The sequence below is a fragment of the Mustela nigripes genome, chromosome 8 (genome assembly GCF_022355385.1).
Source record: "Mustela nigripes isolate SB6536 chromosome 8, MUSNIG.SB6536, whole genome shotgun sequence".
Lineage (NCBI taxonomy): Eukaryota > Metazoa > Chordata > Mammalia > Carnivora > Mustelidae > Mustela > Mustela nigripes.
The window spans coordinates 7,827,972-7,970,967 of NC_081564.1; the positions used below are offsets into that span (position 1 = coordinate 7,827,972).

Here is a 142,996-nt window from a genome sequence, read left to right on the forward strand (position 1 = left end):
GCTTCTGTACTAAGTACCTGGAGGCCCTTGTCCTGTCCACACTCAGGCACCACTCGGCCTGAGATAGCCATTCAGCTGCTCTAATCTCCCCTCCAGCTCCGGCTCCCCCCTCCGCAGCCCCCACTTCATCCCTCGCTCCCCTAACCCCTTAATCAAATTAAGGGAAAGAAGAGCGTTTAGATAGGGTGACTAAATATATTTCTGTTCAGGGGAGGGAGAAAAAGGGAAGAGGTGGGGGGTGCGGGGAGGCAGAGTGTGAAATTCCTTAACGGAATGCGCTCTGAGAGCCTCCTTTCTCTCGAATGAGCCCCGAATCACCTATCTGGGGTGGAGTTTTCTCTCTGGCAAAGTGCTTTCACAAACATTATCTCATTACGATACAGGCCTGGTGGCAGGGTGCCCACTCCCCGGAAAGGTCTGCCGAGGCCATCGTGCCTCCCGAGCTGGGCTGACCCTGGTCTATATATCTCACAAGACACCCTGGCCCCACAGGGGTGACTCGGCCTTCCGTGGGGGTATGACACCAACGGCGGGGCCGCTCACGGCTGGAGGTCACAGTCTTCCCTTCTGTGTTCCACACGCACACACCCCCTCCCCAGATCCAGAATCTTCTGAACATTTTTGCTTTCCAAAAACTGTAAAGCGCCAACTGTAGAAACCTTTGACGATGCCCTAACGTATCAAGGGGAGAACGAAAGTCCCCCATAGTCCACAGCTCAGTTCCTGGCGAAATCTTGAGGTGGCTTCTGAAGCGTGTCTGAATTACACCCACGTATTAGTGGATGTGTCTGTGCATTTGTGCAAGAGGAACCGTATGCATACCTATTGTATGTATTCAGCTTTTATGTTTTGTGTTCCACTTCGTCAGAAATCGCTCTGACATAATACTTTAAAATAGCACAGATTGGGGTCCCGGGGTGGCTCAGTCTGTTAAACGTCTGCCTTCAACTCAGGTCATGATCCCAGGGTCCTGGGATCGAGCCCCGCATCAGGCTCCCTGCTCTGCTTCTCCCTCTCTGTGCTCGCTCTCTCTCTCTCTCTCTCTCAAGTAAGTAAATAAAATCTTAAAAAATAAAAATAAAATAGCACAAATTTGGATTTTTTTCCCCTTATTGAAAAAGAAGACATGTCCATTTCCAAATATGATTGTTCACACAATCATGAGTTTTATAAGGCCGGGGACCCTGCTCAGCACTTTACACCCGCGATCACACTTAATTCTCACAGCAACTGTCCCTGGTAAATGCTGAGAAACTCATTTTACAGAGAAGGGAGAGAAGCCTCAGCTGAAGGCGCTCCTCCCGGCCAGCAAAGGGATTTCACACACACTGTTTCGTCAAACTGCCACACCACTGGCCTTATGTGATGACGACATAATGTTCTTTAACATGGGTTTGCAGTGATTAACCATTCCCTTTTGTTGGGCATTTAAAGATTTGGGTTTGTAGTTTTTTTTTTTTTTAAAGATTTTATTTATTTGACAGACAGAGATCACAAGTAGGCAGAGCGACAGGCAGAGAGAGAGGGGGAGGCAGGCTCCCTGTTAAGCAGCGAGCCCGATGCGGGGCTCCATCCCAGGACCCTGAGATCATGACCTGAGCCTAAGGCAGAGAGGCTTAACCCACTGAGCCACCCAGGCGCCCCAAGTTCATAGTTTTTTTAGCAATGATCATCTTCGCATGAAATCATCTTTGTTCACATCTCCTGCTATTTCTTTAGAATGATTTCCTAGGAGTGACATTACTGACTCATCCTTTTTCAAAGTCTTGTTACTTATTACCAAGCGCCTTTCTGGAAAGGCAGAGGGCACTCCCCGCGCGCCTAAGATCCGCTTTGGGAGGCTCTCGGTGTGGTTGCTGGAAGGTGTGTCTCTCTGACTGGGTTTATGTCTCTGGGATCACCAGTGAGGTTGAACTTCCCTCTCTCACACCGATTAGTGGTCCCTGAGAGTGGCCCGTCACTCTTGCTGTCACTTCTTTCTCACTCTTGCTCCCTATCGCTGCAGATTTTGCATTTCAGTCCGGACCCAGATAATTCAGGGGTGCATCAGCGAGGAAAATTGTCTCGCAGTCAACGTCCCAAGCAGAACTTTGTTCTTCTCGAGGACCTGCGTCCGCATTCCGACCCCTCACCTCAGCCCCTGCCACGCACCACTGCCCCACCTCAGAAGAAAGGTCGGGGTTAAGATTGCCTTCACCGAAACTCAGTCTGCAAGTTCAGGCCCTTCTGGAAACTTTTTTTTTTTTTTCTTTTTTTTTTTTTTTTTTTTCAGGAAGTAGCTGAGCCACAGCCAGAGGGCCCATGCACCCTGCTTTCTCTGCCTGGAGAAGTTTCCATTCCTTTTGTTCTCAGGGGAGGTGAGAAAGGGAGGAGGGCCAGAAGAAGAAACCCGACTTCTCGTGAGCCCGCATATCCTGAGCTTTCTGACAGGGACCCCGGTCTTTGGAGAGCCTGCAGGCCTCTGAGTTAGACAGGAAAGCATCGTCACCTCCCATAGGTTGTGTAACCCCCTTCCTCCGGGACAGAAGGTGCTGCCAGGCTCTGAGGACAGGCAGGCGCTCGCTGCGTAGACACGTGCAGCACCGGAGTCCAGAGGGATTTGCACGAGTTCCTCACCTCAGACTCCAGCCTGAGTGTGTGTCCAGGAGTGTGTCCACCTGCCTGCTGCTCCGGGATCACCTAACACTTCCTCCGGCGTTCAGTCTGGGCTGTCCTCTGACTGTCATTGAAGAACTCAGGAATCTCCCTTCAGGGGACTCCCTCCTCCACCAGGCGCCAGCTTTTCGCTCTCATTTCCCTCCTCCTCACCAGCACTTAGGATCCTTGGCTCAGGTTGTTGGATGTCCGGTTCCCTCAGGTTTTGCCTGCGTGGAGCCAGAGGTTTCAAATCCCTGCAGGTAGGAGAAGTAAAAATAAATAAATTTAAAAAAAAAAAAATGCAGGCATCTGGCCTGAGAACTGGACCGTAGACCTTTCCTCAGACTCTTTTTTTTTTTTTTCCTCAGACTCTTGACGTACATAACTTCTATGTGGGCTCACTTCAAAATCTGGTCTTTGGCTCTATTCCCTATTTGGAGTCGTGTTTCCAAAGCCCCTCTTGTGTTATTTCAGCATATCCAAGCCCCAGGATACGGGTGGGGGTGCTCCACACCATGAAAGTGTTGGCACTTGTGAAGCGACAGGAATAATGAAATGCCTCAGAAAGCTAAAGATGGCACCTGCTTATGTGGGTAGAGCTTCAATAATGTCATCAACAAACGTCTGAGTATATCGTTTGGGTGGAGCAGCCATTAGGGTTGGGGAAACAAAGACCCAGAAGTCACGCTTCTGACCCTTGCAGGGTCATCACAAGACCAAGCTGGTCTGCAGGCCAGGAGAGTAGTCACCCACAGCGTTGTATGAATTCACAGGAGGGAGCCCTCACACGTCTGAGGAAGCCAGAAAGTCTTCACAGAGGCAGCTCTCCAGCCTGGACCTGGAGGAGAACATTTCACTCAGGGGTATAGGCAACAAGGGAAGACTCACAGGTGGAAATTGCGAGATCATTCTAGCAGCTCCAGGACCCACATGAGGGGTTCTGCCTCAGTCAGGGCTCCCAGAGAAGCAGAACCAGTAGGAGATATATAGTGAGAACTGGCTTATGTGATTGTAGGGACTGGCCAGGAAAATGTGAAACCCCTAGAGCAGGCCACCAGGAAGGGCAGGTGGGAAGGAAACTCTCCAGCAGGAACAGAAGCTGCTGTCCAGGCAGATTTCTGCTTCCCCATGTCAGCCTTAGCTCTCTCTGAAGGTCCTTCAACTGCTTGGATCAGATGATCCAGAACAAATTTATTCAAAGTCGATGGATGTTCTTTTTCAGCTTTATTGAGGTATAATTGACAAAATTTTAAGATATTTGAATTGTACATCATGATGATTTGATTCGTGTGTATATTGTGAAAGGGTTTTTCCCATCTACTTAATTAACTCATCCATCACCATCACCTCATATTACGCATTTAACTTGTACTCTCAGCAAATGTCAATGACACGGTATAGTGTTATCCACTATAATGTTATACATTATATCCTCAGATTGGCATTATTCATCTTTTTTTATTAAAATTTATTTTATTTATTTATTTGAGAGAGAGAGATATCACAAGCAGGGGGAAGGGGTAGAGGGAGAAGCAGGTTCCCCATGGAGCAGGGATCCCCATGCAGGACTCGATTCCAGGACCCTGGGATCATGATCTGAGCCAAAGGCAGACGCTTAACCGACTGAGCCACCCAGGCGCCCCTGGCATTATTCATCCTACAATTGAAAGTTTGCGCCCTTTTACCAACCTCTCCCCATTTGTCCTACCCTCAGCCCCTTATTCTCTGAGGTGTCTTTGAGTCTGACATTTTCTTAGATTCCACATATAAGTGAGATCATGCAGTATTCGTCTTAATCTGACTTATTTCACTTAGTGTAAAGCCCTGAAGTCCCATCCATATTGTTGTAAATGTCAGGTTTCCTTCTTTCTCCTGGCTAAATAATACTCCATTATCATTCCAATACCATTACCAACGGTGCTGGATAATAATGCTCTCCAATAATATTATTCAGTAACATTCCTCTACCATTCCATTTTCATTTCAACTGTCTCACCTTCACCTACCGATGGACACTTCTGTTGCTTCCATACCTTGGCTATTATGAATAATGCTGCAATGAACATGGGAGTGCAGAACTCTCAATACCCTTTTTTCATTTCCTTTGGATATATTCTCAAAACAGGATTGCTGGATCATATGGTAGTTAGTTCTATTTTTAAATTTTTCAGAAACCTCCGCACTGTTTTCCACAGTGGCTGTATCAATTTACATTCCCACCAGCAGCGCACAAGGGTTCCCTTTCCTCCACATCCTTGCCAACACTTATCTCTTGTCTTTTTTTTTATGACAGTCACTCTAATAGATGTGAGGTGATAATTCATTATGCTTTTGATTTGCATTTCCCTGATGATTAGTGATTTTTGGCACATTCTCATGTACCTGTTGGCCATGTCTCTTTGAAAAAGGTCGGCTCGGTTCCTTTGCCCATTTTTTAATTGGATTGTTTCGGGTTTTGCTATGGAGTTGTATAAGTTCTTTGTTTGTGTGGATATTAACCCTTTATCAGATAGATGGTTTGCAAATAGTTTCTCCCATCCCACAGATCGCTTTTCATTTTGTTGATGGTTTCCTTTGCTATGCAGAAGCTCTTTAATTTGATACAGTTCCACTTGTTTTTTTTATTTTGCTTTTGTTGTCTTTGTCAAGACTGATGTCAAGGAGCTCACCGCTTATGTTTTCTTCTAGGAGTTTTATGGCGTCAGGTCTTAAATATAAATCTTTAATCCACTTTGAGTTGATTTTCAGAGATGGTGTGACAGAGGGGCCCAGTTTCATTCTTCTGCACATGAATGTCCAGTTTTCCCAACATCATTTTTTGAAAAGACTATCCTTTCCCGATTGTATATTCTTGGCCCCTTTGTTGTAAATGAGTAGATCCTTTATGCGTGGATTTATTTCTGGGCTCTCTATTTCTATTCCATTGGTCTATGTGTCTGTTTTCATGCCAATACAATACTATGTTGATTACTTTAGCTTTGTACTGTAGTTCGAAATCAGGAAGTATGATGTCAATGACATCCACAAAATACCCTCACAGCAATAACTCGATTCGATCAAATAACTGGAGACTATAGTCTAACCACGTTAACACATAAAACTGAACATCACAGATAGCGATCAGAAATGAGAATGGAGGGGGCACCTGGGTGGCTCAGTGGGTTAAGCCTCTGCCTTCGGCTCAGGTCATGACCCCAGGGTCCTGGGATCGAGCCCCACATCGGGCTCTCTGCTCTGCAGGGAGCCTGCTTCCTCCTCTCTCTCTGCCTGCCTCTCTGCCTACTTGTGATCTCTGTCAGATAAATAAAGAAAAAATCTTTAAAAAAAAAAAAAAAAAGAAATGAGAATGGAAAAAGAGAATGAGGTCAACATGGTTTTTCAAAGCCTGAGACTCACATACGTGAGTAAATTTATAATTTACTTCCCATGAAGTCAGATTTCCATTATCTTTCCCTAGTCCCAAATTCTCCAACTGGGCAACTCTTTAGTGGAATCGTAGTATCTAGAGAGGGAAGTTAGGTTCATCATGATCCCTTTTTAGAACTACATCATTTTTTCAAGGCTAAATCAGATTGGGTAGTTAATATGTACGGATTCCAGCCTACCCATGTTCCCAACAGACAGAGTATCAGTAAGCACTTGGCCTGAGAATTTATGGTTAAGGAGGAAGACTATTTTGAAGTTTTCTCTCCTCTCTTTTCTACTCTATGTCTACTGCAGCTGAGGTTCTAGAGGGCAAGAATAATGTTTGAGAGTATTGTATCTCCTTTTATCCCTGCTACCCTTCTCCAAAAGTCTAAGGTAGACCTCTCCACACCAACAGGTCACATCTACAGCTGAAGCCAACTGAATCAGGCACAAGTGGGAAGCTGACCCTGGTTAGATGATTCGGGACTTACCATCTCAGGACTGGCAATTAGTGGGGTGGTCTTCCAGAAAGAGAAATAGATGATAACTTTCTGGTCTGATATGGAGCTGATGCAGAAGATCTGAGGAAGGACTCCATCCCTCTGTGTCTTGAACTGAATCACACGTGACTCTGGGCCTTGCTGTTTAAGAGGTCAGCGCTAGCCAACCCTTAGAGCCCCAGGTGACCCTGAGGAACAATGGGGAGGAAGCTTCTACTAAAAGTTGAGATTTGTATACCCGGGCTTCTGAGAGCTCATTCTCTCCACTGCGGTAACCTCAAGAGCAAGAGAGATGACAGAATGAGGCTGACAAACTCCTTCTGACGTCTGCCTTCCTGGAAGAAAGAGGAGGAAAAATAAGAAACAAGTGGCAATGCTTCCCAGATTTAGAAAGCAAAAAATAGCCGATACGGAGTCTGAGATGGTTTGGTTACTGGGACCTTGGGTCCTGCGCCTGAGCCCTGCTCCATCTGGAATCACTCTAGGAGACCTAACCCTGGTAGACAGAATGGGATGAAGCCGCAGTCGAATGAGCAGGGCGAAGGGTGGGCCTCACCAAACTTGGTGGGGTGAAGCAGGAGGGTATAGCAAGGATCCGAATGAGCTGGGGCACCACGGCTGGTGCGAATGTAAGACGGAGCAGCTGCTATGAAAAACAATATGGAGTCTCCTCAAAAGTTTAAAAATAGAACTACCGTATGATCCAGCAATTCCACTTTGGGTATATATCCTAAAGAACTGAAAACAGAGCTTGAAGAGATATTTGCGCCGTGTGTTCATAATAGCCAAGAGATGGAAGCCACCTACATGTTCACCAGCAGATGAATGGATAAAGGGATAAAAAAGATGTGGTGTGTACATGCAACAGAATATCATTCAGCCTTAAAAAAAAAAATAAGGAAATCCTGTCATATGCTACAATGTGGATGAACCTTGAGGACAGTATATAAGCGAAATAAGACGATCATAAAAAGACAAAGACCGCATGATTCCACTTACACGAGGCATCTAAAATAGTCAAACTCTTAGAAACAGAAAGTAGGGCGCCTGGGTGGCTCAGTGGGTTAAGCCGCTGCCTTCAGCTCAGGTCATGATCTCAGGGTCCTGGGATCGAGCCCCACATCGGGCTCTCTGCTCAGCAGGGAGCCTGCTTCTCTCTCTCTCTCTCTCTCTCTCTGCCTGCCTCTCCATCTACTTGTGATCTCTCTCTGTCAAATAAATAAATAAAATCTTTAAAAAAAAAAAAAAAGAAAAGAAACAGAAAGTAGAATGGTAGTTGCCAGGGACTGGGAAGCTGGGGAGAGAAGGGGAGTCGCTGTTCAGTTGGCACAGAGTTTCGGTTTTGCAAGATGAAAAAGTTCTAGAGATCTGTTGTGCAACAATGTGTATGTAGTTACTACTACTGGACTGCACACTTAAAAATAGTTAAGATGGTGGCACGCCTGGTTGGTTCAGTTGGTTGGGGGTGGGACTTGATCTCAGCTCAGGTCTTGATCCCAAGGTGGTGAGTTCGAGCCCTGTATTGGGCTCCATGCTGGGCATGGAGACTACTTTAAAAAAACAAAACAAAACAGGTAAGGTGGCAATTTTTATGTTGTATTTTCTTTTTTTTTTTTTAAGATTTTATTTATTTATTTGACACACAGAGAGAGATCACAAGGAGGCAGAGAGGTAGGCGGGGGGGTGGGGGGAAGCAGTCTCCCTGCTGAGCAGAGAGCCCAATGTGGGACTCGATACCAGAACCCTGAGATCATGACCCAAGTCGAAGGTAGAGGCTTAACCCACTGAACTACCCAGGGGCCCCTTTATGTTATATTTTCAAATGCAATAAAAAAAAAAAAAAAGGTGGAGTACCATAAAATCCAATTATGCATGTGCTAAGGTTCGCTCCATAAGGAAACTTGAGGTGAAGCTGTCTGCTGTGTGGGGACATCGCCTTGCCAAACCTCACCAAGGCACCTGGTCTACCCAGAACACATTATCTGGAAGACCCAAGGCATCAGCTTCATACATATGGGCCATTTTCCATGATACCCCAAACTGATTTTTTTCTTCAGGTATTTTTACAAATCCGTGAAATACTTCTTCTCTCCGATAATAATAGTGATAACTAGCATTTATGGAAAACTTACAAAAAAGGAATTACATTATATATGATGAGTAAGGTGAAAATTAACTACAGTCAAACCAATCCCTGAGAGCCCCTTAAATTGCCCACAAAATACAATATATATATGATTTAGTGTAAACAACCTTCCCATACGGTAGTTCTCAGGCCAACAAAAGTGTTTGAATTATTGAGGTAGCTCAGAGGAAAGAACATCCCAGATGTCTGGGATTCATAACTATAGGGAGGGGACTTGTGAGTGAAAAATTCATGCTGACCCACAGGCTTTACTTGATTCTCTTTTGATATTAAGGCTCTATCAAAAGTCCCACAGTTCGGAAATTGTCATCGGCCAGTATCCCCACAGTGCCAGAACCCCATGGCAATGCTGGCTTTGGCTGTCTTCAAGGTAGGAGCAGCCTTCACAGTCTGAAAGAGGAGGCGGGACTTATCACATGGAGACAAGTTCTCTACAGTGCACACCAGTCTATTTCCAGGCACCAGCAGTGCAAAATTTGGCAGCCCTAAATGAAGTCTCATCAATTTTGGAAGCCGGGGGAAAAAACAGAGCTAAGTGTTTTAGGGAAGAGGGAATGAAATTCTAGTCTTTGATTTTATCTGGGAAACCCAACATTGTACACTAATAATATGGACTACAGAGGGAAAAGAACTATGGAGATTTCAGCGCTTTATTTGTGTTGTTTTACTTGTTTATTTAAAAAAAAAAAATACATGTAGGGGCACCTCAGTGGCTCAGTCGTTGAGCGTCTGCCTTCCGCTCAGATCATGATCGCAGGGTCCTGGGATCAAGTCCCATATCAGGATCCCCACTCAGCGAGAAGCCTGCTTCTCCCTCTCCCACTGCCTTTGCTTGTATTCCCTCTCTTGCTGTCCCTCTCTGTCAAATAAATAAATAAAATACATGTAATGAGAGAGCCAAAAAATGAAGTAACTATAGATGTAGCTAGAGATATAGGTAAACCTAAAAAAAAAAAAAGTAATTGTGAGTGAGGAAAGGCAAGATGTAGGATACGCGCAGCATCGGTGAGGTCTGTATGTGCGATGCGGAAAATGCAAAACAGCACGGTTTGCAAAATGTCTTGTGGATCGACATATATTATGTAGTAGAAATATAAAAATGTGCATGAGGGTGACAAACTTCAAGTTCAGGATAGACGTCTCCACTGGGAAAGAAAGGAGGAGGAATTCACAGAGTTCCTGAGGACTCCCATTGTACCAAGCATGTCTAATTTCTTAAACTGGTTGGGGGGGGGCATATGAGTGCTTATTATATAATATTATATAATGATTGTACTTTTTTTATATGCCTGGCATATTTCTTACTTTTTAAAATTAACATATAATGTATTATTTGTTTCAGGGGTGCAGGTATGTGATTCATCGGTCTTACACATTTCACAGAGCTCACCATAGCACACACCCTCCCCAGTGTCCATCACCCAGCCACCCTCTTTCTTACTTTGAAAAGGTGGGAGGGGAGGGGCGCCTGGGTGGCTCAGTGGGTTAAACTGCTGCCTTCGGCTCAGGTCATGATCTCAGGGTCCTGGGATCAAGCCCCGCATTGGGCTCTCTGCTCAGTGGGGAGCCTGCTTCCCCCCCCCCCGCTCTCTCTGCCTGCCTGTGATCTCTCTCTCTCTCTCCGTCAAAGAAAATAAAATCTTAAAAAATAATAAATAAATAAATAAGGGGAGAAATGAAAACTAAGAAGCCTCTACATACTCAGTAATGTTAGTAGATGTGTTTATTATGAGATTGAACTGAATGATTTGTTTTGAGAAAGCCGGATCTGAAGATGATCCTAAGATAAAGGTGTGTGTCTGTCGCAGCTCTTCTCCAGGTGCTGTGCTAGACACACTCCACTTCATGAAAGCTACATGAGGTCAGTTCTCTTTCCCACATTTCACCAAAGAGGAACTTAGGGGCAAGGGTTAAGTAGTTTGCCTAAGAGCATACATTCCTTACTAGGTGGCTGCAATTCCCTGAATTTGTTTCCTTACCATTGCCAAAAGGCGGTATTTTGAGGACCTGTGATAAGGTTGAATCATGTAGTGGGAAAAATAGAGCAAATCACAAGCTAAATCATACCTAATGCCTGCCCTTTAGGAAACACTCATTGAGAACATCATTAGCCGGAAGTGTGGGTGGTGTGGGTCTAAGGCACTAAGCCTTTCCCTTCCCCCCTAACCGGGGCGGGGTGTCTCTTTAATTGACACTTAGTTGCCTTGGGTAAGACTTCTTTCAATCCCAGTGCCTACAGGCTCCTGATCTTGGGGGACTGGGAGAGCTAGACCTAGCTTTTCTCAGGCCCGCTGCCTTCTCAAGTTTTATTCCTGGTTCCATGGGCTTATCTTGCTTTACTTTTTGCTTTTGTGTGTGTGTGTGTGTGTGTGTGTGTGTGTGTGCGCGCGCGCGCGCGCATACTGCTTTAATTGGGCAATCATGATGCCACTCTCCCATTCACGTTGGTGGGGAAGTGAGTAATCAAACCCTCAGTCGTACACTTCGGTAAGATAAGGTCAGCAAGTTGTGTGGCACCGAGGTGGTACCCTGCACCCGCAAGAGAAAATGACTCAGTGGCTCTCATTGTTTTGGGGCTTGTTTGCGTTGCTGTGCAGTTGTAATGGAAAACGAATAAAAATAAAAATCCTGGGGCCCGTTTTGGCCCGCGCTTGGGAAGTTAATCCCACTGTCCTGGCAGAATTCCAGTTCAGGTCACTGCATTCTGCTGGCAGAAGCCGCCTCATGCGGTTTTCAGTGGATGTCACTTTCTTCTTTGCGTCTTTCTCAGCTCCGTGTGCAGCGAATTAAACAGCTGTCCCTCCCCCACCGGCGGGGACTACAGCTCTGCAGAACTCAGAATGACCCCGCCTCTTGTCACAGTGGGCTCAGGGGCCAGGAAACTAACCTGCTCCCAGAATCAGCGGCCGAGACATTTGCTACAGTCAAGATCCGGATGCTTGTGTCTTTCTCTGAGCACATGCACGCTTCAAATCAGACTCCTGGCATTAAAAGATTTTTCAGGAATCATGTTGTTTCTTTCCCACTCTCTATGCATAGAGTCCCTCCATTTGTTTTGTCACCTTTCTATGCAAGTTAAAATGTTTCCTTATCTGAGGTACTTAGAAATGTATCTCTCTTCCATCTGTATATGCTTTTGTTGATGCTTTTAATTGTTTTTACAGATTTTTTTTCCTAGTGTTTAACTCTTTCCCCTATGAAACGTATTGCATTTCATGGCGTGAGGAATGGTTCTAACTAACTAGTCCTTCTCCCGTACAAAAAATCTTGTATTCTTTTTTAAAATTTTATTTATTTGAGACCGAGAGGGAGAGAGAGAAAGCACAAGCAGAGGGGAGGGTCAGAAGATAGGGAGAAGCAGACTTTCTGGAGAGCAGAGAGCACAATGCGGGGACTCGATCCCAGGACCCTGGGACAATGAACTGAGCCTGAGGCAGGTGCTTAACCAGCTGAGCCACCCAGGCGCCCATAATCTTGTTTTCTTACCAATGTTTACTGAATAGCGATTTCTATGTGTGTGACTTCAGCAAAGGACTTAAACCTGTCTGAGAGTCAGCTGTCAGTAGCTGGGAAAATAGGAGTAATAATGATACCTACCAGACAGGCTCCTCCCGAGGATGGGGTAAGACAACACATGGAAAGCTCCTAACACGTTGCATGCATGGCCGGTATGTGCGTGATAAATGTTATCTTCCTTTTGTCTCCTTTCCTTCCCTTTTATCTACATCAACCTATTTTTTTTTTTCCCCAGAGCCCTTTTATGTACCACTGAAATCAAGGCTCTCTGGCATGACCCAAAAGTTGTCTATCCCAGGTCTGGTTTTGTTTTGTTTTTTAGATTTTTCATTTATATGACTGAGAGATCACAAGTAGGCAGAGAGAGAGGGGGAAGCAGGCTCCCTGCCGAGAAGAGAGCCCAATTCGGGGCTCCATCCCAGGACCCTGGGATCATGACCTGAGCCGAAGGCAGAGGCTTAACCCACTGAGCCACCCAGGCACCCTTATCCCAGGTTTTATATTAGGAAGCTACTAAATAGAAAGTTTGGGGGAAGTGGAGGAGGTAGGGGGCCATGAAAGCACTTTTCTTCAAGGGACCCCACCTAACAACACATGCACTTTCTTTGCCTGCAGATGATGGGCTGTTTCTGCGATTCCCTTTATCCCCAGATCAGAGAGTCCTCTTCGAGGCTGTTCAAAGGAGGCCTTAAAAGACTCCCCTCCCCAAGTTGCCATGTCAGATCTTTGGGGGGGAAATCTGATTTTTAAGGACAAGGCTCTTTGTGTGGGTTGTTTTATTTTGGGGGTAGGGTGGGGGTAGGATTTGGCCATGGGTTTGCTGCATTCCAGGAAGAGGGAGGACTCTGCTCTCCTCCGATGAGTCATGGAAGAGAAACGTCTCATGTTTGCAAACATCCCCAGCCAAGCCTTTGCTTTCTTGTACTCTGCCCATCCCCCATCTGTGCTGATGGAACCCACCTGAGAAGATTCAAATGTCAAGCTTGAAGGTTAAAGCAGAGGCTGTGGGTTTTAGACCATAAGAGATGGACAGCTGCTCAGACAGAGAAGGGAGGGCAGTACCCTTGTATCTGGCATGTGAGAGACAGAACAGGACCTTACACTGGGTGTATCTCTCTCCAGATCGGGACATGATCTGGGTGGTGCAGGAGGACGCAGTGAATGGACAGGGATGTCCCAAGGGACGTGCACGAGCACACTTCTGCGCAGGGCTGGGAGATTGAGAGAAGCCTCAGGTGGGAGAAAGGAGCAAAGGCGATTGCAGAAAAGAAGGCAAGAAGCCTGGAGCTGCAGCCTTGGGGGGGGGGGGGGGGATGAAGGCTGAGCGGGCTGGAGAGGGGCTGGAGCAGGCGGGGGTGTGCGGGAGAGGACCATCGGCAGACTGCTGGAGCCAGATGGGGCCCATGATGCATTCTCCCAGATGGAACGGATCAGCCTTGTCAGACATGCTTCCCTCAGGATACACAGTGTCCCCCCTCCTCCCCCTCTGAAATCAGGAGAGAATCACAAGGTGACTTGAGAGGGCGCCCAGGCTCCTGGGATCTTTTGTGAACTATCAGGTAACGACAGCGGGATCACAATAGGAGACCTAAACATGCCTCCACCGCCACCACTTCCACCCCCCCTCCTTTATTTTTCTATTGTGGGACATCAAGGGAGCGAGCTCATGAGCTTGGGAACAAAGATCCTATTCTAGGAATTTGTCCACTGCAACCCTATCCGGGGCATTCGCAAACCTTGGATTTCTGCCCGACGGAAACTCTACCTGCTCCCTGCGCCCCAACCATCGCCAGAGCAGCACCCTGGCCCCGGGCAGGGAAGGGACACTCTGAGGAGCTCATCATTTAAAATTAAAATCGCATTTAATCACTGTTCATTTCTCTACCCGGCTCGGGAAGCACTGTCATCTTTTCATTTTAAACATTTCACTGTTTAAGTTCTGAGCACCTTGGGGGGTGAGAAAAGAGGGCAGTGGAAGAGAACTTTTGAAATCTTTCCACAGAAATCAAAGAACAAACCAACCGGAGGGAAAAATAGCAGCTATATTTAAACTACATTATCCCATCAGGGAGCTATGGTTTTGAAAACCATTCCACAGTACTTTGTTTGGCACTGATGCATGGGTTTCTTTTCTGTAATTTTTTTTTTTTTTAATGGCAACATTTTTTTTTTCCCCCCAGAGCAGTAATTGCAAAGGAAGTGAAAGGCTTCATGAATTAGTGCACGGAGGATCTGCTATGTGACCCACCCTGCTCTAGGCACGGGGACACACAGTCAAGAAGGGAGCACTCGAAGACCTCACAACAAATAATTATCATGCATTCATTCGTTCTTGTACACCTTCTAAGTACATATGATCCTTGTTCTCCTGGACCTTATAATTTGGTGGAAGAACACAGACAATAAACAAGTGACTAGTTACTAAGCGGGATGAAAGAAAGACATGTACGTTTGCCAGTTTGCCGGTCCTTCTGTTCCAAATGCTGTTCTCAGCTCTGACTGTGCAAATGGCTATATATTATTCATGGCTCACTGCTCAGAGGGCGGTGACCATCCCACCGCCCCACCCCGCCCCACACCTGTCACTCTCCCATGTGAGTCCGTGTCCCAAACAAGGGACAAGATCAAGGAGACAGCTGGGTTTAGGAGTCTGGATATACAAATGGGCTTGTCATCAATATTTAGGTGGAATTTAAAGCAGTGGGCCTAAGGAAAGATTGTGGATAAGGAAGAAAGTCCCACATTCAAAGTCCTGGGACACGCCGCGTTTCAAGTTGCGTAGAAGACGGGGAGCAGGCTGACAAAGATACACCTGAGAAGTGGGAGGCAAACCTGAAAAAAACAAAAACAAAACCAAAAATACCGCAGAAAACCCGAGTTACGGAACTACAGTTGAGTGAGGATACAAAGTGCCATGTGGGCTGTAGGACCGGGAGCAACTAATTTCTGGGGTGGTGAGAATGGAAGTGCTGGAGAAGAGATGACCGTGGTCAGAGAAGGCTTCCAAGATGGGGTGGGATTTAGCCCTCATCTTGGACAGAGGATTAGGGGTTCGCCAGGCAGATCCAAGCAGCAGGAACAGGAATAGCCTGAGCAAAGTGCAGAGGAACAGATGATAGTCCCTTGTGGCCGGAGCTTAGAATGGAGGGGAGACTGCTGAGAACTCCAGTGGAACTCCATTCCCAACCAGACTTCCCAGTGTTCCATGCCGGTTACTTCTGCTTCCTCCTAAAGGAGTTAAGCTCTTTGACTTTCCTCAATGAAGTGGACATCTTTTGTCCAGTCAACCCACCATTCATTCCCTTCCTTGATTAGATTTTCCATAGAGGCATTGTTTTCCAGGATGCAGGTCCTTAACTAGCCGTGTGGACATCACCTGGGAACTGGCTAGAAATGCACGTTCTTGGACTCCATCCCAGATCTCCTGAGTGAGCATTCTGGAAGGAGGGCCCAGAAGACTGTTCACAAGCCCCCCAGGTGATGTTGCTGCAGGCCAAAGTTTGAAAACCACTGTTTCAGGGAACCACTTCTTCCCTACTCTCAGTGCATCTAATTCAGACCGCAGTCCCTTTTTTCAGGTGGGATACAGGACTCTCAGAAAATATTAGGCCTTTCCCTCCATGAAATTTCTAAATGTGGATTTTAAACCGGAGATGCTGGGGGCCATGTCTGCTGTCACCTGGACAGAACCTACATCAAAGGCAAAGGCAAGAGAAAGCAGCAGATCCAAGGCATAGAAAGAGATTCTCTGTGACTTTATTCTGGCACCTGGATCAAGCTGTTGGGAATTTGGAGTCGACTTCCAGTAAGTCCCTTTATTATAAACATAAGCTAGTCCGTTGGCTTTTGGACACTAAATCATCAAAAGAATACTTACCAATGGAGGCAGGGAGGCAAATTCTGGAAAAGGCATTCTGTCAAGTTTGGCAAATTCTCAGATGTTAAAGTTATAGTTTATGAACCTGTAGAAAAAATGGTGGTCGCTAGGCACTGGCATGTGTTCAAAAACACAAGCCAGCAAAAAACAAAACAAAACACAAGCTATGCCAAAGCAGGTACATTTCTATGAAAATTCACTAGAATGTGACTTGGAGTCTGTTCACCAGGACATGGACTTTGAGTCTGTTGTAGACAATATATCTAGAGTCAACAACACATTCGACTGGTCTTCTCATTAAGTTCTTATGAGCAAGTCCAGAAATGTGGGCGAGATAATAACACAGTGGACTAACATCCCATGGTTACCTGAAGAGACTTAAATATACATAACAAAGTATTTTACTATTGCAGCAATTCTGTCCATTCTTTTTTTTTTTTTTAACATTTTATTTATTTAGGGGTGCCTGGGTGGCTCAGTGAGTTAAAGCCTCTGCCTTTGGCTCAGGTCATGATCCCAGGGTCCTGGGATCAAGCCCTGCATTGGGCTCTCTGCTTAGCAGGGAGCCTGCTTCCCCCTCTCTCTCTGCCTGCCTCTCTGCCTAGTTGTGATCTCTGTCTGTCAAATAAATAAATAAAATCTTTATTTGACAGAGACGCAGCAATAGAGGGAACACAAGGAGGGGGAGTGGGAGAGGGAGAAGCAGGCTTCCTGCAGAGCAGGGAGCCCGATGTGGGGCTCGACCCCAGGACCCTGGGACCATGACCCGAGCCGAAGGCCCATGTTTAAGGACTGAGCCACCCAGGTACCTGAATTCTGTCCATTCTTTACTCAACATGCATATGTTCCAGAGTCAGTAAGAGAGGCCAGATGTGACTGAGTTGGACAGCCTTACTTCCCACTTGCCTCTCAGTGTGAACAGCTTACTGTTCTGAGTCTAGCATGTAAATATGTACTTTTCACATAACATGATCCTTAAGTCAAGTTGACTACTACATCAGGTGCTCAACTGAAAGAATAGTCTGTTCACTGTTGTATAACAGAGTACTATGGGAGACAGAGAGGCAAGAGAATACATTCTAAGATTTTCACTTTCCTGACTTTGGAACCTGTAGCCAAGTTGATTTTATGGCTGTTGAACAACTAAATCCAGTTGATTATTTTCTGATCTGGAATGAATGTCTAGACATTCTATTGGATAAAGATATAGAAGTTCTAAGTTATACTTTCCAGATTTATGCATAACCCAAGCTGGGACGTAGAGATAAAATATGTCTTGAAGATGAAAACTCAAAAAAACCCACAGCAGACTGCAAGGACCAAAATGAACATGAGAACATTCCGTTATAGTCAGAGTTCAGTGCCTGGGTTAAAAAGAATCAACAGTGCAAGTACACGATGGGAAGATTTAATAAGACTGTAGTTTATGTATACAGGATTCAGTTTTGAGTTGATTGTTAAGATAAATCAACAATGTTCGGGGGGAAAGAATCAGAACAAGGGAGGATAGTGGTACCTCCACTAGGGCTTTGCTCCAAGACTATGCCTAAACTTTTGTGCTCCGTGTTGGGTGTCTCCAAGACTGGCCAATGAGGATACCGAGGGATTGTAGACTCCTGCTCTAGGAGGAACAGCTCAGGAACTGAGCTGTTTCTTTTACCTGAGAAAAGAGTCTTTATAAAGCACCATAGATATTTTGCAATACTCAAAGGGATCTCACACAGAAGAGGGGTTAAATTTATTCAGAGTTGTTCCAGAGGGCTAAACAAGAAAAAAATATAGGGGTGCCTGGGTGGCTCAGTGGGTTAAAGCCTCTGCCTTCAGCTCAGGTCATGATCTTGGGGTCCTGGGATGGAGGCCCGCATCAGGCTCCCTGCTCAGTGGGGAGCCTGCTTCCCCCTCTCTCTCTGCCTGCCTCTCTGCCTACTTGTGATCTCTCTGTCTGTCGAATAAATAAACAAAATCTTTAAAAAATAAAAAATAAAAAAAAGAAACAATATATAAGGGAAGTTAGTTAGGGGATGTGGATTCAGCCTAGAATGAGCCTACTTTAATGATTAAAGCTGTCCAAATATGGAACAGACTGCCTTTTGCAATCTCCATTGCTCTACAGGAGGGCTGTAGAGGGTTAGGAAGTTGGCTGGGGCCTCCTTTCCAGGTCACTCTTTTTTACTGGGCCTTTTCTGTCTGCCTAGCTTTGAAACTAGTCTGCCTATTACTAGGTAATGTCCTCCTTTATTAATTCCTTTGAGGTTCTTTGATCAAATCATCCATTATTCTGAATCACTGTTTCTCTTCTTTCTCCTCTCCCTGTCCTCAATTGATTGAAAATAGCTGTAATCTTGGGTAGACAATAGAGTACTTCCAAAACCCATTGTTACTTTTTTTTTTTTTTAACCTTGTTCAGGAGAAGCACATGTAGTTCAACGCGCAAAGTAAATTGAACATAAGTTTCTTTTTTATTTATGATTTTTTAAATATTTTATTTATTTGACAGAGAGAGAGACAGCAAGAGAGGGAATACAAGCAGGACAAGTGGGAGAGGGAGAAGCAGGCTTCCCTCTGAGGAGGGATCTGGATGATGAGGGACTCGATCCCAGGGATCATGACCTGAGCCAAAGAGAGATGCTTAACAGCTGAGCCACCCAGGCGCCCCAAGTTTATTTCTACATAAGAGAAACTTGATTTTTCTGCCCTTCAGAGGCTGGCTTTATTCTAAATTTTGGCCACCTATAAACAAAAAGTTTCAGCGATACCCACAGGTTGATGAACCAAGCACATAAATGGTATGTCACATAAAAGGGACCAACTCCAGGCTAAAAATCACAGTTTCGGTTTAAAGGAGTATTCCAACCTCCAATAGATAGCAGATTTGCAAAGAACAGTCTAGGAGGTGATGACAATGTGGTAACAGCACCAATGTGAACTTACACATCACTCCTCTCTGAGAAGCCTTTAATGCTGCCTTGTTTTGTATTTGTTAAACCTGATTAACTAACCTTCACAGCCATTCCCATGAGGCGAGTAGTTCGGAGGCCCTCCTGTTTATTTCACAAATTGGAAATCAATGAACTTTGTCAATTGATTTCTTGAAGCTTTTCCTGAGCGGAGGCCGTTTGCAAGTCACCGATGGATCAGGGATAGCGGAACTCGTAACTGCGACAGTAGGCGTTCAGTAAATGATGAAAGTATACCAGGGACCATTCTACATCCTGAGGATGGACAAGACAGACAAACCCATATTCTCATGGAGATTGTATTCTAGTTAGGACAAACCGACAGTGAACAGCTTAAAAACAAACAAACAAACAAAAAAACCACCCCACAGTATTGCAGATAAATGCCATGAAAAAAATAAAACAATGCGATAGCAAGGGTGACCAGGGAAGGTAGCTACTTTAAGTACTCAGCCAAGACATCTTCAGGGAGATGACATTCTCTTTCAAGGTGAGTGCTGAATGATAAGATGGAACTAGGCACGTGACAATCCCAAGAAGACCACTGAATACAACAGCCAATACTGGGAACCCCTTAAAAACCTCATGATCATACCAGATCCTTACAACTGCAAGGATCCATGGAACCATGGAACAGAGACCCAAAGTCAAGTGGCCAAGATAATTTCCAGGCTAAGACAGTTACCAATCCTTAAGCTTATAGTACCTTTATTATTGCTGAAAAAGATGAGGTGAGGCAGAAGCAATGGTGCAGACCTGTTCTCAGAGGGAAAAGAACCACCAACCCTCCATTACCACACCTCCACCACACGATCACGTGTCCCTCCAGGAGGCAGCTCCAATCCTGTGACCTAACCAGTTTCCACCTTGCTTCTCTTAGCGCATTGCCATACACTAGAATTTTGTTTGTTTATTTCGTGTAGGGTTTTGTTGGTCCTTTTCCAAGTATCAATCAAAACTGCATGCCAGCCTCCACTCCTCGGAAATAATTAAATGAAATGACGTGCCTGATTTTTTCAGCTGGGTAATATACTGTGATTTGCATGGCTGAAGGAATTCATCTTAAGTCCTGAGCTGAGCCATCTGGGACAACTGAGGTGTTTTTTTTTTTTTTTTTTCTTTCTCTTTCTCTGCTATGGTTCATGCCAATCATACACTATTGCCAAACACAAAAGTAGACAAAAAGCTTCATTTCTGCGACATACTCCCCTAAGGAAGCTGTTCTTTGTGATGCGAATATGGTCACCTTTTGTTCATGAATTCATCGCAAAGTTCCCTTTCCCTGTTAAGTAATCTAACTTTACATAAGCAAAATGCCCTTTATTTTGCTGTTACCTAGGTTTCCTACAGACTTCTGGAGCAAGTCATCTCTGGTTTAAGAATAGGTTTTGGATTAAAGTCCTTTCTCCTATTGGGGGAAGTGGAATCTAGAAAATAGCCTTGATCTTAATGCCCAAGTGAAGCACCTCCTAGCACAATTCTCATTCTTTAGCAGTTACGGTGGCATAGCCCGTGACTTCTAGGCAGGCATGTATCAAAAGGCTGAGTGGGCTGTTCAAATTAAAACCCCCTCCCCCCTCCCCCGAGTGGGATTCCTTCGGTCAGAGCACAGATCCCGCCGGGGAAGGGCTGACATTGGTGCGCGATGGAGCGCTCGGCTGCGGGTGTGGGATGCGGTGTTCCTGAGGCGACAGATGAGGGATTTGGGCCGTGTGGGAAGTGAACTGCGGAATTCCTCCCCTCGATTCCTGAAGGGGGCTCTAAAGCAGACAGATCAGGACGCAGAATGCGGCCGGCAAGGCAGAGGGCGAGAGGGCGGGCGAGCCAAGGACACCGAGCCGAGCGCGTTTCGGGAGGCCCAGGGCGGACCGAGTTCCCAGGTTCCCCGGCCTCGCCTACCCAGACACCCACCCCAGCCCCAGGCCCATCCCGAAGGGCAGGCAGTTTTCCTCGGGGCAGCGAGTGTAGGGAGCCCGCCGTGAGCCCTCAACCTCTCTGGGCTCTGTGTCAGCGGGCTGGCGGGGAGGGAAGACCACCGGAGCCCCGGGCCGGTTTAAGATTAGCTCTCCACGCGTCCGCGGGCGCGGCATCGCGCGCGCCGGCCTCTATCCGGGTTCCTGGGGGCGGGGCGCGGGAGGGGGCGGGGCCTGCGCGGCGGCGTGGGCGCTAGTCGCGCGGGGGGGAGGGAGCCGAAGGGAGGGGGCGGGGCCGTGCCGCCCGCGCCGCGCTGGGCCCTCTCGGCCAATGAGCGGCGTCCACATGCCGCGGCGGCGGCGAGAGGGGAGGCAGCGGCGGATAAATGCTATTAGAGCAGCCGCCGCGGAGCTGTCCCCGACGCCACCTCCTTCTCCTTCGCCGCAGTTTCCTCCGCCGCTGTCGGGGGTGCGGAGCTGAGGGAACAGGGCGAGCGCGCCGCGCACCACCCCGCCGGCTCGCCGCCCCCGCTCCGTTCTGCCCTCAGGGGTCGGCCGGGTGCCCCCTCCTCCGGCCCGGGCGGGGCCGCGAATCACCTCAGGAGAGCGGGGAGGGGGTTCGGGGGCCGCGGCCTGCGTTCCCGGCGGGCGGTTGAGGGCGAAGGAGGCCCTCCCTTCTGACGAGGGGAGGGAGGGTCAGGAGCCCCCCACCGCCCAGCTGAGTCCGGGGCGTGCACCGGCGAGGGCCGGGCAGCCGGAGGGGCGGTTGTCTGGGGGAGGGGGCGCGGGGTGATTCAGCGCCCGGCGAGGCGGAAGCGGCCGCAGGAGGAGGAGGAGGAGGAGGGGGAAGAGGCCGGTCCGCGCCTGGGCGCCCGGGGTGGCACGAGCCCGCGGCCCGAGTGCGAGGCGGAGGCGAGGAGGCCGCGGGGACTGGAGGCGAGGCCGGCCGGGCTCCCGCAGTCATGGAGAACGCGCACACAAAGACGGTGGAGGAGGTGCTGGGCCACTTCGGCGTCAACGAGAGCACGGGGCTGAGCCTGGAGCAGGTCAAGAAGCTCAAGGAGAAATGGGGTTCCAACGGTAGGTGCCCGGCTCCGGGACTGCAGGGGCCCCGCGCGGCCCGGCGCGGGCCCGAGAGCCAGGGAAGATGGCTGACCGGGCTCCACCTCGTGGGTCTGGGCTCAGCGCCCGCCGAGGGCTGCAGGCGGCGGGTCGAGCCCGCGCGCCGGCCCCGCGGGAGAAGGGACTGCAGACGGGGGCTCCGGGCTTGTCCGTACCTCCGGGACCCCCGCGCCTCGAGCCCTTGACCTTCCCCGCACGCAGTTAGCTCGGTGTCTTCTCACCCGCAGCAGCCGGCCCCGCTGGAGGGAGGGACGCGTTCTCCTGCAACTGGGTTGAATCCTGCGAGACATTTTCTTGTCCCCAGCCAGTTTATGAGGCGTCGTTGCAGTTGAGAAAGCCTCTAACCGTTCTTGTGCTACCCAAAGTTACACATCTGGCAGAAGTCATGACATAGCTGAAATAAGTCCTTGTTTCGGGAGCCCTGATTAGTAGATAGCGGTGCGGTTTTACCCTTCGGGATACACTAAGGTATTGGTTACAACAGATTTTCCTGGGGTACCATTTGGTGTGGTTTTTATTTAAAATGGTCGAAGGTTCATAGATCTGGGTACGTCTTTCGAAGACTGATAATTTTAGCAATTCTCTTTATAACGACAGTGCTAATTTTTTTCTCCCCTTCTTGACACGTTGCCTGGGGAATTTCTACATTCTGCAGAGTTACCGGCTGAAGAAGGTGAGTTATCTTAGTATGTTCTTTTTTTTTTTTTTAACCGCCCCCCCCTTCGTGTGCTCTTGTTAAGATGACATTTACAACAATTGTTTGTTTCTAACAGGAAAAACCTTGCTGGAACTTGTGATTGAGCAGTTTGAAGACTTACTAGTTAGAATTTTATTGCTGGCAGCTTGTATATCTTTTGTAAGTATAAAGAAACTTAATTTCTGCTCTTTTCAGAGATGAAAAGCCAAGAACAAGGCCTGTCTATTGAGTGAGAACATTATATTTAGAGATTTCACTGGTGTCTTCATTTTTTAAAAAAAATCTAGATATTTTAAAATTATAAACAAAACACTCGAACCATTTGTGTGCAGAAAATTAATGCCTGACATTTACAGTGCAGTTAGAAATTGGTTCCAAAACGAGGCAGAGTCTTAAAAATTTTTGTGGTTTATCAGTTTTAATATCAAAAAATTCTTTGTTGGAAAGCCTTTTCTGTTTTGGGTTCTTCCATTGTGTAAGATCATACTAAGATGGTGTTGGGCCCTTTGTAGTCTGTAAATAGAACTTACAAAAGGAATATTCCAGTTGCTCTCCCTTCCTGGTAATGGCAAGGTGACAGTTGTTTCTGACAGTGACAAGAATGATGACGGCAGTGATGGCACCACTGTTGACCAAATTTGGTCACTGACCTTTAGGGTGGTATATTTATCTAAATTGGACCCCTGTCTTAAGTGACTCCTAGGTAGAGAGAACAAGGTTCAGTGCAACTGGTTCTAGATTTTTAAAGAAAAAAACAAAACCAAACCCGTTTTCTCTGGGTCTGTGTCGTTACTGTCTTGAGTCCCGTATGGTTGCTAAGAAACTGGTGAAATGCAAAGAACTACAGCAGAAGAAGGGTGATGAGTTGGTGAGGTTATTTCTAGGTTATTAACATTTTTTTCCTGTTCAATATTTTTTACTGCATTTTTTCTTGGGCAGTGGACTTCTTGATAGTTTTCCTGAAAATGGTCATGAATAGGACACAGATGTTCCTAATCCTAACAGCATGAGATGACTTTTGTTCTTAAATTACAGTATTGTATTCCTACAATAACTATGATGGGAAATGAAATTCACCCAGTGCAGTACTTTTTCAGGCTTCACAAAATTGACACAGTTTCAGGGTTTCATTTTTGTTTGTTTGTGCATTTGCAAACCACAGGCATCTACCTCAGTCTTTATGACAACCGTATCATAGAAGGCTATTTTGAGAACTAAATCAGAAGGAAGCAGTGGGCACTTCTTTAGGTAAGGGGGGGAAATTGGCAGGAGGTGAGCTTTTGGAGTAGTATTATATACAGATTCTGGCCTGAGACTTTAATACATCTATCATGTCATGTTGGCTAAGTGATATGTAGTTATTAATAATCAGTTCTCACGAATCTTTTTTTTCTGTGGTTTTCATTGAATAAAATTGAGAGTGTCATAGCAAAGCATACAGTGTCCTGAATTACTCCATACTTACACATCTGTCTGTTCTTGATTAATTCACCGCCACCCCTCCTAAATGGCTCCTGTTTTTACTGATTAAGATAAGGGAATAGAGTTGTTTGATTATCAGTTTCAGTACATTGTTGTGAGGCGAAACAAATACTATGTTTGGGGTAGTGTAATGTTCATGTATATTTAAGCTACCTGCATAATTCTGAAGTAGCCTCAGCTTTGGCTGTTAAAGTACCGGGGTTCAGTAAGGTTATCAGGGACATCTTAGAAGTAAATCACCTGGTATATACAAGGCAGAGATAAAATAAATTTTTATTGAGTTATTTTGTATATCTGCTTAAGGCTGTGTTGTAACATCAGCATTATTTCCAATAAACAGGCTATTGAACATTTGGGTTTTATAGGATCTCTTGAGTTGCCGGTTCGAATGACTTTTGTATTAACATTTTGAATTAGTGATGTGTGTGACTTTTATTTTGAAGAAAGGAGTTTATAGTTTCTAAGCATTTTCAGGTGGGTTTTTAAAATGCTCTAATTTTATCATAGGGTAGGATGTTGGATTTTTATAGCTTTATAGAACTGTATTTTGGAATTGAAATTTGAATTACCTTTTTAGTAACTACTTGGAGTTAATGCTCAGGACATGAACTGTGTGACATTTTCATTTCATGGATTGCTAAACAAAAATAATAAATGTTTAGGAAATACTGTTATTTTGCTCTGACTTGTTTGATCAAGACATTTTGGATACAGACCTGTTTTGTTGATTTTCTTCATGTGAAATTGGCACAATACTACATTGTTCTTGACCTTTTCAGTCCTCATTTCTTTATCTTTTAAAAGATCACTGAGTCTTTTTTGTGGTGGTCAGTGTATTCCTAATTTACACGAAAATCGTGGTAGAATATTCATATTCTTTTGGAGAATTAAATAGACCGTTCCTACAATGTGTACATGATATATCGTCAGGTTCTGCTCGAGTTAAAAAGAAATACTAGGCTTTCATGATTTATTTCAGATCTCTAAATTGTTAACTGTAGGAAGCTGCGTTAATGTGTTATACTCATGACCTGTAGGGATAAAGTTTAATTGGAATATTCGCCAGATAGAAATAGTTTTAAGTTTCCTCGGATTAGAAGAAGTGAGCTATAATTTCTCCCACTACACATAAAGTAACATTAGAAATTCCTTCATTTCCCATTCATGAGCTACAATCCTGTCACTTTGTCTGTACATACTCCTTGGTCACAACTTTGCCCTTCATTTAATACATCATACGATTGCTTACTGGAATACCCATTCTTTTTTCTCTTTCACTGCTTCATTAGGTATTTATTGAACACCTGGGACGTGGCACAGACACTGGGGATACAGCATTTGAACAAAATAGACAAAGTCTCAACCTGGAGCCGACATTCTAGTGGAGACAGATAATAAACAAGTAAAATGTATAGTCTGTTGGACGGTGATAGTACGTACTATGGAGAAAAATAAAGCAGGGAGATAAGAGTATGAGGAGGAGGGTATAGTTCTCAGGTAGGGTGGTCAGGAAAGTCCTCCAGGAAGGTGACTTTAGAGAAAAGACCTGAAGGAGATGAGCAGGAGGGCCATATTTGCCTCGTCCGAATTCAGAAAGCCCTTTGTGGTAACACAGTTTGCAAAAGTTGCTCCACCCTCCATCCCCAGTTCCCCACCAGAGCTACTTGGATTGACCCTAAAATGCTGCTTAAACTTGCTTAGACTTAGGCACTTGTCATCTTGTCACTTGTGTTTGAATAGTGTCTTTCCTTCCTACTGGACCCTTTAGAAGGGATTCTTCATTTCTTTTAGAGCCTGGGTTAGTGATTTTGATAAAACAAATATATTTGAACTTTGTGTTAGTAGCATTTTCAGAATATATGATGTCTGGTTTCTTCGGTTTTCTTAGTACAGTATAGTCAAGAAGTAGTTTATATATTTGTAATGATTCTACTTTTTTCCCGTGTTTTCTTTTAACTTTTTTTTAAAGGATAGAATGGGTGGTTCACTAATTGGTTTAACTAATTTATTTAGAGCCTTTCTTTAAAATGTTTTGAAAGGTGAGTGTGTGTGTGTGTGTGTGTGTGTGTGTGTGTAAGAAGGTTGTATTCTCAAATCTAAAACCAGTATTTTTAAGTAACTTTGTGTGGATCAGAAGAGAATGTAGTCTAAATCATACCTTTTTTTTTTTTTTTTTTAATGGCTAAAAGAATTTGTTTCCCCACCCAGAAAATTGTCATAACATTTATTGGTGGTGATACCTTTCTTTCTTGTGAAGTGTTTTTAAACTTCTTTTATTATGTAAATTTCTTCATTTGTTGAGCAAGTATTTGAGTACCCAGTGTCCTTGCAAGTTTCTAAGGACACAAAGAGGAATGAAGACAGGTGCCCTAAGTCTTAAAAATATGCTTATAATTTCTCTCACTTTCTTTTTTGGGGGGGGGCCTCATTGAGTGCTCATTACATTATCCCAACATATAGCTAAGATAATGGAGTCACGGAACTATGACTGTCTCCCACTGAAACACGTCTTTTTACCTTGGCTTAAAGTTTGCTTTTGTTCATTAAACTCCACTCTCCAGCATCTTCTGGTTGTGCTGTCAGAAGTTACTGTTATATGCAGAGATCAGTTTTACAGCTAATTAGAAGATAGTCTATACTATCCTGTTGAAGCAGTCTAAGTTGTTGTTGAGTATTTATTATTAGTAAGTGGCTACTGAATAGGATTGGCAAATTTTGAAACTTTGAATTTGCTGGATTATATAAGCCCCAGAAGACAAGTATTGTTACTGTAGTAATAGTGCAAAGCAAAGGAGAAACACTGTGCCTAAAATTAACTGCAGTAGCTTTTTCTTCCACTTTCCTTTGAAAGTGTTGATGAAATTGGTTACTTATTGCTCTAGATGTTTAAGTGCAAATACTGCCCTCAGGGTCTTGTACCTTATAGGTTATATGAGATTTTGTTTCATTCGTTCGTGCCCCTGTAATAGTGAGCTTCATCTGTGTACCAGAGTCACTTCTAGGCCCCTGGGGATACGCTGGTGAACAAAAGACAGTACAAATAGATAATCATTTATGTTCAACGTATTCTCAGTGAAGATTTTAGAAACATTTACTCCACCATAGGAACATATTTTGTATGACTCAATAAGCCATATTTATGAACTGACTATACTATAATGCTAAAAGGCATCTTTCATTTTGGTGATGTGTCGCACACTCTTCACTCCCTCATCTCCTGGGATCTTTCATTGATCAGCATCATCATCTCATGTATACTAGGTTTCCTTTCAATAGAACAAACCAGGAAGGACTTCATAACATGATCTGAACATAATCAGCTGGATTGGTTCTTAGCAGTTAATGACACATGGGTTGATCTTCACTTTGGGCTGTAGCATTTAATTATTTGGGTTCTTTGTAGTTTCAAAATAGACATTTTAAAAAGTATTCAGGAAGTTGATGGTTGTTGATTTTAAATAGGTTCAGCACCAGCCTTCCACCCTGAGAGATTTGCCCACTAGTTTCCCATCATCCAGTTATTAATATACTTGTGGAACCATCAAATAATTATGACTGCTTGGGTTTCTTGCACATAAACATTTGAAGTCCTATGGTGGAAGAAAAGGTTACTGCATTATACATATTAGGATTCTACTTCTGCAGAGCAACCACACATTTTTTGAAAGTAAAGATTTGCTCTGGTAGTCCTGTCCCTATTTGCTGTAGTCTTCCCTTTGCTCCAACTGTTAGAGGATAAATTACTTTAAGTTTGTTCCTTAGGCTTAGCTGCCAAGAGGGAAGTTCATACCCTCTTTAACAAGGTGTGAAGCTTATCTTACAGTTGCTAATGCCTCACTGACCTTTTGCATAGGTCCTAGTTACTCATCAGGTTGAGTGATTTTTTTCCCCCAAGAGCTAATTAAGTTTCTTATTTCTGATATGCTCTCCTTGGCAAGTGTTTGAAAGACTAGTATCAAAGCAGCTGTGGTCTTGCATCTATCAAAATTTATAACTTCCTAGAGAAGTTTTCATTTTGGCACTAGGCCTGGCCTTAACACCAGGAATGCCCTGTTGAAAGCCTGCGGCAACATTTATATTCATTCTGGTTTTCTGCCTGCCCTAGTTCACTAGCTGTACCAGTGGTCACTGGTACTTCTTAGGACTCGGTCCTGGTGTCTCCTGATTTTTTTTTTCCTGCTCAGGTTGATCTTTCTTGTTCATTCATCATTCCCTTATCTTATTTCGAAAATTCATTTTTGGCCTTGTCTTACCTCTCTGGTTGTTTACTATTTGTGTAAAAGCTCACTTTATACTATTCCACTAAGTATAAACATAGATGGTTTCATTATTGCCACGAGTCATATCTGGTTGTATTAAAAAGTATCAAAACCAGTGCTTTCATTGTTTACTAAATCAGTCTTTTAAAGAAAACAATTTTTGTGAAATATACAGACATTTTAAGCAATGCTAAAAAACAAAGGCAAATCGTATCTCCCAGATTGAATCATTAGATATATTTGACATCCTTTCTGGATAGACAGTTTTTCACAAAAAGTCGGTTTTAACTATTTAGATGGCTGTTTTACCATGTTCTTTATCATTCTTAATGATTCATTTCTTGGGTTCTCTTATCAACTTAAGTTTGCTCGGTTATGAAGTTTAATTTCTAGCTCACACAACCATAACCTCGTCAGGATGTAAAAGCTACAAGTTAAGAGAACCACAGTAAAATTCATTTTCTGCTCATTTTCCTTGGGGCAGTGTTCTGTATCTAGATATAAATAACATTTGTTTCCCCTCTGAAGTGCTGTGTTGATAGATGACGTGTCATATGGAGGATAACCTTCAAAATACATTCCTTATTGCAGAACAACCTTGAGTAATTTTGAGATGACATATAGTGATACCATTGAGAATAACCGGGGTGCTATCAGTACTCTATAATATGGAGTCCATGATCAAGTGATTTTTACAATTAATTTATACCTATTAGTATTATTTGGTAGGAATACTAAACAACCCAGCAAAGTTGTAGATGATTGCCTTTTCCTTTAACAAAATGGAGAATTTAAGTTTTTATTCTGAATATATTCATGTAAAATGAATGGGTTTAATTTCCCGGAAAGTATTTTATTTAGATTTTAAAACAATTAATATGCAAAAAATTAAGTTAGCTTTTGAAGAATAGTAAGAAGTTGTCTAATTTTGATTCTCAAGAATTACTCTGAACAAGGGACATAATAAACTGGTTGTTGGTGTCATTACATTTTGCCACCATTTGTTTCTAGAGATGGTAAGAAGAGTTTGTGTATTGCAGTTCCTTTAGTGCCCACCACTTTTGTTGTCAGGTGGCACTAAGCCTAAAAACACATTACAGTTCTAACACATGCCATTTCTTTTTTAGGTTTTGGCTTGGTTTGAAGAAGGTGAAGAAACAATAACAGCCTTTGTAGAACCCTTTGTAATTTTACTTATATTAGTGGCCAATGCAATTGTGGGTGTATGGCAGGTAAGCAAAAATTCTGCGGCGCTAGAGCTTAGCAGTTTATATAAGTGATTTAAATTGCATTAATCTGTTTTTCCTCCTGATATATTGACTAGAAATATCGTTGAAAAATCTACATGTGGTTTTTATTTTGTCTGTTTATTTAATGGCAACGTTTTAGACCTCTTCTGCATGATTATACTGCTAAAATTGCTCATCCTTCATGGTAGCATAGAGTTAAGAATATTGGATGAGAGAAGCTATTTGAGGAAAACCAGGACATTAGAAAACCAGTATCTGTCTTTATATTTCCTAGTTGCTTCCTGTGAAAAGTTTTCATAAATTTGATGTCATTTTTATTCTCCTCAGATTTAAAAAAATATTTATTTATTTATTTAGCTGTAAAAATTGTTTTCCCTTAATAGCATACCCCTGGCTGTTTTCCTTCTGTTGCCCAGGACTTTCTGACTCACAGAATGAAAGCCAGTGTACAGAAGCATAAGATTCCTACCCACCCCCCTTCATGTAATTGCTATTCTGTATATATCTAGTTTAGAGGACTTTAACTTTTTTACTTTCCTAGGACTATTGATCTGTTTTTTTTTTTCCCCTAAGATTTTATTTATTTATTTGACAGAATCACAAGTAGGCGGAGAGGCAGGCAGAGAGAGAGGAGGAAACAGGCTCCCTGCTGAACAGAGAGCTCAATGCGGGGTTTGGGGTTTGATCCCAGGACCCTGAGATCATGGCCCGAGCCATAGGCAATAACCCACTGAGCCACGCAGGCACCCCATGTTTTTTTTTTAATATATATATATTTTAACAGATGGAGACTAACACTTCAGATTCATCTTGAGTATTGATACTTAAATATGGTATAATCACCCCTTTGAGGACTAAAATAGAGTGCATCTACATTCTTTTTTTTTTTTTTTTTTTTAAGATTTTATTTATTTATTTGACAGAGAGAGAATACAAGTAGGCAGAGAGGCAGGCAGAGAGAGCGGAGGAAGCAGGCTCCCTGCTGAGCAGAGATCCCGATGCGGGACTCGATCCCAGGACCCTGAGATCATGACCTGAGCCAAAGGCAGCGGCTTAACCCACTGAGCCACCCAGGCGCCCTGCATCTACATTCTTAAAGTGGAAACATTTTATAAGCATACTTAGTCCTATTAGAATTGTAAACTTATGGGGAGCCTGGGTGGCTCAGTCATTTAAGGAGTCAACTCTTGATATTGGCCCAGGTCATGAGATCCAGCCCCATATCAGGCTCCCCACTCAGCAGGGAATCTGCTCGCGGTTCTTCTTCTCCCTCTGCCTTTAACCCTCACCACACACACACTTGCACTCTCTCTTTCTAAAGTAAATAAGTAAATCTTTTTTTAAAAATTGTAAACTTCTGATCTTACTAATAAACATGAAGGCCGGGGCGCCTGGATGGCTCAGTGGGTTAAGCCTCTGCCTTTGGCTCGGGTCATGATCTCAGGGTCCTGGGATTGAGCCCCGTCTAGGACTCTGCTCAGCAGGGAGCCTGCTTCCCCCCCATTCCCCCAGCCTGCCTCTCTGCCTGCTTGTGGTCTCTGACTGTCAAATAAATAAAATATTATAAAAAGAAGAAAAAAGGAAGAGGAAAGAAATATGGTCTTAGAAGAACATTTTATTGTGCTATATTTCTCTTTATTTTTTCTGTTTAAGTAGAAGTAATTTTTATGTTTAAGTAGAAGTAATCCTCTTGTCAATAGTATAGGCAAGAGAGACAATAATGGAGCATTTGATTGTCCTTCTCAAGTAGTAATGTATGTTTTCCTATTAAATAATTTATGCTAGTTACAAGGTAGATACTTTATGTACATTCCCATTTCACTGTTACAGTGATCTTATCAGGCAAATGATATTCCCACTTGACAGGTGTGACCTTGAGGTTCAGAGTGATCAACTGACTTCTTAAAGGCCATATAGGTAGTACAGAGTATCTGGGACTTGAATCCAGACCCAGGCTGATCCAAATTCTAAAGTAAAAACTTACAGCAGTTTTCATAGGACTTTTATTTATTTATTTATTTATTTATTTATTTATTTATTTGACAGACAGAGATCACAAGCAGGCAGAGAGGCAGGCAGAGAGAGAGGAGGAAGCAGGCTCCCTGCTGAGCAGAGAGCCCGAAGCGATGCGGGGCTCAATCCCAGGACCCTAGGATCATGATCTGAGCTGAAGGCGGAGGCTTCAACCCACTGAGCCACCTAGGTGCCCCATTCACAGGACTTCTATATTTATTTTCATTTAAAAAACAACATTCTTATGTCTTAATTTCATTTACGTGGTATACAGAGTGGTGTGAGCAATACTAAAGAGTTACTGCCTTCTGGAAGGGAAATTATAAGTATAGCATAAGGTAGTAATTGGAGGTGGGGGGGCACATGCTGCTGACCAGTGTCATTAAAGAAGGTGACAAGTGATTGTCACCGAGAATCACAGAAGCCGAAAATTGTTCTAATTTTAGTGTATATGCTGCTGAAGTGAGCACTTGATATAACCTATTTGAATATGTGATCATTTGTTTCCCTTTCCCACCCCTACTTTCTAAATGTTCCTTTTGATCTTTTGAGGGGAAGACTTTTAAAGTAATTTTTTTTTTTTTTTTAAAGATTTTATTTATTTGACAGACAGAGATCACAAGTAGGCAGAGAGGCAGGCAGAGATAGAGAGGAGGAAGCAGGCTCCCTGCCGAGCAGAGAGCCCGATGCGGGACTCGATCCCAGGACCCTGAGATCATGACCTGAGCCGAAGGCAGCGGCTTAACCCACTGAGCCACCCAGGTTCCCTTAAAGTAATTTTAATTGGCATTTTTGTCCTTGGGGTCTGAGATAATTTCTCTTTCATGCTTCTAATTTGAATATACTTTTGCTAATTTTGAGAAGTAAAATACAGTGCTCCTGGGATATTTCTTAACCTTGAGCAGTCTAGTTAAACTCTACCTGACATGACCTTGAAGAGGGAGAAAAGGAATTAAAACTGCTACAAGTAACAAATGGGAGAGGTAGTCCTATGAAAAAAGTGGTTTCAAGTTTGACTAATCAAGTATCAGCAGTGCTGAGAATTTATTCTTTTATAGTATCAGTAGCATTTGAACATAAGGACCTTATAGCAATGGCATTTAATCAGAATTAAATATTCTAGTTTTTTTTTTTTTTTTTTAAATTTTATTTATTAATTTTGACAGAGAGAGATCACAGTAGGAGAGAGGAAGGGAAGAGATCACAGAGAGAGGAAGGGAAGCAGGCCCCCTGCCGAGCAGAGAGCCCGATGTGGGACTCGATCCCAGGACCCTGAGATCACGACCTGAGCCGAAGGCAGCGGCTTAACCCACTGAGCCACCCAGGCGCCCCAGTTTTTTTTTTTTTTTTTAAGATTTTATTTATTTGACAGAGATCACAAGTAGGCAGAGAGGCAGCAGAGAGAGGGGAGGAAGCAGGCTCCCTGCGGAGCAGAGAGCCCGACTCAGGACCATGACCTGAGCCAAAGGCAGAGGCCTTAACCCACTGAGCCACGCAGGCGCCCCTAGTATCTCTGTTAATACCTGTTATACAGGTATTCTTCAAGCAGATCCGATATGGGGTTGAAATTATTTTTATCATGAGGTTTCCAATTTTAAAATATTCTATACTTTTTTCAGGGATGTAAACATTTAAAGTGAGACTCACACTATTAGCTTTCAGTTTTAAGTCCTCTAATTTCACCTTAAGCAGGTTTTGGGATTTTTTTTGCGACAGACCATAAGTCTTACACTAAGGTAAAAAATGAGATCACAGGGATGCCTGGGTGTATCAGTTAAATATCTGCCTTTATCTGAGATTGTGTTCTCTGGGTCCTGAGATTGAGCGCTGCATTGGGCTTCCTGCTAAGCGGAGAGTCTGCTTCTCCCTTTCCTTCTGCCCCTCTACCCTGCTTGTCCTCTTTCTCTTGCTCTGTCTCAAATAAATAAAAATCTTTTTTAAAAAATGAAATCGGGGCGCCTGGGTGGCTCAGTGGGTTAAAGCCTCTGCCTTCGGCTCAGGTCATGATCCCAGGGTCCTGGGATCGAACCCTGCATCGGGCTCTCTGCTCAAGCAGGGAGTCGGCTTCCTCCTCTCTCTCTGCCTGCCTCTCTGCCTACTTGTGATCCCTGTCTGTCAAATAAATAAATAAAATCTTTAAAAAAAAAAAAAAAATGAAATCATGGGGCGCCTGGGTGGCTCAGTGGGTTAAGCCACTGCCTTCGGCTCAGGTCATGATCTCAGGGTCCTGGGATCGAGCCCCGCATCGGGCTCTCTGCTCAGCAGGGAGCCTGCTTCCTCCTCTCTCTCTGCCTGCCTCTGCCTGCTTGTCATCTCTCTCTCTCTCTGTCAAATAAATAAATAATTTTTAAAAAATGAAATCATGTAGTATTGTGCATAAATTCTACCCAGGTAAAGGTTAAATTGAGCTTTATATCAGAGGGCAAAAAATGAGAAGTGAGAGAAATTAATCCTTTGTGCATTGAGTGACGTCTCCTGGGCGTGCACCGTGTAGATTTGTTCCTTGACTTCTAATTGCTTACTCTCTGAAAGGAGGGAAGACAAACTTGGCACATGTGCTACTTTTCTTTTTCTTTCCCTTTCTTTTTTTTTTTTTCTTAAAGGAACTTTCCTATTGCCTTTTTTTTTTTTTTTAACATGTTGATTTCTACATCTTTCATCTCAAAATTTGGAAAGAAAAGCTATTTGTGACTAGGATTTGACATGTTCACATACAGTATTGTAGTAAATATAGTATATATGTTATGGGACTGGCAGGGTTTTTTGTTTTCTTTAGCGGGGAGGTGGAAAGGGATAGAGGGAAACCTAATCAGGACCCATGCTCAGTGCAGAGCCCAACTTGGTGCAGTTTCACAGCCCTGGGATCATGACCTGAGCCGAACTCAAGGGTCAGCTGCTTGGGGCACCTGGGTGGCTCAGTCAATTAAGTGTCTGACTCTTGGCTTCAGCTCAGGTCATGATCTCAGGGTCATGAGTTCTAGCCCCACCTCGGGCTCTGCACTCATCTGCTGCTTTAGGTTCTCTTTCCCTCTCCGTCTGCCCTTGCCACCCATACATTTGCATGTGCGTACTCTCTCTAAAAATAAATGAATCTTTAAAAGAAAGTTGGACATTTCAAATGACTCAGCTACCCAGGCATTCCAGGACTGGCAGTTCTCTGATGAGATTGTGCATTTATTAGTCTTGACTTACTGCAGAAAGATTTCCTAGAATTTGTGAGATGTAACTTGATTTTCTTAATTCATCACTCATAGTATGTATCATGTGCTGAAACCTAGTGTAAATAGTTTGTAAATCCTCATAGCCCTTGAGGTAGTAGCATTGGTGTCCAGGTTTTGTAGGTACCAAACCGGTGTGTTGTGTAACTCCTGCCTAATCACATAGTCAAGTGGAAAAGCCTGGAGTGAACTAGGCAGTCCAGCCCCAGACCATCACCTTTCATGTGCGACAGGATCAATTTTCAGTGCTGTGGCTGTGGCTCGAGGTGAAAGCCGTGTTACACAGTGGGCTTGGGGACAACAGATTCTGTAACTGCTTTTTCTATTAGGATTTTATTCCCTGTTTAGGCCTGTTAGGGTGCTTAATTCTTCATTTCTTAGCACAAAATTGTAAGAGCCTAGTGTTTATCATCGTATGTGAATTGTTTATAAGTATCAGTGTGTATCTTTTGTGTCTTTTTCCTAAAGTTTAGAACTCTAAAATTTGATTTCTTGGTCTAAAATACTAATTTGCAACGGCAGGTGTGTGTTGACCATCATCTTTTTTTTATAGGAAAGAAATGCTGAGAATGCAATCGAAGCCCTTAAGGAATATGAGCCTGAAATGGGCAAAGTATACCGACAGGACAGAAAGAGTGTCCAGCGGATTAAAGCTAAAGACATAGTTCCTGGTGATATTGTAGAAATTGCTGGTGAGTTGAATTTCTCATTTTTTAATTTTACTTTGTTCTGTTTATTCTATTTTATTTTATTCTTGATTGTGTATCTGAATGCAGTCCTCTTCTCAAAGCTCATACTTAAGCATTTTAAAAATTATGCTTCTATGTATCAATTATATTAATAGGTTTTGGTGTCTTCCAAACAAATCAAGTTTTCTATATATTTCTAGGTGTTTGGCACCTCCCCTTGTGTTGATAAAATTTGTTTAAAACAAAAAGTGTTTTGAACTATTGTACCTACTACTTTTGGTCCATGGTAGTACACTAGCACTAGTGAAATAATGAACTTAATCTCTATTTGACAATTAGTTGTAGTGAGCAATTTAGAATACTAGTTAAGGGGCACCTGTATGACTCAGTCGTTAAGTGTCTGCCTCCATTTCCAGTCATAATCCCAAAGCCCTGGGATAGAGTCCTGCATCGTGTACCATGCTCAGTGGGAAGCCTACTTCTCTCACTCCCCCTGCTTGTTCCCTCTCTCGCTGTCTCCCTCTCTGTCAAATAAATAAAAATCTTTAAAAAAAAAAGAATACTAGTTAAAGGATACATAGTTTTTTGGGGTTTATTTTTCCCCGTTTTGATTCTTGACACAAATGTTTAGTCATACTTGTAACTATCAAATTAAGTAGATGGTCAAGGGTAATTTCCTGGCTCTGAAAAGGTTTGCTTTAAAAAACTTCTACATAACATAACACAGAGCCAGGGGTCTCAACTTCAGACCTTCAAAGAGTTTATGAATTAAATGCAGGGCCAGAGCTCTCCACAGATCTTAAAGGAGTTTTGTATCTTTATTGCTCAAGATCAGTGCCATCTTTTTAGGTAGGCCTGAATGCGCAGAAACAGTAAGAACAGTCTAGTGTTTTTGCTGAAGAGTTATCATATCAGATCATTCACATTGTCATGGTTTTTCACAGCTCGCTGAGCTCCAAATACTTACCAGTTGACCCTTGAACAGTGCAGGACTTGGGGCACTCAGGAATCCATGTGTAACTTATGACTTCCCCAAAACTGAACTACTAGTAGACTACTGTTGACTTTTTTTTTTTTAAGGATTTTATTTATTTATTTATTTGACAGGAAGATAACAAGTAGGCAGAGAGGCAGGCAGAGAAGGGGATTGGGGAAGCAGGCCCCCTGCTGAGCAGAGAGCCTGATGTGGGGCTCCATCTCAGGATCCTGAGATCATGACCTGAGCCAAAGGCAGAGCATAACCCACTGAGCCATCCAGGTGCCCCTACTGTTGACCTTTTACAGAACATAGTTAAGACATATTCTGTACATTTATGTTTTATATACTGTAAGTAAGCTAAAGAAAAGAAAATGTTATTAAAATCATAAGGATGAAAAAATGCTGGGGCGCCTGAGTGGCTCAGTTAAGTGTCTGCCTTTGGCTCAGGTCATGATCCCAGGGTCATATGTTCGGACCCCGAGGTAGGCTCTCTGCTCAGTGGGGAGCCTGTTTCTCCCTCTCCCACTCCCCATGCTTATGCTCACTCTGGTTCTTTTTTCTGTCAAATAAAATCTTAAATATATATTTACAGGATTGTATTATTTTTAAAAAATCCATTTTTTAAACTAACTTTGACATAAGATTATCGTAAGAATAGTAACAGTTCCCATGTACCCTTTATCCAGATTCTCAAAGTGTTAACGTTTTATCATGTGTGTTACCCTCTTGCAGTCAATTATCTAAAAATAACGACGGAAGGATTTTGAGTGTATGAATAGTGGTTCTTTTTTTTTTTTTTTTAAAGATTTTATTTATTTATTTGACAGCGAGAAATCACAAGTAGATGGAGAGGGAGGCAGAGAGAGAGAGAGGGAAGCAGGCTCCCTGCTGAGCAGAGAGCCCGATGCGGGACTCGATCCCAGGACCCTGAGATCATGACCTGAGCCGAAGGCAGCAGCTTAACCCACTGAGCCACCCAGGCGTCCCCTGAATAGTGGTTCTTAAGCAGAGGTACACATCAGAATCATCTGGGGGTGCTCTTTAAAGTTTTTACCAGGTCGCATCCCAAAATAATTGAATCTCCCTTGGGCATGAAATTATGGCCTTTGTAGTTTGACAGGTGAGTCTCAAATTTCAATGCAGAGTGCCAGGTTTTAATAACAGATGGTTGTATGGAGCAGACAGGGCTTGGGATGTAGAATTGAAGGCATTGGCAGGTTTTCTGGTTTAGGTGACTGGATGGTGAAGGTGCTGGTAGTTGAGGAAGAAACCTCAGAGGTAGGTGGTTTGTCTTCCCAGAAGTATGTATGTGAGAGGTGCAGAGGCTGATAATGTCACCTGAATTTGTGTATGAGATTCCATTTGACTTCATGTGTTTTCCATTTCTCCAGCCTAATCTGGTAATATATACTCTTCAGCCTCACATATAAAAAATATTTTAAGAATTTTTATGCTAGTTGGGCTACTTCAGTGTATTGAGTCTGTATGAAAAGTTAGAGAAGGGGCGCCTGGGTGGCTCTGTGGGTTAAGGGCTCTGCCTTCGACTCAGGTCATGATCCCAGCTCTCTGCTCAGCGGGGAGTCTGCTTCCCCCTTTCTCTCTGCCTGCCTGTCTGCCTACTTGTGATCTCTGTCTGTCAAATAAATAAATAAAATCTTTAAAAAAAATTTTTTTTAGAGAAATTACCATCTAAGCGTTTGTCCTGAGTTTGTATCAGTAGATGGCAGTGGTAAACAGCGTCTGAGGGAGCTGTAACCTTGACCCTGGAGGCGTCTTCCCTTTTGAAGAGATAAAGGCCAGCTACTCTTTTGATCTGTCTTCTCCAGGCTTTCCTGTGTCAGTAGGTCATTCTGACCACCTAATTAGCTTGAGAGAAGCTTGGGAGTCATCTTGGTCCTTCCTTCTCATTATCTGTCTCTAAGACCATTTGTCTCGAAAACAAACCCCAAACCCAAATTTGTGAATTTCTGTTTTCTCAGTTACTAGCTCATACTGGGACTGTCCTTGTGTCCTTACTGTGCTCTGGATTCCTTTGTCTCTTCCAGTCTTTTCTCCACGTAGCAGCCAGAGCAGTTTCCTAAAGATCCTGTTGTTTACTTATCTGCCAAAATTCTTCAGTGGCTTCCTGATTGCACCTGAAATATAAAATGCTTTTCACCTAAAAGACCTTGCTTCATATGGCTCCTCCTCACTTCTGTGATTTCATCTCATGCCTTTCTCTATGCTCCAGCCATGCAGGCTTCTGTTTTCAGTTTTCAGTACCACCGAACTCTCCTGATCTTTTGGGGGAAGTTATAAGCAAACTTTGTAATTTATTAATTTACCCAGTGCCCAGATCTCACAGGGACAAAGCTTTGTTTATAGCCCTAGTCTACCTGACTGTTCTTGCCCATTGTGAAATGCTGTTTCCTATAATGTAATGTTTTGTATGTTTGTGTGTATATATATATTTTTTAAGATTTTATTTATTTATTTGACAGAGATCACAAGTAGGCAGAGAAGCAGGCAGAGAGATAGTAACACATCCCTGCTGTACAGAGAGCCCAATGCAGGGCTTGATCCCAGGACCCTGGGATCATGACCCGAGCCGAAGGCAGAGGCTTTAACCTACTGAGCCACCCAGGCGCCCCATGTTTATATATGTTTGATGGCTTAGGAAGGACAAATTTTATGATTGGATCAGTGTGTGTGACCTAAGATTTCCAGTCTCCTGGAGTACCCTTATTTGCATATGTTGTGGTGAAATACACAGAGTATAAAGTTTACCATTTTGACTGTTTTTAAGTGTACAGTCCCGTGGCATTAAGCACATTCACATTATTGTGTGATCATCTCCAGACCATCATCCATCCATCTCCAGAACCCTTTGTTTTCTCAAACTGACCACCTCTTCCCATTTTCCCTTTTCCCCCTTCTTTGGCTTCTGGCAACTATGCCCTTTCTTTTACTGTTCAAAAAACAATCATTTTAATGTTGAAAGATGAGTTTAAATCCCTCCTCTTGCGTGAATAGACTTACTAGTAACTATTTTAAGCAATAAACACATTTAGACCCATTCTGCTTTCACCTCTTTTGGAAACCTTTGTGGGGAGTGCAAGCAGTACTAGTAGCAGCACTTTTTCCTTCCTAGTCTCCCCACTGGACACGAATTGCTAAAAGCATGTGCAATGCTTGCACATTGGGCTCTTGTATACTACTCTTGAATTTTGACCATTGTGAGGAATGCAGAACAGAGGTGGTATCTAGTTTTAGATAGATGCAAACATGTTGTTAAATACTGTTGTCCTACCAGTAGGCAGTGAGCTCCTTAAGGGCAGAGCTGTCACACTGACCATCATAATCTTGCTGGGGATGTGACAGTCTTAGTGAATAATAAAGAAGTATGTGGTAGGTTCAGCTAATAGAAACATGGTTATTGTGCAGCTTCCGTGCAGAGCAGATAAGTGGAAGTCTATATGCACACATACAATAATAGCTAAACTTGGAGTGTGCAGCAGATACCGTGACTGGTTACAAATGTTTGGTTCTTCACCTGAGGAGCACACTCTGTGTATGTGTGCTGTGCTTCACACTTGACAGTTGAGGAAACGGAGTCTTTGTGACTTACTGCTTCTGTCTTCAACTGTAGCTCATTTGCTAGAGAATGTACTGTGTACTTAGTGTACACATAGCAGGTCTTTCAGTTATATTTTTATTTGTTAGATGCGCAGGTCACAATTTTTTTTAAGCAACTTTATTGAGATATAATTCACATATCTTAACATTTACTCTCTTGAAGTGTACAACTGAGAGGTTTATAGTATATTCAGAGTTAGGTAATCATGATCACTATCTAATTTCAGAACATTTTCATCCCCTAAAAAAAGAAACCCTCTACCTATTAGCAGTCATTCCCCCTGCCTCTTGCCCCTAGGCCCCAGCAGCCACAATTTTCCTGAATATTGACTATAAATGGGACCATACAGTATATGACCTTTTGAGACTGCCTTCTTCACTTGGCATATTATTTTTCAGAATTCATCCATGCAGCATCGGTCACATATTTCATTCATGTGTATAATGTATCTCATTGCTTTTTTGGCTGAATATCCCATTATTTGGGTGTAGCACATTATATTTATCTACTCATCAGTTTACCAATATTTGGGTTGTTTTCCCCTTTTGGCCTTGATGAATAATGCTACTGTGAGTATTCGTGTACAAGTTATGTGTAAACATACGCTTTTACTCTCTTAGGTACACCCTTAGCCATGGAATTGCTGGAGCATATGACTACTCTATGTTTAACATTTTGAGCGACTTATGTGAAGTAGTTGCATTATTTTCCATTTCCAACAGCAACATTCAAGTTCCAGTTTCTCCACATTCTCACTGATGCTTGTTACTGTCTTTATTTTCTAATTTTAGCCATTAAGTGTTATCTTCCCTAATTTCCTAATGAGCATCTTGTACTATTTTCTGTTAGTGTGTTGTCTTTGGAGAAATGTCTTTTCAAATCCTTATCCATTTAAATTGGGTTATTTGTCTTCTTAGTGATATGTAAGGGTTCTTTGTTATTGTTGTTCTTTGTTTTTTTTTTACATATCCTATATCAGATATGGTTTCCAAGAATGTTTCCTGTACTGTAGGTTTTCTTTTTTAATTTCTTGGTGTCCTTTGTAGCATAAACATTTTTGATTTTGATCAAGTCCCATTTGTCAGTTTTTTTTCTTTTGTTGCTTGTGCTTTTGATATCCTAAGGTACTGTTGCCTTATCTAAGGTCACGAAGGGTTTTTTTTGTTGTTTTGGTTTTGTTTTTTAAAGATTTTATTTATTTGAGAGAGAATAAGTGAGAGAGAGCATGAGAGAGGAGAAAGTCACAGGGAGAAGCGGACTCCCCAAGGAGCTGGGAGCCCAATGCGGGACGAGATCCTGGAAGTCCGGGATCATGACCTGAGCCAAAGGCAGTCGCTCAACCAACTGAGCCACGCAGGCACCCAGTCATGAAGGTTTTTATATGTGGTGTGAGGTGTGTAGGGGTTGGGCTTCCTTCTTTTGCATTGGGATATCCAGTTGTCTGAGCACCATTTGTTGAAAAGACTTATTCATTGAATTGTCCTGGCTCCCTTGTCAAAAATCAATTGACCACATTTTCCAATACAAATGGACTATTATTCCATTGATCTGTGTGTCTATCCTTGGGCCAACACCCACACGGTCTTGGTTTGTTTTGTAAGTGTTGACGTCATTGTGTTTGTGTCCTCTCTACTTTGTTGTTTTTCTTTATGCTTTAGATTATACTGGGTCCTCTGCATTTCCGTATAAATTTTAAGATTAGCTTGCTAATTTCTCCAAAACAAAAAAAAAGTGGGATCTTGATAAGAGTAATGTTGATTGTATAGATCATTTGGGGGAATATGGCCATCAACACCATTAAATCTTCAGTGTAAGAAAATGCCACTTGGCTGATCATGTATGGTATCTTTCCATTTAAGTCTTTTATTTTTTCAGTGTAGGTCTTTTGTTTTAGCCTTCTGTTGTTTACAGTGTACAAGTCTTGTATTTCTCTTGTTTATTCATAAGTACTTTATGTTTTTGTTTGGGAGCTATGTGTAATTGGGTTTGTTTTCTCTTTCATTTTTAGATTATTCTTTGCTGGTGTATAGAAATACAATTGAGGGGCACCTGGGTGGCTCAGTGGGTTAAGCCGCTGCCTTCGGCTCAGGTCATGATCTCAGGGTCCTGGGATCGAGTCCCGCATTGGGCTCTCTGCTCAGCGGGGAGCCTGCTTCCTCCTCACTCTCTCTCTCTCTGCCTGCCTCTCTGCCTATTTGTGATCTCTCTCTGTCGAATAAATAATAAAATCTTAAAAAAAAAAAAAAAGAAAGAAAGAAATACAACTGATTTTTGTCTGTTGATCTTAAACCTTGCAATCTTGCTGGAATCTTACTAGTTCTTCAAGAGTCCTCCTTAAGATTTTTTATAAATAAGATCATGTTAATTGCCCTTGATAGAATTCCCAGTAGACTATTGAATAGAAGTGGCAAGAGCAGACATCCTTGTCTTGTTTCTGATCATAGGGGGATAAGCATAGTCTTTTATCATGAAGTCTGATGTTAACTGTGGCTTTTGTAGATGGCTCTTGTCATGTTGAAGCCAGATGACAATTTAATTTTTGGGTTGTCAATATATTGTTGTTTGGTCTATTTGGTGACTTTTCATGGTGGTTGTATATTTATATCCAAATTAGAAATGATAATTATGCTGAATTACTAGAACTATCGGGTCACTGAATTGGGTAACACATAATCCTAAAACATGTGCAAGGATATATGGAACCTTTTTAGAAAAACATACTGTGACTGCTTAACCTGAGCCAGATAAATAAGCATTTATTTAATAAAACATTAAAATTGTACATGTCGAGGGTTTTTAACATCTGTTTTTATCAGGATTAGTAACCTGATGGACTCTGCCGTTTGGCATTTAGCCCAATAATTCAGTTCTGTGAACCATAGAAACGAATTTTAAGTATAGGTCTAAATTATTTCTTGGCAACCAGTCTCTACATAGCCTGGAGGGATAAATAGCACAATCTGTGCTTTTATTTATTTATTTTTTAAGATTTTATTTATTTGACAGAGATCACAAGTAGGCAGAGAGTCAGGCAGAGAGAGAGAGGAGGAAGCAGGCTCCCTGCTAAGCAGAGAGCCTGATTTGGGGCTCGATCCTAGGACCCTGGGATCATGACCTGAGCTGAAGGCAGAGGCTTTAACCCACAAGCCATTGAGGCGCCCCCAATCTGTGCTTTGGGATGTGGTGACTTTTATATTTTCATTTAAATTAATGAAATTAAGTTTAAGGGAGTTTTTTGACGAATTTAAAAACTGGAGAATATTGTGAACTGTTTTGGAGGTAATAGCAAGTGTGGAGTTACTATTTGGATACCTGCAGAAAGACGTTTTTGTAGCCATCTTTTTGGATATAGGGTTTATCTCTTAAATTCGGTTGATAAAGTCCTTTTTGTTAGCTTTTGGGTATCTATAGTTTTGCTGAATTTTCTGAAGGCTAGGCTGAACCAAGAGGTTTTTTGAGGGGGAGATGTAGGGATTGAGGAAGTTAAATTTCAGGTACTGCTATACCAGCTAATAACCTTTCCAAGGAGACATTGTGTAAGCATGCATAGCAAATGCTGTGTAAACCTAGAATATAGGAGCCAAATAAAACTGCTTTGGCAAGTAAAAATACAAAAATAGTTACCTACGTTTTTGTCTGAAGCCACAGTACTTTTGTATTAATGCCAGGAAAATATTTGGATGGATAGAAACCAAAATTAGTAAAATCAGGTATAATTTTATGAGAAATGAACATCCATATTTTTAAGTTTTCTGGATTATTTTATAATCTTATTAAAGTCAAGTATGGTAGTTCTAAAAGTCATCACTTCAGAAATTTGGGGGTTCCAGTGTATGCCTAGGGGGGTTATTTATTAACTCTCAAGGCCATTGTGTTTGGGATTGTTTAAATCAAACTTTATGTATGTTAAGCTGGAGTTGGTGATTAAGTACAAAGATATATGTATGCTTAGATGATTTCTGTCCTATAGTTAAGTATACTTTACAGCAAATCCTATCTTAAGATTATGTAAGTGACAGAAACGACAGTCTTAACATAAAATTGCATTTGCTTTAGCTTCTAAAGAGTTTTTTTTTTTATTTTTCTAAAATGAAAAGTAAATGTGCAGTAAGTAGAGCCAGCAGTTTTGGGATTTAGTCGATAAAAAGACTAATTCTTAAACTTGGCAACTATTTAGGAAGAAAAGTTTTACTTTTTTTTTTTTTTTTAAGATTTTATTTATTTATTTATTTATTTATTTGACAGATCACAAGTAGAGAGGCAGGCAGAGAGAGGATGGGAGAAGCAGGCTCTCTGCTAAGCAGAGAGCCTGATGCCGGGCTTGATCCCAGGACCCTGAGATCATGACCTGGGCTAAAGGCAGAGGCTTAAGCCACTGAGCCACCCAGGTGCCCGAAAAGTTTCACTTTTTTTTTTTTTTTTTTTAAAATTTTGTTTATTTACTTGACAGAGATCCCAAGGAGGCAAAGAGGCAGGCAGAGGGGAGGGGGGAGGGAAGCAGGCTTCCTGCTGAGCAGAGAGCCTGATGTGATGCAGGGCTCCATCCTGGGACCCTGAGATCATGACCTGAGGCGAAGGCAGAGGTTGAACCCACAGAGCCACCCAGGTGCCCCAAAGTTTCACTTTTGATAGTCATCTTGCAATAATGGAAATTAGTAACCTGTGGAGCGGTATTTCCAAGCAGTTGAGAGAAAGGAAAGACAAAGTTATAAAATACAAAGGTGACTGATTGACTGAAGAACCCGGATTATTATTCTAATTCTATATGATACTGGACAGCTTAACCTCTGCAGAATTGAGTAGTTAGAGTAGACTTTTTTTAAAGGCGCTTTCTCGCTCTAAAAGATGTCTGATTCTGATAACATGGCCTTATCATTTGTTAACTGGGGCCATGAGTCCAGGTGTACTTTTGCTTTTAGGAAGAAAAGTATTGAAGCAGTCTGAACAGTCAGCAGACACTTTAATCCATAACTGTCAAGCTCCCTAAACCCTAAAACAAATACCCAAGATACTAGTTCTGTGCTATAGAGCAGAAAGGTTTGCAAACTCTGTGTGTGTGTGTGTGTGTGTGTGTGTGTGTGTGTGTGTGTGTGTGTACGTACACAGAGCCTTTTAGTAAATATTTGAGGCTCTGTGGGCTCTAGTCTCTGTAGAAAAATATGTATGTGTACATACATATTTATTAAGCCCTTAAAAATGTAAAGATCATTCTTATCTTGTGGGCTCTTTTAAAGTTTTTATTTTTATTTATTTAAGAGAGAGAGCATGGGGGTGTGCACCTACTTGAGCAGGGGGCACTGGGAGAGGGAGAAAATCTCAAGCAGACTTCATGCCAAGCGCAAAGCCTGACTTGGGGCTCCATCTGAGGACTCTGGGATCATGACCAAGCTGAAATCAAGAGTTAGACCATTAATTTGCTGAGCCATCCAGGGACCCCCTTGAATACTCTTTTAAAAACAGATAAAATAGGCCTTCAAATCTGGCCAGCTGCTTACAGCAGTGTTTCCCTGACTTCATGGGGAAGGGGGTTTTGTTACTGTCCAGATTTTACTTCTGTAGGTCTGGAATAGGATCTGATTGTTTGGCACTTCTGTCAGGCTCCCAGGTGGACCACACTTTGGGAAACGGAGCTCTAGTGCAGTAATTCTTTTTATTTATTTATTTTTTTTTTTAAGATTTTATTTATTTATTTGACAGAGATCATAAGCAGGTGGTGGGGTGGGGAAGCAGGCTCCTTGCTAAGCATAGAGTCTGACACGGGGCTCAATCCCAGGACCCTGAGATCATGACCTGAGCCAACTAGGCGCCCCTCTAGTGCAGTAGTCCTTAATCATTTCTAGATTACAGTCCCTTTGAGAATTGATGAATTCTCTCCTCCAAAGACACATTAAAATCTTGGATGCAATTTCAAGGTGGGTTCATTTGTCCTTCTTCCCAGAAATTCATGTCAGTATCTAGCTATTTGGTTTTTAAGAGTACATACTCCGTATGATCCAGCAATTCCATTTCTGGGTATATATATCTGAAGGAAAGGAAATCACTATCCCAAAGAAATATCTGTATCCCCATGTTACTTGTAGTGCTATTTACAATAGGCAAGACATGGAAACAACCTAAATGTCTGTTGATGGATGAATGGGTGAAGAAATGTGTTATATATGTGCAGTGGAATATTTCTCAGCCATAAAAAAGGTTGTCACGTCATTTGCAACATGGATGAACCTTGAAGATGTTAAGTGAAATAAGAGATAGACACATATTGTGTGATCCCACTTACATGTAGAATCTTAAAAACAAACAAACAAACAAACAACTCTTAGAGATCAGATTGGTGTTTGCCAGGGACATCCAGGAGAGGGAATTGGGTGCAGGTGGCCAGAAGGTACAGAATTCTAGTTATAAGACAGATACTCAGGAGATGTAATGTCAAGCATGATGGACTTTGGTTAACAATACTATATTGTATATTTGAAAGTTGCTAAAAGCTTGTATCACAAGGAAAAAAATTGTAACTGTGAGCTGATGGATGTTAACTAATTGTAGTAATCATTTTGCGGTTTATACATATATCAGATCATTGTTACACACCTTAAGCTTATACTGTGTTATATGTTGCTCTCAATAAACCTGAGGAAGGGGAGAAGTACAATTAAGTGGTGTAATTAAGTTAAATATTGTTAAGCAATTTACATAGTATTGCTGGAACATTGTTAAATAGGTTTTTCTTGTTTCTAAAATGATAAACATGGGTTGCCTGACTGGTTCAGCTCAGTTGATAAAGGCTCTTTATCTTGGAATCATGAGTTTAAGCCCCCACGTTGGGAGTAGTAGACATTACTTACCACACCCCCTGAAAAAAGAAAAAAAAAAAAAAACCAAATGCTCCAAAATGATAAACATGGATCAGAGAAGTAGAAGCAAAAATGTATGACCAAATAAGGTGGGGAGCAGGTTTGCTATCTTGACTTTCCCCCATATGGAGTTGTTTTGCAGTGAGAAGAACGGAGCTAGCTGGAGGTATAGGTCTGAGCCTCTGCGTCCAAATAGTGTAGAAATCATTATCCCAGGTGTTCCTGTAAGTCATAGGTCTGTTTCAGAATCAGAGATGTTAAGTTCTTAATCTTTTTTTTTTTTTTAAGATTTTATTTATTTATTTGACAGAGAGAGATCACAAGTAGGCAGAGAGGCAGGCAGAGAGAGAGAGGAGGAAGCAGGCTCCCTGCCGAGCAGAGCCCAATGCGGGACTCGATCCCAGGACCCTGAGATCATGACCTGAGCCGAAGGCAGCGGCTTAACCCACTGAGCCACCCAGGCGCCCCTTAAGTTCTTAATCTTAAGAAGATTTGAAGAAGAGCAAATAGTCTTACAGAAATCAGTCCAGATGTATTAGAAGCAGAGAGTTTTGAGACCTAGGTCCCTTCATTCATCATTCAACGTTGTTAAAACTTTAAGAACCTCGGAAACAAGGAACTCAGGCAGGTCTCCTCTGACCATCAGATCACACGATGGACTAGTTGATCTTGAAGCCTCACCTAAATCTCCTGGGGCTGGCATTTCCTGATTTCCTGTAATTACCTCCTCCCTATGCCCCATGACTCAGAGGTAGTCACAGTACCAGTAAGTACCATCTCTATCCATGTCACTCTGATTAAGATTTTGGAAATTAGAAGAAACCGTGTTGTATCGGGAACCTGTTTCCTAAGTGTGATACAGAACTTCCAAGAGCACCGAATTTGACTATGTAAAAATGTAAAATAACTTTGATCTTGAAGATAAAAGAATTTTGAAAAATAAAGTATTCCAATGCTCAGGAAAATACAAGATTGAGAATGAAGAAATGGCAGGAAATAAATTTGGTGGGAGTATGTTTTGGGGAAAATTTTGCTTCTATGAATCTGTCCTCTGGAAGTAATCTCAGTATGCAAAGATGTTTAGCGTAACAGTGTAATAGGAAAAATAAATGCCCAGATGGCCATGAAAATGGTGACTGATTTAGTATGTAGTATTGCTATAAGTGCTGTGACCTTGAGCAAGTTTGCTCTGTGTGCCTCACTTTTCACATCTGTAAACTGGGAATGAATATAATCACACCTTTCTTAGAATTGTGAAGGTTGTTAGTAACCCATAAAGCCCTTATGGAAGTGCTTGGTATGGAATAAGCAAGCATTCCCCAAATTTTAGAGGGTGTTAGCACTATGCAGCCATTTAAAAAGCATGAGTATATATTAATGTAAAAGGTTTGTGATTTCTATGTCAGTGAAGTTTTAGTACGTGTTATCCATAGAGAAATGCCTAGGACAGAAGATGTTAACAGCTGGTATCTATTTGGATGAGGGGATTGAGGAACAGGTTTCACCTTTTAAAAGCAGACTTTGCTTTTGTAGTACTGAGAAAAGTGCTGGTGGGTATGCTGGGTACTGTGTGTTGTAAGCCTACTTAGTGATGGGCTGCTTCTGCAGCGTCTCTTGAGCAGTTACCTTACACCTCCAGCCACTGGAAACTTGGCTCTTCGGGACAAGCTATGCCATTTTTAGTCCATTTTGATATAAAATACTCCTCATTATGAGCTCAAATAAAGTCATCTGTTGTGTATGTTAGTTTTTCACTTTTTTAGTCACACAGAAGTTTGAGTCTTCCTGCCATGATAGCCTGTGAGGTACGTGAAGGAAGGTAAACTCATGGCCCTTTTAGAATCAGGGGAGCTTAAACGACTAGCAGCTGGAGCAGCAGCAGCTTGTCTGGTCGAATGAGGCAGTTGTGATTCGAGTGCTAACAGTGTAGTGTATGCTAAAATTTTATTATTTTTTTAAAAAGATTGTATTTATTTATTTGAGAGAGAGGCAGGAGAGGGAGAAGCAGATTCCCTGCTGGGCTGGAAGCCCAACTCGGGGCTTAATCCCAGGACCTGGAGATCATGACCTGAGCTGAGGGCAGACTCTCAACCATCTGAGCCACCCAGGTGCCCCATGCTAAAATTTTAATTTCCAAGTTAGTTTTAGCTCTTTGAGCTGTTCATTCTTTTCTTTTCTTTTTCTTTTTTTTTTTTTTTTAAGATTTTATTTATTTGACAGACAGAGATCACAAGTAGGCAGACAGGCAGGCAGAGAGAAAGGGGGAAGCAGGCTCCCTGCTGAGCAGAGAGCCCGATGTGGGGCTCGATCCCAGGACCTGAGGATCATGACCTGAGCTGAAGGCAGAGGCTTTAACTCACTGAGCCACCCAGGTGCGCCATGTAATTATTTTCAAACCCTTTACCATCTTGATGGTTTTCGTTGGTGCCCAGACTTAAATGCTGTTATATCAGTGGAGTCTGGTTGATATTCTAGACGCTTTTCTGCTCTGATAGTCTAAGGACACTTCTTTGGCAACCTTCATTGCCTTACCAGCTAAAGCCCTGCTCTTGCATGTGCTCTTTCCGCTATACCTCCAATCTCTGCTAGCGTATGTGGGACTTTTTTTGGTGATAGTCTAAATGTAGAATTTCACTAACAGCCACTGTTGCCTCATTCAGCTCAACCAAGTTTGAGATCTCTTTGGTCCTCTTTTCATTATTCTTCTCTTTGTGACGTTCTTCAACTTGAGAATCATAAGTCTGTGATGCTTGTTTATTAAAAGGAGGTAATGTATGCAAGTATTTCATTTGTTGACAGATATTTTTTCTGGTGCCCACTGTGCACTGGCACAGTGCTCGGGGCTAGGAAATGAGTAGCCACTGAGTAGGAAGACTTAGTGAGCAGCACGCACGTGGAGTGAGAGCTTTGGGAAAGGAAAGGGTGGCTCTCTGTGGCTACATCAAAAGGAATAGCAACTTCAAGTGGGAGTCCAGGGAAAGCCTTGCTGTGGTGTGGTTGGAGTGAAGGAGAAGAGGGTGTGTGAAGACTCAGAACTTTGAGGAACTGGAAACCATTGTGTTGTATTAGAGGATGGGGATTGTGGTAAGAAGCAAGCAGGAGCCGGGTCCTGGGAGGTCCTGTAAACCACGGTGATGATCCAAACTTGATCTCAGTTCTGGGAGGAAGAAGCTATTGAAACATTTTACTTTATCTTATTTTAAAGCTTTTATTTATTTATTTGACAGAGAGAGATAAATCATAAGCAGGCAGAGAGGCAGGAGCGGGGGGCGGGAAGCAGGCTCCCCGCTGAGCAGAGAGCCTGATGCGGAACTCAATCCCAGGACCCTGAGATCATGACCTGAGCGGAAGGCAGAGGCTTATTAACCCACTGAGCCACCCAGGCGCCCCTATTGAAACATTTTAAATAAGAGTATTACATTTGCTCTTTGGGGTGCCTGGGTGGCTCAGTGGGTTAATAAGCCTCTGCCTTTGGCTCAGGTCATGATCTCAGGGTCCTGGGATTGAGCCCCATGTAAGACTCCACTCAGAAGGGAGCCTGCTTTCCCCGCACCCCCCTCCCCGCCTCTCTGCCTGCTTGTGATTTATCTCTGTCAAATAAATAAATAAAATCTTAAAAAAAAAAAAGTATTACATTTGCTCTTTTTTTTTTTTTAACATTTGTATTTTTGAAAGAGGAGTCTTCTCATGGGTAATACTCCCAAAAAATGGACTGGGAGCAAACTTTGGTGTGTTATAGCAGTTTGTGATATTCGTTCCCAGCTCACTCTGAGGCCTGGAGAAAAGTAGGCAAGTGGGCTTCTCGAGTGAGGAATTTCATTCACTCTGCCTGACTATAAAAATCTGTGACTCAAATCGGAAACATAATGGAAATGTTTGAGTCATAGTTAAATGTTTCAGTAATTTAGGTTAATTCTATTACAGCTTGCTTTTCCTAGGAGCCATTTAAAATAAAAAACAATAGTGGTATTTAGGAGGTAATTTCTGCCTTATACATAGTTATTCCTTAGAAAAGACTTGAATAGCTGGTAGAATTTGTCACAGTAGATGTTTTTTCCCCTACATATAACCAGTTCAAAAAAGGCCTTGTCTCTGGGGCACCTGGGTCACACAGTAGGTTAAGCATCCAACTCTTAGTTTCGGCTCAGGTCTTAATCTCAGGGTCGTGAGATCGAGTCCTGGGTCAGGCTCTGTGCTTGTGTGAAATCTGTTTAAGATTCTCTATTCCTCTGCCCCTTCATCCCTCTCCTACCCCCAACATGCGTGTGCTCTCTCTATATAAAATTTTTTTTTTAAGATTTTATTTATTTATTTGACAGAGAGATCACAAATAGGCAGAGAGACAGACAGAGAGAGAGATGAGGAGAAGCAGGCTCCCTGCTGAGCAGAGAGCCCCATGCGGGACTCGATCCCAGGCCCCTGGGATCATGACCTGAGCCGAAGGTAGAGGCTTAACCCAGTGAGCCACCCAGGTGCCCCTATAAAATTTTTTTTTTAATTTTTTTTAAATTTATTTATTTATTTGACAGATCACAAGGAGGCAGAGAGAGAGGAAGGGAAGCAGACCCCCTGCTGAGCAGAGAGCCCGATGCGGGACTCCATCCCAGGACCCCGAGATCATGACCCGAGCCGAAGGCAGTGGCTTAACCCACTGAGCCATCCAGGCGCCCTATAAAATTATTTTTTAAGGCCTTTTCTAAGTAATGCTGATTTTAACCATCAGTATTCATTCATTTATTCATTTTTAAGTTTATTTAGTTTTTTTTTAGTAATCTCTACATCCACCAGGGACTTGAACTCACGACCTGATGATCAAGAAGACATGCTCTACCAACTGAGCCAGTCAGGAGCCCCCATCAGAATTTATTTTGGACATAATGATGTAACATAGTTTAAGTACCATGGCTTACATTCTTTACCAGGTTTTAAGATAATGCTTGTGTTCGGGGCGCCTGGGTGGCTCAGTGGGTTAAAGCCTCTGCCTTTGGCTCAGGTCATGATCCCAGGCTCTCTGCTCAGCGGGGAGCCTGCTTCCTACTCTCTCTCTGCCTGCTTCTCTGCCTACTTGTGATCTCCGTCTGTCAAATAAATAAATAAAATCTTTAAAAAAAAAAAAAAGATAATGCTTGTGTTCATTTCTAAAATGTGGCAGAGTAATTTCCTTTGACTTTTACTTCCATTCTTGATGACATATCTATTTTGTTCAGAGTGGAAATCCCTATTGTGGTAGCAGGTTAGAGTTTATGGACTTAGGAGGTCAAGAGCTGAATTTGGAAAGTGTCAGATGTTAAACAAATGGAAGGTATTTATAATAGAGTTTATTCTTTTATTACGCCACCAGAACCCAAGAGATGGGGGAAAATTTTCAGAGGAAAAAATTGCAGAGCATCCCCTTGGCAAGAGTAAGAATTTTCCACTACCACTTGCCCTAAGGGCATTGACATGCCCCATCAGGGAAATATTACTGGGTGCAATCATCAGGAACAGCACTGCCTGCTCCTCACTCACAAAACCCTCTGTCTGAAATTCACAGAAGCCTGCAGACAAAAGAAAATTATGCCTTAGTTTGAAAAGTATCCATTGAATCTAATGAATCTTTTCCTTCCTTAGAGTGTGCTTCCTAATAGATTAAATCCTAAATTGACTCTTAAAAAACACAAAGCAGAGTCACGCTGTAGGTTAAAAGAAGTCTTTCCTTCTTTGAAGTTCCTTAGGTAAGACCATTTCTACTTCGAGCTTTAGTTACCTAACTAAAATGAGGACATAGGTTGATCAAGATGATGTAAGGGCGTTTCTAGCTAAGAGAATACTAGAACATAGCAAGTTTTTAAGACCAGTTTGGATTGATGCTTCCTTATGGCTTTATGCTGCTTTCTCACAGAGATCAGTTACAAATGGAAGCATACATAAAACTTTGAGAGAGAGCAGACACCTTTGCAAGTGAGCAGTGGGAGGGACAGAGGGATGGGGAGAGAATAGGCTGACTCCGTGCTGATCGCAGAGCCCGAGATGGGGCTCAGTCCAACAACTCTGAGATCGTGACCTGTGCTAAAATGAAGAGCCAAGATGGCTTAATCAAATGAGCCACCCAGGTGCCCCCTAAGACTTAAAGGTAATAAATTTCTCAAGGTGTTCTTGGCCTAGAGCTGGCATACTTGGCACTTGAAAAACGGCACAAAGTAAACAGGCTGTTCTGAACAAGCCCTTCATGGGATCTATAATCCATTATTAGACTTGGTGGTGGTTGTTGTTTCTTGTATTATTTTTTGTGTTTGGAGAACTTTTCAAAAGGTGGATTTCTAGACCCAACCCCAGACGCATTGAACCAGATTCTTGAAGAGCAGGCCCTGAGATTGTATGGTTTATAAACAGCTCCCAGATGAAATTTTTCTTATAACTCTCAAATATTTAATTGCCTCCCAGTTAAGTTGACAAAATTGCTGTTTGGTTGAGAAAAGCTTGAGGTCAGTTTTTTTTAAGGGCTTCCCAGGTCATTTGTTCTATTAGCATTTCACATCTGAGTCATTCCTAAATATTTTTTTTTAAAGATTTTATTTATTTATCAGAGGGGGTGGGAGAGAGCGAGCACAGGCAGACAGAATGGCAGGCAGAGGGAGAAGCAGGCTCGCGGCCGAGCAAGGAGCCTGATGTGGGACTCGATCCCAGCATGCTGGGATCATGACCTGAGCCGAAGGCAGCTGCTTAACCAACTGAGCCACCCAGGCATCCCAGAGTGTGCAACTCTAGATGTCAGAGTTGTGAGTTCCATTCCCATGTTTGCATGTGCAACTCTAGATGTCAGAGTTGTGAGTTCGATTCCCATGGGATTGAGCCCCATGTTGGGCTTCCTGCTCAGCGGGCAGTCTGCTTCTTCCTCTGTCCCTTCCCCCCTCCAAGTGCACTCTCTCTTTCTCAAAATTGTTTTAAATGAAATGGGTTTTGTGGTTTTTTTTTTTAATTTGTCAGAGAGAGAGAGATCACACATAAGCAGGGGGAGATGGAGGGAGAGGGAGAAGCAGGCTCCCACTGAGCAGAGAGCCCGACAGGGCTTGATCCCAGGACCCTGGAATCATGACCTAAGCTGAAGGCAGACATTTAACCAACTGAGCCATCCAGGCACCCCAAATGTTCTGCTTTTAAAATGCTGGTATGTGATCAGTTGTTGGAGTGCAAAAGTGTCTTAGTACTTAAAGGTCATTGGGACCTCTGTGCCGTATTAGAAATTTTTGGCACCTGTGACAATAAGAAATATTTTCAAGTAAATTTTCCATTTGAGGTCATAGTTCATCATTGAATCTTGTATTCTTTTCATGTTCAAGATCATGCGTGGTCAAGTTAATTATGACATCCAGAAAAAATACAGTAAAAAATTTTAAATGGTTTCAAATTTCCATCTCGATGGGGCATTTTACTGTTGTAGGTCTCTGAAGTTTCATACAGGTTGATTGTAGTAGGAACAGAATTAAAGTGAAAGGTTCTCGTTTATTCAGTTGGGGAGTATTGCTATTCATTGCATAAGCATTTCCAGCAGGAATTTCACCTTAACCTAATGTGTCCCTGCAGTGAAATGCAAGGATGAATTTTGCCTCTTGAGATTATACACTCACAGTCTGTTTCTGGGCTGTTTTGTGACCACATTTCCTAGTTAGGTTACAGGGCTAGTTAATGAACTGGAGCTCAAAAAGCAAATCATACTCTTCCTACACTTCAAAGCTCTGAATTGCACAAAAATCAGAGCTAAAATAGAGGGCTTACCAAATGAATCTAATTGGACAGTGTGGCTATTTTGCCAGGTTATATATAACCAGTGATAGTTAAAATTCAGTGTGTAATCATGGAAAATGAACATTTGACTTAAAAATACTATACGTAGGGGTGCCTGAGTGGCTCAGTGGGTTAAGCCCCTGCCTTCGGCTCAGGTCATGATCTCAGGGTCCTGCGATCGAGTCCCGCATTGGGCTCTCTGCTCAGCAGGGAGCCTGCTTCCCTTCCTCTCTCTCTGCCTGCCTCTCTGCCTACTTGTGATCTCTGTCAAATAAATAAAATTTAAAAAAAAATACTATATGTAGAGGTGCATGGCTGGCTCAGTCATTTAAGCATCTGACTCTTGATTTTGGCTGCGGTCGTAATCTCAGGGCTCTGTGCTGGGCACGGAGCTTGCTTAAGATTCTCCCTCTGCCTCTCCCACCACCCCCCAACTCCCCCTTTAAAAAAAAAAAAAAAAACCTATATGCAGTTTGAGGAGAGACTATACCTGTTGTAATTTTTAGCTCTCCCTAGTTATCAAACTTGGAAAACTACCATAGTTACTTTCAGAAAGTCAGGGAAAGTTGTTGTACACTTATTTTAATGTCCAGTTGCTTTCGTACTGATATGTGCGTGTTCAGTATTATTTGGATGTCTACAGTGTGCTAGACACTGTTTTCAAGACCATGTAACATTGGCTTTATCTGTCCCTGCGTCTGCACTGTGGCATTTACTGTCTGAACTAGAGATGTGGACCCTTTAAGAGCTGTTAAAGGACCACTTTGGCCCAGGGAAGAAGACTTATTTGACTTAAAGATTTATTTGACTCAAGAGTGAGGTGATGCAGGAGGTTTATTCATTTATTTGATAAATCAAATTTCAAAAGGTACAAAGTGAGAAGTCTCCCTCTACTCCATACCCAGTTACAGCATTAAGATTTTGAATACCTTCCCAAAGGTATTTCCTTATAGGAATGATAGTCCATATAGGTGATGCTTCACACTTGTGTTTTTCCCCTTAGTATACAGTGTATCTTAGAGGAAATTTTCACTTCGGTATGAAAGGAGTTGTTTTACCTTTCTATAGTTAATTTAAAAAACCTATGCTGTAACTAAACTTACTCTGCTGAGCCTATCTGAAGAACAAATTCCTTGTAGTGGATTATATGGGGTAAAAAGATTGTGCTTGTAGTTTTTGATATATATTGTCAAACTGCCCTCCAGAGATTTTGTAACATTTTTTTCTTAGTGCTCAGCAGCCATATGTACGGGTGGTCACAAAGTCTGGAAGCTGAGTTGAATTATAAACACTGAATGAACTGTTACTTTTACATAGAACATGTAATACATTACGTGCAGTTGATTTGTCCTTACTAACTGTGTACTAGCACAGAATATCATTGATCTCTGCTCAGGCACTTGCCTCTAAGTGATTTAGGACTCTGAATTTTTTTTCCTCCTATTTACACCAAAATTTCCAGATTTTGTAGCCCCCCATAATAAGAATCCCTATTTCTTCTTTTCTTTTTTTTTTTTTTAAGATTTTGTTTGTTTGACGAGAGCGCGAGAGAGGGAACATAAGCAGGGGGAGAGGGAGAAGCAGGCATCCTGCTGAGCAGGGAGCCTGATGAGGGCTTGATCCCAGGACCCTAGCATCATGACCCAAGCTGAAGGCAGGCAGATGCTTAACAACTGAGTTACTGGGCACCCCAAGAATCCCCCATTTCTTTTTTTCTTTTTTTTTTTTTTAAGATTTTTAAAATTTATTTATTTGACAGCGAGGGAGGGAACACAAGCAGGGGGAGTGGGAGAGGGAGAAGCAGGCTTCCCGCTGAGCAGGGAGCCCGATACAGAGATACAGAGCTCTACAGAGCTCGGTCCCAGGACGCTGGAAGCATGACCTGAGCTAAAGGCAGACACCTAACAACTGAGCCACTCAGGCACTCCAAGAGTCCCTATTTCTAGACATCTTTGTAAACTTGGCACATTTTCTCAACTCATTTGTCAGTTTGTTTTAAATTGATGTCTTTGTAATTTTATTTCTCATTCCTGTTATGACTGAGATTTATTGAGCATCTTCTAGCCATTTGTTACCACTCAGGATATTTTATCTCTTTGATGGGATATACCATGGCATATACAACTTGATCCACCTCACCATGCCATGTGTGTGTGTAAGTGTGTAAATAATGTGTAGTTAGAGGTGTCCCCAAACATTCTCTTCCTTCCCGTGTAATTCAAATCCAGTATTTATCTGCCAAGGGTTTTGATAACCCTAAGAAGCAATTGATTATCTTGCTTAATTTAACAGATTTTTATGTATTTGTGCTATGTACAGACTATGTATTTTCTTTAAGATGTGTTTTATTTGGAAACAGATTGATCTCTATGAAACATGAAATGCAAAATTGCTTATTTTGGCTTTTTTCCTCCCCAATTAGTTGGTGACAAAGTTCCTGCTGATATAAGATTAACTTCCATCAAATCTACTACTCTAAGAGTTGACCAGTCTATTCTCACAGGTAAGCATTATACATTGGAAGGTCGCTGAATGTTGAAGTCCTGCTCAAACTTCAGGCTGAGTGAGTTGGCTTTTCACCTTAATTCTCTCCAAGATACTTATTTCTTAATGCTTTGAAATCAGGCTTGTTTGCTGTTGTATCGGGTTTAAAGGTATTTAGAAAGAAACTTGGCTTTCATCATAAGACCTTTATTTGTCTTTAATTTTATCAAAAATTAGCTTTCGCCAAAAATCTTTTGTTTTTACTTCCTGAAAAAAGAAGTTACAAATTCCTACATTAGCAGAGGTAATAATCTTAAGGTTGAAGTGTTATCTGTCTGTTTTATGGAAAATGAAATAATTACTTACTGTCCTTTTTCCAGGCAGGAGGCAAAGTTTCTGGAGCTATAATTTTTTTCATTGCAGGAATACTAATATTACATCTAACCTATTTGCAATGATCAAATGCACAAATAACAGAAGTTAGCAATCCACTCCACTTCCCCCCCCCCCCCCCCCCCCGCCCCGCCAAGTGGTGAATGTTTTACTGCCTAAAGTTTGCATGCTTAGATTTGAGATTGTTTGGAACATTTTTCCATTTTTGTTTGATAAAGGCACAGTGTAGGGTGGAGGGTTCTAATTAGCTGGAAGTAAGGTGGTCAGAAGATTAACTTCAACACAATGCTAACCTGAACTAAATAGAGTAATTAGAAAATCCAAAGGTAATCAAGATTTATCTGATTATCAGTTTTGAAAAGCAACTGAAGTCCTAAGAGGTAGTACTGTGAGTAACGTGGGCTCTTTTATTGTTTCTCTATGAATAGCTTAGTTACTAAACCTCCCGTTAGCAGCAACAAGCTGAAAGCTGATTTGAGCCATAAAATGTTGGGAAACTGATTAGGTGGTGCATGTATTTTCATTGTATGCCTACAGAAATAATTACATTTTAAAACCTCTCATAAAATTTCTTTAGTGTTTTTTGTTTTGTTTTTGCTAAATAATCATACTGTAGTTTCAGGCTTGATTGAAGAAGCAGGTTTGTTGGGATATCAAGAGTTGAGGTTGGCTACCTGAAATGTAAATGAACAACTGGAGCCATATTTCTCGTTACTCAGACCTGGCCCAGTTACACATTCCATAAATGATGTTAAGTAAGGTTGAAACGAAATTCAACAAGACATTGTAAAAGTTCTCAGCAGCAGCCTTTTATATACTGTGTGATGTTTTTGTGCTGATTGTTTTTCAGTTTTGTTTTGTTGAAATAGAATGGTCTGATCACTCACTGCTAGTGCCAGTATTTCTGAAGCCGTGTTTTCATTTCTCTTGTCTGGCATTGATGAACAAAAATGAGCTTCCCAGTAGATGCTATTCATTATACGTATAATGTATCTAGTGTGTTCACAAGATCATTATGTTAGGAATAAGTACATTTTGACCTTTTTATGAAGTATTAGTGTGTATATGTAAGTTTATAACAAATAAGTATAAATATATGTTCACAGTATTAGAGTATGAACTTGATTCCTGAAAATAAACTCGATTTGAGTAGTTACTTCAGGAAATACAGGCAGTTGACTGGGATTCTGTTTCTAAATATTACTGGTCTTCCTCTTTTGAGCGAATTTGGTCTCTCACCCCCTTTCCTGAGTGTGGGGTAGCTTGAGTGGGGTGCTCAGGGTCTGGGTGTGCGTCACAAGGACCTGACCATGCTTCCTGCATCCCCCGCAGGCGAGTCTGTGTCCGTCATCAAGCACACAGACCCCGTCCCAGACCCGCGGGCCGTCAACCAAGATAAGAAGAACATGCTCTTTTCTGTGAGTACTTCATCACGCGCGGTCACTTGGGGACATTTCCAGAATGTAAGATCTGCAAGGTTTTCAGTTGGTTTATTCTTAAGTAAACTCTCCACCCAGCGTGGGGCTGAACGCAAGACCCCAAGATCGATAGTCACATGCTCCCCTGACTGAGCCAGCCAGGCTCCCCAGGGTCAGCTGTTCTAATTGGCAAGTTTTCGAGGGGCCATCGAGAGATAAGTCATACATCTTTAGATTCTTATCTATAACCCAGAAAAGTAGGTGTTCGTGGGCAAGGCTTATCAGCCTATGAAAGATATTTTTTGAATGATGTGGGTGATAGCTGTATGTAGTTTACAATGAAAAGGTGTGAGTTTAGAGAGAGCAAATGTGGTAAACCATTTAATAACTGGGGAGTATGGATGAAAATTAACAGGGATATTTATTGTACGATTTCAGGTTTTCTGTTAAATTTTTTTGAAATAAATGGTTGAGAAATTTGTATTTTTGCTTGTTTGGTTTTTTAAATGCTGTTTCAAGTGGTAGGTTTTTGTGGGTGAGCATGGGAGCCTAATCACTTATAGTAAGGAAAGTGCTATAGAATTACAGTGGAAACAATGAAGTTGTATCAGGCCGGCACTGGGAGTTAAAATAGGCGGGGGGGAGAGTGCTGTACTTGATTTCATTGATTTTTTTTTTTTTTTTAATGCCAGTGCTTGAGTGGAGATCCTCAGGGTAACTTATGGGGCTGGGTGGAGAGTGCTTAGGGTTGAGGGCTGTATGGAGTTCAAAAAATGAGGAACGCAGAGGGGTTAGAGCCTGAGCTAGTCTGCAAGCCAGGTTTGGTATGGTGAATAGAGATTCTGTGAGGGGTCGGGTTGGAGCTGCGCTGGGCGAGTGGGGAGCCACATGAAATGAGGATAAAGAAGAGCTGTACCGTGCTGCCTGGATTGTCGAGGTTGGATGGCTGGTTCTCTGAAGAGCAGCCTCTAGAAGGCCCAGTAGAATATGAGAGTCCGTGTGCTCTCATCAAAACCCACTTGAGTCTGAGTTTGCTAGTCGGTGTTTAAATTGGGTGCGGTGTTAATCTTATAACTGGTTTCCTCTCCTTCTGACGTAGGGTACAAACATTGCTGCTGGCAAAGCCATGGGAGTGGTGGTGGCAACTGGAGTGAACACAGAAATTGGCAAGATCCGGGATGAGATGGTGGCGACAGAGCAGGAGAGAACCCCGCTCCAGCAGAAACTAGATGAGTTTGGGGAACAGCTTTCCAAAGTCATCTCCCTCATTTGCATTGCGGTCTGGATCATAAACATTGGGCACTTCAACGACCCAGTTCATGGAGGCTCCTGGATCAGGGGTGCTATTTACTACTTCAAAATTGCGGTGGCTCTGGCTGTGGCAGCCATTCCTGAAGGTCTGCCTGCTGTCATCACCACCTGCCTGGCTCTTGGAACTCGCAGAATGGCAAAGAAAAATGCCATTGTTCGAAGCCTCCCTTCTGTAGAAACCCTTGGTTGTACTTCTGTTATCTGCTCAGACAAGACTGGTACGCTGACAACAAACCAGATGTCTGTGTGCAGGGTAAGTGGGAGTGATTTAAGACTCTTTGCTGGTGGTGAGTTTCGGTACATCCTAGGAATATGCCCTCATGCCATCAAAACATCAAAACCTTGGATGTGTAATATGATACTTTTTTTTTTTTTTTTTTAAGATTTTGTTTGCTTATTTGACAGAGAGAGAGATCACAAGGAGGCAGAGAGGCAGGCAGAGGAGGAGGGGGAAGCAGGCTTCCCACTGAGCAGAGCCCAATGCGGGGCTTGATTCCAGGACCCTGAGACCATGACCTGAGCCAAAGGCAGAGGCTTAACCCACTGAGCCACTCAGGCGCCCCAATATGATACCTTTTTATTTTTTTTTTTTTTTTTTTTTAAAGATTTTATTTATTTATTTGACAGACAGAGATCACAAGTAGGCAGAGAGGCAGGCAGAGAGAGAGAGAGGAGGAAGCAGGCTCCCTGCTGAGCAGAGAGCCCGATGCGGGGCTCGATCCCAGGACACCGAGATCATGACCTGAGCTGAAGGCAGCGGCTTAACCACTGAGCCACCCAGGCGCCCCAATATGATACCTTTTTAAGTGCTTTAAACAAACAGGTTGTGTATATAGCCAGAGCCCAAAGTAATCTGATGCCCCAGAGGAATTAGTCCTCTAATTCCTAAAATTGATTCATGAAATAAAGGCTGTCTGCATGATTGATGTGCTTATATTGGGGAAGGTGACCATAGACAGTCTGTAAATGTGTTAGGTGACTATGTTCCTTTTGTATTCCTGCTCCTCTGTCTCTGAGGGCATGTATGTTACTGGACCAACCTTAAAGGAAGAGAATTTTATAAAGCAGCCAGTTCCCTCCATATGTGCCTAGCTAAAGTTCTAACTGGTATTTCCATAAAACATTGAGTGAGACATGCTTTCTTGAAAGGTGAATAATTGCCTTTAACTTACTTTCTTATATGTGTTCATCCTTCTCTTCTTAGGTTATTTTGACCATCACTAGGGGGATAAAATAAACTATTTAAACCTGCCCTTAGAAAAGTAGTAACTACAGGGCGCCTGGGTGGCTCAGTGGGTTAAGCCGCTGCCTTCAGCTCAGGTCATGATCTCAGGGTCCTGGGATCGAGTCCCACATCGGGCTCTCTGCTCAGCGGGGAGCCTGCTTCCTCCTCTCTCTCTCTCTGCCTGCCTCTCTGCCTACTTGTGATGTCTCTCTTGTCAAATAAATAAATAAAAAATCTTTAAAAAAAAGAAAGAAAGAAAAGGGGCGCCTGGGTGGCTCAGTGGGTTAAGCCGCTGCCTTCAGCTCAGGTTATGATCTCAGGGTCCTGGGATCGAGTCCCACATCGGGCTCTCTGCTCAGCAGGGAGCCTGCTTCCTCCTCTTTCTCTCTCTGCCTGCCTCTCTGCCTACTTGTGATCTCTCTCTGTCAAATAAATAAATAAAATCTTTTAAAAAAAAAAAAAAAGAAAGAAAGAAAAGAAGTAACTACAGAAACACTGATACCCTGAATTATGTTATTTACCTAGGTTTTATTTAAACAATTTTGTACAAGTCTTTTTTCAGGGTATAATTTCCCAGAAGGTACACTTCTCATAAAAATACTGAGTGGAAAAATATATATATACTGAGTGGATACCAAAGATTATCTTAAATAATGAGGGAATCAGCAAAACTGGTTACAAGGGCATTTGAGGAAGTACTCAATAACAGCATAGAATTGCTATGAGTTAGGTTGCAAAGCCTGGTTAATACCCAATAGGGCAGTAAAACTACAGCTTATCTTTCCTACAGGCCACACAAATCCACAACTTCATGTAACATGAGCTCTTAATAATAAATAGCACAGTGGAACGATGTTAATATTTTTCTAGAATACTACATCTTTTTTTTTTTTTTTTTTTTTAATAGATTTTATTTATTTATTTATTTGACAGAGAGAGATCACAAGTAGGCGGAGAGTCAGGCAGAGAGAGAGAGAGAAGCAGGCTCCCGCTGAGCAAAGAGCCCGATGCGGGGCTCGATCCCAGGACCCTGAGATCATGACCTGAGCCGAAGGCAGCGGCTTAATCCACTGAGCCACCCAGGCGCCCCTAGAATACTACATCTTTGAGTCTGTTAAAGGAATGCTTCTGAATGACATCGTAGGGACATGTGGACATCCTCTTGGCCTTAATAACTCCAGGTTTTGGATAATACATTTTCCCACTAGAAATTGTTTTTATTTTTTTTTAGACCTCAGAATTGCAGACTTTTTAAAATTCTTTTAAAGACGTTTATTTATTTGACAGATCACAAGAAGGCAGAGAGGCGGGGTATGGGGGGAGTAGGCTCCCTGCTGAGCAGAGAGCCTGATGCAGGGCTTGATCCCAGGACCTTGAGATCATAATCTGAGCCAAAGGCAGAGGCTTAACCCACTGAGCCACCCAGGTGCTCAGAAATTGTTTTTAATACAGTTAAACCCTCTGAATCTTTATCTTGCCCAATTTAAACTTGTGGTGATTTTTAGATACACAGTCATCACTGGTTTTCGTTCCGTCTCTGCCTCCCTCTGGCCATTCTTTGTGTAGTCCACATCCCAACTTAGAATGAACAGATAGTTGTTTTGTCTCTTAAGTGGTAAGCTGCTAGTCTGTCCTGGGTTTCACCAGAAGTACAGGGTTTGACTCAGCTGCCTAAATTTTCATTCCTTGGAAACAGAAAAGGTTGCATAAATCAGCTAATAGCTAGTTGGCAACTAATTTCAAACTGTGGCAGCAAATGAGATTTCATACTAAGAATAAAAGAGAGTCCATAGTAAAAACGTTTTGTTTTTATATTTTCCCTTAACTGGTTTAAGATATTTTCTATTAAAGAAACAGCCTGGCCTGCCTCTTTGTTCTCATCTCCCTCTATGACAGAAAGCTGATGCTAATCAGTATTCTCCAGGAGGTTTCTTGCAGTGGGTTGCATAACTGCCCTTGACTTAAGGATACTTTCATCATCCAGTTCCTAAATGGTTTACTTGCTCGCAGTCTAAAATGCCCATGTGCGTTCAGATTTACTTAATGCGGATTAGAATTCTGAATATCTTAGAGTGTTTTGGGCATTGGTATAAACCGAAAGAGTTTCACTTTTTATAAACCATACATTAAGTGTAGTAATGCTAACTTGCTTTGATATTGCTTAGTACAGTTAATTTGCTTTCTCACATGTGACTTTGAATCATATGGTAATCATGCTCAAGAGGTTTAAAAAATTAAGGCCCTGAGAAGTTAGTAACAAATCCAAGGGTAACACAACTTCTAATAAAAGGTAAAGTTGGATTTTCTTATAGGAGAGATTGGTAGTTAAACCCAGGCCTCTTTCTTCCACTTAATAATTATATAACCTGGAGCACGTGTTTTAACCTCTCTGGTCCTTTGTTCCTCTTCTGTAAAATGTCAGGCATCTTTGGTAGGAACCATTTGACAAGCTTCCTTTTTTAGATGCTGTATCTGTTAGAAAAAAAATGTAGGTGTCACTGATCTGGCTGCATGTGACCTTGGACATGAATCTTTTCCTCATTTGACACTGGTTGTATATGTTTGAACTAGAACCTTTTTTTTTAATAATCAGGAGTCACTTTAAAATCCCATTATACACTTTCTTTTTTAAGACCTTTTCTGTGTCTTGCTCATGGCATTAGTTCCGTTCCAAGGCTGATTTGTATCTAAGTATACTTTTGAAATTAAGCTTTTTGGGCCACTGGCTGGCTCAGTTAGCATGCAACACTTCAGTCTCAGAGACTGTGAGTTCAAGTCCCGGGTATGGTGCAGAGATTACTTTTTTTTTTTTTTTTTAAGGTTGTATTTACTTATTAGAAAGAGAGCGAGAGCACACGCGGGAAGAAGAGGGAGAAGCAGACTCCCCGAGAATAAGAGCGTGACACGGGGCCCAACCCTGGGATCACAACCTGAGCTGAAGGCATATGCTTCACCAACTGAGCCACCCAGGCACCCCACAGAGATTACTTTAAAAAGAAAAAAAAAAATGAGGCCTTTTGGGGTTCCTGGGTGGCTTCAGTCGGGTAAGCACCCGACTCTTGGTTTGAGCTCAGTTGGTGATCTCAGGATCGTCAGATCCGAACTCCACACCAGGCTCCGCGTCTACCCCCCGCCTCTTAAAAACAACAACAACAAAATGAAGCTTTTGGAATTTCAAAGTTAGTACTATATAACAAGCAAATCTTGTAAGGCCAAAAAAAAAAAGAAAATTATTGAGTAGGAGTTGGGATGCTCTGAAAAGATGTTTTAAATTTTTAAGGCATTACCTGGCTCTCATAACTTGAGATAAATATTTAAATTTATTTTAGAACAGTTTGATCATATTCTTTTTTTTTTTTTTTTTTTTTTAAGATTTATTTATTTGACAGAGACTGCGAGAGAGGGAACACAAGCAGGGGGAGTAGGAGAGGGAGAAGCAAGCAAGCTTCCCGCTGAGCAGGGAGTCCTCATAACTCCTGTGCCATGTGGGTTGTCTTCTGTGACTCTGGTGCCCCTGCTGCTGCTTCTTTGTTCAGCATTGTCAGTGATGCTGTTTTCTCAGCGTCTTGGATAGATGGGAAAGTGATCTTAAACAGCATCTGGTTGGAATAAGGGATAGTACTTCCGATGTTCAGCTTCAATTTATAAGTTTGTTTTCTTAAGTGAGAAATGCTTGTCGTAAAGATTATTTTTTTCCAGCATATTTTTATACCTTTTAAACATTTGTGCCTTTTTTCTGTAGATGTTCATTCTGGACAAAGTTGAAGGTGATAGCTGTTCCCTTAATGAGTTTACCATTACTGGATCAACTTATGCACCTATTGGAGAAGTGTGAGTAAACCTGCTTTATCATCTAAAGACTCATTGTGGCAGTTTGGGACTTGGATAGAATTGCAGTATATCTAAAAAGCTTTCTGAATGTGGCTCACATTAGTTACAGGGGTCATGATTTTTTTTAATATAATGCATACTTTCAAAGAGAAAACACAGGTTATCGTGTCAGACATTTTTTCATCTTTATTTGGCTTCTTGGAGCCCAATTTTTCGAGTGGGATTTCTGTTTGTTCTGTATTGATACCTGTGGTGGAAGAATTTCATTAACTGAGAACTTCTGGTCTTTACTGATTGGTTCTTGATGTCAATCAAAGATGCATTCTTTTATTATCTCCAGCATCAGATTTCTAAGAGCCATTACTCAGATTCTTTAGAATACTTGCCAGGCTCTTGTCCACAAAATTGTATAATTAAGTAAAAATCAAGAGATGACCACACTACACTCTAAAAGTATTTTCTTTTGATAGGCATAAAGATGATAAACCAGTTAAATGTCATCAATATGATGGTCTTGTGGAATTGGCAACAATTTGTGCTCTTTGTAATGATTCTGCGTTGGATTACAATGAGGTAAGGCTTCTCATAAATGAGAAAGTAGACCTGGCTGTTCTGGTTCAAGGGTGGGGTGGGTGGAATGAAAATCCAGCCTTCCTTCCTCCCTTTGGAAAGTAAGGGCTCCTGATTTTATTTCCTCTTTCCATTTTATCCAAGTCAGCATGGCCTAGCCAAAGAAAGCGGAAAGCCTTTCCTATGTCCCCTGACTGAGCATTGCATTCGCTTCGCTAAGAGTCACAGTGTATGTGGCGCGCTCTTCTGCTGTGGCGCAGCTGCTATACATGAGGAAGACCTCGAACAAACAGGGCATGTTTTCTTCACAGTATAGGGTATTGATTTCTTTTCTTTTCTTTTTTTTAAGGTGGGGACTGTTACATCCTTGACAAGCTGAGGGTTAGAGGGTTGTTTTGATGGTGATGATGATGATACAAAATTTAACCAACAAGAACCCTTTTTTCCCTTTTTACTTATATAGTAATCGCTGGTTTCTGTCTAAAATTAGACAAGCCAGTTCCCAACAGAAACCCCACGTGAACTCTGTAGAATGATAACACACAGTGACACATGCTTTTTGCAGGCTCTGTTTGAATTAATACTGTGACTAGTGGGTTCTCATAGTTGAAGGAAATAAAAAGCCTAGTTGTTAGAATAAGATAACATATTTTGAGTATATTTTTAATTATCTGCGTCATATGCTCCAGAGTCGATAAAAACAGCCCCTAAAAGAATGACGTGAAGAAGTTGTCCCTCCAATAGAAAGTCTTCATTAATGAAAAGCTTATTTACTACTTTTGTACTTTCTGTGCTTTTAACCAATACAGGCAAAGGGTGTATATGAAAAAGTTGGAGAAGCTACAGAGACTGCTCTCACTTGCCTAGTAGAGAAGATGAATGTATTTGATACTGAATTGAAGGGTCTTTCTAAAATAGAGCGAGCAAATGCCTGCAACTCGGTAAGTATTGTAGCTCGGTGTGTTGTCAGGGCTGCCCTTTGCTCCCCGCTCACAGACAGCTAAGATACATGTACCTTATCTCCCCCAACTTGCGGCATCTCCTTCCCCACATTTGCTCTCAGGTCAAATGATCAGCTATCTGACCAAGAATGTAGGTATCGCTAGATATTTTCCATACACAGTCATCGTGCCCCCAAGGTCTGTCTTCTCTGAGCTTCTGGCACTGTGAGTCCGCTGTCCTCGCTCCTGCGGTGCCCCAAGCCCCACCCCCTCTCCTGTGTTATCACTTTTCCGCCTAGTCTCCACCGATCTTTATCAGCATAGGACAAATAGTAGTATGGTTTTTATCTTAAAACTTTTTTGGACTTTATTTCCCCCATCAGCACCCAGCTTCTTTTCTCTTCTAGTAAAATTTCTCAAAGCAGCCATTTTACTGTATTCTTTTGTTTCACTTTTTCTGTTTTCTCGAATCTGCTCCATTCAAGCTCTGTAAGCATTTTGGTGAGCACACCAAACCTCCCGCTGTGAAAGGGGCTTTAAGACTATCCAGTCCAGGAGTGCCTGGGTGGCTCAGTGGGTTAGGCCGCTGCCTTCGGCTCCGGTCATGATCCCGGGGTCCCGGGATCGAGTCCCGCATCGGGCTCTCTCTCCTCTCTCTCTCTCTGCCCACTTGTGATTTCTGTCAAATAAATAAATAAAATCTTTAAAAAAAAAAAAACAAAACAAGACTATCCAGTCCAGCCTGATGTTTACAGGCAGGGAGACTGAGGCCTTCAGTGACTCCGCGTGATCTTATAGGGTGAGGCAGAACTGGATTCCTGCTCCTGCACCCCTTCTTTCCTTCATTTTGTCTCCTTTCTTGGCATTATTTGAGGAAGCAAAACTTATGCTAGAGTTAAGGACCCAGATCTCTGCTATAGTGAACTGATTCACATCTCACAGCCAGTAGTCTCCTAGCGTGAGGGTCTTGGGCAGGTCCTGTGGCATCCTGGCCTGACATATGTGACTTCCACAGGACGGGAGAATTCGAGGCCCCCTGTCTCCATTAGAGAGCTCACTCCCTGATGGTGGTAAGGGTAGGGGGTGGTGCTGGTCCCTGGAAAGCCACATTGCCTGACAGCTATATTATTAGTTGGTGTGACTAAGTGCAACATAAAGACTTAGCTTCATAGAAACTGAGGGTTAGAATTGTTTGATTCTAGACCTAGAACTACTCAATGAAGGGAAACAAGTAGTATCATGGAGCTTTAAAAGTGGTATGTTAACTGTTACGACCACAAAAAAGGGCACAGCCATCTGTTCTCTTGTCTGCAAACTAAGCATTTTCTTGCTTCGTGGCTGCCTTTGCCTCATATTTTTGGTCTGCAGCTGAGCGGGGCGGGGAGAGGGTGTCAGAAATGACTATCATGGGTAACTTAACTGAAAATTCCCACATCCAAATTCATGCTGATCCCCAGCCCCCAGAAAGGAGGAACCTGTTGTAGGTCCAAGGTAAAGTTGGACAGGATCGAGCTTTTTAATACCTAGTGGACCATTTGGAAAGAACTACCACTGTAGACCATTCTAATGCTGAAAGAAATGGCTTTGTTCACCCACCCACCCCCACCCCATATATCTGGTGCCTGGGTCCACACCTTAGTCAGAATCACTACATTTCCATCAGTCTTCCTTTTGAGCATTTGATACAAATGCTTGATAGAAACTAAACACGTAAGAGATCCATATGCGTCAGGTAATGCAGAATTCAGTGATGGTCTTTTTTCGGCTTGTGGCAGCCGGCTGAGAGGGTGGCTGTCAGTCCACTCATCACTGCCCACACTGGATGCTGAGGTCCTTGGGGATTTCTGCAATTCTCATTAGCTCTGTGTCTGAGTGGGGGCTAGGGGAGAATCAGGGTAATTCAAATCAGGACGGAAAGCCATAAGATTATGATGTGGATGCAGATAAGGCATCTGATAAAATTTCTGTTCATGATAAACTAGCAAACTTCACCTTCAAGTTGATGGTACATTTACACAGAGCCTGTAGTAATGTCATACTCAGTAGCAACAGAAGTTTTACCTTCCATGTTTCTATTCAGTATTCTACTGGCAGCCCCCGTCTGTGCAATAAGGCAAGAAAAAGCAGAGGTAGAAAAAGACACAGTAGGGGCGCCTGGGGGGCTCCGTGGGTTAAAGCCTCTGCCTTCGGCTCCGGTCATGATCCCGGGATCCTGGGATCGAGCCCTGCATCGGGCTCTCTGCTCAGCGGGGAGCCTGCTTCCCTCTCTCTCTCTCTGCCTGCCTCTCTGCCTGCTTGTGATCTCTGTCTGCCAAATAAATCTTAAAAAAAGACACCGTATATGTTGTAGGTAATTTGATTGTACGCGCGATCCAGAGCCACAGCGTCTAAGTCCGCAGCGTGCTTCTCCGTCCTCCTCTACCCAGGCTGTCCGACTCTCCCTCCTTGAAACATTCCTTCGCTTGTTCTCTTCGCTCCTGCCCTCTGCCCACTCCCTTGGTTGGCTCTTCCACCTCCTGCCGGCGGTAGGGAGGCCCCGGGGCCCAGTCCTCGCCCTCTCCTGTCTGCAGTGGCTCCCATGAGGTCTCCCAGTCGCCGTGCCGGTGTGTAATACGTGGCCGCTGGCACCTGAAACTCCTCAGGTGCTTAGTGGCCACACTGGACAGCCACATGAGTAGCTCTGCTAGAACATTCCCACCACAGCAGGAACTCCTGTGAGGCAGCAGTGCTCTGGACCACCTATTTCTGCCCACAGTCGCCATCATTTCTTGGATTATTTGTACTAAGCGGTGCTCCTTGTCCCCCTTCAGCTCATTCTGACACAACTGCCAGACCTTAAAACCCTCCCTTGTCTTCCATTTTCACTTGTTACAGATGCCTTAAGGTGATTTTTAACATCCTACAACCTGTTTCTCACCTCTTAGTCTTGCAAGATTTTCCAGCTGCTTGTCCTGGAGGCCCCTTGAACAGGCCGGGTCCTACCAGCCTACGTTCCGCACTCCGGGTTCTCACGTTTTTACTCATATTGCCTTCTGGCTGTTTTATGTAAAGTTGTGATCTGAACATACATACATATTTTCCACCTTAAAGTTTTTTTCTCCATAGCACTTTATGTTTACATTCCAGCGTGTCTTTCCCAAACTAGAGAGCAAGTTTAAGCTTCATGAGGGGGAGAACTTACTTGTTTTGTTCATTGTCATAAACCCCCAGTGCCTGTCACATTATAGGCGCTTAGTGAATATTTGTCGAATAAGTGAAAAATATACAGAAATTGCCATCCAGTAATATTCCATGGGTGTTCTCCTATAGGTCATCAAGCAGTTGATGAAAAAGGAATTTACTCTGGAGTTTTCACGTGACAGAAAATCGATGTCAGTTTATTGTACGCCAAACAAACCGAGCCGGACATCGATGAGCAAAATGTTTGTGAAGGCAAGTGTGGCAGACTGCAGTTGAGATGTTCTTACCAGGATTAGCATCCTGGGTGAGCCCAGTAAATACAGTTGTTGACTTCAATCTGTAACATTTCCAGGGTGCCCCCGAAGGTGTCATTGACAGGTGCACCCACATTCGAGTTGGCAGTACTAAAGTTCCTATGACCCCGGGAGTCAAACAGAAGATCATGTCTGTCATTCGGGAATGGGGTAGTGGCAGCGACACACTGCGGTGCCTGGCTCTGGCCACTCACGACAACCCACTGAGAAGAGAAGAAATGAACCTTGAGGACTCTGCCAACTTTATTAAATACGAGGTTAGCTAACGAAAGTTTCTTCCCCCACACCCTGCACGTTCATTGTGCTCAAACAGCACTCCTTCCGTGGAAGGTCGAATGAGTCTTGCTTTTGCCAAGAAAGGGGCGTGGTTATTTGTTTTTCTGCAGCCAAAGGCGTCGCCATTCCGATCTAGCTTGCTACTTCCAACCTGTGTAGTTAACAGTTGAATTCAAGATAGAATAATTAAGACTTGAGCTAAAAAACTTGTAGAGCCTATTTTGCAACTCCTCTGTAAATTAAGATGTTTTTAAAATTGGGAATTTTTCTAAATATTCATGAGTTACTAAAGGTCTAAATACCAAGTTGGGAGATTCCTTCCACTTGTCTGTTCATAGAACTTTTTCTCATCAGGTATGTGACTTCCTGAAGCACCGCCTGAAAGGAATAAGGAGTAACTTGGGTATTGGGGGCCCCTAGAGTGGCCTGTATCAAAATGCTCTTATTTCTTGGTGTGTTTTTCATGAAAGTTAAAGTATGATTTAGTTACAAGAACGTAGTACTGTTTTTCATTCTTTCCAGTTAATTGGAACTAATATTGTTCCTCATTAGATTTCTGTCTCTGTGAATATTAATCTTAGGTACGAGCCACAGTTAAAGGATTTATTATAGGAAAATGCAGAGACTTTTGCTCTTAATGTATGACTGGCTCTTGTTCTACACCAGAGGAGAAACTAGAATTTCCTGTTTGAATGTAAGGTGATTCTTTTGCTGTAGACCAATCTGACTTTCGTTGGCTGCGTGGGCATGCTGGACCCTCCAAGAATTGAAGTGGCCTCTTCCGTGAAGCTGTGCCGGCAAGCAGGCATCCGGGTCATCATGATCACGGGGGACAACAAGGGCACTGCAGTGGCCATCTGTCGGCGCATTGGCATCTTCGGGCAGGACGAGGATGTGACGTCAAAGGCTTTTACCGGTCGGGAGTTTGATGAGCTCAATCCTTCAGCCCAAAGAGATGCCTGTTTGAATGCTCGCTGTTTCGCTCGAGTCGAACCTTCCCACAAGTCAAAAATTGTAGAATTTCTTCAGTCTTTTGATGAGATTACAGCTATGGTGAGTACCTTTGGACTCATACTACGCAGACACAGCAGATTGTAATTTTGACTTAAGTTTTTAGTAACAAATCCCAGATTTAGAAGATCTTGGATTTTTGTCACGATCAGGCTGTTTCTGTAGAGTTCTGTTGACCCGTAGTTGGCATGCTGTATGTTACCTGAGGGAAGATTCTGGAGTAGTTTAGGAAGTAGAAGTATGCCTTCTGAATCAGTTGTGGGGAAACATTTGGTGACATCTAGTCTTTATCTTGGTTAAAGTGTACATATTTCTTTGTTTTAAGATTTTATTGAATTGAGGGGCACCTGGGTGGCTCAGCGAGTTAAGCCTCTGCCTTCGGCTCGGGTCATGATCTCAGGGTCCTGGGATCGAGCCCCACATCAGGCTCTCTGCTCATTGGGGAGTCTGCTTTCTTCTCTCTCTCTCTGCCTGCCTCTCTGCCTGCTTGTGATCTGTCAAATAAATAAATAAAATCTTTTTTTTTTTTTAAATAAAGATTTTTATTGATTTGAGAGTGAGTGAGTGAGAATGAACCAGAGGGAGAGGGAGAAGCCCACTCGCCACTGAGCAGGGAGCCCGATGCAGGACTCGATCCCAGAACCCTGGGATCATGACCCAAACGGAAGGCAGACATTTAACAACTGAGCCACCGTAGCACCTCAAAAGGATACATGTTTCTATCTCAGGTTTTCTAAAAAGTGATTCAGGGTATAACTCTTGGGTGTTCCATAACCCTACCTGAGGTTAGATGTACTGGTCAGGCATTAAGAACTGCCCGTGTGCGAGGCATTTGCAGTATTCTTACCTACTGTGACTCTGCACCCAGACACATTGACCTTGTGTAATATTTGCTTTCTGTGGATTATCTGTAAAACTTGACGAAAGGAATGTGTCCCGTGGAAGCAGATGTGACCGGGTCCTCCCTTTCCCTCCCTTCCTCTCCGCCTCCTCGAGGGAACCGCTGTTGGGAATTCAGTGTTGGGTGTTCAGGAAAAGTTTAAAAAACACGCGTGGGGATGGTGGCTGTGTGTCTGCAGACGGTATTCAGTCCTGCGTGACCGTGACCTCTGTGAAGGGCATGTTACGGTTTCCCTCCTCCTGCGTTCTGCAGCTGTTCTACTTGAGATTTCTCTGTGTGGACACAGGTGCTGCGTCTTCACTGCCACGTGGGCGGGTTCGGGTTTGGTTTGCTTAGAAAAGAACATGATGAACTTTGAAGTCCTTTTTGTTCCACTTCCCTCTGAAGTCTCTTCAGCTCATGTGGCAATTTTACGTTTCCCAGATTTAGTGTGTTTTGTGATGCCACCTTGTAAAAATGAGAATTCTTTGTCTGTGCCCAGAGGGCCACAGCTCCTGTCGTCGTCCCCGCTTCAGGGCGGCCGAACCTTTGTCGGGGATGTGTGTGACGTGGTGGCCAAAGTGCATAAACCAGCGGTCACGTTCCCTTTCAGACTGGGGACGGCGTGAATGATGCTCCCGCCCTGAAGAAATCGGAGATCGGCATTGCCATGGGCTCTGGCACGGCGGTGGCCAAAACAGCCTCAGAGATGGTGCTGGCCGACGACAACTTCTCCACCATCGTGGCTGCGGTGGAGGAGGGGCGCGCCATCTACAACAACATGAAGCAGTTCATCCGCTATCTCATCTCCTCGAATGTGGGGGAAGTGGTCTGGTGGGTCCCCGTGAGAGATCACTTGTAGTCCTTTGAGGTCGGGGCGTGGGATGACCAGTTTTCCAGATCTGTCGTTCGTACGACAGCAGCTTTGTGCGTGAGTCGGGGGAGAGGACCAGGCAGGAGGAGGAAGGTAGAGGTTCTTCCAGCCCAAGGGAGGGCTGTCCTGTGGCTGCCCTTGTGTGTAAAGGATGCCCTTGAACATAGAAATGAGTTTTACTGGGTAAAGTAACGTAATATTTTTGGCCTTCTAACATTGTGCTTGAACTCGAAATAAGGTATAACCCATGTTCTGTGGTGGCCCAAAAGTAATTTCGAGCAGTCATTGTTAACTGTCCATTGATTTTATGGAGGAGAAGAGGGCGCTCGTGCTGTGTAAGTCATGGCTGAAATAATTTGGGGTCTTTCTCTTTCTTCCGGTGGAAACAGTATCTTCCTGACAGCAGCCCTTGGATTTCCTGAGGCTTTAATTCCTGTCCAGCTGCTCTGGGTCAATCTGGTGACAGACGGCCTGCCTGCCACGGCCCTGGGCTTCAACCCTCCCGACCTGGACATCATGAACAAACCACCCCGGAACCCGAAGGAGCCCCTGATCAGCGGATGGCTCTTTTTCCGTTACCTGGCCATTGGCTGTGAGTATTGCTTCTATAGCGTTGACTTTTAAACCACATGTTTATGAGGCAAAATTTTTATCAATTCATTCCTTCAAAGCACATTTCTATCTGTAGTAGGGTGTAACAAAAAATGGAGTTTAATAAACTGTATACCCAGTTTACAGGAGAGTTAATCCCTTGTTTTATCTGTCTCTGTCATTCCTTGGGCCTTTGTGAAGGAGGTTTTCAGATTTAACCTAAGGGCAGAAGGATGCAGGCGTTTGCCAGGGTCAGGTTTTCCATCCCTGGGCTGTGGAACTCAGCCCCGCTCCCCGAGAGCCGAGGAGGGAGCTGTGCCTTCATCCGCAGCGCCTGGGAAACACACAGGAGCCCCGGCCACGGTCCGGTTCCTATCTGTGGCCCTCCTGCTTCTGCCTGGCTACCGGTTCTTGTCCTCACTTTAAGAGCTTAGGAAAGTGAGGCCAGAGAGTTAAAGTAACTGCCCTGGGGTTCAATGGGAAGGTGGTTTTTTTGTTTGTTTTTTTTTTTTTTTTAGTATGTTCACATGGTTTAAAATTGCAGAAGCACACTGTGGCATAAAGTGGGAAGGTTCTCAGCCAGTCAGTTCTCTTTCAATATTGAATTTCTCTTGTGCCCTCCAGAAATACTCTAGCAAACAGATCTGTCCTGTGCATATATTTTCTTAAGTGTTGGTGTGCTGTACACACGTGTGTGCTGAAGCCTGTGATTCTCCCTGTTTTTTGGGAATTGCCATGTCAGTACGCGTGTGGCTCTCTTGTCCCTGTCCACCAGCTGTCTCCTGTTTCCTTGTAACTGCCGGGTTGGAGGGAGTGTGCGCTGTATCTTCTGGTAGACGCTGCCGCACCGGGACCATCTCCGTGGTGTCCCTGTGTTGACTACCCCGTTGCTTTGTCATAAACTTGCTCCATTCAGAACCACTTGGTTGGGGGTGTCAGGGGGGTAGGGAGGTGATCCCAGAATCTGCCTTGGGTTTTGCCATGTTGCTTGCATTCTGCACTAACTGCTTTGGTGGTATTTCCACGAAACGGTTCTGCCAGGCCTTTGATGGAGCAGGTCAGTGGGTAACTGGGAGCATCGGCTTTCCTCCGAGTCCTGGGCGGTGTGACCTGGCGCTGCAGCACAGCGAGGCGCTCTGGAGGCGCGTACCTAATGCCGGAAACGTCAGCCGCCAGTTTGAGAGGGTCTTGGCTAGCGTAAGATCCAGCCAATTCCCGTAGGTCCTCTTCCTCACAGACTCTGGAAAAGTTGCTTAGTTTTTCATACCGCGCACACCCCTCTCCTTGCAGAAACCCTCTGTCTCGGTGCTTTGGCTTCTGGGAGTGAGCAGTTGCTAGTGGCTGCACAGGCTCTCCTGCGCCATCATCATACCCTGTGTCCCCCTGCTGGGCACTGGCCCATGAGGCAGGACCTGCAGTGAGAGCGGGGGCTGCAGGTGCCGCCTGTGTCTCTTCCCAGGTTACGTTGGCGCAGCTACCGTGGGTGCCGCCGCGTGGTGGTTCATTGCTGCCGACGGAGGGCCCAGGGTGTCCTTCTACCAGCTGGTATGTGTCTGCCTTTTCTCCTCTTCCTAGGGGCAAAGCGTTACAAGGCTGTCCTTGAGCATTTTGTGGTTTGGGTGCCTACCAAATAAGCTTAACCCTCAGATAATTAGCAGTGGCATCTAAGATGATCCTGAAGGACCCAAGGCTTCTCTGGGAGATGGGGTGAGAGCTTGAGTGGGTCCGTGTCCTGGGCTTCCTGTGGAACGGGGACAAGGGCCTTGGAAATGAAATGTACTTGACTGATGACAAACTTGATTGGGCATTTGTTGCAGAGCCACTTCCTACAGTGTAAAGATGACAACCCGGACTTTGAAGGAGTGGATTGTGCAATCTTTGAGTCCCCATACCCGATGACAATGGCGCTGTCTGTTCTAGTAACCATAGAGATGTGTAACGCCCTCAACAGGTCAGTGAAACCTCGACAGGCTGGGGCAGGAGCTCCACCAGCCAGGGCACCGGGGAACTGGGTGTCGCAGTTGCTGGAGGATTTGCAGGAAAGCTCCTCCCTCCCAGAAAGAAAGAACAGGCAGCACCGGTTTTAAAAACTTGAGTCGTCATCACCTCCGGGAAGTAGTGGGAGTGCTTAACCACACGCTCCTTCTGAGACAGCGGGGGCCAAAAATAGGGCCTTCGGCGCCCCTGTATGCCGGTGCCCACAGGGAAGGCACTCTTGCCCTGGAGCAGCGAGACAAGTGGTATCCTCCAGTTAAAAGCCAGTGGCAAAAATGGGAATTTTGAAACGGTGTCAGTGTCAAGGGCAATTGAGAGCAGCTTTGAGTCCATTGAAACGGAGTCCGCTGTGCCAAAACCTAGATTTAAAATTGGAAGTTTGTCCTACATCTGAACATTCTTCCTTTAATTTTGCCACAGTAGAAACTTCACTAAGTAGAATTAGGTCAGTGGGCAATGCCGTGTTCGCCCTGCCTTACTGAAGCATGGTTCGGGACGGTCTTGGTCACTCATGAATAGAGCCCTTGCCTTTTAGGCGGGCATATTTCACGTACGTCTTGTTGTTCTGCAGCTTGTCCGAAAACCAGTCCCTGCTGAGGATGCCCCCCTGGGAGAACATCTGGCTCGTGGGCTCCATCTGCCTGTCCATGTCGCTCCACTTCCTCATCCTCTACGTGGAACCTTTGCCAGTAAGCGCTGGTGGGACCAGGACCGAGGCTGGGGCCTCGCTGCCTGTCCTGCGAGGTCTGGGAGCTTGACAGAGCTTTTTTGTGTCTCAGCTTATTTTCCAGATCACACCGCTGAATCTGACCCAGTGGCTGATGGTGCTGAAAATCTCCTTGCCTGTGATTCTGATGGACGAGACGCTCAAGTTTGTGGCCCGCAACTACCTGGAACCTGGTAAAGAGTGTGTGCAGCCTGCCACCAAGTCCTGCTCGCTCTCGGCATGCACCGATGGGATTTCATGGCCGTTTGTGCTGCTCATAATGCCCCTGGTGGTCTGGGTCTATAGCACAGACACTAACTTTAGTGATATGTTCTGGTCTTGACTGACAGTTTTACATAAAGAAGATGTTTAACTTAATCAATTAATTTTTTTATTGTTTAAAGCAACTGTCTATTTCTGCTGAATTTTCACATGAACATATTGGCTGGTGAAGGAGATTTCATACTCTAGATTTTGTTTTGCTTTTCTGACTCCAGTGGGGCAAGATTTTCCTTTTTTATACACATAATTAAAGTGTCCATTGACATGTACAGAGAACTAACACTATTTTATGCAAATATTTTTTTGTAGATGAAAAAGCATGTACAGTGTTCTGTTTAATACTCATCCTTGTATAAAAAAAATAGTTGAGCCAGCAGACATTGTCAGCAAATTAATTGGCAGCAGATTTTAGGAAATGAATGTGTGTGGGTTTTTTTTTTTCTTTTTCTAAAACTAAATAGCATGTATTGTGTCTTTTGCATGATCATCTGGATTTAATCTGAGATCACAGTCTAATTTTTATTCATAAGCCAATTTTTCTGCACTGAGCAGAGTACTGCTACCTCAGTCAGTATTTTTTGGTTTGCCACTTCCCTCACTCCCCCGGCCCCCGGTCACTCCCACCCCCACTCCTGGCCCCGCTCGGCTGCTTCTCCTGTAGGTTCCGATGGTTCTGTTTACATCAGTCTTAACAAGAGGTATGCCTGTTCTCGCTTGTGCAGAAAACATTGTTCCAGATTCAATCGACTGGGTTCGTGTCCCCCCACGTAGTTTTTAAGGTTATTTATTTAAATGTCTAATGTATTTTATTGTAACAGACATTGTTTTGCCAACATTGCCTATTTCAGTGGCACTTCACAATCTAGTTTAAAAAGGAAAATAAAACATTTTAAATGGACAGAAAAATAACTGTCTTGTTTTTAACTTTTAAGTGGCTTAGCTTGAACTATAACAAATTGTGTCCAATTTTCTCTTAAGTTCTTAGCTCAGAACTTGAGTTTTATTGTGCCCGAGGGGAAGGAGGATCGTGTTCTGCTGCATAGGTAGCTGTAGGAATGAACACATAGGCACCTGTTGTCACCCATGATACTTTTTTGCAAGTTTCTGCTGGCCTGTTCTAGCCTGGTGTAGAGAACATAAGGGGGAGTGTGTGTGTGTGTGTGTGTGTGTGTGTGTGTGTGTGTATGTGTTTTTGTAAAAATCTGTAAATAGCACATGACCAAATGAACATATTGTATAGAACTATTTTTATTTGAATGTGGCACTAACCAACACCATGGTTACTATGATACGTTGCGCATGTTTGAGATCAGTCTTACCAGCCGTGTGTAAGTCATTAACTGTCCTAACTATGGTGTTTTCCTCCAATGCCTTCCAACATCCATCAACTAACGTGAGTATTCCCTGGACCCCTGATGCTTTAGCCTAAAGGTGACTGCCACTGAGTGAGCTAGCTGTGACACTTAACGAAAACGTCCCTTGTGTCGTGTACTGCTGTGCTCTGTGACTGTCTCCGAGAGCAGCAAGAGTGTGGTGCAGGGTTACCTGTGCGCACGCGGGGCGGGCTAGCGGACCCGGGGTGTGACAGCTGTGGGCTCCGTGCACGGCCTTGGGACGGCGGCTCGGCCAGATGCTGAGGAGCGTCTGGTGGGAGAGAGACTCGTCGGGAGGGCCTGGCTCTGCTCGCAGCCAGCCTAGTCGCGAGCCAGGGTGAGGGAGGCCTAGGCAGCAGCTCCTTCCCTGTGAGCCCTGGCCTGTTCTTACGAAAGTTCTGGGGCCAGCTGCGAGATGCGATATAAAGGCTCAGTGTTCGGGGGACAGTTCATGGATATTAAGCAAGGTGCCGCCGGCTTCCCGGGTCTGAGTAGAAGGGGCTGGCAGTCCCGGCCTGGCTCGCGGAGGTCTCTGAGGAAGGGCGGTTGGTTGGTTTGGCGGAGAATACAGAGGAGGAAGGAGGGTGGGTTTTGCCGATTTGGGCATAAAAAGCAGTTGAGTGATCAAGTGCAAGGAGCGCACTGTGGCTGCAAACCGAGACGGGATGTCTGAGCTTGCTGGTGTGCTCGTCCGGGAAGCCAGACTTACCAGACAGCTTTCCCGGCTCTGGTTCCTCGATACAGTGGCATTTGCAGAAGAAGTGCAATGTGGTTTGCTGCCGTGAGAGACACACGCGGCCCCAGATGACCCTGGGCCGGCTCTGGCCTTGTGGTTTCTCGGCTTCAGGCCTGTCCAGCCCATGGGGGTGGTTCAGGCACCCACTTGGCTCAGCCCAGGCTGCTGGGAGCGTCCCCTTGTCAGCCCTGCGTCAGCCCAGGCTGCTGGGAGCGTCCCCTTGTCAGCCCTGCGTCAGGCTCTGCTGCTGAGAAACACGCGCACGGGAGCCCCCTCCTCAGCCACAGAGCTGTTGCGGGCACATCCCTGGCCTCGGGCCTCCCGCAGTGCGGGGCAGGTGCCCAGACCCAGCCTCACCCAGCCCTGGCGGGAAAGCACAGGTGGCCTCTGCTTTTGCCGCCATCAGGACTAGTCAGGGTAATGTTTTCAGACTCACCAAAACTTGTCCGTGTTCTCCTCGAGAGAAAGGTAGGCCTCGCACGGCTTCTTTGATAGGGCTCGGCCGGGAAGGTGGCGATCTCACGTCCCCAGCGGGGGTCCCACTCCAGCAGCTCATTCTTCGTCTGCACAGAGCAGGGGGCACAGGGCGCAGAGTGAGCTGCACGAGCTCCCAGACAGGCAGGGCCGGTGCCAGCCTCCCCGACAAGCGGCTGCTACATCAACCCTGACTGGGTCTCAGCCCCCTGAATGTCCTTGCGGTGGCAGACCTCAGGGGTAGGCGACTACAGGCGTTAGCTCAAGGTCTGTACAGCGCCTGCCCGCCGCCGGAGCAGTGCGCAGTGCCCTGAGCTAAGGCCGCCACATCGTCTGTTGCCTTTTTAACGTAACCACGGTAATCCCCTTCCTTCTTCAGAGAGGGGGTAAGGAGCGCGGCTCCCCTTCTAGAAGCAGGCAGGACCAGCCCCCTGGGAGGAAGGGTAGGGAACGGGAGGAGCCAGAGGCTTCGCACTCTGCCACGCTGCTCACCTCTGCTTCACCTTCCTTGCCGTGTGCACTGCTAACCGAGAACCTACCCTCCTCTTGCCCATCTCCCTTGCGTCACATCTGAAGCGATTCCATGTCTGCCTGCTGGGGTTCTTCTGTGAGCCAGGGTGGCCTTTGCTCTTTAGCTGGACGACAGGGCTCCGGGTTGCCAAGCCAGTGCTTCTGGCTGCTACCCTACGTAGGCAGCGCCTCAGGGACAGACAGTTCATCAGAAATGCTGGTCTTGAAATCTTAAAAGGTCAAACTGAATACTCCTTCTCGCTATTCCTTGTCACTATTAATCTTAAATAGTTATTCTAACATTTCTTTCCCATATATCATAAAGCTGATTTCCTCTCTCTTTCCTTTTCAGCAATACTGGAGTAACCGCTTCCTAAACCATTTTGCAGAAATATAAGGGTGTTCGGTTGCGTGCATGTGCGTTTTTAGCAACACATCTACCAGCCCTCTGCATGATTGATGTTGGGGGAAAAAGAAAAGTAGAAAAAGTCCCCAACTCATTGTGTGTTATGTGGAGGAAACGTATTACCAACGGGGTTTAGCTTTTAAATCAAAATAGTAATTACAAATGTACAATTTAGCTTAATGAATCAGAAAGCCTCTCCAGAGAACTTTGGTTTCTTTGCTGCAAGAAGAATGAGGTTCTGAAACCTTATCTGAGAACTCAGAAGCCATCAGCCAAGTCTCCATGTTTCTCTGTGCAAAATGTCATAGTTTATATAAATGTACAATACTCAGTTGTAATGCATGCCTTCAGTTGTAAGTAGCCAGATTTCTCTGTGGTGTCATTTAAACCTGCTACTTTTTAATTGGCCCTGTACAGTTTGCTTATTTATAAATCTATTGAAAACACTACAGGTGTTGAAAGGTTAGAATGTAGGCCTCTAAGTTCATAACTTGTTACTTTTTTTTGAGTGTGCAAACAGCTATTTTGCACTGTATTAAATGTAACTTATTTAATGAAATCAGAAACCGTAGACAGATGTTGGTGCAATACGACTCTTGTGATGCATTTATCTTAATAAAATGCTAACCGTCAATTTATCACAAAGCATGTTTGACTTTAGACTGTAAATAGAGATCAATTGTCTGTTTCTGTGCTGGTAACAAGCATTGCACAGACATGGTTTCGGGTAAATAAATCTATTCTATGATAAGTTCACGGTGTGGTGCTGACTGTTCTCCGGCGGGAGGAAGGGGTGAGGGGCATTGAGGGCCTCCAGCCCCGCACCCCAAAGGGTTTTTACCTTCCGGTGGGGGGAGGTCTCAGACTTGACTTTCCGGGAAGGAGATGTGCTCGTATGTCACACAGCTCAGGTGTGGGGCAAACGGCATGTCTTGTCATTGGGTTTGCAGAGAGATGTTTTGAAAAGTTGTCAGCATCTTGGAGATGGTGCCAGGGGAGAGAGGCTTCGCATGCTGTTCAGATGGAAAAGGTAAAATCCCGCACTGCGGCTGCAGCAGCGGATTCGTCCGCTTGAGGGTCATTTCGTGCCGCTCTAGCGGGCATGGGTTTGAGCTGGGGCATTTCTCTACTTTCCAAATAACCTACAATGATTCTTTTATCATTAAAAAAAAAAAAAGGCAGTGAGGCAAGGATAGGCAAGGATAAACCTAATAAAAGGCACAAATCCTAGCAACCACAGAGAAGGAAGAAATAGTTGATAAAAATTTGATAAACTAACATCCATTCTTGACGGAAGGAAAAAGTCCGTTTCCATAATTCCCATTTCATGACCTACTGAAAACGGAACGAGCAGTCCTGACGCGGCCCGAATGCCGCTCGCCCTTGTGCCCGCTACTCGACACTCCGGCCGTCTCTGCGCCCAGGCGGCCGGCGGGGCGCCGCCTGCAAGAGAACAGAAAGCCCCGAGAGTCTCCCTAGGTCCGTGGTAAGATCCTGTTCTTAGGGAAGTTTAATAATTCGGAGGGAACGGACATCGTGGTGATACGAAATTCATATATTAATGATAAATGAAGATACCGGCGCACATTTTAGTCAAATAGGAGAAAAGCTGGTGTGTGAGAGTGTGAGGAAGCTGGTAGTTCAGCTCAGTAGGTCGGAGCTGGGGCATTTGCTCAGTTGTTGGTCATCTTGAGAAAACAGCTGAATCCCCCTTCTGCCCAGTCAGTTGTAAATGAATCAAAAAATTTGAAAAATGAAACAAAGCCGCCAAAAGGAAAATGGCTAAATGCCCCAGGCAAAAGAAAACGAGAATGGCTTATAAATAAGAGACGTACAGCCCCACAGGCCAAATCCCAGTGAGACGGCGGTGGTGCCCATCAGCTGACCAATGGGCCCTGTGCCACCAAGGAGGCAGGGAACCGCCGTCTCCGCTACACCGCGCACAAGCACGGACCTCCCCGCACCGCCCGGCGGGCCCGCTCCTGCCCATCTGCGAGAAGCCCTCACCGGTGCTGGAGGAGTCCCGGCCGGCACGTTTATCAAAGCATCGGAACAAACCGAAGGGACCAACAGCAGGGCAACAAGTACGTGGCCTCTGAGACAGGTTCAGATGACTCCCCAGCGATGACAATGAGGGAACTGGGACTGCAGAGATCAACAGAAATCTCCGGGCACCGTGGAAACCAAGTGCGGTATACACAAAGTCCAAAATCTGCAAAAAACCCGAAACACTTAAGTGTTACATATGTGGGTGTTCATTATGCCTGTTTGCATGTCTGGGTTTTTTTTTTTTTTTTCTTTTTTTTCTTTTTTAAGAAAACCATAGGGGCGCCTGGGTGGCTCAGTCGTTAAGCCTCTGCCTTTGGCTCAGGTCATGATCCCAGGGTCTTGGGATCGAGCCCCCCATCGGGCTCCTGCTCCCTGGGAAGCCTGCTTCTCCCTCTTCCACTCCCCCTGCTTATGTTCCTTTCTCACAGTGTCTCTCTCTGTAATAAATAAATAAAATCTTAAAAAAAAAAAAAAGAAAAAGAAAAGAACAGAACACCACAAAAGTAGTAGGAGAGAACATGGAAGATGACCAGCTTTTCCAAACAGGACACAAAATCCCAGAAGAAAAGGGGATAAATTGATTACGTATAAAGGTTAAAATTTGGAACAATACTAACTGAGTTAGGAAAATAGATCTGCTGTGCCTGTGACAAAGAGTGAATTCCCCCTTCACGTGATTGGCAGAAGTCAGAGGTTGACGGATGCTGAGCTCTGCCTTGCGGCTGGCGTCAGAAAAACCGTATTCGTGCTGATGGGCAGCAGAGCAACTGGCCCAGCCTTTGGAGAGCAACTTGACACGTCATGTAGGTTTTTAAACATCCACGCCCCTTGGTCAAGCACTTCACTTGAGTGAAATCCTCCCACATGTTCACAAAAGCAACAAAATCCTGCTGTAGGATTATGTAGTAAAAAATCGGAAATAGTCCAGATGCCCATCAAGAGGCAAGGCAAGGTGTTGAATAAACTAAGAACATTGATGCCAGGGAATATTACGCAGTCTTCAAAACATGAGGTAGATATGTGCAGACCAGCAAGGAATGACCGCCAATCGGTGATGTCTGCCAGTGAAATAATTCAAGTGCAGAACAGCTTACATGCTATTCTATCGTTCATTTTTGAAAGATTTTATTTTTTTTTTATTTGACAGAGATCTCAAGTAGGCAGAGAGGGGAAGCAGGCTCCCCACTGAGCAGAGAGCCTGATGTGGGGCTCAATCCCAGGACCCTGAGATCATGATCTGAGCTGAAGGCAGAGGCTTAACCCACCGAGCCACCCAGGCACCCCACTATCGTTCATTTCTTAAAAACAGGAGGAAGTTAACAGTTTCCAGGAATGATGGTTACTGAGAGGAACTGATAATACTGTGATACAGATGGCGGGTGTTGGAAGCCAGTGTTCTCACTGTGGGAGTGGAGCGGGAGGTTAGATAAGGGGAGAAGGCTAGAGTGATTCACATGGTAATTAATAACAGTTGGAGAGGGGCGCCTGGGTGGCTCAGTGGGTTAAGCCGCTGCCTTCGGCTCAGGTCATGATCTCAGGGTCCTGGGATCGAGTCCCGCATCGGGCTCTCTGCTCAGCAGGGAGCCTGCTTCCCTTCCTCTCTCTCTGCCTGCCTCTCTGCCTACTTGTGATCTCTCTCTGTCAAATAAATAAATAAAATCTTAAAAAAAAAATAACAGTTGGAGGTACCAGCATAAATTAATATTTAATGTTGCTACAGATGATTTTATGTAGACATATTTCTTAGGGCGCCTGCCTGGATGGCTCAGTTAAGCGTTGGCCTTCCGCTCCGGTCATGATCTCAGGGTCCTGGGATCAAGACCTACATCGGGCTCCTTGCTCAGTGCAATGCCAGGGCAGGGGACATGCTTCTGCCTCTCCCTCTGCCACTCCCCCCTGCTTGTGCTCTCTCACTGTCTCTCTGTCAAATACATAAAATCTTGTTTAAACATGAAATATTTCTAGTCAGGTGTAGGCGTCCATGCGCTTCCTTGCGCCGTCAACTGAGAGGGCCAAGCAACGAGGACACCGCAGCGGGACCGCGCGCGCGCGCTGCCGTTCTCCAGTGAAAGGAATCAGATCTCCTTAGAGACCTGGCAGGTTCCGGGGCCAAGCCAGGAAATGTGCAACACGCGCCTGCAGAACGCTGCGGTGTCCAGAAGCGCAGCAGTACGAAAACAAACAAAAAGCAATGATCAAAGATGGGGTATATCGGAGGGACAGAGGAGCCAACTGAAAAGGCTTTGGGTAGCCGAAACCAAAACAACCTCAGCAACAAAATCATGGCGTACTGGATTATAATCCAAAGTGTGGAAAAAATATCCATGAGTCTATCCTGACTTAAACAGGAGAAACTAGAACTCTCCCATGCAGAAAAAATCCAGGTAATTTCTTCTTTTTTTTTTTTTAAGATTTTATTTTTTATTTGACAGAGATCACAAGTGGGCAGAGAGGCAGGCAGAGAGAGAGAGGGAAGCAGGCTTCCCACTGAGCAGAGAGCCCCATGCGGGACTCGATCCCAGGACCCCGAGACCATGAAGACAGCGGCTCAACCCACTGAGCCACCCAGGCGCCCAAAATCCAGGTAATTTCTGTAGGTAACTCGGCCCCCAGGGAGGTGAACCTCGACTCCCGTTTGTGAGCGTGAGCGGCGCCCAGTGGCCTCCCCGAGAGCACGTCCCTGTGGCTGGGAAGTCACCCACCACGGAGAGCCCTGCAGACACTACCTCAGCCCAGTGAGCTCATCTTGAGAGCATGTGCCCTTGACAGGAAGTGATGAGAGCGGCATTTTACCTGTGGTCTTCCTCCCCAAAACACGTAATCTCAGTCTAATCAAAGAGAAAACATCTGACAAATCCCGAAGACAAACCTGCAAGATACCCAGGCCGGGACTCCGTAAAGCCGTCGAGGTCATCAAGAAAAAGGCAAATCTGAGAAACTAACAGCCAAGAAGAGCCTCAGGACACGTGAGAACAGCACGTGAAATGGAATCCTGGGGGATCCTGGCGGGGAGAAAGGCAAAACCTAAAGCCTGAACGAACTACGAACTGTAGCCAATAATAACATAAATACCAGTTTATAATAATACATAAGCACCGGGACGAATGTACCAGATCATCATGAAATGCTGAAGTTAGGGGAAGCGGGGCCCAGGGTATGTAGGCCCCTTCCACGCCACGTGCTCATTTTTCCCTATGTCTATAAATATTCTAAAATTAAAAGTTTATTTTAAAATGCTGGGATAAATATATATTTTTTAATCTGTATAGAAGTATCAAAGAACTACAAGATAGTACAGAAATTCCAGGCCAAAATCTAAGCAGCAGCAAGGAGAGATCAGAATCTCCAAGGTCACTTTTCCCCTCTCCAAATACACTCAGCGGCGAAAACACGAGAGTGGGGGCTTGGGGAGTTCACAGGGTGAACAAGCAAAGTCAAATCCAGGGTCCACCAAAAGTGAGAAGTCTCCTAGGACATTCAGCTGTGACGCCAAAGGACTAACAGCTCAGGATAAAGGCAAACAAAGCTGCCCTCCCTTCCCCAAAACTCGAAGGGCTGTAAGGCTCTAGGCCATGGTGCAGAGCAGAAGCAGGAAAATACACCCACCCCGGAGGGAGTGTAAACACCGGCTCTCCAGGCTGTGCAGCCCAAACTGTAGCCTGGGGATGGTCTATGAAGCCTCAAGGCATGAATTTAAAGTCGCAGGCGGTACACCTGAGGCCCAGGCAGAACTAAATGTCGATCCTCCCTAGAGGAGAACACCTTCATTTTATGTCAGGAGTTCTACACAACTGTTTTGCAAAGCAGCCTACAGTAAAAGCGAACTAAGTATGCAAGAAAACAAGGCACTATGAGTGAAAGGCAGCAGTAATAAACATGACAGGTCTGTCTAAACTTCATATATTAGAAGCATTAGATATAGGGGACCTGCATGGCTCAGTTGGTTAAGCGACTGCCTTTGGCTCAGGTTATGATCCTGGAGTCCCCGGATGGAGTCCCACATCGGGCTCCCTGCTCAGCAGGGAGTCTGCTTCTCCTACTGACCTCTCTTCTCCTTCTTCCCTCTCATCCTTTCTCTCACAAATAAATAAAATCTTTAAAAAAAAAAGTATTAGATCAAAAACACCCCTGGCTTACTTTGTTTAAAGAAAAATAAACAGGGCACCCGGGTGGCTCAGTCCGTTGAACGTGTGCCTGCAACTCAGGTCATATCTCCAGGTCCTGGGATGGAGCCCCAGGTCCGGCTTCCTGCTCAGCAGGGTGTCTGCTTCTCTCTCTCTCTCTCTCTCTATCTCCCCCTCCCTCTGCCCGTCCCCACCATTCATTCTCTCTCTTAAATAAATAAATAAAACCTTACAAAATAAAGAACAATAAACCTACCTGAAAATCTGCAGGAGACAGGAATTTTTTAGTATTTTATTTATTTATTTGACAGAGATCACAAGTAGGCAGAGAGGTAGGCAGAGAGATGGGGGGGGGGAAGCAGGCTCCCCGCTGAGCAGAGAGCCCGATGCGGGGCTCGATCCCAGGACCCCGAGATCACAACCTGAGCTGAAGGCAGAGGCTTACCCCACTGAGCCACCCAGGCGCCCGAAGAGGAGGCAGGAAATTATAAGAAGTGAACATACAGAGTCAATAGGAAAGTCAAATAGGATTGTAGAGATGAGAAGAACAATCACCAAAATTAAAAACTGGGGGACTGATGTGGCATCAGAGCGGACACCGCAAAGTAACAAATGAAGTGGAAGACAGCTAAGAAGTTAACTAGAATGCACCAAAGAAAGAAAAAAAAAAACTGAAAATACGGAAGAAAGATTAAAGTACCCGGTAGACAAACTGAGAAAGGTGACAAAGTCAAATGTGTATTTCATCGTGGCTTCAGACGTCAAGAGCATGAGGAGGTTATTATTTGAAGAGATAATGACCAAGAATTTCCTACAAGTGATAGAAGACAGTAATCCAAGACACGAAAATCTCAACAAATCCCAAATAGGGTAAGTGAAAAGAAATCCAGCTGTTGACGGGGTAGAGTGAACTGCAGAAAACCAAAGACAAAGAGAAAATCTTCAAAGCAGCGGGGCGGGCGGGGAGCCACTCTCTTTACCTCTCCACGAGTGACCCCGCTGGCTTCGAGGGACCCGCGGAGGCCGGAAAACCCGCACGACAGCTTCACAGGCTGAAAATTACTGGCAACCTAGAATTCTAAACCTGGAAAAGAACATACAGTATTTAAAGGAGCAAAGTAAAATAAAAGTATTTTCAGACAAACAAGAACGGAGAGTTCTTCACCAACAGACCCACACTCAGGGACATTCCAGATGGCGCAGAGGGAATTGCTCTAAGTGGCCTGGGGCCTCTGCCATCCAGGAGCACAGCAAAGACCCCGGCCGGCTACACACACAGATACACGCATGCGACGACTCCTCGGGGAAGCAGAAGACGGGCAACACTAACGAAGCAACAGAAGGAAACAATGAAAGAACAAATGGAAAGGGTAATAGAAGCTGACAGGCAGCCCCAAATATAATTAAGAGTAACACTCCGAGGGCGCCTGGGTGGCTTGGTCGTTGAGTGGCTGCTTTCAGCTCAGGTCACGATCTCAGGGTCCTGGGAATCAGGCCCGTGTTGGGCTCCTAACTCAGCTGGGAGCCCGCTTCTCCGTCTGCCCATCCACCTGCTTGTGCTTCCCCAAACCCCATTGCTCTGTCAAGTAAACAAATAAAATCCAAAAAAAGAAAGAAAAAGAAAATTAAGAATTTGCTTTTTATTATTTTTTTAAGATTTTATTTATTCATTTGACAGAGACACAGCAAGAGAAGGAACACAAGCAGGGGGAGTGGGAGAAGGAGAAGCAGGCTTCCTGCTAAGCAGAGAGCCCGATGCAGGGCTCCATCCCAGGATCCTGGGATCATGACCTAAGCCGAAGGGAGAGGCTTAACCACTGAGCCACCCAGATGCCCCCAAGAATTTGCATTTTTATTTTTTTAAAGATTTTATTTATTTGACAGACAGAGATCACAAGTAGGCAGAGAGGCAGGCAGAAGGAGAGGGGGGAAGCAGACTGCCCGCTGAGCAGACAGCCTGATGTGGGGCTCGATCTCAGGACCCTGGAATCATGACCTGAGCCGAAGGCAGAGGCTTAACCCACTGAGCCACCCAGGCGCCCCAAGAATTTGCTTTTTATTTATTTATTTATTTATTTATATTTTTTTAAAGATTTTTATTTATTTGATAGAGATCACAAGTAGGCAGAGAGGCAGGCAGAGAGAGAGGGAAGCAGGCTCCCTGCTGAGCAGAGAGCCCGATGTGGGGCTCGATCCCAGGACCCTGAGATCATGACCTGAGCCGAAGGCAGAGGCCTAAACCACTGAGCCACCCAGGTGCCCCAAGAATGTGCTTTTTAAATAAAGTCTGCTGATGAACTCTTGCAGCTGCAAGAAGTGGGGTGGTGTGCACACATAGACTTGGGCAGCTTCAGATTAGTTCTAGAAAACTACACAAAAAAACTCTTAACTACTGTCATTTCTATAGGAGGAAACTGAGAGAAGAAAGGCAGACTGAGGAAATTTAACCCTATGCCCTTTTGAAAATTATGAATCTAACTTAAACATATCTGACCCTGATACTAACAATTTTATGGAGCGACAGAGAGCTAAACATACCCAAAGCACTGCTAAGAGTAACATCAGGGGGTCTTGCTTTTCCTAGTACTGACAATTTTCATAAAGTGGTAGTAATTAAGACAGCACAGTGTAGGTCTGGGACAGAAAACTACTGACCATACGGAAGGGAGCGCAGACAGATGTGCTTATCTGGGAACACCTGACTTTGGACAAAGCTGGCTTCATAAGTTGGTGAGAGAAGCAGTTTTGCGATAATTGGTGGTTATACAAGTTTAAACATAAATGAAAAGCAAATCAATAAACTTGGATTCTTACCTGCCTGGGTGGCTCAGTTCGTTAAGCGTCTGCCTTCTGCTCTGGTCATGATCCTGGGGTCCTGGGGTGGAGCCCCAAGTCAGGCTCCCGGCTCAGCAGGGAACCTGCTTCTCCCTCTGCCTGCTGCTCCCCCTGCTTGTGCTCTCTGACAAATAAATTAATAAAAATCTTTAGAAAATTAAAAAAAAAAAAAGGGTCCCTATCTTATAACACACGAATGGGAGAAAAGATTTTGCTCCGAGATACATATTTCCTAAGAAAATAACAACTACAGGGTGCCTGGGTGGCTCAGTTGGTTAAGCACCTGACTCTTCATTTCAGTTCAGGTCATGATCTCAGGGTGCTGAGATCAAGCCCTGCCTCGGGCTCCACGCTCACCATGGAGTCTGCTTGAGATTCGCTCTCTCCCTCCCCCTCCGCCCCTCCCCACTCTTTCTCTCTCTCTAAAATAAATAAATAAATCTTAAAAAAAAAAGAAAATACAAACTATTTTCTATAAATACTATTTTCTATTTCTATACAACTAAAGAAAAAGATTTATAATTTACATTAAAATTAAGACCTGTGTTAATCAAAAGATACTATAAAGAGAATGAAAACGCAAACCATAAACTGGAAAATTTTTGCCACTCCTGTTCTGAATTATATCTAGAATATATAAAGAATTTCTGTGAATTAAAAAGAGAAAAATAAACGACCCAATAGAAAAGTGGGGGGGGTAGATTTTATAGAAGAGGGAACACAAATAGTTCCTAGACATATGAAACGATGTTCAATCTTGTCATAAAACAGAAAAACATAAACTAAAAACATTGTATCATCTCACACCTACTCTGTTGCAAAAAATTAAGGATAAGATCAAATGCTAGCGAGGAAGTGGGACAAAGAACAGCAGTTTTTGTTTTTTTTTTTAAGGTTTTATTTATTTGAGACAGAAGGCAAGAACAAGTGGGGTAGGAGGATCAGGAGAGGGAGAAGCAGACTCCCCACTGACCAGGGAGCCCGATGTGAGAACACAGAGATCATGACCTGAGCCAAAGGCAGACAGCTAACCAACTGAGCCACCCAGGTGGCCCAAAGGACTGCAGCTGTACGTGTAAATGTATACAGCTTCTTTGGAAAACAGTTTGATAGTAACTAGTAAAACTGAACATGTCTATACCCTGTACCCACCAATTCCGCCTCTGGATATATAACCCTATGGAAATGTGTGCTTATGAGACACATACAAGGGACACCTGGGTGGCTCAGTCATTAAGCATCTGCCTTCATCTCAGGTTGTGATCCCAGGGTCCTGGGATGGAGCCCCGCATCGGGCTCCCTGCTTGGCAGGAAGCCCGTTTCTCCCTCTCCCACTTCCCCTGCTGATGTTCCCACTCCTGCTGTGTCTCTGTCAAATAAACAAATAAAATCTTAAAAAAAAAAAAAAAAGACACATACAAAAGTATATATAACAGCACTGTTTGAAACAAGGATCAGAAACTGAAATGTCCATCAGTGGAAGAATTAGTAAGGTGTGGGTGTTACAACCAAACATTATACACTAGATGATTATATATTATTACATAGCAATGGAATTATATCATACAGCAATGAAAAATGAATGAGGCGTCCTACAAAATCCCTGACCAGTCCTCCCCCAAATCGTCAAGGTCATCAAAAACAAGTCTGAGAAACTTTCACAGCCAAGAGGAGGCTTAGGAGAAATGATAACTACATGTGTTGTACTATCCCGGATGGGATCCTGAAACAGAAAAAGGGCACCAGGTAAAAACTAAGAACATGTAAGTAAACTATGGATGTTATTAAGTCCATAATGCATTGGGGGATGGGAAAGGGGCTTGGGTGGCTCAGTCAGTTAAGCATCCAACTCCTGGTTTTGGATCAGGTCATGATCTCAGGGTTGTGAGGTTAAGCCCCGTGTGGGGCTCTATAGTCGGCAAGGAGTCCGCTTGGGGTCCTCTCCTTCCCACTCCCTCTACGCCCCCACTCCCACTCGTACTCTCTCTCAAATAAATAAAATCTGAAAAATGTCTATTAATTAAAACATGAATGAGTTACAGCATTAACATGGATCAATTGAAAAAATAACATTAAGCAAAAGATACCATGGAAAAACAGACCTGACTCCACTTACATTAAGTTCAGGAACAAGCAAATAAATGTGTTGTTTAGGATAAGATACGGTAAAACTCAAATAAATGTGTTGTTTAGGATAAGATACGGTAAAACTCAAATAAATGTGTTGTTTAGGATATGGTAAAACTACAACTGAGTAACGGTCTTATTGCACAGGTGAGAAAGATTAGCTCACCACTTGCCCAAGGTTCACACGACCTTCCAGGGTCAGAAAATAAAGGAAGTGTAAAAACAAAATTGAGGGGGCGCCTGGGTGGCTCAGTGGGTTAGGCCTCTGCCTTTGGCTCGGGTCGTGATCCTGGGGTCCGGGGATCGAGTCCTGCATCGGGCTCTCTGCTCCGGCAGGGAGCCTGCTTCCCACCCCCCGACCCCTGCCTACTTGTGACGTTAGATAAAAAAAATCTTCAAAAAAAAAAAAAAATGAGAATAGTTGTTGCCTCTGGCAAGGGTCGTGGGTGGAGGGGAAGGAGGGAGGGAAGGCCCGTGGTCAGGTCTCAGCAGGGGCAGGCGGGGAGGAAGGGGCGTCCGGGACCGTGAAGCATGCCATTTCTTGTCCTGAGTGGAGCGTGCACATGTGTTGGAGCTGTGCTTCTTTAAATACTACATGTTTTCATATACTTCTGTATGTATGCCATACTACACAAATTTATGTTTTTATTAAAAAAGAAAAAAAATACTTGCCTGGCCCCTGGCAGGCTGTAGGCCCTGATGCATTGGCAGAAGCTTTTTCTACAGGACGCTGCTCTCCTGGATCTCCTTAGGGGTCTCCACATGGCCCTGACCTCCACGGTAGCCTCCACTGGGTTCCCCTCAGTTGAGGGAAGTGGTCTTCTGGTCAATGCACGCCTGGCTGGAGTATATGCTCACCTTTCCAGATGGGACTGTACACAGGGGTCATCTCTGTCCCTTCCTGTCATATGCCACCAGGCTCAGCAAAGCAACAGCACCGGAGTGGGAAGCAGCTGTGGGCCTGCGGGATGCGAGGGGTGAGCTGGTTTCAGCCAGTCCAGGATGAGGCTTCTGTCTGGGCACCACCCAGGCTGGAGGGCACAGGCCTCTCTCAGGACAGATGGCTGCTTGCTGCCACTCCCACTCAATTCCTGGACAAAAATCCCCACGGGCCCAGGGGACCGATAAGAGAGCTGGGCCAGTGGGCCGAGTAGGCTGAGGTCGTAGATTGGAGATGACCTCTGGGCCACAGAGCATGTAAAACTAAATCTGTCACCGAGAGGGGCTCTGGGCAAATCTGTTGATTCAGCACCAAAAGGGGTCCAGTCACCTGTAGGTTACTGATCCCCAGTTTAGCCCTGGGAGGCTGATCTACTCCCACATGTTCTACGCAAGCCTTGAGCACTGACATCCCTGCCACAAAGCCCCTTCACATCCAACAACAGGGAGACAGAACCAGACTCTCTTGAGTTCTCTTCCCAAGGGACATGGAGGGAGCCTGAGAGTTACCCATGACCACACAGCCAGTGACAGGCCATGGACCTGACGCTTCCCCCTAGCGCTGGAGAGGCCCTCCCTTTGAGAGGCTCAGCCCTCCTACTGGGGAGAGTGGGATTCCTTCAATGGGACGAACATAGGTACTCAGAACGCAAGTAGCCAGCAAACACCCCCCCCCACACCATAAACCTCATCAAGCAGTCTTCCACAGCCCTAGAAAGAGCAAACAAGATCTGATCTCAGTCTAGAAAACATTCCCCAAACTAGATCCAGGAAGGGTTGTCCTATGGGGGAAGGGGCCCCAAATCCCAAAGGCCCAAGAAAGCAAAGGCAGATGCCTTGGCAGACATAGCCAGAGTCTACCACAAGCCCTCAGCTCCACTGAGGGAAGCAAGTGGGAGTTTCAGAGACTAGGGAGTTCCTGGTTCACCCCTAACCTGAAGCCAGTAAATGGACTGACTCTGTGGGTAGACTGGGACACCAGAAGAGGCCTCATCAACAGGAGAAAGGGAGGCTGCAGGGCCAGTCCTGGCTTACAGATTCACTGAACAGAGAAAGGACCAGCCACCCAGACCCCTGAAACATTCCAAAAAAGATTCCGCACTATCACTCGGAGCCTCCTCCTGGGAATTTGCCCAAAGAAGGAAAAAGCCGTGAGCACAAAGGAGGTCACCAGAGGGTTGTTTATAGATAGACAGTGGAAGATTTAAGTGACAAAAGAGAGCCGAGAGCTGAGAGCTGCGTTGTGATGATGTTGCCCTGGACAGTCTGGCTGGCAAGGCTTAAATGCAGCAGAGCTTAGGACCTTCCTTGGTCCACATTCTCTTTATGGCTCAGGGATAAATGTTAAGAGGTGATAACATAAGCAAAGGGCTTGCCTTGTGGCCTGGCCCAGATGATCGCTCAAATAGCAGCTCAAGCAAATAAAAATGATGGAATGTGTATCACATTTAAAACTGGTAAGAAAAAAAACAACACTTGACACTGGTTATCAGTGAGAATACAAGAAGCAAGCTATTGGACGGCGACCTGACAGCACCCATCAAAGCCTTAAATGGACGTAGTCTGAGACCCAGAAATTACACTACAAAGCACTTGACCTGTGTCTTCAGATTATGCCAAAATATGTTCATGACAGTGCAGACTGTAATAATTATATACGAAATCGGAAACAAGTGTCCACCAACAGCACAAGGATTATAGTGACTGTTCCACGCACAGAATGGAATCCTGTGGGACTGTCACAAAGAGCAGGCAACCTCGGGCAGGAACTTCTCTGCGTGACGGCCGGACTGCTTTAGTGTAACTTTCATATACAGATCATTAAGTAAAAGTTCAAAACTATTTTTCTGAAGTTAGAACCAGAACACTTATTTTGAAGAGAGACACTGGGTTTCAGTAGTTTGGAAAGTCAGTAGATTTTTAATCTTATACCTTTCTTTGAACTTTTAACATTGTGTGTACATTAATGTAACACATATGTAATTATAAATACATGTGTTAATGGGGCTGTCCGGACGACAGAATTATAGGCCATTTCTTTATTGGTTTTTAGTTCTATACATATACATATGGATGTGTATATAGTTTGTATATATAATACAAATGTGTATGCACATATATGTGTATGTGTGTGCGTATATATATATAAATCTCTCTACGTATGTAGATATAAAAAAAATTTACCATCCTAACCGTTTTTCAGTTCGGTGGCATTAAATACATTTCTGTTGTTCAACCATCATGACCGTCCATCTCCAGAACATTCTAAATGGAAACCTTTCCCTGTTAAACACTTAATTCCCTATCTCTGCTCCCTGTCCCCCACCCCCAACCAACATTCCACTTTCTGTCTCTGAATTTTGGCTTCTCCAGGGATCAGTAAGTGGAAGTAGACAGTATTTCTCCTTTTGTGACTGGCTGTTACGTAGCATGTCCTCAAAGTTCATCCATGTTGTCATGTGACATGACTTCCCTTTTTAAGGCTGGATCGTATTCCATTGTGTGTACACACACACTGCATTTTTTGCTTTTCCATTCACTCAACAATTTAACATTTGGATTATTTCCACCTTTTCACTCTTGTGAATATTGTTGCTATGAACAAGGGTGTGCAAGTGTGTGGTGAAGATCCTGCTTCAGTTCTCCTGGCTACGTACCCAGAAGCAGAATTGCTGGACTGTGTGGTAATTGTTTGGACTTTTAAAGAACCGCCAGACTGTCTTCCCCACAACTGCTCTATCATTTTACTTTCCCACCAACAATACATGAGGGTACTCTTATTTTCCAACGGTTTTAATGGCTGCTAAGGAGACCAATTTGTTGGCTTCTGGCTTGTTCCTGGTAATACTGTGTGATTTGTGAAATAAGTGACATGTTCTATGTTGTCAACACCTGGCATCTTCCAGTCATCTGGAAAAACCCCACTCCCTGCCCCTGTATAGAGGTGTAGCCTGAGCAGCTCAGAAGCATCTAGACAAGAGCAACCTGCCATTTTGTGCCCCAAGAAGGGAAGTGGTGGCTGGGACACCCCTCTCCCCATCGCCCCAGGACAGAGAGGCTCCCCATCCACTTCCCCAGGACAGAGAGAAGTAGAAAATCTTAGTGAGGTGCTTACCTCAATGGGCCCTCCCAGTGCCAGGGATTCCTGGCTGGCCTGGCCAAGGCCATGGTCCCCGGAGGCCACGGTAAGGTGCTTGTTGAGTCAGGCCTCACTGCCTGTAGCCAACGGAGAATGCAGTCACCACGCAGAAGGCAGTGCCTGTGGACTCAGGGCTGGCCAAGCAGTTCTGGGCATGGCCTCCAAAGACCTGGTCAGACAGTTGTACAGTGAGGCCCCCACAGGCCTTCTGAGGTTAAGCCCAATTTCTGGGACCCCCAAATCCCCTCCCCCAGGTCTCTCAATATTTGGACCACAAAATGCCTGCATCAGAATAGGCAATCAAAGTGGGAGTGATTGAAGATGCAGATTCCTGGGCTTGAGCCCTGGGTTTAGATGCAGGTTAGATACTGTGCCTGGTGAGCTGCATCATCTAATTGAGAATGACAGACCTCAGCAAAAGCTGGTCGCATTCTCTGAGGAAGAACTCATTGGCAGGAGCATGGCTCCCAAACTAAGGCTAGGAAGGAGAGCTCCTGACACCAAACCTGTAGGGGCCATCTCTGCCAGATCCCTGGCACATAGCAAGGGTTTGGTGTAATGCCCAAGGCGGCGGCAGGAGCACCATTCCTTAGGACCCTGCCCCCCGGCCTGGCTGAGGGATCTCCAGGAGAAAAAAGACAAAAAGGCTTCAGAGTGGTACCACCAATGCACAATTCCGAAGGGTCTGGCATTTCCCCTGTAACGGTAACGGAATACATGATGGGCACCACACTGAACTCCTTACGGGCTGATTCTGTCCTCGGCCCAGAAGCTATGCAAGCTCAGGCCACGGAAGCAAACTGCCTGGCCCCTGACCCATAGCTCTGACAGTGGGAGAGCAGGGACTTTTAAAAGAACCTAACCTGATTCCAAACTGGGCTATGAACAAGCTGGAAGCGGCTGGGGGAGAAGGACAGGGTCCGTTAAAACTTCCCCTTCCTCATTGGTGTGTGAACTCCAGACACCAGAGGGTACCCGTGGTGATTAGGCACTTGGGAGCCCATCCCTTGTCAAGATCCTTCATCTCCTGGAAGGCGGCTCAATGGGATAGCCAGAGAGCTGGGCAGCCTGATTCTGTCCCTGCTTCCTGGGGCTCCCTGCCCTCATGACTTTTTTTTGTGAGACCAAGTGATAGCAGCAATGTGCCAGGTGAGATCTTCAGCACCCTTTAAGTCACACTCCTCCCATTCTTTGATGTGGACCAAGAATGTCTCCATCCCACATGAGGTGTGCGGAAAATGCAGCTTCAGTTGCCTCTTCCAGTCCGGTTTTGACCCTAGCCTGGTGAGAATAGAAATGCTGGAGCTGCACGTCGAGGGGTCAGAGGGATCCAGTCCAGGGTGTTGCTGGGATGCGGGGCCGGGGAGGATCCAGGGGCTAGCCGCAGAGGTGAGGGCCAGCCCAGGAAAGGGGAGGAACATGCTGGTGCTGAAAGGAGGTAATACACAGGGCTTGGGCTCCAAGGCACATCCTGACCCCATGGGAATCTTAGGGGTAATAGTAACAAGTCTGGCATGTGGCAACACATAGGGTGTGTGAGGGCTTCATCCCCAAGCCAGGGAAACGGCAAAAAGGTTTCACCTTTTTTCCCAACGCACTGACTGGTAACAGCTGCTAAGAGGAAGCCGAAGGCCATGAAGCTACACTCAGAGCAAGCATCCAGGCTGATGAGCAGCGTCTCGCCCCGCGGCAAGCTCACCTGGAACGCCCCCAGCGGCTAGCTGGGATCTTTAAAAACTGCTTGATCAAATGGTGCTGCCCAGGCTTTGAGTCTCATACTGAAAGATACTCAGAACAGTAACATTTTTGCCCATTTGAAGTTGTAGTTATCATGTTCTGAGCTCCTAAACTACTGAACACTTCCACTGTTTTTACACTGTAGCACAGAACTTCCCATGTATATCAAAATCACATTTTGTACCACCTTTGACTAATTTTGTTTCAGTGAGCATTTCGGGCTAACTGTACCGTTCTCCCCACCTTCACCTCCAAGTTCAGGGTACAGTGAAAAGCATGGCGTCTTAAGAGGAGGGTAGGTGAAATCTCCCAGCACCAAGCGCAGGGAATGTGCCCCCTGTTGATCCCGTGACAGAATGCCATAAGACCTGTTCAGTGCCCTTGACAGAACTGGGCAGAACCAGCCACAATCAGGCCAAAGACTCTGCCCCAGGAGAATTTAACCAATCAGAAATGCAAATGGGTGAACCAGCTCAGTGTTCCCCAAAGTTCCCAATTTTCCTGGCTCCCAACATTCTGGGAAGAAAGGCAAATAATTCTGGCAAATAATTCTGGGGCTGAATCAATGCATTGTGAATCAGAGAACCCCACCCCCCCAAAAAAGAAAAATAAGAATCTATAAAGGGCTTCCATTCTGATCAACCCAACACCATTACTGTACAAAAAACAGTTTTATTAGTTAATTACCCCAGGTGTGCCTCTGTTCATGCTCTAGGTCACACCCCTTTCTCAGATCCGGCCCAGGCTCATAGGCAAGTTACCAGATTAGCAAATAGGAAAATTGTTCTGCAAAATAGCAACTGTCAGCTTAAGGCATTACTAACATTGCAGAAGGAAGCAAGGTTACTGGGGAAGTTTGGACAGCTCAGGATGATGATTTCCGGAACAGGAAACCCTCTCCGAAAGCGCCAGCCCATGCTGCTGTCTGACATGGGGAAGGACACTCTTGCTCTGGGTGATAGGTCACTCTTATAACTCACCCACAATGTCACAGACAAAACTCTGTCTATTCCTCAAGCTTTCAGATTTAGAAATTAGTTATATAAAAAGCACTCTGTCCCAGAAGCCCTGGCACATCTGCAGGCCTCCCAGAGAGCTCCCTCGATCCTCCCTGACTGGAGCAGGGGAGGACAGAGATATATGGAAGGTCGGTCAGGCTCAGTTTTTAAAAATGAATTCACTACTAGAAATATGGAGCAAGGGGTAGAAACCCCTGCTGCAATTACATGCGGAATCATTGTCCTCCCAGAGAGCGGGCTCCTCCGGGCTCCTTCAGTCCACGGAAGTGCTCAGAGCAGGGCAGGCCAGTGTGGCCAGAGAGCTGCCGCCTGCCTCACTGCATGCCGAACCACTGCTCCTGGTCAGCCCACTGGGCCGCCTCACTGTCGCTGCCCTCCAGGTCCCCTTCTTCCCCACTCCCTTCCATGTCGTCCACATCCTCCTCCTGAGTGGCATCCGTGGGACTCTCCTCCTTCTCCATCTTCTGCATCCCCTCTAGAGACTTCTGGTCATTGGGGTCCAAACTAGGGGACAACAAAACAAAGGAGAGGCCTGAATCTCTGCCTTGCTTCTTGCTGGCTGATGCGTCATCTCCCTGGCACGGCAGTGAAATGACCACCCAGTCACAGAGAAACTGCTAACGCCTGGCCTCTCCAAATAACTCTGGTTCCACAGGCGAGATCGAGGGAGTCCACCACTAGAAGTGAAAATAGGTGTCTTGTCCTAATTTTTAGAAATCTCAGTTGGACTTTTCTCCACGTATTTCTTATAAATTTTCACACTTCTTACCCCAGCATTCTGCTAGAGGAAAATACTAGATAACACAAATGAAAAAGCAGCAAACAACCATTAACAGAAAAATTCAAATGTAATTTCTTAACAGTATCAGATTTTTAAGCTACAAAGTTACAAAAAAAATACTTATTTTTCTGTGAGTGAAGTTGTTTCATGTTCTTATGATATAATTAACCACATCAGCATTTTAGTAGTCAACCAAAATTGTCATGCTTACCATGGACCACATCTGTCAGCTCCTAGGTTAGACCCCAGGACCCAAAGCTACCTCTACTCGGGCACGTGAGTTTAGCAGCTAAGAATCACTACACTTGCCAAAATTCCCAAAGTTCAGAGTCTCCAGAACATTTATTTACTTGGCTTCTAAGCAATTCTTCCTCTAGCCTTTGTGATTATCACCAAGGCCAGGAGATGTCCAGTCGCTAGCAAATTCCACCTCTACTTATGTAACTACAGATTGATTTGTAACCTCTGAAACCCTCCATACAACTCTCACCCATACCCAGGGCTCCGCACCCTTGGGACTCCCAACTTGCCTTCTAGAGACTACTATGAAAGCACTTAGCACGTGACATTGATCAGTCTACATGCCTGCGACTCAGAGTTCCCAGAATCGCAGCATACCCAGTGGTTACTGAGATGCCAGGTGCTCAAGTGCTGAACAAATAAATGGATGTGATCAGACTCGATTAAAGACAGGCCTTCACCATAATCTTACAGACACACAGACAACCCTCAAAAAAATCACTTCTATATTAAACAGTAAGAATACCACTATTTATTTAGTATTTACCATGTACCAGGCACAGCACTAAGAGCTTTACATGGAATAATAATTTAATCCTCATTTAATCACTTAATACCTAATAAGGTAGATATAGACAAATTTGTTAGTAACTTGCCCAAGATAACAGGTGAAGGTAATATTCAAACTTCAGCGCTTAAGTTCGTTACTACAGTAAGTAGAAACATGGGAAAGTACTTACAATACTTTTGATTTGAAAAAGCAGAATATAAAATATATACTACATATACCCTATAAAAATATGTTTATGTGTGGGCAAAGCCAGGAAGATGATCTATACAAATGAAAACAGATGATATAGTGGTATGGGCTGGTTATGAGTGAAACAGTTCTTTAAAGTTGCTTATAATATGCTTTATGACTTTTTTTTTTTTTTCTTAGAAGTTATGTACTCACAAATAACTCTTCTACCATTACTGTTATTACTCTGTTTTCAACCATGGGCACAAAAGCGTTTCCAGAACTCCTATCACATAGTTCCCTGCCTCCTCTTCCCCTCATTGACCTTCCCCCCATGGGAGGCTAAGTGCCTACCTTAGTGCTATACTATATTGGTCCATTGCCTCCTGATACTCATTGACAGCTACAAGGAAATCTCCTAGGATCCGATGCAGGACACAGTCACTCTGATTAGCTAGTGCGTTCCTCAGCAAAGCAATTCCATCTTCATATTTCTGTTCTCTGCCTGAAAAGAAAAAGTTCCTCATTTTCCTACTTAACACAACATTCTGAAAATATACTCCCATCTCAAATTATATAAACAAAAGCACAACAATGATCAAAATCCAATAATCTCTTTGTAGATGTCCTTAAGAGAAGAGTGGTATGGCAAGAAATAAGAACAAGTTTATATGACTTCCTATTCCATTAAGAAACGTGGAGCCTGAGATCTGATTTTTTAAATTATACTCTTAAACTAAGTTCAAACAAAAAGCCAAAATGCATTTTATTTACCAAACTAGCCCAAACCCAGGATTTCATCATAAATCAGGACTAAGAAAGGAAAAGTCATAAGCAAATCCAGATGGGTCAAAACTGTTCGAGCTGGCTTAAACCAGTTCTAGGGCGCCTGGGTGGCTCAGTGGGTTAAGCCGCTGCCTTCGGCTCAGGTCATGATCTCAGGGTCCTGGGATCGAGTCCCACATCGGGCTCTCTGCTCAGCGGGGAGCCTGCTTCCCTCTCTCTCTGCCTGCCTCTCTACCTACTTGTGATCTCTGTCAAATAAATAAATAAAATATTAAAAAAAAATAGCATGCACATCCAATCATTTAAAAATAAATAAATAAATAAATAAAATAAAACCAGTTATATTCAGCCCAAACTAGTTCAGGACAACCAAAACCAGATCAAAGTGAGCTGAACAGGTACCAACCAAGTATAGCTGGTTTGAGCCACTCAAAAAGTGAGTCACTGCCAATCCAAGCCAGTCTAAACCATCTACATTTGGTTGTGCTAAATATAAACCAATTCACACCAAACTTGCTACAAAAGGCACACACCTGTCTGGTCATCTGTAACCAGCTGGGACCAGGAAATCCAAATGAAACCAGGTTTTATACAAATAACAACAGAAGGGAATTAAGTAAGATACACTTACTAAGTAGTTCTGCTTTTTTCACCACAGCCTTAATGTAATCCGGCCTTTGGGTCAGGGCTTTATCTAATAAAGTTTTGGCTTTCTCCTGTGTCACTGGGTCTTCAAGACAAACAGTGGCTAAAAGGGTAAGGGTCTGTGCATTTGCTCCCAGAGTTTTGTAAACGTTGTTAGCCATTACCATTGCTTCGCGAATGCTGTTGGAAGCCAAGTAACATTCAATGAGACCTGAAAAAATTTAAAAAAAGTTTAACCACACTACCATTCTAAGCAATGCTTCCACGCTGACAGTCTTCCAAATTGCAAAGCTTCAGACAAAGGGCAGGCCAGGGGAAAACTGATGACATTAGAGAGTACGGAGATGGAACAAGAAGTGCTCCTCAGAGCACTTCAGGGATGTAGAAAAAGGCTGCATGCACTGCAAAGGCACCTTTAGTTAGCAAAGGAAACAAACAGGTAGAAGTAAAACAAAGCAGGTAGGCAGCCCAGCTGAATGTTAGAGGAATAAACATGACCTTAATCATTACTTGAAACAGAGATGATGCTGACAACAAAGCATATGGTTCCATTGCCTTTTTTTTTTTTTTAAAGATTTTATATATTTATTTGACAGAGAGAGATCACAAGTAGGCAGAGAGGCAGGCAGAGAGAGAAAGGAGGAAGCAGGCTCCCTGCTGAGCAGAGAGCCTGATGCGGGACTCAATCCCAGGACCCTGAGATCATGACCTGAGCCGAAGGCAGCGGCTTAACCCACTGAGCCACCCAGGCGCCCGGTTCCATTGCCTCTTAATGAGCTATTAATTTCTGGCTGTATCCAGTCACCTCTAGTCCTAGGCTTACGTGGGAGAAATGACAGTTGCAAGTGAATGTCCAATTCTACAAGACTACTATTTTAGTGTAATTTCTACTAATGGACCTAGGGAGCAACCTAAGAAGAACAGGTTTTCATTTGAAACATAAAAGTTATCTCAAAGACATTTGCTGAGGGTTTCCCTAACCTAGATGGAAAACGCTTATCAGATATACCAAATACACTGAGATTGGCAGCTTCTGCCTCTTACCACACCCACAACAAGATGCCCAATGGGGACACTTCAAGCAGAGACAACTCTCAACTCTTCTTGCCAAGAACTTGAGAACAGAGGAAGTACTTTTTGACACAAAGTACAAAACAGAAAAACAGCTTAAACCCAAACCCACGCACCCCCGGCAGATTCTGTCTGCGTACTCCTCCGCCCTAGCAGCATTTATGACATCTGTGCACATCTGCCACACACTATGGTGCTGAACCAGACATTACCTAACTCTTCGGGCCAATGTGCTGGATTCCAAATATGGTTGTTTAGGGGCACTTGGGTGGCTCAGTGGGTTAAGCCTCTGCCTTGAGCTCAGGTCATGATCTCAGAGTCCTGGGATCGAGCCCTGCGTTAGGCTCCTTGCTCATTAGGGGGCAGGCCCCCTCCCCTACTGCCTGCCTCTCTGCCTACTTGTGATCTGTCAAATAAAGAAATAATTTAAAACAACAACAACAGGGCGCCTGGGTGGCTCAGTGGGTTAAGCCGCTGCCTTCGGCTCAGGTCATGATCTCAGAGTCCTGGGATCGAGTCCCGCGTCGGGCTCTCTGCTCAGCGGAGAGCCTGCTTCCCTCTCTCTCTCTCTGCCTGCCTCTCCATCTACTTGTGATTTCTCTCTGTCAAATAAATAAATAAAATCTTTAAAACAACAACAACAAAAGAATATGGTTGTTTGTAACTACTGAGCAGTTTTATTTCCCTGCTAACGGCCCTCTTGGAGCTTCAGAAGGAAATGGAAGGAATGCTCTTCATGACTCCAATGCCTCCACCAATAAAGGAAGCTTGACTAGAGGCTGCGAGAAGCACCAGAGAGCGTAATCTGGAGAACCCGGAGAAGGTCCTCTGCTCCCAATGACTCTAACCATCACTCTTTCCAAGCATCGTGGAGTTCGCTATTTAACTGTACTCCTGGGCTCTTGTGAAACTGATATGCAGTAGAAAGGAATTAGCGTGATAAAAACAGCTGAGAGACTAGGAAGTTAGTTTTAGGATCAAAAATTTAGGGGCACCTGGGTGGCTCAGTGGTTTAAGCCTCTGCCTTCGGCTCGGGTCATGATCTCAGGGTCCTGGGATCGAGCCCCACATCAGGCTCTCTGCTCAGCGGGGAGCCTGCTTCCCCCTCTCTCTCTGCCTGCCTCTCTGCCTACTTGTGATCTCTCTCTATCAAATAAATAAATAAAAATCTTTAAAAACCTAATCTAGAACCAAAAACATGGTTTGCTGGGGATACTTTAAGAACAAATCCACAATACACACAGTTCTCTATCTAAGCAGATTTCGTTCTTTACCCAACTTTCAAATTTCCTCAAATCTGAACTCATCTTCCTGTTAAGAGCAAGTCACTCTTAGACTCCTGGGTTTATTTTTAAATTCTTACAGAAATATGCTTTGGAGGAAATGCATCTTATAAGATCTATTTTAACATCTGTGACTGAGTCACCAAATGTTGCTGAAGCTGGCATAGCTCCTCTGAACTCCTAGGGTCAGTTCACATGAACTTAAAATAGTATGTAACAAAACAAAGTTTGACCATGATCGTGCCCACTCAGGAGGTCACAATGAACTGACTAGTTCCCACAACCAACACTGTCATATGGATATGAAGTTACCCTTTGAGTAACATTTCTGGCCGAGGTAAAACAACTATTAAAAAAGAATAAAGAGGGCGCCTGGGTGGCTCAGTGGGTTAAGCCGCTGCCTTCGGCTCAGGTCATGATCTCAGGGTCCTGGGATCAAGTCCCGCATCGGGCTCTCTGCTCAGCAGGGAGCCTGCTTCCCTCTCTCTCTCTGCCTGCCTCTCTGCCTACTTGTGATTTCTCTCTGTCAAATAAATAAATAAAATCTTTAAAAAAAAATAAAAATAAAAAAGAATAAAGACATAACTAAGCGATCTAGCACAGTGCCAGCATAGACTCACATTAAGGAGTGGGCCACGTTTAAGAAATAAAAATAGGACCAAAAAACCCTAACTACTCCTTCACCAAAAACCAGGAAAAGAGAATAAAAAAAAAATTCTGAAGGTCCAGTGAAAATCCTAAATGAATTTTAAAATGTGTAATGCAAACTTGACCACATATTGGCATTACCTGGGGTCTTCAAAAAAATATCAGTGCCCATCTCCCAAATGCAATATTCTGATTTAGGTAGTACTGGATTTAGTACTGGATTTCTGATTTAGGTAGTACTCAGTACAGTCCTGGCAGTACTGGTAGTACTGGTAGCATGAGGATTTTTTAAAAGTACCCCCAGATGGGGCGCCTGGGTAGCTCAGTTGTTAAGCGTCTGTCTTTGGCTCAGATCATGACCCCAGTGTCCTGGGATAGAGCTCCGCATTGGGCTCCCTGCTGAGTGGGGAGCCTGCATCTCCCTCTCCCACTCCCCCTGCTTGTGTTCCCTCTCTCACTCTGTGTCAAATAAAAAATAAAATCTTAAAAAAAAATCTTGATTTTGGCTCAGGTCATGATCTCAGGGTTGTGAGATCAAGCCCCCGCGCTGGGTATGGAGCATGCTTAAGATTCTCTCTGTCTCTCTCTCTGCCCCTTCCCCCCCAGAACTAGTGAGCACATGTGCACTCTTTCTCAAAAAAAAAAAAAAAAAAAAAAAAAAAAAAATTAAAATCTTCCACCTGAGTGTTGATGCTACACACCTACTGACTCACACCATTCATCTTTTTCATCTTACCTTCGTAACAATCTAAGCGACAAGGTGCAAGCCGTATAGCCTCCCGAAAGTGGATTATTGCTTCTTGGACTCTGCCCATGTTTCTAAGTGCTGCTCCCTTAAGTAGCAAAGCTTGAACACTATTACTGTTCAGCTGAATGGCCTTTGCCCCTAAATAGAGGGCCCGAGAGTAGCGTTTGCTATAAAAGCTATGACACCTGGAGGAAAAAAAAAAAAAGGCAACATTACCTGAGAGAAAACGGTAAAGAAACTTCATTCAAAACCAAACAGAAGGTCCTCTACATGATCCTTATTACAAAGCACACTTACAGCTTTAACCTGAGATATTAGCAGGCAGGAGAGACAAAACCAAGAAAATCTAAATATTTATTCTGGAGGGGAAATACTGATATGGAAGGGAAAAATTATGGGAAAGAACCTGATATCTGGATATGTTATCAAGTGAGAGATATTCAAAGAATCTGTAAAGCCATGATGAGTAACAAAACAGCAGCTTCTGGCCTGTTCGCTGATGGCTTCCAGTGCTGAGCTCGATGCACTATCCCAGTGGACACCTAGTCCATGAAAGTCTGCGAAAAGACTCAGTGAGGTAACTAATGTGTCCCAAGTCAATGTGATCTGAATTCTGATTATCTCTTAAACCTGTGTTTTCAACCTATATGCTATTTGGGAGGAACCACAATTTCCCAAAGAATGTACTGAAAACTGGAGAGAAGAGAGAACGCATAAACATACCCAGAGACCACCCAGGGCTCTGCATGCTGATCAGAAATATTGAAAAGGCGGCAGCCAAGGTTCTCCACGTCCTCTAGTCGCCCTTCTCTTGCCAGGAGGTAGCCATATACATCCATTCCTGGAAAGGAAGAGTCTTTTTTTTTTAAAAAAAGCAGGTGTCCTTTATTAAAAGCACAACAGCCTTTATCAGAGCCCCCACTCAAGCCCCAGCTCCAGCATATTCTGAGCCCTTTCCACCAGGATGAGCTCTTCCTACTAGCATTCCCACTTTCCTACAATATGACTACTAAAGGGGGCGCCTGAGTGGCTCAGTCAGTTGGAAGTCTGACTCTCGGATTTCGGCTCCCGTCATGGTCTCAGGATGGTGAGATCAAGCCCCACATGAGGCTCTGTGCTCAGCAGGAAGTCTGCTTGAGACTCTCCCTCAACTTCTGCCCCCCACTATGGCTTGTAGGCTCTCTCTCCTTCTCTAAAATAGGCAGATAAATCTTAAATTTTTAAAAAAATGACTTTTTAAATAAGGAGGAGCAAGGGGAGCAGCAGGCGGAGGGAGAAGCAGGCGCCCTACTGAGCAAGGAGCCTGATGCAGTACTTGATCCGAGGATGCTGGCATCATGACCTGAGCCAAAGGCAGACGCTTAACCGACCAAGCCACCCAGGTGACCAGAGGGAAAAAAAAAAAAAAGACTATTAAAAAAGACAAAACACATCCAAAAAGTTTAAAAAGCAAAGGAGGAGAAGGATCCACAACTCACAATGTGAAAGCCAGTATTTTTGGGAACTGTTTGTCACTACAACCTGTGACATGATATACAGTTATCCTAACTCAAAACCAGAAAGGGCCCAAAAAGGCTTCATGTAATTACTTTTCAAGAAACCTAGATACAGTCCAGGGTGCACACTTAATATGCTGGTTAGTCTCAGAAAAAGTAGCCTATCCCAGAAAAAAGCATCTAGTTCTTTTTGGAGTCCAGATGATTTAAGATCACCCTACTCCCTCCTTATTCTTACTCCTGCTCAATAAAAAGGGTCCCATGCTTGCTGTCACCCATCTCTTACCACCATCCCCCTTCATTCCTTGTTATCCCTTCAGACTCCGAGGAAAATGTCTATCTTGCCAGGATTACTGCAATACTCCCTGCTGGCCTCAAACTCGGGCCTGAGCTTTCAACTCCAAGCTGCCAACTACTGCCAGACTACTATGTTTAACACACCATTTTCATCATGGGCACAGACAACTCAGAGAAGATAAATAAGCACTAGGCAGGAGGGTCTCAAGACCTTGGGCAAACAATTTCATATTTCTGGATCTGTTCTCTCATCTCCCTGCTCTGTAGTTCTCATGGCTTAAGAGTCTCCAGGACTAACAACTGTCACTAGGCCATATTTTTCTGATGGCCTCTTTTGGGACTTCATAAGCAGATTCCAGCCTACCTATCAGACCTTATTTCCCACTACCTGTCACTCACTGCCAGGCACTGGACACTCATCCCTTTGAAGTCCCTACGGCTCACCCCTTCAGCTACAATCTTTGAGACCAATGATTAATTAATGATTAATTACTTCCTTTAGTCACCTCATTACTTTATTATTGCCTGTTCACTTACACTCTTTTAAGTATACTAAGGACACAGTAAAGCTAAATGCCCTAAAGGATATTTTGGGGTTTTGGGGATGCCATCCAAAATCTCAGGCACATCATAAATTTATAAATCATAAAGAAGGGCTATTACCCCTCCTAAAAGAAAAAGAGTCAAATAATGATCTGCCTGGAAATGACGCTTGAGTTCAAGCAAAAGCAACTGCTCAAAATGGAAGTACTCAAGTGTTAGAGACATGTAGCAGACCTAAAAAAAGGTAAAAGGCTACTAAAATAAGTTTCACAAAATATTTCTATGAAAAATGGTATCAGAATATTACTCTACATTGTCTGCCCTTTTTTTGCTGACCTTCCCCTCTGCAGCCACTTCCACCATGCCTCAAAAATTACTTACCTTTTATCAAATAAGGATCCAACATCTGCGCCTGTTCAAACTTGAGGACAGAGTTTTTATTGTCTCCAGCTCTGAAGTACAGATCTGCTAAGCTTCCCAGCAGGTCCACGTTATCACGCAATAAGGACTTTTTCTCTAGTGAACTTCAAAATATTAAACATTGACCCCTAATATTTATTATGCATCCTCTTAGTTTCTGAATCTGGGTGACAGCATATAAGCACTATTTTCTTTTGTATATATATGACATTTTTCATAATAAAAAGCTTTTCAAACAAACGGTATACACTAGATTTTCTTATTCTGAGCTTGATTTAAAGAAAGTTATACACAGTAAGAAAGCCAATATATAGAATGAAGCAGAAATTTCTCTCATTACCTAGAAAGAACCTTCTAGCTGCAGGTTTTCAGAGGACAATATGATCCTAAATGTAATGTCATTCAAAAGTGACTTTGCATAACACAAAACACAAAGTCCAAGGATTAGGACTTTACCTGACTAGAAAGAAAATCCCAGTCGTAAAGAGGTAACCCAAGTCAGATGCTGCAATCTACGCTTCTGGGACATCCAAAAAGATGTTCTTCCAGGTTCCAGCATGACAACTAAGGCAGCTGGCTGTGCGAGGGTTACCACTTTTGCAAATACAGAGCTGAACTAGGTCGAAGTTTACCTTTAACAGGTCCTCAAAACAGATTATTACCCTTAGGACCAGTAAGTACATTAAGAGACTAAACTAAGCCAGAGGACAACAGGCTGCAACACCAAGAAATAAGCATCTCATATTTCTATTTTGCTAATTTCTATTTTATACCAGATCTGCATGAAGGAAAGGGCCTCAAGAACACTGAATTAACTTTGTGGCTCTCACCAGATGGTATTGATTGCTCTCGAGTTGTCACCAGTATGCACAAAAGCATACGCTTTGATCCACACAGAGAGCCAATCCAAGTTAGGCACAGTCTGGATCACGTTCATTGTCATCGATGCCACCTCTGCGCCTTTTACAGAAAGGGAAAGCAAACCTAATCCAACAAAAAAACGAGAAATAAGTAAAGCTTAGCATCCCTCTTCCACAATGCAAGAAGCATTAGGCTACTCTTTCCATTGGCTACAAGGTAACACATTTCCCTATTCTAAGCAAGATGCAGATGACAAAACCACCATAATTTAACATTTCTTGATTTGTGAAAAACACATGACAACAGTAGTCTACTGAATTACTCTCTGGAAGTCAGGCATGGAAAAAAAAACTTTTTTTAAAATTTACCTTTTTAGTAATCTCTACACCCAACATGGGGTTTCAACTCATGCCCCGAGATTAAGAGTCACAAGCTCTTCCAACTGAGCCAGCCAGGTGCCCTTGACATGTACAGATTCTAATGTACAGCTAAGAGTGAGAACTACCAACTCAGAGAGTAAACAATCTATAGAAATAGACTGAGAATGATCTGTACCTAGTATGGCATCGAGGGCTAATGGGCACTGCCTCAGCACTTCCTTATAGCTGGTGACTGAAGGGCGCTCCTGACCAGCCTTCTTGTACAGGTTTGCCAGCATCATGTTTATCTGTAATAAACAAAAACAAAAGACAGTAAGATAAGTGTATATTGCAAAGAAAATATCTCACCATCAATTAAGATCTGATTTTTTATTACCAGCTACTATTCTACTTTTTACTGGAAAATCTACCCACAGCCCTGTGGAAATAAACAAAGACCAATCCCATTCTTCAAACCAGAGGAAATCACTACCTTCGCTTTTCCTACATCCTCCCATTTCTAAGAGGAAAATCAAATTCCTCTCACTTACCCAACCAAAAGGTCCTGTACTATCTGGACCAAAGATGCTGCCTCTGGAGATGGGAGTAATATTTATTTGAGAAATTTTACACAATTCTAATTACCTTGATTCTTTCGATCTTAAGACAGAAGATGAATTACCCTAGGAGTGCTCAAGTTTACATAATTTAAATACAATTAATATCAGCACATAAGAAAATGAGGAATTCCTAAAGTAGTTTGTTAAGAAAAGTCAGATGAATTTTCCCCAAAAAGAAAATGACAGATACAGAATTAAATACTTGGCTTCTCTCTGACAATTATTCTAGCAGCTAGACTCTAGCCTTTCTAACACTGAAAGCACAGACCCACAGGTACTATCTGACTCATCAAAGTGAAGCTAAAAAAATTAAACTTTAACTGACCTCTGGAGATACAATTATCCAGAGATTAGCTACATCATTTAAATCCAGTAAATGCATTTTTAGTGCAATTCAAATTTGTTACTCAGTAGAGCTCTTCTAAAATAACCCTTTCTGAAAACACAAGGAAAATCTAAGAAAACCTAAAAGTTTCAAAGAACGTAGAAGTTACAGGGAAAGTAAATGATCTTCTTAATAGGAGAGAGAGAGAAAAAAAAAAACATTCCAATTTAAAATTAATAGATCTTAAACATAGCAGTGTTTGCCAGATCATTAACCTAAGGAAGCAATCAACATGAGGACACACAAAAAGCTAATCCCCAATCTCTTCGGTTATTTGTAGCCTGGTACGCCAGATTTTTATTCAAAAGAGTGGCTCTGAAGATGAAAAACATCTGCTCTAATTATGACTTACAGTATAAAAACAATCTAGTATGGCATTAATCCATACTGATGATTCAAATAATGAAATAAATGAAATACTAGACATAAAACTTTATTTGGCCTCAGCTTTTCCATTTCAGGCTATGTTGAAAATGCAAAAGAAAATACTTAAAGGAAAACTCCAGTATTAGTGTCAATACTTGAAAAGAATAAAAGGTTAAATTTAAGATCCTTTCTTGACTGCTTGTTATTAACTATGACCAAGAGACCATCTGTCTCAACAAATATTAAAATTCCCTTTAGACTACCTGTCACTTCAAAATGAGTTTTAAATACTACCTATGAGAAAGTCAATTCTTTTTAAGACAGACCCTTACTTGGGAACATCACAAAGCCACATTACACCAGTTATAAATACAAGCAGTCATCTTTTTCTTAAAAATAAGTGAGAAATGGTATGTTGATATGTTTACTCTTAAAAGTTGAAGATTTACCAAGATATAATAATCTCACACTGGAATTTTCCTTTAAAATGTGAAGAAATGTGTGGTGGTGTTTACCATACATTAACAGACGTTCATTTAGACGTATTTTGACTCACTTCCTTGTCCTTTACACAGACTGAGAAGCCAGTTAACTCCCTAACGGACAAGAAAGAAAAACTGTAAATATTATAGGTTTATGTTTGAGGCACACATCTTTGTTTGTTCCTGGCTACAACAGCTCTACAGAATGATGGATATGTACTCCTCACAAATGTGGATTCTGCTAGTCCCTCTTAAAACACAGCTTTAAACACCAAAGTGCTGGATACCACAAACTGAGTTTATTTGCCATTACTCATTTTCAAAAAATGTCCCCACTCTCAAGGCATTGAGGAAACTGTGGTACATTTCCAATAAGATAAGGAAAAGACATCATTCAAAACGGCATCTTCCGAAAGGAAGACACTCTACACATACACAAAAAAATAATACTTGGGATAAATCTTTCATAGTGTATCAGAAAACCACTTAGTATATAGCCTCCAAGCTCATTATGAAACAGGTTGGTCTATAATATGCTTCCAAATGTCCTTACTAGCATTAAAAAAACTAGGAAATAGCTTATTTTTTAAGATACTCAGAAAATAGTAAATAAATTCTCAATATAAGGAGATGCTTAAACACATTCTCGTCAAGTTTGACTGGTTACTTTAAAACTCAGCAACACTTAGGTGAAAAAACACGAATACACCACTGCTTGGGCTCCTTTTAAGGGCAGGAGGAGGTACAGAGACATTTTACATATAAAATTCACTGTTAAGCACAAGTTGCACCGAATGGGTCTTTAATGAAGTGAGGAAGGCAGGCCACATGAGAGCATATGTTAGAGTATTAGCTACTGATGTGAATTCAATACTAAGAACAAGGATTCTCACTGTTTGTCTAAACTGGACTCAAAACAAACTGTAATCAAAGATACCCGATATGATACTCCTTACAGAATATTATTTTTAAAAGTACTCTTTCACATATGAACTTATTTATTTTTCCAAAGGTCAGCAGAGAAAAGTATTATTAACCTCATTTTATAAATTAAAAAAAGTAAAAGTTCAGATTGGTAACTTGCCCAAGTTCACACTACACCGTTCATAGCTTGTATGGCCTAAACTCAGACAAGATACCAGATCTCTTGATTTTGGCAGAAGGTATTCTATTGATTGTAATATGTTGCCAAATCAAACACAAATATATATCCCACATACACATAAGTACATAAAGATTTTGTAATCTTGGATTTTAAAACAAAAGGATTGATAAGCTCATTCACTATCAATTATCATTATCGTGCTGTAGGCGTATCTGCGTATACCTACAGCATGCAAAAGATGAGGTTTTTTAAAAAAAAGAACCATTGCCACATGGAAGCATTTGCAAATTATTATTTCCTCTGGTAAGATACCAAAGAATGAAGAACACTTGTAGTATTCTCCAGCTATCATTTTCATCAGCTTAATTTTCAGGGTTTCATAAGAAAGTAATTCTTCTCTCTGAACCTCATCCACTCCATTAATAGGGGAACAAAGTGAGTCAAGAGTAAAATGTTCAGATGGACTCCCTAGGCATGGAGAAAACAAGGAGGAAGTGGGTTGGAAGGACCGGGCAGAATATTATGTAACAAATTGTTATTTCAACTTACTTTGGGAGTCCTTTGTCTTGAAGGGATCCCATCAAGTATAGCAATGGCATCTTTATCTTGTTTTAGCATTGTGTAACATTCAGCCATTTTGTATTTCACTTCAATTTCAGATGGAAGACACTAAGAGGCAATGAAAACATCTCTTCAAAATACTACTTCAACAGTATGGCAGTTCTTTAAAATGTTATACATACATACAGTCACCATATGACCCAGGAATTCTGCTCCTGCACATATAGCCAAGAGAACTGAAAACCTATGTCTGCACAAAAACCTACACACAAATGTTGGGGCACCTGGTTGGCTCCATCAGTTAAGCCACTCACTCTTGATTTCAGCTCAGGTCTTGATCTCAGGGTCATGAGTTTAAGCCCTACGTTGGGCTCCATGCACAGCATGGAGACTACTTTAAAAAAAAAAAAAAAAAAAAAAAAAAAAAAAAAACAACGTGCACACAAATGTCCATTCCAACATTATAATGACAGACAAAAAGGGCGAAGTAATGCCCATCAACTAAAGAATACCTAAAATATGGCATATCCATACAATGCTGTATTTTTTTTTAAGATTTATTTATTTGAGAGCAAGAGTGAGCACGAATGGGTGGGAAGGAGCAGAGAGAAAGGGAGAAGCAGACTCCCCACTGAGTAGGGAGTCCAACTAAAGGCTTGATCCCTGGACCCTGAGATGATAACCTGAGCCAAAGGCAGATGCTTAACTGACTGAGCCACCCAGGCATCCCCATACAAATGGAGTATTACTTGGCAATAAAAAGGAAAGAACGAAGAACTGAGTCATGCTATAACATGGATCAAATCTGAAAACATTATACTAAAGTAAAAGAAACCAGACACAAAAGGTCACATGTTTATGATTCCATTTCTACAAAATGACCAGAACATACAAATCCATAGAGACAGAGGGGCTAGTGATTCCCAGAGGCAAGTTACAGAGGAGGGAACAGGCATGGGAATTTTCCAGGGTGATAAAAATGTTCTGGAAATCTTAATTTTATGACACTGTGTCTTAATTTTTTAAAAAATTCCTTAGATTAATTATAGAGAACTGATAATTACCAGAGGGGAGGGAGGTGAGGGAATGGGTTAAATAGGCGATGAGCATTAAGTCGTGATGAGAACAGGGTGATGTATGCAAGTGTTGAATTACTTACTGTATACCTGAAGCTAATATGATACTGTAAAGGTAACTAACTGGAATTAAAACAAAAACTTAAAAAAAAAAAAAAAAAACCTTAAAAAAAAAATTTTTTTTAATATGAGGTCAAAAAAATTCTTTTTTTTTTTTTTAAAGATTTTATTTATTTATTTGACAGAGAGAAATCACAAGTAGACGGAGAGGCAGGCAGAGAGAGAGAGAGGGAAGCAGGCTCCCTGCTGAGCAGAGAGCCCGATGAGGGACTCGATCCCAGGAACCTATCACGACCCGAGCCGAAGGCAGCGGCTTAACCCACTGAGCCACCCACGTGCCCCAAGGTCAAAAAAATTCTTAAAGATTATTTAATTAACATAAAAGGTTTAGCATGGTGCTTAGCATACTGAAAACTCTAAAGTTAGCTACTTCTATGAATGACCCTACGTGGATAATATACATGACATCCATTCAGTGCCAGAAAACAGAAAATCCTGGGGGGACCTCATTGACTCAGTCAGTGGAGAATACAACTCTTGATCTTGAGGTTGTGAGTTTGAGCCCCACACTGGGCATACAGATTACTTTGAAAACATAAAATAGGGGTGCCTAGGTGGCTCAGTTGGCTAAGAGTCTGACTCCTGATTTCGGCTCAGGTCATGATCTCAGGGTCCTGGGAGAGAGTCCGGCACCAGGCTTGCTGCCTGAGGAATCTGCTTGTCTCCCTCTGACTCTCTCTCTCTCAAACAAATAAATTTTAAAAATAAAATAAACAAAAATAAAATAAATAAAACAGAAAATCCTGGCAATCAACTCTTTAACAATAAAAAACAAGGGTTTACATAAGGAGACAACAAGATGAAAATCTAGAGGCTTTAAAAATAGAGCAACTAGGGGTGCCTGGGTGGCTCAGTGGGTTAAAGCCTCTGCCTTCGGCTCAGGTCATGATCCTATGGTGCCGGGATTGAGCCCCTCATCGGGCTCTCTGCTCTGCAGGAAGCCTGCTTCCTCCTCTCTCTCTGCCTGCCTCTCTGCCTACTTGTGATCTGTCTGTCAAATAAATAAATAAAATCTTTAAAAACAACAACAACAACAACAAAAAACAAATTGCAAGGTTAAAGTTTCCCTCTCCCTAAATCTTTCCACTGTGAAATTGCTTTCCTTCAAACACGCAAAATCTTTCACGCATATTACGTGTGTGTGTGTGTATTATGCATATACCAGGATATATTTATATATCTATAAACTATCCCCTTTAAACAGAAAGTACTGAAACATTTCTTCAAACCTCATTTCGTTACTAATATATATAGTTCTTTCCAAACCAGCATGTGCACCACCTTTATCTCATTTTTCACTTAAGTAATAGCTCCAACACATTCTATCTTATGGCTATGCTCTAACTAGACCCCACTGATGAAAACTTTTGCTTCTAGTTTCTTATCATTACAAACTGCTGCAAAAAGCAGCATTGGTTATATCATATACCTTGTAAACCTCTCATGAGTCTATTAAGATTAATTACTAGCAACAGGATAATCCTGTCAAATGGGAGAACTCTGTATAATTAAAATTTTTCCCTTCATTTATTCAATTATCAAGTTACTAAAACTGTAGAATTCTTAGAATATTTCCCATAAATTTCCCTAAGGACTCACAATCCTAAAAACTGAGTTACATTTAAAAAGTTGTACTGGGGCGCCTGGGTGGCTCAGTCGTTAAGCATCTGCCTCCTACTCAGGTCATGATCCTAGGGTCCTGTCCTGAGATCAAGCCCTGCATCGGGCTCCCTGCTCAGCGGGTTTGCTTCTCCCTCTCCCACTCCCCCTGCTTGTGTTCCCTCTCTCACTGTCTCTCTCTGTCAAATAAATAAATAAAATCTTAAAAATAAAGTTGTACTTTAAATTTAAAAAGTTTAGATTCTGAAAATTGTTTGTATAAAAGGAACAATGCAGAACTTCAGTGAACCCATATAATTGTTTAACTCCATTTTTAGATTCATCCAGAATGAATTTCGCATTCTTGCATCTGATTTTCCATCTTTGTTTCTCCAGCCAGCTCCCCTTTAAAATTACTTATTTTTCTATCTTCTACATCTGATCAGCAGTCTTGTAAATTTTCAGTCTCTCACTCTCGAAGGAAAAAAAATCAGAATTCCATCTCCATTTACCTGACTTTGTGGAGTAGATGCAGAATTACCAGTTGAAGGTCTCACTTTTGAAGTTTTACTCAGGGCTTTCTTCTGCTGTAATGCCATGGTATACTTACTCACAGCATTCCGATATTCCTTATCATGAAAGAGAGAATCTGCATGATACACCAAAAGCTGGTACTTCTGAGATGGGGAGAATAACTCACTAGAAAACAAAGAAAATATACCCCCTACATGGGTTATTTTGAAATGTTAGATAAGACACCCTTCCTTAGTATCTACGCACATAAGTCTAGCATAAACCCTTATGTAATGACAGTTTACAAAAGTCACTGCACCTTAAGTGCTAGTCCCTAAAATGAGAGGCGTGAGGGTTGTACTCTATGCTAATGTGGTCAATACATCTAGGCGACTGCTTTAAATTAGTTTTAATACACTTTTCTCCTTTATTTACTGTAAAAGTAATGATACCTCTAAATCAAATTCAATAATATGGAGATATACAAAGAGAAATGTTATATATCTCCTCCCCTTTAGCCCAAACCCTCTTTACTTTTTTTAAAAAGAGAGAATGCGTGTGTCCTCACGCGTGTGCGAGCGTACACAAGTGGAGTGGGAAGAAAGAAAGGAAGAGAATCTTAAGCAGGTTCCAAGCTTAGTGTGAAGCCTGGTGCAGGGCTCAATCTCACGACCATGAAATCATGACCTAGCCGAAACCCAGAGTTGGACACTTAACCAACTGAGCCACCCAAGGGCCCCCATCAAAGTCTTCTTAACTTAATAGTTTGATATATAATCATACTATCTTATATTGGCACCAATTTTTAGCATAATATAGACAAAGGAGAGAAATCACAATGGTTTAACTAATACTATCAAAGAAGGGTTGAAGAATCTGGAAAAGTGAAACCTCACTGTTTTGAAACATTTTTTGGAAAGTGCTGAACAAAAACAGGTTTCAAAGGAACTGAAAATTCTTTAAATACTGAAGATGGGAATATAAAAAAGAATGAGAACAGAATAGGATAAGCCAATGGGATAGAATAGGATAGAAAGAGGACTAGCCCTATTTGATTAAAGTTTTTTATATACAAAAGTAAACTTTATTTAAAAAAAATTTTTTTTAAAGACTTCTTACTTATTTTTTGAGATAGAGAGCACAGAGGCAGAATGAGAGGGAGAAGCAGACTCCCTGCCGAGGAGGGAGCCCAAGACGGGCCCCGATCCCAAGATCCTGGGATCACTCTTGACCCAATCCGAAAGCAGATGCCCAACCAAGCAACTGAGCCATCCAGAAGCCCCAAAACTAAACTTTATTAACACTAAAAGAATTTTAATCTCCTCGAGTCTCAGGGGTTTAAGGACAGTGTAAAACAATGTTTCAAAACTTTTTCATTAATGTTGAACACTGCTCATAACCATTAACTGCCTCCAAGCTGGCCACCATTATTAATGGGAAACACATATATTTTTAATCTCCAATTCCAGCCCCCTCCCTCAATGCCCTGACTCCTGCCAAATTAAGAGGAATTTACACGTTTTTCTTTGACAGGTGAAAGCTATAGCCACTTAAAATGAAATAACAGTCACAGTCAAATCTGTAAACAGTTAATTGTCAACAAATGAAGGATACTCAAGAATAGATACCAGAGATTACTGGTTTCCAGGGACTGGAGGAAGTGGGATTAGGGGGGCTTACTAACAGATACGGGGTTTCTTTTGGGGATAATGAAAATGTTTGGAATATATATGGTGATAATTGTACAACTCTGTGAATATACTCAAAACCACAGAAATGTATTCTTTGAAAGAATGAATCTAATGGTATGTCAATTTTATCTTAATTTTTTTTAATCTTAAAAAAAAAGGATAGCTAGGCTAAACATAGGATATAAAATTATGAAGCAAATTCAAGGACTAAAGGTATAGTCCAGATACTTAAGATCTCTTCCACCTTTGATTCTACATATTTACTGAGAAATAAGATTTGACAGAAAATATTACTACACTCAGAGAAAGCACTGAGATATTTATTTTTTATTTTTTTTTTTTAAAGATTTTATTTATTTGTCAGAGAGAGCGAGCGGGAGAGAGCGAGCACAGGCAGACAGAGTGGAAGGCAGAGTCAGACGGAGAAGCAGGCTCCCTGCGGAGCAAGGAGCCCGATATGGGACTCGATCCCAGGACGCTGGGATCATGACCTGAGCCGAAGGCAGCTGCTTAACCAACTGAGCCACCCAGGCGTCCCAGCACTGAGATATTTATATACTGTAACACATGTCTACTTATGCACCCATAAATGATCTTTGGAATGATACAGTGTCTCCTGTGTACAGGAGAAACTGTTACTGGTTGTTGCCTTTGGAGAATGGAAATGGTGGGATGAGGTTCAAGACTCAGGGACAGAGAGACACTTACATGTATACCTCTTCTATACTGTTTGAATTTTTCTTACTGTGTATAGTGCTAATTCAATAAGAACACCTAATAATACACGGTAAAGTTCAGAATTTAAACTGACATCCCTAGAGCTAGGAAAATGCCAGTTGAACCTAATAGAAAGAAATATGGGCTAAGCCGAGTCAGAGGATTAAACTGCTATTATCCTGGAACATTTTCAAAAACCAAGACTAATGACTAACTGGTCATAGTTGCCAATGGTGGAGTGTGCCTTGACCAATCACTCAAAACCAACTGAAAGGCTCCAGAATAAACAGAGAAGGCTGAAAGAGACCAGGGCTCCTTACTGTCAGCACTAAGTAGATGGTGGTGAAATGATGGGTCTCACATAGTGAGGTCCAGAGGTACACGAGTGGAAATAAGAGAGCAGCAGCAGCTGCATTACAGGCACTTAAGGGGCTTCTCCTTTCTGACCTAGACCGCTTCTAGAGCATGCCAAATCCAAATGGGTCCACCCTGAGTAGAAAATTCAATTATGCCACTTAGAACTAGCAGACTGTGGTGGGTCAGTGTAAAGTTTTCAAAATCAGAAGGACCAAAGCCCAGACATCATGGCTCCTCCAAATTTACTAAATGTGTAAATTTGGACAGCTTTACCTCCCTAAGGTCGTACATACTTCCTTAGCACGTTCAATAAACGAGTGCTCACTGCAAAAAGGCACTGTGCTGGCTGCCTTAGGCGTTAAGAGGGATGCCGCCTAGGTGGCTAAATTGGTTGGGCATCAGACTCTGGATTTCTGCCCTGGTCATGATCTCTGGGCTGTGACATCAGCCAATTTGGACTCTGGGCTCAGTGCAGTCTGCCTGTCCCTCTCCCTTCGCTCTTCCCCCCCGGAAACTCACTCTCTCTCTCTCTCTCTCAAATCAATAAAAATAAAATCTTTAAAAGTTATCACCACAAGAAAAAAAGTTTAACCGTGTGGTGATGGATGTTAACTAGACTCACTGCGATCATTTCAAAAATATATTGATACAATGAACACTCCTGCACACCTGAAAGAGAGATGCAGAATACAGAACAGGGCAAAGGGATGGAAGAGCGAGGGTAACGGGGCAATTCGGAGTTACAGACGCTGTTCCCTAGGAGGGGCTATCTGAACTGAAACCTGACCGAGGATACAGATCGCTGACAAGGAGGGCTCCAAGACAAACAGCAAACGCAAAGCCCTGAGCTAAGAACGAACCTGGTGGGTTCAAGTAACAGAAGGAACTGCTTGCAAGGCCGACGTACAGTGAGCCGAGGACACGAAATGAGGTCAGGGAGAAAAATGTTTGGCCTCCGAGGCCATGGGAAGGAACTTTAATTTAAGTACAATGGAGGAATGTAAGCAGGGGAGCAACGGGCACTCAAGGCTGCCAACAGCCCTGTGCTGCATCCGACATTAGAGTTAATAAACGGCGGCTCTGAAAGCAAGAAAGGGGCCCTGCCTGTCCTTAAAAGGGCGCCACTCCCGCCCATCAAAGGAGTCTCCTGTTTTCAGGGGTTTTGGAGGCCAGAACGTGGACCCTTCTGACACACTCAAGGGGGAAAAGTCTAACTCAGATGGGGGCGAAGGTACAAGACTGGGTGGGCTTCTTGGAGCTGCGGCGAGCGAGAAAACGTTCTTCGGGAAAGAGACGGGGAGAGAGTCGGTCCAGAGGAGTGACAGTCGCGGTGGCCAGCGACAGGTGCCTCAGGAAACCCTCCGCTCACAACTTTCGGGAAACCCTAGCCAACCTCGCCCTCATGGCCTCCGCCTTCCATTTCTCGAAGCCGCCGCTCGCCACCTCCCCCTCAGGGAGCTCATCCCAACGTATGGCACAGCGCAGAGTAACTCAACTTGCGTTCCTACATCGGCTCCGCCCGACGATGCCGTCACGGACCCCGAAGCCTCAGCTGAGGCCCGCGGTCGCTCCTTCCCGCCAGTTCCCAGGGCCCCTCACACCCCGCTCCCAAACCGGCGCCGCTTTCTCCTCAGCCCCAGGCCGCTCCCCCACTCAACTCACGGGTTGTTATTACTCATTGTAAGTAACAAGCTGCTGAGGAGCCGCACGTTAGAGTGCAGTCCCGCGGCCGCCATGTCTCGCACGTGGTCTATCACATTCATCCTGCCCGGCGAGGCCGCGGGCAGCGGCTGCAGCGGCGCGAAAAGCCGGTAGAAGGTCCTTAGGGAAGACTCCAAGATGGCGGCCTCGCCGGGGTCCATGAGGTCCACAAGCGGCACCGCCCCCAGGAAAACAGGCAACTACTGAAGTGCCTGAGGGGAAAAAAAACAACTTCGTTCCTTCCCCAGGTACCCTATGAAGTGGAATGATTTGGTTGTGAGGTTTTGTTTTGTTTTATTTTGTTTTGTTTTAGCTAATGTGATGTCTCTCTAAGCTGCAAACTTTATTGAGGGCTTTCAGTCGAGTGGGGCAAAAGGCACTCCAGTATGAATACATGCTCAATTGAAATAAGATGACTCGGAGAAAAATTTCGGTCTCAAAAATTAATAAAAACGTATGGTCACTTACCATAAATAATTGAATATAGTTGGAGGTATTTCCAACTGCTGGAGTTAAATATTTTTAATCAGGCGCTAGGGGCAGTCCTAACTGCTTTTACAGTCGGGCTTGCGCACTAGGCTGAAGGCACCACGCCCCCTTCTCTCAGGTGTTCTGTGTTCCTGCAAGAATCAGGCTTCACCCTATGCATAGAATCCTTGAGTGCAAAAGGGCGTTATTTTTACCCTTTAAAATGAGCTCAGAGTGAATAAAGGCTAGGTTGCGTTTTGGGAATCCTAATATCTGTGTAGTAGTAACTTACTGTTTTAATTTGCAATTCCTTAATGACGTATGAGGTTGCGCTTCCTATTTGCTATCTATAGATTATAATTGGTGAGATATCTACTCAGATCTTTAGCCCATTTTTAAAATTTGGGTTGTTCATGGTTGGTTTGTTTGTTTGTTTTTTCTATTTTAAAAAAGTTTTATTTAGGTAGCCTTTATACCCCACGTGGGGCTCAAACTCACAACCCCAAGATCAAAAGTTGCATGCTCTTCTAAATCAGCCCGGTGTCCCTGGGTTGATCGTTTTCTTACCGTTGAGTCGTAGGGTTTTTTTGTTTCTTTGCTTTTTCTTTTTTTTTTTTTAAGATTTTATTTATTTGACAGATAGCAAGTAGGCAGAAGCAGGCAGGGAGAGATGGGGAAGCAGGCTCCCTGTTGAGCAGAGAGCCTGATGCAGTGCTGGATCCCAGGACCCTGACCAGAAGGCAGAGGCTTTAACCCACTGAGTCACCCAGGCGCCCCTCTTACTGTTGAGTTTTAAGGGTTCTTTGCATATATTTGATAGTGGTTTTTTATCAGATATATGTTTTATAAATATTTGTTCCCAGTCTGTGATTTGTCTTTTCATTCCCTTGACCATCACCTCTCTGTTAAGACAAAGTACTTTCAGTAATAATCCTGAAATGAAATAACTATTAATAGCCAGAAAAGGAAAAGAAAATATTATCTTATTAAACTTTAAACTTCATCTAAATATGGTGCTAGTTTGTGGTCCATTGGAAAAAAAATAAAGATGCCAGTAAATTTCTTAATTAAAAATAAAACCAGTATTACAGTACAAAGGGTAAGAGATGAATACTTTTTAAATTACAAAAAAATATATTTTAAAAACTTTTATCCTACATATTGGATTGGTAAAGAAATGAATGATACAGTTTCTACAAGTTTGTCAATGACTCAGAACTGATCATCTTGGGCGCCTGGGTGGCTCAGTGGGTTAAGCCTCTGCCTTCAACTCAGGTCATGGTTTCAGGGTCCTGGGATCAAGTCCCACATCAGGCTCTTTGCTCAGCGGGGAACCTGCTTCCTCCTCTCTCTCTCTCTCTCTCTCTCTCTCTCTCTGTGCCTGCCTCTCTGCCTAACTTGTGATCTCTGTCAAATAAGTAAATAAATTCTTTTTAAAAACCTGATCATCTTTGCCTATTTGTGTTCCATAAGCAGTATAAACAGATTTGTCAATTGCTGCAGCACAGCTGTGAAAAGACATGGAGGAAATAAAAATTCATACTATTAGGTGGAAGAAGCCAATCTGAAAAGACTCCATACTGTGATTCCAACTACATGACATTCTGGAAAAGATGAAACTGAGGACAATGAAAAGATCGTTGGTTGCCAGGATTTGGGAGGGCAGGAGGAATAGGTGGAGCAGAGGGGATTTTTTAAGGCAGTGAAACTACTGTATGATACTGTAGTGGCCCATATATCATTACACATTTATTAAAACTCAGAATGTACAACAGTCAGGGAAACCTAACAATAAGCCATGGACTTTGGGTGATAGCGATGTGTCAACGTAGTTATGTCAGTTGTAACAAGGTACCACGGTGGTGTGCGATGTTGACAGTGTGGAGGCTGTGCATGTGTGGGATAGAGGGTAAATGAGAAGTCTCTGTATATCCCACTCAATTTTGCTTGGAAACTAAAACTGCTCTAAAAAATAAAGTTTAGGGGTGCGTGGGTGGCTCAGTGGGTTCAAGTCTCTGCCTTCTGCTCAGGTCATGATCTCAGGGTCCTGGGATCGAGCCCCACATCAGGCTCTCTGCTCAGCGGGAAGCCTGCTTCCCCCCCCAACCCTCTCTGCCTGTCTCTCTTCCTACTTGTGATCTCTGTCTGTCAAATAAATAAATAAAATCTTTTTCCAAAAATCTCTAAGATAAGTAAGTAAGTAAATAAATAAATAAAGTTTACCCCCCAAAAGAAGAAAGAAATGGAGAGGATGTAAAAATTGACCTGTTCTTGGTGTCAGACATGTTAGATACATCATGGTATCTAACACATTTAGAGTAATGGCTAGCACACAGTAAAACCTATACAAATGCCTGCTGTTATACTGTTTAATACATTTGAAATATTTTTAAATTAAAAACACTGCTAGGGGGCGCCTGGGTGGCTCAGTGGTTAAGCCGCTGCCTTCGGCTCAGGTCATGATCTCAGGGTCCTGGGATCGAGTCCCACATCGGGCTCTCTGCTCAGCAGGGAGCCTGCTTCCTCCTCTCTCTCTCTCTGCCTACTTGTGATTTCTCTCTGTCAAATAAATAAATAAAATCTTAAAAAAAAAAAAAAAACACTGCTAGGTATGCTTGGTTGGCTCAGTCATTAAGTGTCTGCCTTCAGTTCAGGTCATGATCTCTAGGTCCTGGGTTGGAGCTTCTCACTGGGCTCCTTGCTCAGCAGGGAGTCTGCTTCTCCCTTTGCACCTCACTCTGCTCATGCTCGCTCTCGCTTTCTCTCTCTCTCTCTCTCACTTTCTCTCTCAAATAAATAAATAAGATAGGTCATGCTCCTGGGGTCCTGGGATCAAGTCCCGCATCAGGCTCCCTGCTCAGTGGGAGTCTGCTTTTCCCTCGCCCTCTGCCTGTCACTCCCCCTGCTTATGGTTTCTTTCTTTCAAATAAATAAAATCTTTAAAAACAAAACAAAACAGGGATGGCTGGGTGGCTCAGTCGGTTGGGCCACTGCCTTCAGCTCAGGTCATGATCCTGGGGTCCTGGGATCGAGTCCCGCATTGTGCTCCTTGTCCAGCGGAGAGTCTGCCTATCTCTCTGCCTCTGCCTGCCACTCTGCCTGCATGTGCTCTCTCTGACAAATAAATAAATAAATAAATCTTTAAAAAACAAAACATAACTGGCTTCAGCACACAATTAACCCTGGGGCATCCTGGCATTAGGTGGTGAAAGAGAAGATGAAAAACCAGCGAAAGAGACTGAGAAGGAACAGCGAATGAGGTGAAAAGAAAAGTAAACAGTGGGGCGCCTGGGTGGCTCAGTGGTTAAGCCGCTGCCTTCGGCTCAGGTCATGATCTCAGGGTCCTGGGATCGAGTCCCGCATCGGGCTCTCTGCTCGGCAGGGAGCCTGCTTTCTCCTCTCTCTCTCTCTCTGCCTGCCTCTCTGCCTACTTGTGATTTCTCTCTGTCAAATAAATAAATAAAATCTTTAAAAAAAAAAAAAAAAAGAAAAGTAAACAGTGATGCTCTGGAATCCAAATAAAGGCTATGGTTCCAAGAAGGTGAGAATAATCAATTGCGTATTCATAAAGTGCTAGTGAGAGGTTAAGGAAGATGATGAGAAATGGCCATCAGGTTAACAGCATGAAGGTCGCTGAGGGCCTTGACAACATTTCAGTAGGGGAGTGGTCAAGAGGGGATGGGAGGAAATAAAGGTGAAGACGGTAGAAATAGAGCTTTCCTTTGCTGCAGAGCAGTGGTTCTCAAGTGGGGAGGATTTTGCGTCTAGGGTACCATTTGCTAATGTCTGCAGATCTTTTTTTTTGAGGGGGGGTGCAACTGGCATCTGGGGTTAGAAACCAAGATTGTTGCTAAACATCCCGAAATGCACAGGACAGACACCCCCCCCCAATAATGTGGAGCAGAAATTTAAATATCAAGTTTAAAATGTCAAAATTGAGGTTGAGAAGACCTGGTTGTAAAGGGAAGGAGGAAATAGGTGGTAGCAGGTGGGAAAAGTAGAATAAATAAAGAGAGGGTTTTAAGAAAGGAGAACTAACGTGTTTATGTATTGACAGGAATGAGTCAGCACATATCCCTGGCTAAATGGAAGGAGAAAAGTGGATAATTTCTTAAAGAAAGAGTACTAAAATACACCTGTGCTGCTGGCAAACTCACAGAAAGCGTGCACAAAACAAAATATTTATAGAGAAAAAGAAGTAAAGGAGAATCCTCTTTAGAAGTTTTTTTTTAACAATCCTTTTTTTTTTTTTTTTTTTAAGATTTTATTTATTTATTTGACAGAGGGAGAGCAGAGCACAAGGAGGAGGAGCAGCAGGCAGAGGGAGAAGGAGAAGCAGGCTCCTGGCCGAGCCAGAAGCCAGATGTGGGGCTCGATCCCAGGACTCCGGATCACGACGCAAGTGGAAGGCAGATGCTTAACAGCCACCCATGCATACCTACAATCCTTTTTAAAATGAGCCCGAAGTAAGATAGATTCATGGTTAAGTTCCATTAACCTAATAAAAGAATATACTGGGGTACCTGGGTGGTGCAGTCAGTTGAGCTCCCAACTCTTGGTTTCGGCTTGGTGATCTTGGGGTTGTGGGATCGGCCCCACATCAGGCTCCACTTTCAGTGAGGAGTCTGCTTGGGATCCTCTCTCCCTCTCCCCGCCTTCATCCCCCGCACTTAGTGGATGCTTTTCTTTCTCTCTCTCTCTCTTTCAACTAACTAAATCTTTAAAAAAAGAGTCAGATCACACTGATTTTAATATTACTAAAGAACACATATAACGTTAAACTTACTTGGGACACTCAAGAGACCCAAGGGGACCAGGCCTCCTCTTTCTTATGGAATCATCTTCTAAAGTGATAATTTTGGAACTGGAGGGGACTTTAGAAGTCATCTCAATTTTTTTAAAAGATTTTATTTATTTATTTGACAGAGAGCGATGACAAGTAGGCAGAGAGGCAGGCAGAGAGAGAGGGAGAAGCAGGCTCCCCCCTAAGCAGGGAGCCCAATGTGGGGGTTGATCCCAGAACCCTGAGATCATGACCTGAGCCAAAGGCAGAGGCTTAACCCACTGAGCCACCCAGGCACCTCTAGTCATCTCACTTTTAAACTCTATTTTTTGGGTGAGGAAACTGAGGCTCCAGGATGCTAGTTGGTGTGAACAGTTACACAGCTGACCCTGAACTTTGAGGTAAGCCATTTAGATGCTGAAAGATGTGGATACCACGGATAAGGGGAGTGTTGAATCAGATACATTAGAGGGACAATTTATAAATGTTAATGTTCTGCTCCACTTAATTTCATTTCTAAATGTTCAGCAGTCCAAGAACGAAAATCTTTCCCAGCTGCATTAGACATTTTTCTTAGATCTGTCTTTTGTACAAGGGGAAAAACACAACACTTGTAAATTGCTCTAAGGGAAACATTACTTAACATCCCTTAAGTGTCTCCTGGCAGTGACAGCCTTCCTTTCAAGTGGAAAAGTAACTTCAGGTCAAAGAATCTGGAGGGAATGCATAGCACCCTCTTTCCAAATGATTTTATCCTTTTCAGTAAAAGTGCCTGTCAAGGGAATATTCTGGGGTTCTAAGGTATCCACCTTATTTATGAAATGGTCAGAAAAGTAAGGCTGGGGGCGCCTGGGTGGCTCCGTAGGTTAAAGCCTCTGCCTTCGGCTCAGGTCATGATCCCAGGATCCTGGGATCGATAGGGCCAGATAGGGCCCAGATAGGGCTCTCTGCTCCGTGGGGAGCCTGCTTCCTCTTCTCTCTCTGCTTGCCTCTCTGCCTACTTGTGATCTCTGTCTATCAAATAAATAAATAAAGTCTTTAAAAAAAGAAAAGAAAAGTAAGGCTGGAACAACGAACTCATTCAAACACAAACGCAAAATCAAGAGAGCTTGCCCCAGTCAGCGTTCAGCTGCCATAAAATAAAGTTTCCTGTCGATTTCAATATTATTAACAACCCCCTCCAAGAACTTCCTCTCTCTGACTCCCAAGCTTTATTGATCAACCTTTCATTCTCACCAACTGTAGACTGATTCCCTGCTGATTCCTTCCAGCTTCCTGATTCAAAACTGCTGATTTGTCTCAGAGATCAGATTCTACTTGCCAATTCCACTACATGTCTTCACTTCTATTTCTGATCTCACGTGTATTTGTACTTGCTGCTGGATTTCACCCAGGCCATCAGCTGCCCTCTCAAATTCAGTGTGCTTGGAATTAAACTCATGTCCCACTTCTCTTCCAAAGGACTCCAAGCCCAAGTCCTCAGGACAATCCCAGTTTATGTCCCCTGTCCCAAAAGAATTAACCATAGCATGCTTTTTTACCACCCGAGTTTGGATGGTAAGTTATATAGTCACTCAACCTATTTTCATGAAAGGCACTGCTATTTTTCAAGTCAACTAGACTCAAAATCTCAATGTAACCTTTAGCTGTTTAAATCCAGTGTAGTAGAATCCTCTTTTAGAATGCCCTTCAAGGGGCGCCTGGGTGGCTCAGTGAGTTAAGTCTCTGCCTTTGGCTCAGGTCATATTCTCAGGGTCCTGGGATCGGGCCCTGACTTGGCCTCTCTGCTTGGCAGGGAGCCTGCTTCCCCCTCTCTCTCTGCCTGCCTCTCTGCTTAACTTGTGATCTCTCTCTCCATCAAATAAATTAATAAAATCTTTAAAAAATTAATAAGAATGTCCTTCAAATCTCTCCTTATTCTTGCATTCCCAACTAAAACCTTACATCGGGACCATTAATAAAGCTTCTTACTCCCTGATATCTCTCTCTCCCATCTTCTTACCCTCCAATTCGGGAAGTATACTGTAATTAACTCAATCTTATACAAATCCGGATTTCATCCTCTCACCACTCTGCTTAAAAATTTAAATGGATAATTCACTGAATGTTTGTTATTTACTGTGTGAGAAGCGGTCAGCTTTGGCCCTCAGAAAGCTTCATTCATTCAATATATGTTTGAGTGCCTACTGTATGCACCTCACCTCTGTAGGCATTGGAGCACAGTAATGATAGGCATGGCCCATGACCATGTAGAAAAGCTTCAATAGCAATATAAGACAACCAGATAATGGCTTAAAGAGAAGTCTTAAGAGGACATGTGATGAAATGGCAAATGAGTGATTTTTTTTTAAAGATTTTATTTATTTATTTGACAGACAGAGATCACAAGTAGGCAGAGAAGCAGGCAGAGAGAGAGGAGGAAGCAGGCTCCCTGCTGGGCAGAGAGCCCGATGCGAGGCTTGATCCCAGGACCCTGGGAACATGACCTGAGCCGAAAGCAGAGGCTTTAACCCACTGAGCCACCCAGGTGCCCCTGAGTGATTTTTTTTTTAAAAGCAACCTAGGAACACCTGGGTGGCTCAGTAGGTTAAGTGGCTGCCTTTGGCTCAGGTCATGATCCCAGAGTTCTGGGATCGAGTCCCAAATCGGGCTCCTTGCTCAGCAGGGAGCCTGCTTCTTTCTCTGCCTCTGCCCGCCACTCTGCCTGCTTTTACTCTCTCTCTCTCTGACAAATAAATAAATAAATGAAATCTTTTAAAAAATTAATGTAACATGCTAAAAACCACTGACTTGTATATTTCAAGTGGATGAATTATATAAAATTTAAATAATATGTTAGTAAAACTATTTTTCAAAAAAGCATTTGGGGCACCTAGGTGGCTCAGTGGGCTGGGTCTCTGCATTTGGCTCGGGTCATGATCTCAGGATTCTGGGATTGAGCCCTGCCTTGGGCTCTCAGCTTGGCAGGGAGCCTGCTTCCCCCTCTCTCTCTGCCTGCCTCTCTGCTTACTTGTGATCTCTCTCTCCATCAAATAAATACATAGAATCTTAAAAAAAACAAACCAAAAAAAAGCACTTGAAGGGCACCTTGATGATGCAGTTAGTTAAGCATCCAACTCTTTTTGTTTCCACTCTAGTCGTGATCTCAGGGTTGTGAGATCGAGGCCTGCTCTGGGTTTTGGCCTCTGGACTCAGCGCAGAGTCAGCCTGGGACCCTCTCTCACTCTCCCTTTGCCCCCCCGACCCTGTGTACGGGTGCACATGTGTGCATGCCCGTGTGTGTTCTCTCATAAATAAATAAATTAATTAATCTCTTTTTAAAAAGCCCTTGAGAAGGAATGAGAGTTGAAAACTAAATCAACCTTCTCTCTCAAAAAAGAAAGAAAGACAAAAAGACAGAAAGAAAGAAAGAAAGAAAAAGCTCCTGAGAGTCAAGTGCAGAAACTGTGGAATGATTTGGAAAGGAAACAAAAGCAGGATGGTTAGTCACGCAAATGGTTCTCATGGTGGTAGATTAAAGCAAACTGTGCGCTGGCATGAAGAATCTGTCCTGTTGTCTTCCTAAGAGAATAAAGTTTAAAGGTCTACGCTTGATCCTGGCTCTCAAAAATGTGAAACGTAACTCCTGCTAAGACAGCTGCTTCCCTACCATATTCTTCGCCCTTATGGTTTCCTTCACGGCAGGCTTGGTCATGCCACGTAGCTGGCTCGGGATACGCTTTTCTCATCAGGCCTGCCCAATCTGGCTTACTTGTTCTGAGATCAGGTAAAGGCCATCTCCATGAAATCTTCTCCAGCGTACCTTAACTATAACAGCCTGTCCTTTCTCTAAGCTTCTATAGTGCTATGCAGTCCAGCCAATCTCTGCGTTTCTTGGTTCTATCTTGTTATACACATTTCTCATCAGATGGTTAAGGTCTTGAAGAGCAGAGTTCATATTTACTTTTTTTGTACCTACTTCCAGTAGCTGGCCCAGCGGAATGAATACAGCAATCTCCCGATCTTGTTGCCAGAATGCATTACTAAAAGTTGTAGTGTAACAAATAAACTACCTTATAATGACCAAGAGGGACAGACCTTGGTTCAAAAAGACTCAGGTTAACTTGCCAATGTTGCCAACTTCCAGGTGTGTGAGTTTGGTCGTGTTATCTAATTTCTTTTTTTTTTCTTTTTAGATTTTATTTACTTATTTTGACAGAGAGAGATCACAAGTAGGCAGAGAGACAGGCAGAGAGAGAGCGGAAGCAGGCTCTCTGCTGAGCGGAGAGCCCTATGTGGGGCCCGATTCCAGGACCCTGAGATCATGACCTGAGCTGAAGGCAGAGGCTTTAACCCACTGAGCCACCTAGGTGCCCCAAGTTATCTAATTTCTGTATGCTTCAACTTCTTCCCCTGGGAAAGGGGGGAGTACTTGTAACTGCCCCCAACAGTTCTTGCAAGTGTCAAAAGGGATTTTAAAATGTAAAGTGTTTAGCACACTGCCAGATTACCTGCAAATTAGAGCTGCCATGTAAAAAGCAAAGAGGAAAATCATGACTCATGATTTATCTCAAGATCAACATGGAACAGATGTAGCCCTAAAATTATGCTCTCCTAATGGAATGCTCTTCCAAATTTCTATAAACAAAATGAAGGGAGAAACAAACCAAATGGCTTTTGGTATAACAGTATCACATCCCTTTCTGGACACAGCTATGAACTCATTAAGGTCTTCAGGACTGTAATTTTGGAGAAAAGAAAAATGCAAAATAAAATAATTCTCAGAAAAAGATAATTCTCATAAATCTTCAAGTGTTTTCATGTAATCTTTCTACACATCTGATAGTAATTAGTGGCATATTAAAATGATAAATGTAAGCAGGATGCTGAAGAAAAGACAAGGTGAGAGGCGCCTGGGTGGCTCAGTGGGTTAAGTCTCTGCCTTCAGCTCAGGTCATGATCTCAGGGTCCTGGGATCAAGCCCCAAGTTGGGCTCTCTGCTCAGCGGGGAGCCTGCTTCCCCCTCTCTCTGTCTACTTGAGATCTCTCTCTCTCTCTGTGTCGAGTAAATAAATAAAATCTTAAAAAAAAAAAAAAAAGACAAGGTGACTGTTGTCCTTAGCCTGTTTTTGGCTAATGTTAATTTTTTCTAATATTTCATTTTTTATCAATTTTTAATTGATAAAAGTCGTTTTCCCCTCGCCTTTATGAAGGTAACACATATGTGACTGAACTACAGTACGTATGACTTGAAAGGGACAGGTCTTTGTAATTTTGCTTCTGTCCCAAGATAATTACTGTTAATGGTTTGGTGTATGTGCTCCCATAGTTTTTCCCAGAGTACATACAATTAAATCAATAAAGATGGAATCAGACTATAATGCTGTCCTTTTTTTTTTTGACTTAATGAAGTATATAAATATATCTTCCTATGACAGGATAGTTAGAATCTTTTATTATTTTTAATGGCTGCAATTTCATTTTATGGAGGTACCACAATTCGTCCCATTCTCTGTGAAAAGATGACTCCAGGTGTGTAAGTGTGCGTTTCAGCATTCAACAAAGCTTAAAGTTGATTGCTGATCACAAAGGATGAATGTTTAAAACTCTGACACAATTTTAAAAAGAAAAAAATATATTGGGCGCCTGGGTGGCCTAGTGGGTTAAGCCGCTGCCTTCGGCTCAGGTCATGATCTCAGGGTTGGGATCGAGTCCCACATCGGGCTCTCTGCTCAGCAGGGAGCCTGCTTCCCGCTCTCTCTCTCTCTCTGCCAGTCTCTCTACCTACCTGTGATCTCTCTCTGTCAAATAAATAAATAAAATCTTTAAAAAAAAAAAAAGAAAAAGAAAAAAATATATAATTATTACAAAACTGCCTTCCCTAAAGAGCCATGCATACCTTGTAACAATCTTCTCTTAATGCTGGCATTACATTTTGATGAAAGCTCTATTTTAAAACTCACTATGCTACCCTTCATGTATAATTTATTCTGGATTCCTTGGAGACTGTTCTCTCAGGTGTATTTAAAAACAAAACAAAACAAAACAAAACTCCTACTATCATATAGCACTAATGGAAAGGTTTTAGAAGCCAGGTTTTAGCTTGTATTGTCTGCGATTCCCCCGCTGACACTAATGGAACAGGCATCATGGTGAGTGGCTGCTATCACAAAGGTTCCACAATTTAAAAAAAACAAAACCCAAACCAAACAAAAGCTCTTCTGTTATAAATAAACCTTGACATGAATAATCTTGATATTGAATCACTGTGGTTTTCTTTCTTTCTTACATGTGTCTGAGTTTGTAACAGAAGTTCAAACCCAAATGCCGAATCTGATTTTAATTTAATTTAATTTATTTAAGATTTTATTCACTTATTTGAGAGAGTGAGTGAGAGAGAGAACACGAGGAGGGACAGAAGGAGAGGGAGAAGTAGACTCCCGGGCTGAGCAGGGAGCCCAACTAGGGGCTCGATCCTCGTACCTGAGCCAAAGGCAGACACTTAACCACTGAACTATGCATGTACCCTTAGAATCTGATTTTATTTTATTTTTTTTTATTTTTATTTTTTAAAGATTTTATTTATTTATTTGTCAGAGAGAAAGCGAGCAAGATCGAGCACAGGCAGACAGAGTGGAAGGCAGAGTCAGAGGGAGAAGCAGGCTCCCTGCGGAGCAAGGAGCCTGATGTGGGACTCGATCCCAGGACGCTGGGATCATGACCTGAGCCAAAGGCAGCTGCTTAACCAACTGAGCCACCCAGGCATCCCTAGAATCTGATTTTAGATAACAATTTTAATTATAAAACAAAAACACAACCCAGGAAAAACATTCTTTTGACTTTCATGTATCTGTGGAGTATGTTTTTACATATCCATACTCTTGGGTATGTGAAATTCACACTTGGTCCATAACTCAGATCTTTAGCGAACAAGATGGCTCAAGTACATTTTTTTTTTTTAAAGATTTTATTTATTTATTTGACAGACAGAGATCACAAGTAGGCAGAGAGGCAGGCAGAGAGAGAGAGGAGGAAGCAGGCTCCCTGCTGAGCAGAGAGCCCGATGCGGGACTCGATCCCAGGACCTTGAGATCATGACCTGAGCTGAAGGCAGCGGCTTAACCCACTGAGCCACCCAGGCGCCCCGGCTCAAGTACATTTAACTCATACGTTATAATTACATAATGACCCATAAAACCAAATGGAAATACAGATGACCCTTGAACAACATGGGGGTTAGGGGCACTGGCTCCCCCCAACCCCAAGTCAAAAATCTGTGTATAACTTTGACTCCCAAAAAACTTAACTACTAATAGCCTACTGTGGACTGGAAGGCTTACCAATACCATAAACTGTCAATTAAGATATATTTTGTGTATGCATTTTTTTTTAAAGATTTTATTTATTTATTTGACAGAGAGAGATCACAAGTAGGCAGAGAGGCAGGCATAGAGAGAGAGAGAGGAGGAAGCAGGCTCCCTGCCGAGTAGAGAGCCCGATGCGGGACTCGATCCCAGGACCCTGAGATCATGACCTGAGCCGAAGGCAGCAGCTCAACCCACTGAACCACCCAGGTGCCCTTGTGTATGCATTTTAAAACTATATTCTTTTAATAAAGTAAGCTAGGGAAAATAAAATGTTTTAAAGAAAACCATAAGGAAGGGGCCCCTGGGTGGCTCAGGGGATTAAGCCTCTGCCTTTAGCTCAGGTCATGATCTCAGGGTCCTGGGATCGAGCCCCGCATCAGGCTCTCTGCTCGGCAGGGAGCCTGCTTCCCCCTCTCTCTCTGCTGCCTCTCTGCCTACTTGTGATCTCTCTTTATGTCAAATAAATAAATAAAAGCTTAAAAAAAAAAGAAAATCATAAGGAAGAGAAAATGACATTTACTGTATTGTATTTGTAAAAAATCTGCATGTAGGGGCACCTGGGTGGCTCGGTTGGTTAAACATCTGCCTTCAGGTCATGAGCCCAGGGTCCTGGGATTGAGACCCGCATTGGGCTCCCTGGTCAGTGGAGAGCCTGCTTCTCCCTCTCTCTCTGCCTTTCACTCTTCCTGCTTGTGCTCTCACTCTATCAAGTAAATAACATTTAAAAAATATTTTTAAAAAATCTGCTTGTAAGTGGACCCAAGCAGTTCAAACCCATATTGTTTAAGGGTCAACTCTATCAAATAACACCATCAAGTTTCAGTTTTAATACAATTTGAAACTTAGTTCTGCTTCTATATAACCTTCTCTTTGTCTTTAGCAGCACAACACAAATAATCAGGTAGCAACATGCTCTGCTAAACTTTTTCTTCTTTCCAGACTCCCTTGTAGCTAGATGGAAAGGATACATAGTGCAAGTTGCTGGACAGGATTTCTGAGGAGATATAAGGTGGCACTCAGCTGGTATGCCCGTCAGTGCCCGTGCTCTCCCACTTCCTCCTGCCCAGGCCAGGGGTGCAGGAGCATCTAGAGATGCTCGACTGTGGCATGTAAAGAAGGGTAAAGCAAGGAAATTAGAGGAGCCTGCATCTTCAATGACATCTTTTAATGGCTACCCCATTCAGGGACTGCTTCCAGAAACAAAATAAAAGATAAGATCCCCAAGGCACTGCAAACTGGGGTTTTTGTACTTGGGGTCAAATATAACCCCAATGTAGATACAGAAACAACTGCCTTAAAGTAAGGGACAAACATACAGATTTGATCGAGATGGCAGTACAGTAACTTTATATCTAAAGGACTCAAGGAACTTTCTGATCTATCTAATTCGTAACTTCAACATACCAGGAAATTCATGGTCCTGTAAGTATTTGGAACAACTACATAATAGCTGCTTTTGTTAGCCAAATAATGAAAACCTCTTAAATGCTAAGAACTGACCAAATATAAAAGTGAATGTCACATAAGGACAGACAATAGAGCCTAGAAAGTTTATGGTCACCTGGTTTTTGACAAGGGAGCCAATTCAATTCAAAAGAGAAAGGAGAGTCTTTTCAACAAATGGTACTACAGAAGATGGATAGCTGTGTGTACAAAAGAATAGAACTAGACCTCTACCTCACATCATCTACAAAAGGTAACTCAAAATGGATCAAAAACCCAAATGGAAGAGCTTAAAGTAGAAAACACTTAGGTGTCCATTGATGTTTTGGATACATGATGGTTTTTTTTTAGACAGAACTCCAAAAGCACAAATGACCAAAGAAGAAATAGACAAATGATAGTTCACCAAAATTAAAAAGCTCTTTACTGGGGGACCTGGGTGGCTCAGTCAGTTGGGCATCTGCCTTCAGCTCTGATCATGATCTTGGGGTCCTGGGATTTGCCCCAAGTCCGGTTCCCTGCTCAGCATGGAGTCTGCTTCTCCATTTCCCTTTCTCTGCCCCTCCCCTCCCCTGTGGTCTCTTTCTCAAATAAAGAAATAAAGTCTTTAAAAACAAAACATTGGCGCACCTGAGTGGCTCAGTTGGGGAAACGTCTGGCTTTGGCCGAGGTCATGATCCCGGGGTCCGAGGATTGAGTCCTGGGTCAGGCTCCCTGCTCAGCACAGATGGCTTGTCCCTCTCCCTCTGCCCTGCTCGTGCTCTCTCTCAAATAAAATCTTTAAAACAAAACAAAACAAAACAAAAGCCTCTGTGCTTCAGAGGACATAAGAAAGTGAAAAAACCCTACAGAAATGGGGGAAATTTTCTGCAAATCATATATCTGATAAGGGCCTAGTATTCAGAATACATATTAAAGAACTCCTACAACTCGACAAAAGACAAATAATTCAAGTAAAAAAAATAGGCAAATTTGTATAAACATTTTCCCAGGGAAGATACATAAACAGCCAATAGCCACATGAAAAGATGCTCAACAGCGGTAGGAAAGTACAAATTGAAACCACAATGAGATAATCGCTTTGTGACAACTCAGATAGCTATAAAGTAACAACTGTTGGTGAGGACATGGAGAAAGAACCCTTACTGCTTGCTGTTAGAAATGTAAAATGGTGAAGCCACTGTGGAAAAAGTTTGCCAGTTCTTCATAAAGTTATATGGGCACCTGGGTGGCTTAGGCAGTAAAGTGTCTGCCTTTGGCTCAGGTCATGATCTCAGGGTCCTGGGGCAGAGGGCCGCACCAGGATCCCTGCTCCACCAGAAGCCAGCTTCTCCCTCTCTCTCTCTGCCCCTCTCCGTGGTTGTCCTCTCTCTAACAAATTTTTGGAAAAAAAAAAGTCAAACACAATGTTACCATATGATTCAACGATTCCAGTGGTCGTTACAGAACCAAGAGAAATGGAAACGTATGTCCACACAAAAATTACAGGGATGTCCTGCGACATTATTCATAATAGCCCAAATTTGGAAACTATCCAGATGTCCATAAACTGATGAAAGGATAAACAAAATGGGATATGTAATTATATATATGATATATATAATATTCCATTGCCTATCCAGTGTGTATACTGGAATATTATTCAGCAATACAAAGGAATGAAGTATTGATACATGCTGAAACATAGATGAATCTTGAAGACATTATGCTAAGTAAAAAAAAGCCAGATATAGGGCGCCTGGGTGGCTCAGTGGGTTAAGCCACTGCCTTCGGCTCAGGTCATGATCTCAGGGTCCTGGGATCGAGTCCCGCATCGGACTCTCTGCTCAGCAAGGAGCCTGCTTCCCTCTCTCTCTCTGCCTGCCTCTCCGTCTACTTGTGATTTCTCTCTGCCAAATAAATAAATAAAATCTTTATAAAAAAAAAAAAGCCAGATATAGAAGGACAAGTGTTGGATTCCACCTGTATGGAATGAAGGCGCCACAATAGGCAAATTCAGAGTTGAAAGTAGAGATTACCAGGAGTTGGGGGTTATAGTCATCAGTGGTTTAATGATTAGTGTTTCTGTTTGGGGTACTGAGAAAGTTTTAGAAATGCATAGAGGTGAAGGTTGCACAGCACTGTAAATGTAATTAATGCCAGTGAACTACACACTTAAAAATGGTTAAAATGGGGGTGGCTGGGTGGCTCAGTAGGTTAAAGTCTCTGCCTTCAGCTCAGGTCATGATCCCAGGGTCCTGGGATAGAGACCTGTACCGGGCTCTCTGCTTAGCAGGGAGCCTGCTTCCTCCTCTCTCTCTCTGCCTACTTGTGATCTCCGTCAGATAAAATCTTAAAAAAAAAAAATGGTTAAAATGGTAATGTTATGTATGTTTTACCACAATAAAGAAAAAGAAAGAAGGAAAGGAATGGAGAACTATTAGTGTAGTAACATGGATGAATCTTGAAAACTTCATTCTAAGTGAAAGAAATGAGACACAAAGACTACATATTATATGACCCTATTATGTGAAATTTGCCTTTTCTGGGCAAATCCATAGAGACAGAAAGTAGATCAGCGGTCGCTGGAGGTTGAAGGAGTCGGGGGTGGCGGTAGTCAGGGGAAGAGGTAAAGAATGGGGGAGGGGTAACTGCCATTGAATTGTATGTATGTATGTATGTATGTACGTATGTATGTATTGAAGTAGGCTCCACACTCAGCATGGAGCCCAATGTGGGGCTTGAACTCATGATGCTGAGATCAAGACTTGAGTTGAGATCAAGAGTCAGACGCTTGGGCGCCTGGGTGGCTCAGTGGGTTAAGCCGCTGCCTTCGGCTCAGGTCATGATCTCAGGGTCCTGGGATCGAGTCCCGCATCGGGCTTTCTGCTCAGCAGGGAGTCTGCTTCCCTCTCTCTCTCTCTGCCTGCCTCTCAGTCTACTTGTGATTTCTCTCTGTCAAATAAATAAATAAAATCTTTAAAAAAAAAAAGAGTCAGACGCTTAACTGACTGAGCCACAAAGGCACTTCTGAATTGTACACTTTAAGAGGGTGAATAGTATCTCAAAAAAATTTTAAGTGAATGTCAAAGATGAGCAATAAATTTTTTTGACATGGAATGTTAGAAATTTCTTTATTCTTACTTAATTTTTATTAAGCACCAGCTTAATACTACAGAAAGTTCAAATCACCCTTTAACAACCAATTCTTCCCTCCCCCACCCAAATTCTTGATAAAGAGCTCTTCGAGTGAAGACACTTTTCTTCACTTTGCTCTCTTCTCTCTTCTGTATAAAATTTTATCAAATAAAGGCAAAGAACTGTGTACATCTTGCTGTAAAATGCTGCTCACGGCTGTGGAAAGTGTCTGTCCAGGCTCTTTTCACTGTCCAGGTCCTGAAAGACTCTTGTTCATGAACTGTCTCTTCACAAAGCAAGTCCACCACTAATAGGAGGGGATAAAACAGAATGAACAGTGGTGGTCAATCACAGTGCAAGTTCAAGGTAAGGTCAGAATAGAAATTTATGTAATAACTACATTTAATCTTGGCCCGTCATCCCTTATAAACTTCTTGAAAACACATGTAAAAACATGTCTTTCTGACTCACATGTCAGTCAAAATTATGACGACAAAAAAATGTTAATATATTCAAGATATCTCACACAAAAAAATCTACCCTATGGGTTTACAATGCCTTAATGTAAAAACATACAACCAAAAATGTTTATTATATGCGATTCACTGCGCAGTGTGACTCACTGAATCCCTACCATGTACTAAGCACATATTCGGAGTTAACACTGCAATGCAGAAACTCAAAATATTCTGGCCATGGAAAGCCTCAGTTTGTTTAATAGTAGCTACATGAGAAAAGGTTATTTATCAACTAAATAGATAAAAGCGAGGGTCTTACCTTGCTAGGTTTATCATTCTGAGGGTCAAAAACTTTCTCACAAAGTCTCAGTCCAGTCTCTTGTCTCAACTGCTGTAAGTAGGCCCTCATCACCTCTACAATAAGGAGCAGGCAGAACAATAAAGAACATCTTGAGAATGCCTCCCTCCTGGGCTGGTCACTGGTCTGCACAATGACACTGGCAATACACTTCTACACATTCAAACAGGATTAAGAAATAGAAATGACAGTCCCAATGGTTTTATAACTATTTTGGTTCAAAAGATTCTCTATGGGTTACACCTGTTGCCAAGAATCTTCTGTGAGAGTGATTCATAAAATCATATCCGTACTAAGGAGTCCGCTCTCGACCTATACATCAATCAAGACAAGGACAGTGGTGGGGGTCGGGGGCGGCTAAAAAGTCAAATGAAGGAAATCTTGTTCCATCGAGAGGGAGGTAGAAACCCTGTTCTTACCATCTTCCTGTTTGTTTGCCGGTTTGGCATAAATCGCATTAAGTGGAAAACCAGGCTCTCCAGGAATGGGAAAATTAGTGATTCCCAGCGTATACATTTCCTTTTCACCTTGGCTTTTGGAGTTGCACTAAAAAAAATTATACACATATACATACTTTATAGAAAAAAAGATAATAACATCGAATTTGTAATTTTTTAAGTCTAAGTAGATATCTCTGGGATTACTACTATATTCGGGTACCCTTCTGAAATCCAGGGAAGCCTGTGGACTCCTCAGAATAATGTTTTGTTTATTTATTTATTATTTATTTATTTAAAAGATTTTATTCATTTATTCGTCAGAGAGAGAGAACAAGCACAAGCAGGGGGAGCAGCCGGCAGAGGGAGAAGCAGGGTCCGTGAAGAGTAAAGAGCCTGATGCAGGACTTGATCCCAGGACCCTGGGATCATGACCTGAGCCAAAGGCAGATGTTTAACTGAGCCCCCCATATGTCCCCAGAATAATGTTTTAAATGAATGAATGTGCTTCTTTATTAATGCACTAAATGACAAGATCCAGGCCATGGGCCTAATAACTACTATCTGAAATGAGTAAAAATGAAATTTCAAAATATCGTCAACTCTAAATGTAATATGAAAATGCTGTGGGGGCGGGGAGCCTGCTTCTCCCTCTCCCACTCCCCCTACTTGTGCTTGCTCTCTCTGTCAAATGAAAAATTAAAATAAAATTTAAAGAAAAGGGAAAATGCGGTGACTTCTACTGGAGAAAAAGTCACAGGTATAGCTGATTCTACTGTGGGTTGTTGCCTACATTAATAATTAAATGCTAAATCTGTTACAAGTTTAGTGAAAAGAAAGACGTAATCTTTTTCCTACTCAAGCTCATGAACCCTTGAATTATATTCTAGGCTCAGAGTTCTTAAATTGGGGTTGAGAAAGATTTCTTTCTTGGGAAGATACATGCAAAGCCTTAACGCACCAGCCCCTTATGTTCTAATTAGTCAACTAAACTACAAGTTTAGAACCCACATTCAGATTTTCCTCTTATGTCCATGCTCTAAGGGGAAGGAAGTATTATCTACTTGCCCTTAAAGTCTCAACGAGTCCAGATAGCTAGGAGGGTGAACATGTATTAGTACTGCATTTTTCTGGTAGACAATCATCCAAGTTTAATTACCTTTTGGAGTTTCTTTAGACACTCGGAAATGTAGAGAGTTATATATATCAAGGTTCTATCAGCTTCATTCTGCAGGGAATGGGGCAGGGGGAGGTGGGAGGAACAAAAGTTAAAAAAGAGTCCTGATCAAAACGTTACCTATCACGTGCAAGAAATGAATTCGGGCTTTGTCTTTTGAGGATCAACCGAAAACTGTGCAAGTGTAGTTTCTATAGCGTCAACAGCTCCCATTCGCCAAAGGCAGTCTTCCCAAGCCACCTTTCTATCTGCTCCGGGGGAGGGAGCCACCTCCTGCAAATTGCAGGAGCTGTGGAGCTGCCCTGCCTCTGGGTCCCAGGGAGCTGTGCCGGCAGCCCCTCCCTCAGGGAGGAAGGAGAGTTTCACAGCTGCCTGGAAAGCCTGAAGTGCACCATATGGCTGGCTAATTTTTAAAACCCTTTCACTTCAGGATCTCTGTCGAGAATAAAAGCATTCCTGACTCTAGAGGAGGAAGCAGATACTTCCTGTGTATCTTGTTCTTGAAAGCTCCAAGAGCCCACTTCTGGATCTAACCAAAATGAAAATGTGAAGACTTGAGCAAAAGTGGCACAAACTTCGGGTCAGATTTTACACAGATTTTACAGTTGAAAAAGAACCCAAACTATACCTGCCCCTATTTTTAAGAGCATATGACATTCAGGAGAGAATGATACGTGGCAAAATTACATTTATTTACACCTACTACAAACATCACACTTAGACCAAGCAATAAATACAAAAAAACACTGTGATCATAGGATCATAGGATATGATATATCATAGGATGTTTAGACTACAACTTGTAGCCAGAAAGCCTACAAAAAAGATTTCACACCCTGTTTGATTCCAAAAGGTCAAAGTTTGGCAAGCAGAGATTGAAGTTCCGTATTCTAGAAAATTATCAAGAAAAGTTGTTGACATTCCTGTAACTTGCTCATAGGAAGAACTCAGAAAAGTTCTTTTTTTTCCATTTCCCCCTCTCCTTTTCTGCCACCCTGCTTCTAAACTTCCTTTTGACCTCATTCCTCGAAAGAAGAGCAGAAAGGAACAAAAGGTAATTGAGGGAAGGGTCAGGATCACTGAACTTTTATTTCTCCATCTCAGGTCCAGGACACAAAAGTATATAAAAATAACAACTACAATGCAGAATTTTTTAGTTCTGGACTGCCACACAGTAGGTGCTTCTTTAATGTTGTATGAATAAAAACATCTAAATCATGGGTTGGCAAACTTCCTCTAGGGAAGAACAAACATTAAATATTTTAGGTTTTGTGGACAACAGAGTCTTTGTCACAACTATTCAATCCAGCTGCTGTAGCATGAAAGCAGCCATAGATAATATATTAAAAAATGAATGTGGCTGTGTTCCAATAAAACTTTATTTAGAAAAAGAGACGGTGGGCCAGATTTGGCCCTCAGGTTATCCAGTTTGCTGACCCATGGTATAGACTGTGGAGGAAAAATGAGAAACTAATACTGATACAGAGTCTAATATTAAGCACTATTCTGGGTGTGTGTGTGTGTGTGTTTCCCCCCCTATTCTGGGTTTTTAAGGTTATACAAACTCATTCAATTTTATTTACTCCTCAGAACAACCCTGATTGCCAGGGAGGTTATTATCCCCATCAGAAAACTAAATTAAATATTAAAAGCTCTGTATTTTACCTTAATCTCATAGTTTTTGAAGAAGACATTGGCCTTGAAGTAATAGATGGCTTCATCCACAATATCTGTATCTTTTGCTAAATAGAACATAAGGGGAGGAAGGCAGAGAACATTAGCTAAGTGTAAAAATAACACTTGACAAAGCTGTAGAGAAAAAACCCCAGCTCAATGTTCAAAAGTCTTGGAGTTGAGTGAAATAAAACAAAGCCATTGAAACATAAGGTCTTTAGAAACAATTTCTAGAAAAATAAGCCCATGGTTTATTCTGGTAGCTTTACTGTTTTTATAAAAAGTATACTCATTAGAAACAAATTAATCAGTAAAGAAAAATATTTTATTGTCACCCTAAATCTCACTACCTAGAAATAACTACTATTAACATTTGGTGAACATCATTCCAGACATCTCTCAATGCATTTATAAAAATAGAGTGAGACAGACTAACTTTGATAAACTGTTGTTTAAAAATAAGAAGTACTCAATGTAATTTTATATGAATTAACATACTGCAGTTTCAGGGGAAAAAGAAGTCTCAATTGTCATTTAGGAACACACTGGGTTCACACATACGTCTTTCTTTTTATGAAAACTGTGACTTAAAATATACTTGTACAAGCTGTTCTAGGTGGCTAGAGACTGAGAAAAGCCAGAAATACTGTTGCAACAGAGACAGATCTCATTATACAATTTCTTGGGCAGTTTTTTGTTTTCCTTTTCTTACTTTAAAAAGGTCAAAATCCCAGGGTCTTGATATCCGGCAGGCGGTTGCAGCAATGCAGAGACAGGTTTTTTTTTTTTCCCCTCCAGAGAGTTATTTATATTTCTAGACCATGACTGCTAACCCTCTCATACAGCAGAAACACAAAGTAATCCTGGAGGTTTAGTGTTCT

The 142,996-nt window shown here is 43.2% G+C and overlaps 3 protein-coding genes and 1 long non-coding RNA gene across 7 annotated transcripts; 1 reads left to right on the forward strand and 3 right to left on the reverse strand.

Moving 5' to 3' along the window:
* The first annotated feature begins 21,313 nt into the window (after positions 1 to 21,313).
* On the forward strand, positions 21,314 to 81,431 carry ATP2A2 (ATPase sarcoplasmic/endoplasmic reticulum Ca2+ transporting 2). Its single transcript, XM_059408392.1, has 21 exons — positions 21,314 to 22,034; positions 22,732 to 22,749; positions 22,850 to 22,932; positions 29,642 to 29,746; positions 35,549 to 35,687; positions 57,317 to 57,397; positions 59,104 to 59,189; positions 60,289 to 60,753; positions 65,468 to 65,556; positions 66,027 to 66,129; positions 66,936 to 67,067; positions 70,377 to 70,499; positions 70,600 to 70,818; positions 71,555 to 71,890; positions 73,342 to 73,562; positions 73,992 to 74,194; positions 75,653 to 75,738; positions 76,011 to 76,144; positions 76,760 to 76,877; positions 76,968 to 78,569; positions 80,622 to 81,431. The coding sequence occupies exons 1-20, from the start codon at positions 21,917 to 21,919 to the stop codon at positions 77,235 to 77,237; spliced, it is 3,129 nt and encodes a 1,042-aa protein (XP_059264375.1). The 5' UTR covers positions 21,314 to 21,916; the 3' UTR covers positions 77,238 to 78,569; positions 80,622 to 81,431.
* Positions 81,432 to 81,535: 104 nt separating this feature from the next.
* On the reverse strand, positions 81,536 to 89,995 carry LOC132023141 (uncharacterized). 3 transcript variants are annotated; one of them, XR_009405871.1, is made up of 5 exons: positions 89,663 to 89,995; positions 87,829 to 87,932; positions 82,683 to 82,887; positions 82,012 to 82,118; positions 81,536 to 81,688 (listed from the first exon to the last, which is right to left on the reverse strand). It is a non-coding gene; the product is annotated as an uncharacterized LOC132023141 (long non-coding RNA). The 3 variants fall into 3 exon arrangements; XR_009405870.1 differs by having other exon boundaries at positions 81,955 to 82,118; XR_009405869.1 differs by having other exon boundaries at positions 81,536 to 82,118.
* An 8,282-nt stretch (positions 89,996 to 98,277) lies between these two features.
* Positions 98,278 to 121,019, reverse strand: ANAPC7 (anaphase promoting complex subunit 7). Of its 2 annotated transcripts, none has more exons than XM_059408393.1 (11): positions 120,816 to 121,019; positions 116,388 to 116,574; positions 113,069 to 113,188; positions 109,758 to 109,869; positions 109,172 to 109,325; positions 108,303 to 108,445; positions 106,309 to 106,426; positions 105,574 to 105,770; positions 101,822 to 102,046; positions 100,759 to 100,909; positions 98,278 to 99,148 (listed from the first exon to the last, which is right to left on the reverse strand). In XM_059408393.1, exons 1-11 carry the CDS (start codon positions 121,013 to 121,015, stop codon positions 98,959 to 98,961), a joined length of 1,797 nt encoding a protein of 598 aa, XP_059264376.1. In that variant the 5' UTR covers positions 121,016 to 121,019; the 3' UTR covers positions 98,278 to 98,958. The 2 variants fall into 2 exon arrangements, with proteins under 2 accessions (XP_059264376.1, XP_059264377.1); XM_059408394.1 differs by having other exon boundaries at positions 116,388 to 116,599; positions 120,816 to 120,905.
* A 16,971-nt stretch (positions 121,020 to 137,990) lies between these two features.
* Positions 137,991 to 142,196, reverse strand: ARPC3 (actin related protein 2/3 complex subunit 3). The gene is made up of 5 exons (XM_059409895.1): positions 142,107 to 142,196; positions 140,424 to 140,492; positions 139,247 to 139,373; positions 138,789 to 138,883; positions 137,991 to 138,318 (listed from the first exon to the last, which is right to left on the reverse strand). Exons 1-5 carry the CDS (start codon positions 142,194 to 142,196, stop codon positions 138,256 to 138,258), a joined length of 444 nt encoding a protein of 147 aa, XP_059265878.1. The 3' UTR covers positions 137,991 to 138,255.
* Between the last annotated feature and the right edge of the window lie 800 nt (positions 142,197 to 142,996).

Excerpts from the sequence above, each read along its gene's own strand:
- ANAPC7 (XM_059408393.1), bottom strand. The coding sequence starts at position 121,015 with ATGGACCCCGGCGAGGCCGCCATCTTGGAGTCTTCCCTAAGGACCTTC. Across the intron at positions 108,446-109,171 it reads AGAGCAATCAATACCATCTG|TTCACTAGAGAAAAAGTCCT; the intron begins GTGAGAGCCACA and ends AATATTTTGAAG. Across the intron at positions 106,427-108,302 it reads GGATCCTTATTTGATAAAAG|GAATGGATGTATATGGCTAC; the intron begins GTAAGTAATTTT and ends CTTCCTTTCCAG.
- ATP2A2 (XM_059408392.1), top strand. The coding sequence starts at position 21,917 with ATGGAGAACGCGCACACAAAGACGGTGGAGGAGGTGCTGGGCCACTTC. Across the intron at positions 65,557-66,026 it reads TATGCACCTATTGGAGAAGT|GCATAAAGATGATAAACCAG; the intron begins GTGAGTAAACCT and ends TTCTTTTGATAG. Across the intron at positions 70,500-70,599 it reads TGAGCAAAATGTTTGTGAAG|GGTGCCCCCGAAGGTGTCAT; the intron begins GCAAGTGTGGCA and ends TAACATTTCCAG.
- ARPC3 (XM_059409895.1), bottom strand. The coding sequence starts at position 142,196 with ATGTTCTATTTAGCAAAAGATACAGATATTGTGGATGAAGCCATCTAT. Across the intron at positions 139,374-140,423 it reads GTCTAAAGAAACTCCAAAAG|TGCAACTCCAAAAGCCAAGG; the intron begins GTAATTAAACTT and ends AATTTTTTTTAG. Across the intron at positions 138,884-139,246 it reads GGCAAACAAACAGGAAGATG|AGGTGATGAGGGCCTACTTA; the intron begins GTAAGAACAGGG and ends TCCTTATTGTAG.